Source organism: Lycorma delicatula, chromosome 3 (assembly GCF_047948215.1).
Source record: "Lycorma delicatula isolate Av1 chromosome 3, ASM4794821v1, whole genome shotgun sequence".
Classification (NCBI taxonomy): Eukaryota; Metazoa; Arthropoda; class Insecta; order Hemiptera; family Fulgoridae; genus Lycorma; species Lycorma delicatula.
Window position 1 is genome coordinate 95931392 of NC_134457.1, and position 117429 is coordinate 96048820.

General features: G+C 31.1%; 1 protein-coding gene across 1 annotated transcript; it reads right to left on the bottom strand.

Moving 5' to 3' along the window:
- Window positions 1-11240: 11240 nt before the first annotated feature.
- LOC142321800 (endoplasmic reticulum metallopeptidase 1-like) lies at window positions 11241-86673 on the bottom strand. Its single transcript, XM_075360199.1, has 13 exons — window positions 86512-86673; window positions 68480-69032; window positions 57969-58228; window positions 56187-56307; window positions 49558-49866; window positions 46719-46948; window positions 43049-43229; window positions 39784-39968; window positions 34968-35123; window positions 31703-31908; window positions 29630-29745; window positions 24543-24718; window positions 11241-22332 (listed from the first exon to the last, which is right to left on the bottom strand). Exons 1-13 carry the CDS (start codon window positions 86527-86529, stop codon window positions 22168-22170), a joined length of 2676 nt encoding a protein of 891 aa, XP_075216314.1. The 5' UTR covers window positions 86530-86673; the 3' UTR covers window positions 11241-22167.
- Between the last annotated feature and the right edge of the window lie 30756 nt (window positions 86674-117429).

Here is a 117429-nt window from a genome sequence, read left to right on the forward strand (position 1 = left end):
GTATTTGGTGTTTTAACTATGGACCTCATTGACCGATTTTCTTCAAACTTGTTAGACTAGTACTACCTTCAGGTGGAAAGAATATATTACATTTTTTTTTAAATTGTAAAAAGGAGTAGAGGTGTTTTGGTCGAAATAAAATTTAAAATCTCTACTGTGGCACTTTAGCAAAATGTTCTTTTAAAAAGTTGAAGTTTTTTTACCAAGATCACAAAATTACCAAAAATCTTTATTAAATATTCATCCCCTGCCCAAAAAACGACTTTATACATTTTTATTTCTTTTTGCTAAATCTTCCTTCAGAAAAGGAGTTAATGAGAGTTTTTTTTTTGGTTTACAAACAATCATCATGTACAAAAAAACCATAAATATTCATCGTACTTCACACAAACACACACACACATACAAAATAAACATGTGCACATAAACATAACTGAATATGCCTCAAACTTATTTATCTAATTACAACACATCTGGATTTCCCAGTCTTATCCTTGAAAATATCCACCTAATAACAAAACCTCACATTCTAATGTTGCTTCAGAACATTAAAAAAAATTTACTCAAGTAAGCTAAACACAATTTAAAAAGGACATGTTTAAAATAAAGAAACAATCTCCATAATCACATTTTTTTATTAACATAATTGATAAACCCCCAATATAAATTAATTGAATGAAAAAAGATCTAATTGATATTCATAATCTTTTTACAAATTTCTTAACACTAATTATATTATAAAACAATAGTCTTTAAGCCACAAATCATTCTCCATTCACATTTAAAATAGTTATTAATAATTCATTATAACATTTTATAGATCTATTATTTTATTGTAGTTTTTTACATTTTTACAAATTATCTGACTATACAAACAAAAATTAAATAGAACAGAAAAATAGACATTTAATGGCAACTATAAGGTAATACATTCTATTAATTATAATATTATCAGATAACCAAAATAATTGTTGGTAACATTGAATTGTTACCAAATATATTATTTACATATTGTAATACATACAACCAAATATATATATAAAAGTAGTCATACATACGATCATTTCAAATCCACTTGTATAATAAACCCTTATTTAGTAATAATATTAAGAGCAATCATTTTTTTATTATGTATATTAAAAGAGATTTTTTTTCTCTTTTTAGAGAGGGAATTGTTTCAGATATTAAATGCTCCTCGTATGTGTACACAAGTTTATAGTATTAATACATCAAATTAGATTATGAAACATAAATTTGCTTTAAACTGTCAATCTCTGTGATGTAGTGGTAACATCAGCCTTTCATCTGGAAGTCCTGGGTTCAAATCCTGGTCAAGCAAGGCATTTTTCATTTGCTACAAAAATTCCATTTCCATATTCCCACATACAAGCTTCAAAAGTTTCTGTGATGAATTAACAAACTAATTTATCATTATAAAAAAATTTAAATAATTTAATGTAATTAGTAATAATTAAAAAGCGTCTTACTATACTTGTACTAAATGTGAAATTTTGTTTTAAACAAGTGATAATACTTTCTTACTTTTATCTCTTGTGAATGCGATAAAAGTAAATACTTCCTTTTAAAATATTACATTACCTCTAGGAACTTCTTCAAAAAGTCAGAATGAATTTTCAAGATACTACAATGGGTTATCATTTCTTAATAAGAATCAAATTAGAAATTCCAACTTATTTATTCATTTTTATTATAACATGAATTATGTGATTTCAGAAACACATCAAGAAACTTTTTTTTTTTTCTTCTATGATCTAAAAATTTCATTACAATCCTGTTTTCAGTATTTTTTGTTTGTTTTTAATATCCATACATTTACTTTTTATTCATATTAAAACATTTTGTTTTTCTTTAGGATAAAAAAGGTTTTATCAATTTTTAAAAAAATATATATTTTGTAAAGTAAATGGGTGTATAAGTTTTTTACTATTAAGACTTTTATTTAATTTGTGTTACTTATAAGTATATATTTTATTCAACTACTGTAAATTAATACTGCAGGTTAACAATTACATAGGCAATAGTGCATATAATAATTAGGCAAATTTTCTCTTCAAAGTTCAGAGCAACATTCTGGGACTTTGGATCACCCATCTTTAAATTTAAAAAGAAATTACTGTAACTTAATTTGTGAATATTTTCATAAGGTAACCAATATCATACTTCAACATATTTATCATTTAGTATAAGTCTGAAATGTCAGTAAATCAGACAGTTGTTCAGAAGTCTAGATTTCTCCTGAAACAAAGTCAAACGTACAATTATTAAAACTGCTAAAAAATTTGAAATCACTTAAAAGCATTCATTGAAAAAATCCTCACTATAAATTTTCCTTTGCTTTATATGTTTAAATTATTTTGTTTTAAGACATTTTTAAGTCTCAAAAGTAACAAACATCTAATCTTTGATGAAAGTTATCATTACACACTATTGAATCCTCTCCTCCTTCATAAAATATGCACTTATTGTATAAAATGGCTAAATCCTAACCCACCATTTGTGTAATATTTTATCAAAAAGCTATAAAATAGAATAAATTTCTATGTTTTTATAAATTAATTTAACAATTTCCTTAACATAAATATGTATTTCAAATTAATGCTGGCATATTTCAGAACCTTTTTTTTTAGTTTTGTATTTTCAAAATCAGAATATCTTATATAAAACATTACTTACAAAAATGTAGGATAAGATTTTTTGAGGAATACGAATATTAAAAAATGTATTACTAAGATTTTCTTGTTTTATTATCTCAAATAAAAATAACAATTCAGTTTGTGAGTAAGTAAAACATAATCAAGAAGAAAAAAAGAGTAAGAAAATATATTTATTTTGTAAGTAAATGTATTTTATTTACTAAATTGTTCAGTCTTATAGATAGATTCAAATATAGCGCCGGTCAATAAACTGAATTCCTTCAGTCTTAAATTCTTGTTAAATTAAACAAAATCTGAAAGAATTCCATTTAAATATTCTTTTTTCATCAAAATTTATCATATAATTACTTTCTAGTACAAAAACATAGATTACTGGGACCAGATTAGACAGTAATCAGATGTTTCTGTTTTTCTAAATTAATTTTAATCAGATTACTTCATGACTATACTTAGATTCAGATTTCCTGATACTATAAGGAAAAACTATTTTTCCTTATAAAAATTGTTTATCTCACAGTATAAGGATTATTTCTTATATTATAAGGAGTTATCCTTAAAGAACAATATACATGTTATATAGGTAACTCATTTATAACAAATGAAGTTTTAAAAAATCCTGTAACTAATGCAGAAAAAATAACAGAATTTGTGTATATAAAATGAAATGAATGTAAATATTCATATTAAATACACACAAGATACATACCCAATCAATCACCTTTTTTTCACCCCCACCAACCCATCACAAACATAATTACATTAAAACCTTCTACTTAGTTTTCCAGTCATTCAATTAACTTTTTTAAATTCCAATTAAATGTTAGAATTGTTCTAATATGAAATTACACTGGAACTGAAAATTTCAAAGATTGTTTGTTTAATTCATTGTCTGTGATGTATATAATACACTATGTTCTATAAGGCCAAATATTTTCATGGTTTGTAACTTTATTTTAACAATTTATCTAATGTAATCCCTTGATATTTAGATTACATATATGTTGTTTATTTTCAGGTATACTTTTATATTAAACAATAACTAAATTGTAATTTTTTTTAACACTTGCAATAAGTTTTGTATGGGCACTAAAATTAGGTCTGGTACACAAAATTTCTAAGGGTAATGATCAATTTACCAGTATAGTATATTAGATTTGCAATGTTGCAGTACCTGATACGTATTACCACAATAACAAAATTCACTCAAAAATATTGTAAAACAAATTCTTTTTTATAATAATAGTCAAAACATGACAAATAGAAGTCAGATAAAACACACTACAAAAAAAAGAAGATTAAAATACATTTCAAAACATCATTGCTACAATGTTAATAAAAATATTATTCTAAGGAGGCCATTAGCAATAGTAAAAATAAATGATAATTTTCAAATTACACTTATTTAATTTATTTTAAATGATACATCTACTACATTAAAATACTAGTAGAATGATTTTCATAAAAAAAAATAAATAAATATATTACACACACACACATATATATATATATATATATATATAAAATCAAAACAGTAAAATTAAATTGTTAACATCAAGAAACTATGTTTTCTACAGAATAAAATAATCTTAGTTACAAACCTTTTTTTAATTTTTATGCTAGTTATTTCTAAAAAAAAATCTGATGTGGACCTACATGACTTCCTTGTATGCCTAATAATCTACATATACAAATTCTTTTTAAAATGAAAAGTACATAAAATTTTATTTCATTAATAACAACTAATATTTTTTCATATTGTTTTTATTGAATTATTATTTATTGTAAAACGTTTTTACAATAAGAGATTAATAATTATTAATAAACCAATATATTTAAATTTAAAAAAAATAGATGGTGTGCCTTCCCCTTGTAAGAGCCAAATATGAGTATTCCATTAATTAAAATTTTATTTGGCTATAACTCTGGAACGAATGAAAATAATTACCGCTTATGATATATTGTTGAAAAGCTCTCAATGAGGGCTTATTATTGCAGTTAAGAAAAGTCCAAAATCCAAATTGTTTTTGATTTTGGACACCTTTGGTTCAGTCAATTGCAATCAAAAGGGAAGTCAATTGCCCAACTAGATGTTACAACAGTCCTAAACCCAAAATTTTAACATCCTACGGCTAATCGTTTTTGAGTTATGCGAGATATATAAGTACGCATGTACATACAGACATCACGCCGAAACTAGTCAAAATTCATTCAGGGATGGTCAAAATGGATATTCCATTGAAATCTGAAAACCAAAATTTTTTGTGATCACAATATTATAGGAGTAAAAATATGATAAAACATAAAATTGCACAGTAAAAAGTGCTGTATATTGCACGAGGAACATATGAAACATAATATGAACATAAAAATGTGATCATTTACCTGAGTCAGTGCTAATGCATTCAGTAGAAGAACACAACACAAACTGTGCACTGAATAGTAGTAGCTTGTTGTACTATACTTTGTGCAGATGATATAAATATAATATATCTGTGACTGTATATTTAAGGCAGTCAAATCATCATTGGATTCTGTAATAGCACATGACAAAACTATACTTCTTAGGACCAGTAAAAAATTGTTTTGTTGCTTTCAATTAGAAACTAGACTTTTAAATTTTCTTCATTTGTCTTTTTCCATCTTTTCAATGCCATAAATAAGGGAATTAAAATCAAAGGCACTTGCACTGCAGTTTCCTTCTTGTTTCTTTCTCAGATAAAGATTTTTGAAGGAATTGGTAACATTTCCATCATTTTTTTCTCTTCGGACTAAACTTTTCTATGAGGAAGGAGTGAGGCTTGCTTAGTTTCTTCATCATAATTTCTTTATTTAGTCAATACAACTTCTCTTAGATTATTTTTTTTTTTAATGTTATCGAGCAGTAAGGTAATGGATGTACCATGGCACAGACATCACAAACTATCACACGTTCTGAACCTAGAACGATACCAATAAAACATCAAGCGTTTGCTACTTTCCTTTTAGTAGTTTCAAAAAGAAATGCCAGGTAAGTATAATACAACCCATTCCCCCCATGAGGAATCATAAATATTGTTTTCATTTTTACATTTTTCAGTTCATCAATTCTTTCATTAAGTATTTGAATGGCAGAAGCAAATTTAATCTAAAAGTAAAAATTTGAGGTTGAAGAGAAACTTCAACCAGAATCAGGGATTTAATACAAGAAGATTTAATCTATTCTATAATGGGAAAAAACAGTGTTGCTTATATGATTTATTTTCCATAAGATCCTTTGAATATCTTTAGAATGGATCTCTTCTGGATCATCTCAGAGGTTTTTGGAAATAAAGAAGTAACATTTATCAACATATTCATATTCAGCGGGTTAAAAAAATCTAAGGGTAGTGGCTTACGGTTAACGTGAAGAAGTGAGTTGGCAACTAAACTAGAAGAATGGTTATCAGAGAACAGATATCTAGGATTCTGTACTGCAACTTCGTTTTGCAACAAAATGTCACACCTAAGCAATACACAAGTAAGTAGATATCAAACCAGATTTGAATGATCAACAAACAGGAAGAACCATTAGGTCCTATCATTTGTAATTCAAACATTGGTTACTAAAAGAGTTATTACATATAAAACTATGCATCACTTTCATAATTATTTTAACTAAATCACATAAGTTTGCCTTGCTTTAAAAGTACATTTATACAGAATTCTACACCACATTTATATATCTAAGAAATTTTTCAATCATTATTATTTTCATATCTAAATTGATAAATTTCAAACAATTTTGGTTTTTCAGTTAGGAAAAATTTGTTCTGGAACAAAGCCATAAATACACATGCACATAACTTTACATATACTCTAAATTGTAGAACATATCCTACTTCTGTAGTTAGATAAAAATACATCCTTACTGGTAATAACAGATGGACTTATGAGAAATGGTAGTTCTTCCAGCAATAAATATCTTTAGGTTTCAAGTACTTGTCTTTCTGCAACTATTCTCATTCAACCTGCTTAATAATTTTTATATATAATCTGTAAAATATTAAATCTTTGACTAACTTTCCTCAGAAAAATTTAACAAAGATGTTTCCCCACAAATGAAACTCAAGTACAACTGCAATTTAATAAAAATAAAAGTTACCCCATCAGATGAATTGTAAATATGCTCATTAACTTTTTACTTTTAAATTAAGCCTTTTTACTTTTCCAGCAAATACAGCTGAAAACTATGGTGATCTAGAACAAAAAAATATATGTATGCATGTGTCACACAACTTTTGGGCTTACATCTCAGGACTGACCCAACCAATTTTCTACAAATTAGTCAAAATATTTCTATATATGGGGCATTGATCATAATTATTTTTCAAAATTATTCACGGTTGGAGGCTACACAAAAACCAATTTTGATAATCTTCACAGACACTTAAGAAAACACTTTTTTGTTAAGGATCACGTCTTAATAAATGTTTTTACTAAACTCTCCCCACACAATAAAGGAGCCCCTAAATCAAAAATTTTTTATTTGAGATTTGGAAATTTTGATTCTTAACTCTTATTTTGGTAATTATTATAATCGATGAAGCCTCATTGTATGGGGCCTAAAAATAAAAAAAAAAATAAAAATTTTTTTTTGTTACTTATGAAATTTTTTAAGGTTTACTATGAAAATTAAAATAAGATTTTTAATGACTGAGTTGCAAAGACTTTCCAGCAAAGACGGGAATTATTTTCAATGAAAAAGCTTGCAAAATATTATATGATTTGACTGCTGTAGCCTGAAATGCATGCAATACTTTGCCTGCTTTTTTAATCACGGAGTAATTTGACATTTTGACATTATGGGCATAATTTTACATGCTTTGTTTGGTAATACTGAATAAATTACTGCCACTGTAAACTGGGCAATAGTGTAACTAACTTGAGATATTATGTCTTCTATTTTTAAGGTTGTAGCAAATAAATCAATGAGTGCTATTTTACTTTATCAATTTTCCTTTAATATTGAAAAAGAAGTAAAACTACATGTATGAAATAAAAATTTAATACCATCATGTCTGAACTGCCATAGTATATTTTGATAGAATCTATAAAATATTATACAGAATTCTGCCTAGATGGTATTACTGGTCACTGTACAAAACATAAACATAACCAGACAATCCATTTTTGAATGAGTATTAATTGCATCAATCAAAAAATTGGATGTATCAAAGCAGAGGTCAATGGTTGGCATTGCAACCAATTTGTATCTGTACTTAACAGCTTAACATTTATAAATGCTGAAAATTAATACATTAATTATTTATTCATAAAGAAATTTATTATTTTTTTATACATAAAATTTACAGTTTATTTAATAATAACATTGAAATTTGTAAATTGTTTCTTAAATGTAATTTTTTTTTTATTAGATAGTTTTATTGTAAAATCACTAGCTTTACAAGTATAAATGCTGAAAATTCTGTCAAAATAATTATTAGTGAAATAGTTTGTTTTAATTATTGTTCAAAAATATGCTACTTTATTATTTTTTAAATATTTCAGTTATCCTCCAATTCTTAACAAATAGCAACTGTCATTCTAATTATCTTATAATTATAGTTAACATAAATGAATATATGTTTTTTTTCTTTTTGTAATTTCTTTGATTCCTATGGTACAAATATGTTAATTTGTTTTTTTTAACACAACAAACAGGCTTTTTGAGTTTAAATTTGATTCAAGACAGGAATCTGGGAAAAGCTTCCAAAATGTTTAGAGATTTTAGAAAATAGTACTAACCCAATTATAAAAGCTCATTAACAATTATAAGACACTATTCTTCCTCAAACAGTGAATAACATTCCACGGGGTGCAAATAAAACCAAGCAACAAAATACAGGGAATGTACATTAAGGAAGCTAGGAACCCGAACATTAGTAGTTTGGAGAGTTAGCTGTAAATGATTTTCTGATAAGACTGTTAAAAATACTTGTATGGTTAAAAAATATGCCTCATATCTTCAGAAAAACACAGTTGAATGAAACATATGATTATGCAGTGTTGCTACATTTACTCGAACAATATTTTTTAAAAATTAAAAATGATATATGCACTGTTGATCAGCTATTATAGATTGAAAAATTATTTAAAATAGTTGTGCATTATATAGTACTGTAAGAAATATAAAAACAAACACCTACTGATATTGTGAAACTAACAGAGTTTTACATTAATATGTAACTTTTGAAATTAAGGAAGAGGCTACTTTAAAATATTCAATAGAAATTTCTTGACAACAGGACAGAAAATTTTCAGGAAAACAGTTCCTCTACCTCATCAGTAAGGTAGAAGAAAAATTAAATAACTTACTTAAATGCTTTCCAACAAAAGTAACATTCTATCAGAAAAGTGCTAATAACTCAAATTTTACTAATTTGTTTTTAATCAATACTCTGTCAATAAACTTAAAAGAAGATTTTTACAATATAAATTTACTAATATAAAGCAATCCAACAATTTTTTTTTCTTTGAATCGGAATGAACCTTATTGAATTACACTTAAATATACTATATTATTAAATGTTTTGGATCAAATTTTCTGTAAATTTCTAAAGTTTAGCTCCCTCCTTCTTCCCCAAAATGTCTCAATTATCTACTGCATCAATGATCAGGAAAAAAGTAAAAAATGCAAAAATTTAATTTACATCTATGAATATCTCCATTTAAATAAGGAAGGAAGTATAACTAAAAAAATTATGACAATTTTTTTTGCCTACAGTCTATAAAATTTAAAAAAAATAATTTTTCAAAGCAGGCACTGTTCAGACTATTAGATCAAATAAACATCCTTCAGCTTAAGATAAACAATTAAAAAAAGCAAAATCAAGAATTTCATTAAAAAAAAAAACAGTATCAAAATTTTTAAATATTGTTAGGACAGCTTGACAACTTATTGGACAGTCTGGCTTCAAATTTTGGCTTCTTTATCATTTGCATAATCGGTTGGGATGTCACAAGCAAAATATACATATGACTCAAATAAAAAATTGAAAAGTATAACCATTATACTATAGGAAATGAGTGACTCAATTAGTTTATTTCTTGGTATTGTGTGTAAATTCATTAAAGAAAGTGGAATGATTCAAATGATTTTTCATGTAGTTAATTTTATATTGTTCAGTAATACAAATAGTATAAAAAAATAAGATGAAAAATATTCAAATTATCAATAGTGGAAATATTAATTAGAGCTAGCAAAAGTGTTAATAAATCAAAGTTTGGTGCCCCAGCAAAAACTGATTGTTTAGAAATTCAACTGCATAAAAAGCCAAATTTTGATGGCACTAAAGAAGGAAGGAAATGTATAAACAAATTCTGTTAATAAAATTCACACTTTTATTGTGTTATATAGATCTGTGCATAATAAAAAATAAAAATCGTTTAATTAAATTTTACTGAGGTTGTAAAAACAGTCTAACTGGAAAATCTTTTGTAAATATATTTTTGTAACTCTATTCTTAAGTACTCACTTACTACCATAACTATAAATTATAAGTTTTAATTAGATCTCCATCTACTGAGGAATATAACCTTTTCTATAAATCTTCAACTGATTGACAAACCTACATTTTATTTTAACAATAAAAATTTATAAAATTTGTCTGCTTTGTTAACAACTTATTTATCAGAATTAAATTTTACATGTAAGTTTTAATTGTTTAAATAAATAAAATAAATTTCAATTAAAAATGTGTTTATTAGGAGGAAATTTAATATACTTATGAAAAATATTCAGCTGTATTACTTAAAACAGTAAATGACGAAGGTACAGTACACACATGTACAATAACACATATAACAGACCCAGAATTTAAATATTTATCAAAAAAGATCATCCTGTATTTTTTTTAAATTCTACACAATTATTTTTTTCATAAAAACCTTTATCATCACATACTTAAATTTAGGTCTTAATATCGTTTGAGTTGTACGTATCTTAGTGTTTTAAAACTATCACATAAATTAACATTGCATTATGTTACTGCTTGTTTTATGAAACATATTTGGTAACTAAAAATCCAAATTAACCACATTTAAATTTTTAAAAAAATTATACTGTAATAAGGCATTAACATGACATTCTATTTTATCTGGCATGAGTGGACAATTGCCTACTTCAATTCCTCCTAGATAAAAGAAGAAAAATTCACTAGAGAAAAGGTTACTCTGCTTCAAAAATTACTAGATAAAAGAAAAGCTGCATCCACAGCAGAAATTCTGTCAGAAGAACTGAGTAGAATGTCATAAGCAGTTCCAAGCGGTAAAGATGTTACAAAGATAACATTAATGATAAATGTAATTTGATAAAAATAACTAAGGATTTCGGGAAAATGAAGTGAGGAGATTCAAAAAGGTCATAAAGCAGAACATGAAAATAATTATAATAAGGTTAATGATAAGGAAGTCAAATGTAAGAGAACAATCGATTCATAACACAGTACTTCAGAGGCTTCAGAGAGTCTGCTTGTCTAGCTGGAAGGTCAAAAAAACAATGCACAATAAAAAAAATAAAATAAAATAAAAATGAATGATTGAATGATATATAAAGGTCCATTTAATTGTTATACTAAATTTCTATTCAATATAATAAATATTTATAATAATAAAAAATTAATAATTACGAGTTTACAATTATACAAATACAGCAGAATATAATGTAGTAAATTTAAAACAAAAATAAAGCAGCACAGTATGACTGTGATCATCCTACAGTAATTTTTAATTCTTATTATAAAATCATTTAAAATATAATGTAAAAGCATATTGATTGAAGAGGTCTGGAAAAATTTGGGGGTTAATAAAATGCCATCATTCAAGGTTAAGTTTATAAATATAAAAAAGAGCCTTCCAAGGATTGGCCAATGGAAAATATATTTGTAAAGAAAATATAGCTAAATTAAGGATCACTTATAGGATAATGTTATTGCTAAGAATTTATTGATTTTTGTTACTTCATATAAAAACATTTTTACTAAACTCTCCTCACACACAATAAAGGAGGCCCTAAAATCCAAAATTTTTTATTTGAAATTTGGAAATTTTGATGTATAACTTTTATTTTGGTAATTATTTAAAATCAATGAAAAGCCATCAATGCTTGTTTGGTTTTTACTCAAAATTCCAATAATCACTCAAATTTTATACAGCAACTCAGAAGCTAAATTTCTGATAAAAATCTACCAAAAAAATTAGCCTTAGCAAATTTTTTGTTCAATTCAATCAGAAATTCAGAAGCTATGTAGATATATGAACATATACAAGCAATTGATAAAAAATGTAGAAAAAAATATCTTAATTACAAATAATTATAATAGCTGTAATAATGAATAATAAAATATAAAAAACTAAGTAATAATAAAATCTAAAATATACCAGTAATTAAAATAAAAATAATATGAGTAAGCATTTGGACAGTGATTCTAGAGACCTTCAGGTAATCAAATGAGTAAGCATTTGGACAGTGATTCTAGAAACTGTGTTAATCTTGATTCATTTACCCAAAAATAATGAAAAAGTATGATGAAAACATAATATAACAATACCTTAGTAAGTTGTATCAGAACATAATTAAAATTCAAAATTTCTATCTATTAATAAATAAAAAAAAATTTCTTCCCGATAAACAATCCTTATTTTTAATAACACCCATAAATAAACACAAATTATAACAAAACCATATCACAAAAATAAACAACTAAGAAATTTTGAATTTTTTTTTGAGTTTATGAATTTTTGTAAAGTATAAGATGAAATTACTGCTGTTATTATTTACAATTTTTTTTTTACGAAATGATATTACTAAAAGACCATCCAGAGATGTTTAATTTACAAAAATATAAGTTTTAAAAAATATATTTTTCCATATTAAGAAATACACAATCATTAGAATACATTACACAACTACTGAAATTACATTTAAAAATAACCACATTCATAGACTTAAAATTACTTAATTATTATAAATTAATTACACTTGCATAAATACTATTTCATTAATGTTCATTTAATACTTCATTAATACAATTTAATTGTGAATAAGATTTATTAATACAAATACTAATCAAGTAAATATCAAATTATTGATTTTTGTTAAACGTTTTTCTCTCATTAAGTCATATTTGAAACTTGAAATATCACGATAATAAACCATGAAACATATATGAAATAATAGCAACAACTACCATGCAACAAGATATCAACACTTTTCAATAAAGAGAAAAATATATTAATCATAAAAATGAAAAATAACACAGAATATTACGTATGGAAGACTGAAAGATAACTACATAAATTTAACAACAAACATAAATCTTACTTCAATGGATACTTAAATGTACAACCTATGGGACACTTTCATAATTTACAAGTATAAGTTTGATGAAAATGTAATACACATGTACTTATATGTAAAAACAAAACAGTGTATGTACATACTTATGTATATATATCTTTATAAAGTATTATAAAACTAAAAAAACAATAAGAAATAATTAATCACAAACAATGAAAACTGACAACCATATTTTGATAATTCCCTAAATAATAATTCTAGTACAGAAAAATATCCACAATGTATAAACAAATATCAATGATAACCCTTTACATACTGATGTTTCCTTAATATGTTATATATCTTGTACAGTAGCATGTTGGAAACTGAAGTGTATGAAAAAAAAACAAATTGAAATATCAGATTTATTAAGCTAAAAAACTCACTAAAAACAGACTGTCAACATTAAGCAACCACTGGGTATGGTTAGCATTCAGATGGAAACTAAATGCAGTAACCATGAGATGATTAAAATTATAGTAGCCAATGTTAATCAAGATTAATTAAAAAATTAATAACAAGTAAAAAAATATTCATTATGATTTTTTATAATCAAGATACTCCATAATTTTGTGTTAAATATATCTGGCCTATCACAAAAAATGAAAAGATTACATAATAAGAGGCACCTGTAAAGTATCCATTTAAATGTGAAAAAGTATTCACTATGCAGTAGAAAAACGTTTTATTTAAAGATTATTATTTATTTTGTGTAGTTATCTTTTATATAGATCAGAGAAAAGATTTTATTCGATTAATTAACATTATTTTGAAATCCAGTAAAAGTACAGACAAGAATATAAAACGACCCAGCTATCTGTCACTGTACAAATAAGTATAGCGATATCCCAATAAAAACAAACTATTGATTCCTTTCCAGCAAAGAAGAATCCATTACAATCTGAAGATTATATAACTAATTATTAAAGGACATATAAGGCTAAGATCCATTTTATAAAAAATGAGAGCATATAGGAATAAAATAAACTTGTGAGAAAAATCAATTAGTAAAAAAATTAAATAATGAAAAAAGTAAATAAAAGGTTAAAAAAATTATAAAATTAAATGACGAAAAAAATAAATAAAAGTTTAAAAAAATTATTCATACATCCTCTTAAAGAAATAATAAAAAAATTAAAATAATGCTATTTTGTTCAACAAAGAAAGAAGCACAAACATATGAATAAAACAAGATCACAGTACAATCATTACAGATGCAATGAAATATACAAAAATATAAACAAACCAATACTAGAAATAAAAAAAAAAAAAAAACGTTTTTCTCACAGAATAAAATCACTACATTAAACAGTTGAGATAACATTTCATTAAATATTCTGTTAACAAGAACTTTTACGTGCTAACACAGAAAAACATCACATATAACAAAACTTAACAATATTAACATTAAACAAAGAACTTAAACCATGTTTATGTATGAATTATCAGAAATATTTTCTTAAATAAAGAGCTATAAAACTAATGAAAACTTACATCAACTGAGGATTAGAAATAGTAATAATGTTACATAACTATGTATTTTATATATACTAGAAATGCATTTTAGAATCTCTCAATTAAAATTTGATACTATAAAATTATATATTTACAGACCAGTTATTATTGTAAAAAAATCTCACATCACTCATAAGTTTAATTCTATTTCTTTTAATTACTGATCACTAATAACAAACAAGACTAACCATCAAAACAGTATTTTTATAACTTACTTAGAGATCTATTCAAAATACACATTATACTTGATATACAACAGTCAATAAAGAAGGAACCCTCTAAAGCACTACTATGTTAAATAAGATAAATAATGAAAACTTCCTTCATATCATTTTGTTTTGGTGGTTGATGGCAATATCATTAATTTCACTTTAAATAGAGGTTTAATAATATTTAAAAAATATAAATTTATTTTTATTTCCTATAGAATCCGTAACATTAACTGAAAAAATATTTTTAATGCTTTCACAAAATGTTAACATTTCCTATCATTATTCAACTAAGTGTCAGTAACTGATTATTATTTATATCGCAATAAAAAAAGAATGAAATTACTAGTACTTCGTTTTCAAAATTATATCTGATAATTTTAATCCTTGACAGAATATAATCCACATCAAACTATAGTAAAAAAAGAAATTAACTACATCTTAATGTAGTACACAGCAAATGTTATACTATACACAGTATAATTTATTTATATATAAGGTTAAAAATTACATTACTGTCCACTAATTTCACTTAAAATGTAAGAAGATCTGAAAGAAATAGATAATAGTGCAAATGAAATATTATATAAAAAACAAAACAAATCATAACAATACAACTTACAGTGATAGAATTTATTAGCAAATAATAATAACAGAAAAATCACTCCCCTAATAACCAAAATATTTCATTGGTGCCAATTTAAACTGCTAATCCATTACATAATTACAAAAAATTAGTGTGCTCTGTAGTTGCAGAAATGGCAATGCATTAATATTGTCACATAAACAATCTGCTATGTATAAACAATTACTTTAAACAAATTAATTTTATTATACCACTGCCTAATGAATACAGTAATCATTATAAAAAACTATAATTACAACAAAAAAGTTAATTACAGTAGTGTAAATTACCTTCTTTTTACAAATATAGTATGAAAATTATATTTTCAGTGTTCTTTGCTCCATCTTTAGTCCTTTAGCTGTAAAACCTTTTTGTAACATAAATTACAAAATTTTATTAGACTGAAAATAAGGTAACTAAACTGCAAGACCAAAAAAGGAGAAAAGTGGATAAAAATCACAGTCCTGACTGACAGAGGAACCAAGGAACTGACTAAATTTCCACTGGAAAATCTTGATTATTTCATGAATACATTTTAGTGAAAAGATAGATAATTACAAACTAATTTTCATATTAAAAAAAAATGTTAAACCTTATTTTTATTTTAAGATGAAAATATTTAATAAAGGTTAATAAAAATTGTGATCAGTAAGTTAAATATATATTTATTTACCTTAACCTCAATGTATTTAAAATCAAAAAAATTGTTAAACAAGGTACACAGGTTACAGTATACAAATTTGTTCCACAAATAGGTACTAACAGTCTAGGTCTGCATATTTGAAGTTCAAGCTGAAGGGTCTGAAGAGTAAATGTGGCTGTTTATGCTCCCTAGTTATTCTCTATTTTTTCGTGAATTCTGTGTGTTTTATGGTCTTTTTTTTAATGTGGATGTTTACCTTTGTGCTCACACTACGAGAATTGTGTGCATGTTATATGAATATTTTTAATTTTTGTTAAGTACTAAATTGTTGGTCATTAAGACCTATTATAGCTTTTTTCTTAGATAAGCAAGAATATTTCTGCTTACCATCAAAAACTTTCATAAAATTTGAGTAGTATAAGACAAGCGATTCTGTGCTAGTGATCTTTACACTAAGTAGTGTGGAACTGTGTCCTGGAACATTTTCTTTGAACAGTTCCTCTGGTATTTTTTTTGGTTTTATGTTTTTTGGCTTTCTAACGAAAGCAGAAGTTAATGAAAGAGGTTGAGAGTGTAATAGCAAAGTATTTGTAATAAAAAATCATCTATTATGAATGATCCGTTTAAAACAAGTAGAAAGGTCACTAGAACACCTGTCACATCACCAACAGGTAGTCTGACCAATTTGGCAGTTGCTGAGATGCACCATGCAGAAGTATCTTCAACAGAAGCAGAAGAAGGAACCAGGCCAGTTGAGTGATGAATGAAACAAAGGCGTGAAGAAAATGAATTGTGTAGTATAGTGAGTTGGTGACATTGGTCACCAAGGTAGAAAATGTCACTAGTAGCCTAAGCAGATATGTCAATAAGAACACCAAAAGAGAGATCAAGCAGGTGGAAGCCAAACTAACCATGTTTGTTAAGAAATTGGTCATATACAAGGATACATCGGTTGCAGTCGCAAAGAGACCTTTGTCTAAAGCAGCTTGTCAGAGAGATAGGAGAGTTGGGGATGACTTCATTCTCCAACAGATTGCAGATGAGGAGGTGACTAAAAGACTTTTAAGTACAATCAGAATGGAAAGTCGTGCTTTGAGAAAAAGAGAGCAGTTGTAGCCAGCCATATTATATGACATGGCGTGGAGGGTGGAGTTTATGGCAAAGCTGTATAGGTATGGTGTAGGTATTGGGAAAAAATTGAGAGGGAGCCAAATGCTGGCTGACCATTATTCTACCAAGTTGTTGATGGGGGAAGGATTGGATGAAAAGGAAAGAAAAATTTAAATCGTAGTGATCAATCCTTTTCAGGAAGAAGAGAAGGCCATCAATGGCATGAGAAAGCGTGTGAGAAGAATATTCGAGCTGTCAGGAGGCAAGTCATTTTTGAGGCAGCTGCATATAAATTTGGCATTTACATAAAGCAACTCCTTGAATATGCAGGAAGAAGGAGGAATGAGATTGTTGAATTGTTTCTGGAGGAGTAAGGACAAGTGAAGAGAGGACAGCTGCAATACGGTCTTCCAAATCAGTGATAGTCAAGATGAAAGGAAATCCTATGCAGATCTGATGAAGGCAATTAAATCTGGGATCAGTAAAGATAAAGTGAGTGATGTCTTTTCGATGATGAAGGGAAAGGGTGAGGAGCTGAGAATAAGAATAAAAGACTAGAGGTTCTGCTAATGTGCTGAAGACAACACTAAGTTCCAAGGTGCAGGGTGTGGCAGTAGCTGACTACAGAAAGGAGGCAGACCAGTGTATCTGCATATTAAAGACCTTGACCAGGATCTGACTATGGAAGATATTATGACAGATGTTGTGTGTGTGACTGGACACAGAGGCTGGGGATATCAAGGTGATGTCCCTCACAGCAACTTACAGAAATACAAGAAATACTATAGTTTTTGTCTCTGTGAGAACGGCTAAGAGGCTCACAGGAATAATTCACATGAAGATAGGCTGGATCCAGGGGTAAGGTACAAATGAGATCAGAGAAGATACTTTCATTGCTGGGGAACTGGACATAAGGCCATTAACTACACCAGCCCTGACAGATCCATGATGTGTTTTAATTGTGGACAACTGGGATACAAAAAGGAGAAATGTCAGGTGGCAGCTAAGTGTATGTTCTGTGGGATGAAGGATCATAGGGCAGGCAGTATAGCTTGCTCATAGTGCTGTAATGAAGGTCCTTTAAATAAATACTAATAGGAGCAGGGGCGCTCATGGCACCATAGTAGCCTAGCAGTACGGCTAGACTTTCTTCTGATTAGCAAATCAAAGTGGGATTTGGTTACTGCTGCAGGTGACAATCACAACAAGGGATGTGGATGGTGCAATTGTTAATGTGTCCAAGTACTGATAGTGGCTGTGGTGGAGGTTTTCTTTACATAGAAGTTGGATGTGTTACAACTGTGTTACAACAGTGTCTAAATCTCGCTTGACTTCTCCATTGAGATGTTCTCCAAGATTATGGATGACTTGGTGACAGAGATTATCGGTAGAGGAAACAAGGTGGTGGTTGCAGGTGACATCAATGTCAAGCACTCTAGCTGGGTGGTGGTATCACTGGAGAGGTGGTATCATATTAGGGGATGTGATGAGTCACCTGTGCTTTCATCTGATGAATGAAGAGCATTTGTCACCTTTTTTAGAGGGAACTATGGCTTATGGACAGATGTCACCTTTGTCAGCTAGTCCATGCTGGATACGGTGAAAGGTCTGAGGGTACTCAAAGAGGAGGCACTAAATGACCACTGGGCAATTATATTTGAGACTGGTGTTTTTGAACTTACGAAGTTCTTCAGTCCTTTGCCTTTTGCCTTGAATTAATTAGTGCTGTTGGTGAAATTTGTGGCAGTAAGTGAATTCAGATGTTTCCTAAATACCTGACAGAAAAGACAAGAGAGGTCTGTGAGGAAGTATTAGCAAGGAGGTGAGCTCACCCTTGTAAGAGAATACACTGTGGAGCCAGGAAACAATCCAATGCAGAGCAGCTTGCCTAAGAGTTAAGAGGTGCCTTCAAAGTATAAGCTATCAGGGGGATGAAGAAACTAAGCAGAGGTTTAGGACCAGCTTAAGGCTACCAGAAAAGAGTACAGGAGGCAATCTGGGAGGCCAAGAAACAAAGGTGGAAGGAGCTATGTGAAATGCTGAACAAAGATGTTTGGGACAATTGCATTCAGGATTGCACCAAGAAGTTTGGCTGCAAGCTTCCAGACTTTCTGTTGGGTAACTCTCATTTTCTCAACAGCTGTTTCTGGATGGAGGAAGTTGCCATAGGGTGAGATAGTGGAGGAGTCTCCTTTCATTCTGGAGGAGTTGCTAAGAGTGTGAACCAGGATGAAAGGTGGGAATAACCCTGGTCCTGATGAACTACCTGCTGAAGAGGTTATGGTAGTTATCAAGGTTGAGCCCTGGGGAATGTTAGACATGTTTAACTTCATGATAGAGTATGAGCATATCCCCAGAATCTGGAAATGATCAAAAAAGCAGGGCATCCGGATGAACTGGTGTCGTACAGACCCCCCTCTACTTACTCAACAGTTTCAGTAAACTCTTTGAGAGACTAATAGCAACTCGATTAAGCAAGGAGTTGGCTAACCAAGGAGGTTTCAGTGAAAACCAGTATGGCTTCAGGGTTGGGTGATCTATAGTAGAAGCAGTGATGGAAATTATTCAGAGAGTAGGTGAAGCTGTTGGTGGTTCAAAGCTGGCAGGATTCTCATGGTGGTATTCTTGAACATTAAGAATGTGTTCAATAACCTCCCATGGGAGGTCATCTTCCGCAAACTAGCCAGCTTGGGTATCAGCCTGTATCTCTATAGGACAATCAAGGAATACCTTAGTGATACATGGGCTGCTGGGTCTTCAGCCAATGGTGACATAGAAATCCCCATAAGCTGTAGTGTGCTGTAAGTCTCAATCATAAAACCTATGTTGTAAAACATGATCTATAACAATCTGCTTAGGCTTAGTATGTCAGAAGGGGTGCAGCCTACACTGCTTTTGCCGACAACCTTGTCCTGATTATAGTCAGGAGTGAGTAGGAGGTCATAGCAAAAGGAAACTCCTCTATAGAGCTGGTGAGTGGATGGTTTGGACACAATGGACTGCATCTGGTGGCAGAAGAGTCAGAGAAGACCCAGGTGATTGTCCTAGTGGGGAGACACTTAGATGTCCCCCACATCTGAAGACGTTAAGTACCTCGACATCTTCAGCAGCTTTCAGTGCCATCTGCCATATTGTTAAAGTTACAGAAAGAACAGGGAGGTTGGTTGCAGCCTTTAGTCAGCAATGGCAAATGTAGGTGGGCCACATGCGTCAAAGAGATAGGTGTTAGCAAGTCTGGCATGGACCACATTACTTTATGGAGTGCCAGTATGGGAGAGTGCCTTAAAAACCAAAAAGGCATTAATAATAATGGATAGGATGCAACACCAGATTACCTTGAAGGTTGCTAGCTGCTACAGTATGATTTCTGCTGAAGCGGCATTTGTGGTGGCAGGCATCCCTCCAATTGAGCTTATGGCATTGAGCAAGCATTGGAGGAGAGCCCAATCAGGGAACGCCTGAGGTTATACGCCTGAGGGAAAAAGCAAAAACAAGGTGTTGCTTTTTACAGGTAGGTGAACTTATTGGTTAGTACATAACATAAGCCCCTGTGTCAGAAGGAAATGGGGAAGTGAATTTTGGAGACTCAGACTTTTTTTTTAATGCGTCATGAAACTCAAATCTATTTAGCAAAGGTAGCACTCATTAGATGCTTACATTTACTGTGAACAGTGCGATACAGCAAATATGATTTTTAATTGTGTCCACTGGACATCATTCAGAGACGGCTGCCTAGAGGTGACAGAATATCTGCTATAAAACTGTCACTAAAATGCTGCAAACGGAGGGGGAAATTGATCGACGCTGAAGAAAATGGTAACAATGATCTTAAGAAAAAACTGAAGAAGAAGTACAGGGATAGGACCATTTGTAAGGCTAGCCTCTGCGTGCAGAGAGCTTATAATAATGCCTGCAGGATTCCTAGGGGATGTCCTATGACATTACAATTGGTCAGAAAGCCTAAAATATAATCATGATGCTAAGTTATTTCAATTTTGGTAGATCCAGCATCAAGTTGTGGGAATAGGAGGAGGAGGAGGGATTTTAGTCAGCAAGAGCTCAACACTGCCTTCTATGTGGGTAGATGGTGTCTGCTTGAGATTTCTCCTCCTCTGATATAAAACAAGAAAGAGATGTCATATTTGTAAATCCATAAACCTGAAGAGGCAGTAGGCAGAATAAAGATACTACTTTAAACATTTTGGAGAGATGGTGACTTCCAGTTGGCTTGCCTGACCTCTCTGCTTCTGATCCAGGAATTGTAATAGACCCATTGGCTGGAGGAGCCTAAACTAAATCTGAACTTCAACCTCATAATGTTATTTGCAGACAAATCAGTCTCATTTGTTAGACATAAGCTTAATCCTATATCATGCATACAATTTATAAACAATAAAATTAATAAAAGGATATCAGTTTTTTCTGAGAGTAAGTTAAAAATGTTTTTTAATTTATCAATTTTTTTACAACTTTTAGACACTTTGTACAGTAAATTCAGTTACAGACAGGTAGTTGATCTTATACAAATTTAAACAAAACGTTAACTCAAAAAATATAATTAAAGTATACACATTTCAGTACTTTTAAATTGGGCCAAAACAAAAAATTAGCATGTTTGAGATGAGATATAAAATAGAATAATAGGTACCAGTCTAGGAATGTTAAATGCCATTTCTAGGATAAAGTTTTTTTTTTAATTATACTATGTTATAACATAATTCTGTATGCAGATTTGCAGTTCTGGTTCTTTATGGTTGCTGTACTGGTCTTTGCCCAGTGGCTTCTAGCCAAATAGTCTTACAAAGTCACAATCATTATCATGATTACTGGTAGCAATTTTTATAAAATTTAGTAAGTAATCTGAGCACATGACACACAAAAAAATGTAAAACATGCATAAACATGGTTAATTATAAAAAAATAATCTTATTATACTCATTTTCGTATTATCAACAACTCTGAATAAAAGTGGTAATCGTTAGTAATGATATTAAGTTCAGGTTGTAATAACACAATGATGATGACTTAGAAGTAGGTCAGAAGATATATGATTTGTAAGTTGCAGTCCATCCTGAGGTAACAGTCCAAGGAGGATATTGTGAGAGGAATCGACGCAGCCTCACTGATGTTTGGAGTGCACCATGAAGGAAATGGCCACTTAAACCAACATCAACAAGACTTCCTGCTTGCTCTGATGGCACCTAATATAAAAATACATAATATAAAATCAGATAAGAACATTAACTACTAGCTAAGTAAAATGTTACATAATAAGTAAACGTACACATAAAATTAAACAATTTAAGCACAATATGATTAAAAGAAATACTACATAAATAAAGTGTTTGAACAAAGAGAATACACCTGCATTAACACGTTGACTGTATCAGTCTTTTTGCTTAGATTTGCAGATTTCGCCGTACTATTATAATGTCACTATTTATACTGTGGTACAAGACTCATGGGCTTTATACACAATATTAGATTTCAGCGCAATCTGTCTGATAATACTGATACTTTTTTCTTATATTACTCCAAGGTATCTACAGTACTGGGGTAGAGCAATACTCACATATAAATGCGTAAATGCCCTGGAAATATGACAATTATTTCTTTTCATATATCTGAAGACTTATATTACACCCACATATTGGCATTATTTACTTTAAAACAGTACATACTTTACCAGCTGCAATGATGGAATAACATAAATAAAAACTAATATTGTTATACAAGATTTTTATTGATATTTTATTTTTAAATAGACAATTGAGATTGATAGTTTTTACTTATGATATATCCATAAAAAAAATAATAAATTTTACAGAAATGATAAAAAGAACCTTCAGGACTTATTTTGTTAATGAAGGAAGCATTAAACAATATTATTACAAATGTAATTTTTCTTTCATTAATTTTATTAAGTGAATGCAGTAAAGAAAATCATTAACAAACTTGGTCATTAACCAACTTGGTAAATCATTAACCAATGACTAGTTCAATGGCATTACCAACAGATATTCATTGAAATATGTAAATAGTCACTGATCCTACAATTTTACTGATTGGTACAGATTATAAAAATATGTAATAATTAATATTTGTATAATACTATTATTTAATAATTTATAACGTACATAATATATTTTTATTTTGGTATGATGAAGTTTCATGAGAATTTGTGTTAAATTATTTATGAACAGACTGTATGATTAGGTCATTTTTATCTTTTGCAACACTACCAGCTCTAATTTATTATGTAAACATATTATAAAATTAAGTAATGTTGCAGTGATCCCAGAATCTAGTACTATACTCTGAGATTTGGAATAAACGCAACATGATATAAGATGCTAGGGACTTGTACATGTTTTACACTTTCTCATGATAACTAAATAACCAGTGAAATTTTGCACTAATTATTTAGTTAAGATTATATATTATATAAGAGATTAATTTTACATTATATAATTAACAGTATATTTTTAATTTACATCCAGAAAAACACATGTCACTCCACCGAACAGTTCAGGTCAGGTGTTTATGGGAGAGCTCACCAAGGAAGTAGTTTTTTCAGGGTCTTGTGCCACAATCAATGTGTTAAATACTCGTAAAAAATATTTTTTTAGCAGTTTAAAAATACTTTTATCATAAAACCATGTGAGTCACATAATGATAAAAAATAATGTGCATCTAAAAAGAAATGAGACATTTTATCAATTATAGTATAGACTAGCAAATCCATGCTCAGCTGCTAATTTTAGCCATAAAAATGTTTAAAATGCAGTAATGACAACAAAGTTTTCATCATTAAAGACAGTAAATCTAAAGAAAGCTCACAAAAAAAAAAAAATACCAGCATTGTATATAAAAAATTTTTTATACATAAAAAACTATCAGCATTATACCTTAACAAACTACTTAATAAAAATATCATTTAAAGACTTCAGAAAGATAACATAAATATTTTTCAAGTAAGATCCAAAAATCACATTCATACTGGCAAATGAAATTTGTAATAGACAAAAACACATCAAACACTGAACAAACATGGCACAGATTATTTACACAGGAAACAAATTCTTAACAGCCGAAATAAAAATGACATCTAACTGTAGAAGTATCTTCATTAAAACAATTTTAAATTTGTATTGATAATGACATTGAACAGTTAAATTATAAAAGAAAAATTATGAAATTATTGAAAAAAGTTACTTAAAAAATGTTTAATTTCTCCAAAATTTGTTCAAATGGCTTAATAAATAAATACTTATAGTAATAATATTTATCAGATAATATTCTGATTATTTACAGTAATAATAATAAGATTGCAAGAGTTTCTCTGATATTTTTTCATCACTCTAAAAAGAAAATTTCAGTTACTTATTTTAACAAAAGTAATTTTACAAACCTGAAAATCAATCCAGAAAACCCATGGTTCAGGTTCAGAGGCACATGAATAATAAACAAAATATGTATCTCTATGGTTCCACTTTGGCCCTGCAAGAGGTTTAGATTGTACAAGACTCCAATTAACTAATTTAACACCCTCAGCAGGTGAGACTACAAGTGTCATGTGATCAGGCCCTGAAAATGCACATAGAATATCAAGATATATTATATAACATAATTAATTAATTTCCAGCTACAGAAAACACCACAGTAGTAATCTTATTAGTCAAGAAGATTAAGGCAAGTGAATAATATTTTTCATTATTACCATGTAAGTTCAAGTTGTAGCTTTTGAGGAAATGTTCTTTTGTAAATCCACACACAGTCAGCACTGACAGCATTAAAAATAAAGATAGAATCAACATAATAATATTAATAAATATTATTACTAAATTTACAGTAACATGATCCTAAACACCAAAGTGCTAAAAAAGAGTATAATGAACAATACCCCTTTATTTCAAATCACCTTAACAAAAAGATTTAAATCTATAGCCATCACATGGGTAATGGCCATAGTCAAATAATACACAGTAAAAACAAAGCAGAATTTTTTTTATTGAGATACAAATCCCTACTCATCCATTCAAGTAAGTGTCCATGCATACTTATTTGTATGGGCAAACAACTATTATTATTAATGTAATCTCAATTTTAAACCACGGAGTCAGTGGAGAGGCGAACTCAATTTATCAATAATGCTCTTTTCTGTCATAATAGATTCAGAATGGATTTATCACAACTCACACCAGTTGAGTTCCAGTTAATAACTTGAAATGGAAAGTAAAGTAATTGAAAATCTGGAAATTTTGAACACTTATGGATGAATTCTACGGTATGATTTATTTAAAATACAAAGCAGCATAAAAATGGATAAAAATTTGCACACAATTTAAGTACACAAGAATGGAGAGTACACAGTATATTAAAACAATAATGTTAGAGTGGTAGGAAGAAAACAATATAAAGCAGTATTAAAGTCGGTACGGCGGTAGTGTACGTAAAATTAGCTTAGGGGGATTCTGACCAACAACAGCCATAATTGAAAGATACATGGTTGAAGAAAGCATATAAAAGAAAGCATGGTTGAAGAAAGATACATGGTTGGAAAGGAGTACTAAATGAACTGACAATGTGGTAATTACATATCTGAACATAACATTCAACATACAATTAGGAACAAGAATAGAACAGGTTAAGCAAAGATTCTCTGATTTCTGAAGGTAGATTAAAAATGTGGTCAGAAAATAACAATTTAGCTGATTAATGATATTCTATGAAAAATATATTTTGGCCTTTTATCTTTCTTAAAAGGTTGCTATTAGATAAAATTGTTTGGATTTTTAGGTTGTACTACAAGAATACCCAAAGTATTAAATAAAAACTTAATGTAAAGTTTCACCTTTAATGTTGTAATAACATTTGATAGCCACTCATACACAATATGTCCAGAAGTAAAATTTCAAACTGATTTCACTCAACAAACTGTATTAATTTGCAGGAACAAAAGGTTTTCAGGAACTCCAAACAGAAAAGAAATGAAAAAGAAGAGTAAAACTTCAGTATTTAGTAAGGCAAGAACAGGTATTTCTGCTAGTATCTAAACAATATATGATAACCTGAAAAATTGCCATTTTAATTTTGATAATACACAATTAACTATAATTATGTAGCAGAAGAATAAAAGCACGAGCATACGGTAAGTGAGTTGACGTACTATAACCAACTATATATTGTTTCAAATATATATATCTATAAATGAGTGGTCTAATTCCTAAAGTCAACAACAAAATTTTTAACACATATTCAGAAATTCATCTTGATAAAGAATGGGGGGTTTATTACCCAGTTAAATAACAGACAGGAATGTCAAAATAATACAATTAAATAATTCTAGATATTAGTAAAAATTAATAAAATTCACTACACCCAAAGTCGTCATGCAGGATTACAACATTAACGCATGGTAAAAAAATGATTAAATATAATTCTTATCAAAAAAATTTTTGCCTGAAAAACTAAGATATTGTTTTGAAATTATGAATTACAATTGTGACTTTTTAGGTAAATATTAATTTTCCTTAATTTTTTTTTATTAGTAGTAGGTTGAAGAAGGAAAATGCAAACAATTAACAATTGAATTGTTGATTTACTTATAATTACAGAATGCTTATACTTATAACTACAAAATGCTTGAAACTCAACCTGATTTATGTAAAGGACTACTCACTATTAAAATTATTACAAGCTCAATCACCATAAGAATACCCACACATGAGGCAATAAAATTAGGTCTATAAAACAACTTCTTTTAAATTATAATTGTGGTTATAAACAAATCAAAACAGTTCAAATGTTGTCCATCATAAAATATATACAACTTAATAAAGTTAAGATTAATCTCTGGAAACTGAAATGTAAGACTAACATCATGTCAAAAAAAAAGCAGGCAATAAATATCTTACATCATTCATAAAGGCTAAGAAAAACTTAAAGACGAGGTCTGTAAATAAAGTAATGAGATTGGTTTTTTTGGCAGCCAAAATGGCAACACTGTAAAGTTATTAGTAAACATATGGTTATATGAACAGCTGATTTATACCAGGTATTAATATTTTTAGTCTATTGTTGCCATGTGAAACATAAACAAACTTTTCGTGAAACGAGTTTTTGTTGTATATTACAGAAATGAGTTATACTAATGAGCAATGTAGTGCAATCAAGTCTTGTGTTAAACTCTGTGAGAATGCTACTCTGAAACTTTTTCAAAATTGAAAAGGTTATATGAATATAAATATAAAAATTAAAAATTAAAAAAATTAAATATAATATAAAAATATAAATTTTATTGTAAATAAAAAGTTTTTTCTCAATCAGTCTCATTAATTTATTTACAGACCTCGTACTATTTCCTTTTAACACTACATGACTTGTTCATATATAAAGTTATTGTTTTATTTAATGTTATATTACTTTGAGATTGTGTTAAAAAGCAACATTTATTTTGAAAAATCTTCAGTGATTTCTTAGTTAAAAAAACTTTCTTGATAAATTCAGCAGCTTCCACTGGTTTGAATTTTATCTGACTTCAGTCACATCTGTAACATAAGTTCTTATTCCCATCATAGTATTAAATCATTCAGAGTTAAATTCTTCAAATCATGGCATATATAAAATGACTGTTTTTACTTCCTTGTACCCATACAAGGAAGTAAAAATACGCGTAGGACGTTGAAATTTTGGATTTAGGACTGTTGTAACATCTAGTTGTGCACCTTAACTTTTTGTTTCCAATTAACTGAACCAAAAGCCCAAAATCCAAAAAACTTGGTTTTTGGACTTTTTCTTAACTGCAGTAATAAGCCCTCATTGAGAGATTTTCAACAACATAATATAAGTTGTACTTATTATCATTGGTTTCAGAGTTATAGCCAAATAAAATTTTAATTAATGAAATATTTAGATCTTATAAGGGGAAGGCACATCAGTTCGAATTAGACTTCATTTCCTTTTTCTTTAACTTTTTTTTTTTTAATTATAATATATTGATTTATTAATAATTATTAACATCTGATTGTAAAAAAAAATTACAATAAATAATAATTCAGTAATAACAATAAAAAAAAAAAAAATATGAAAAAATATCAGAAGTTATTAATGAAATAAAATTTTATGTACTTTTTATTTAAAAAAAAAATAAAAATATGTATATGTAGTTTAATAGGCATACAAGGAAGTCATGTGGCGTCAACATCAGATTTTTTACAATCTGTAAGTTACAGACACAAATTTTGCAGAGAATATTCATGTTTAAATCTACTGTTAAATGAGCAACTATAAATGGGAAGTCAATTCAATAATTTCCTAATTTTTTCAACAATGATCTTTGTAGAGATCTTTTTCAAGATGTTTGTTATTTCTGATTGTGGAAGGTCATCTAGCTCAGGTTGATATTCAAGTAAACTTAACCCTCTTTGAAACACAAAAAATCACTTGTAGAGCTTCCTTTTCAAAGCTCTTAAAGCATCACTACTGTTTCAACAATCGCTTTCATTAAAAGGGAACAAAATTTTATCTTGGAACATGTTACGAACCAGAGTTAAACTGCTAGACAGACTGACGCAGAATATTCGGGGCTTGCTATATTTAACAATGGACTCCATAACTGTCTAGATTGTCTGTCAGATACAAATTCCAGTTTTTTTTACTATCCTCTCACATGTATCAATGGCTTCAATTACATTATACTGTTTATTTAAAGCCAGCCATTAACATCGTTAAGTATAATAGTAAAATAAGTAGAAATAATAATCAGCTGATATTGTTTTTGTAACTACATTTCTTCAATCTTCTCTGTCATCAGTAATGAGTTTTAATTCTTTAAAATGCTTGATAACATTTTATGTTAATTTGTTCCTTGTGCTAGGACCTGATTTTATTACATCCTTCTGTACTTTCATTTTCCAAAAATCACACCAAAATTTTGTCAAGGATTCAAATGTTACCATTATCTACTCCTACTAAGTGGAGAAAGTATGTATAATGCAGGGTTTGTCAGAGAAAGATAAATTAATTTGTTGCATGAGACTGCTTTCTTAATGAATGTGATATGTGTAAAGCACCTCAGGTATAAGAGGAATAAATCAAAGTTGCTTTTTCTGTAAGTACTGATGTTCATCAAACAAGTTCTTCTGGTTAACAGAGTGGTGTCTTGTAGGGCTTAATATCATCTACTGTTCTGTAGGTTTGATATGCTAATTTGCAATAGAACGTTCAGCTTAGTGAAGAAAGCAATTAATTACAGACCTCTTTACTTTGCCTTCTCTAGAAACTTGACATCAAATGATGCAATATTTATTTTGGAAATGGCTATGCCATTTTTGAAAATGACTATTTCACTTCAATCAATAATAATCAACCATTACAACCATTATGGTAATAGTATCTAACATAAGTATAATTATAATCATTAATACAAAACAATTAGTCAAATTAAAAAACTTACACATACATATTTTATTTTTTTTAAATTTAAGAATGTCTTACCAACAGCCTGGAATGTCAACCGAGTAATGCCCTGAGATCGAGTTTCTTTCTGTATCAATTTAAGTTCAGTAGGAATTGAAATTGTAGGTGATGGACCAGAAATCCAATGGGTTTGCCTAAAAAATAATTCTCCTTTTAATTTCATTTATTTATCACTAAAAAAAAAAATTAGTTAAGATAGTTTTGCCATGTGATCTTGTGAAATTCTGTCATCTTACTTGAGGTTGATGTAGAAAAATGATTAAGACTAAAAAAAAACAATATTAATTAGAAATGTTGATAAATGAAAGAAAAGTCTCAAACTAAAATACAAAAGTTAAAATACAACCTTTTTTCAAAAAATTATATAAACTATACAATTTTAAAAATAAATGCTGTAACTAATATACTTATCTAAATTGCCTCATTATCAATATTTCTTTAGATATTTCATTTTACATATACTGTGTAAAATATTCATTTTAATACTGTGAATGAATTCAATAGTTTCTAGTGGACAATTCTGTGAACATTTTGGACTATGTTTTCTATACTGATAAGGCGTAGTTCCATTTATCCGGATGCGTAAAAACACAAAACTCATGGTTATGGTCTGCAATTTTTCTATTGGAGTTATGTAAAAAGTAGTGTTTATCAAGGGAACCCTACAACCTCCAGAAACTTCAAACTTCTATTCATGATTTCACTAAGAACATTCCATATGAACAACCTGTGAAAATCTTCAAAAGTAAGAAGAAATGCCTGGGTGTTTATTGATACTATTTCTAACAACTACTGTAAGGTAAGTCAATGTTGTACATTGTTGTACTAGAGATGAAAGGTGAAAAGTTACCTTTTGAATGCATTGTATATACCTAAAAAATGCAATGTATTAAGAAAGTAAAAACCAGAATAATAATGACTAAAAACCAGTCAATAGAATGAAATAGTTATATAGTAGAATGACATTTGAAAGTGTCTCAGGATGTATTAATTTTGAAGAGAACTTCTGAAAAATGGTCACTACAGCAAAGTAGCAAAGGCTGGAGGCTTTTAAAATGTATAGAGGAGGGAGACTAAAGAAAATTAATTGATTAGATGGAATGAAAAATGATACAAGCAGAATGAACAAGAAAAGAAGCTTAATAATTAGAAAAATTCAGAATAGTAAATGCAGCTGACTGAGGTAAGAAGGGGTAATTACAACAGACAGATGGATCAATACAAGAGATGATAGATAGTTAACAGTTGCAGGAGGGGTGTGAGGTTTCTTATTGCCAAACTGGCTTAGCTCGCCATCAATTTGTTTAAGTAACAGTTACATGTAATCTAATAGAGAAACTGGAGCCATCAAAATTCAAAAAATTTAGCTGAAAATAAAAGAAAATGATGGAGCACTCTTGCACACCTTGGTGCAAGGACAGGACAGACAAAAATATGATGATGATTAAGTCTAGAAAATGACAAGTTCATAAAGTTGGCTCTGATGACAAAACTATGACTTGGTTAATAATTATTAAGGAAATCTCTGATTTGTCTGTGGAAGTGAGATGGTGCACTGTCTAGCAGGAACTGTTAGTATTAAGGTCACTACATGTAACTGCGAAAAGAGGAAATTTTCAAACATATCCAAATACATGATACTGCTGAGTTTCCTTTTAGCAAAAAGAATTGGTAAACACTTATAAATATGGGTAATAAAACTTTTTATATTAACTATAGAAATTGGTTTCAACAAAATCTGTCAACAGTATATAGCAAAGTTAACTGGGAAGTCTCTTATCAACATTGGGTACAGAAAGTTATGTTGAACTATTTTTTATTGATTTTGTTTCATGATACCAAAATCTCATAGTTAACAAGTCCATGTCCCAACTGGTCACTTCCAACTTCATGATGCTACCAACACTTAGGTAAAAAAAAAAACTGGCATTAAAGTAAAATCAAAGTTGACTTGATTTTCAAAATAATGACACTTCACATTTATCAAAAGTGCTGAATGTAGAGTAAAAGAAAATCAATAATAAAGCAGTAAGTGGAAAAATTAGTTTTTATAAATAAATAAATAAAAATGCCACCATAAATAATATTTACCAAATAAGGGTAAGCACAGGTATTAAGTAAGGCAGTCCACAATATAATCTTTTTCTACAGTCCTCCTGTACTAATTCAGCACGGCTCATTTCGGGTATTAATGAAGCAACAGATCGGGGACTATTTACATCAAGGTCAACAACCCAAAATCCTGCTTTCTGCTCCATTATATTCCCATTTACATCATGAAATGTTCTATCTACATGCTGAATAACAAAAACAAAAAAAGGCTCAAAAAACTATTTATTACAATTAAATAATTAAAGTTTGAACAATCAATACTAACCAAACAATAACAGAAACAAATGACATTAAAGCACTAATAATGAATAATTACTTTTTTGACAGCCATAAAGGGCAAAAAAAAAGCGACACACAAGAAATGCAGAATCATGAAAAATTTTGTATAAAAAGCCTTGGTAAAAAGGGCGAAATAACCAGGATAAGATCATGTAGAGATGTTTAAAAGGACAGACAACAGAAAATAATAAATTAAGTATGTATGCTTGGATATTTTTTTGCACAAAAAAGAAGTTCTTCAAATATATCACAATAATGTAACATCAGTAGTAATTTCTCAAATGAACAATGTTTTATTAGCAGTCAAGTTGTTTTTCACACTCATACTCATTTGATTCATGCTCATTAGCTCATATTCATTTGATCTGTACAAGTTCTTTATTTTAACAAAGCTCAAATTCAACCTCAAAAATGTTTATCTAGAAACTAGATAACAACCACAAAGTTAAAAAAATTAGTTTAAGGCAATTTCAGGCAAAAATTTCCAGTACTGCCAGAGAAGAGGAGCAACATCTTGGAAGACAAATATTGTAGGAAGTCACCTGGACAGGATAGTGTTGAATAATAGTTCAACTCCAATAAAAGTAAATGTAAATCTAAATCATTGCTTTGTTGTTTTTTAAATACACTTTATGCAAGTGAGTACTTGTACAAGGTGATTCAAAGAAAAGGGAAATTTAAAAAATTAAATAACATTAATGAAAAATTTTTTTTAGAAAATGAATTTTATTTCATGTAATTGTACAAATGTTGCCATTTTAGGATACATACATTTTAGTTTATTTTTTAAAGATGACATCTTCCAGGTGACTTCCTCTTCTACGTAAACACTCACAAAGTCTCTTCGTTAAATTGTTCATGGTTTGACGTAACACCTCAACTGGAATTTCCGCAATTGCTTCTCGGATCTTTGCCTTCAGTTCTTCCGTTGTAGCAGGTCTACTGCGGAACACTTTGCTTTTAAGGTGACCCCACAAAAAGTAATTGCAAGCTGAGAGATCACGCAATCTGGTGATCTGGGAGGCCATCTAATGTCACCACTTCGTGAAATGACACGTTGTCCAAACAATCGGCGTACAGCTGCCATCGATATTCGTGCAGTATGTGACGTTGCTCCGTCTTGTTGAAAGCAGGCTGTGTTAAGAATTGGTGGAAATCTCTTTTGTTGTTCCACAACAAAGGTTTCAAGCATGGCTACATAACGAGCCGATGTCACTGTAATCGCAAGACCATTGTCATCCTCAAAAAAATAGGGGCCTATAACACCGTAAGATGACATAGCACAGCACACGGTCACTTTCTGGTGTAGCTTCGTAGGATTTTCTTGTGCCCAGTATCTGAAATTTTGCTTGTTAACAAATCCACTGAGGTGGAAATGCGCTTCGTCTGCCATCCACAGTTCGTGAACAAACTCTTCGTTATCATTTATCTTCTGAAGCATTACATTACAGAATTGTGCTCGCATAACTGCATCATTCAGTTTCAGTTCCTGGACGATCTGCAACTTGTATGGATGGTATTGCAAGTCCTTCACTAACATTCTTCGAACACTTGAACTATGCAATTGTAAAGATGCTGAGAGACAACGGATTGACCGATGTGGACTTCGTGTGACAGCATCTTGTAAAGCTTGAACATTCTGTGGTGTACGGATGGTTCGCTCATGGCCTGGAGGTTTCTTTTTCATTGCTGAACCAGTTTTCTCAAAATTAGATATCCATGTTTTAATTGCATGTGCTGATGGAACACAGTCATGCCGTCCCAGATTAAAATGACGGCTAAATTCTCTACGCGCTCCCTCCACACTGTCATTGTTTTTGTAAAACGCTTTGATAGCAAATGCACGTTGGGCACCACTCCAAGGATACATGACAACTAAATGGCAGGTTAGGTTAGAGAGGCTGGCGCCACTTATCAAGTGGTACCAATCGCCCACGGCTACCAACACAACTTTCAAAATTTCCCGTTTCTTTGAATCACCCTGTACTTTAGCTTTTAAGACAGAGAAAGTTTTGCACCTCTCAGAAGTAAATTTGTCACAAAATTTATAATTTTGTTTTAAGAAAAGTTAAAGTTAAAATTTTCAGAATTTTTGAGAAACTAATCATATACAACACAAACTATCATCTTTCGACAATGAATAACACATAAAGATCAACAACAGAATATATTATTCTATTATCCACAACTCTTGAAGACTGACTATAAACAAACATCTCAAAATAAAAATGAATTGTCATTTATAGTGTTAACAATTTATAAAATGAAATTCATTTATATACTAACTTACAAGTGCAAGACTACTTTTCGTTAAATGAACAACTTTTTTTTATTTTCTAAGGATGATCAATCTCATTTTTGGTAGTCAGAATGGAAATCCAGATTTAACTTAACTTCTTTTGAAATCCCATCATTTGTTGAATACTTCAACAAGTACTCATGTCCAATTTATTACCATGTTCTAATTAGTTATCAATTACATATGCATAAACCGATTTTCGATTTAAAAAAATGTCATTTTTATTAGACCTAATGTTTGTAAAAAAACTTAAAAACAAAGCTGGGAAACGATTATAACTGACCCGCCATAAATGTCTAGATGTAATATTTTTTACCGTTAAGGTAAAGACATTGATTTCATGGCTTTCTTAATGATAATTTGTTATGCTAAAATTTATCACAGCAAAAAGGTTTACTTTAAAACCAGTACATTTTAGCATATGATGATGAAAAAATTATTTTGGTCATGCTAATACAACAGTATCCTGGTGTCAAAATCTGAAAACATGTAAGCATAATAGACTAAATGAAACATTGGTAAGTGCAGCAAACACAAGCAGCAGTCCATAAAAGGTTAATAAACAAATGATAATCTAAAAAAAAATCCATTAAAATATATAACTAATATAAAAACATATATATATATATATATATTCAGTAATAAATATATTCAACAAACACTGACCAAAACCAAATGTCTTTGAGGTGCTGGGGATGCAGGATCACCAGAATAAGGAAACCCTAATGGTGTCAAAACAAGTGTAAGTATAGCTCCTAAATACATTGCACTAAGAAGACTTAATACTCTCTTAGCATCATGTATTAACAAAATACATGGTATCTGAAACAATCAACATTATCTTGCAGTTAGCCATATTAACTACATAAATGTAACCACACAAATGACAAAGGTATTCATATAAACAGGATTTGCACAGTGAGTAAAATATACCAACTTGAGTAAAAGAGAATGCCACTCATAACACTTTAAGTTTTTGAAACCGATTCAATAGGCTCAGATAAGTTTGGTTGACTGCATATCTCTTAAAAAACGTTTATTAAAAAAAAATGTACAATGCATTTTTAAAAGTGGTGACGTGTGCAAAATTTATACTGAATAATTGACATTGGATAAAACATGATACATACATTAGAGAAACAATTATTTTTTCACTGTATATTATGCCCATCCTTCAGGATAAACAGAATCAAATATTACAATTTGAGGTATATAATTTTGTACTGTAAAAAATCCTCTAGGACTTTTTAATGTTTTCATATAGAGATATTAAACTTCAATAAAGTATTTCAGTGAATGATTTGGTGTAATGGGAAAAGAATGGTGATTGATGTTAATTAAGACACTGAATTTGTTAAAAAAGTACATAGGTGAATATTTATTAATAAACGGCATATATATTTAAGATTATAACATATTAATAGTGCAGCGTGAGCAACTTAAAACAAACCACAACAGACTAAATACAATTACAACATGTAATATTTTATGAATGATAAAAAACATAGATTAAATTCTCTACTTGCATTAGAAAATAATTACATATTTTTACAAACATGTCTGAAATGAGCACTCTGTGGAGAAATGCACTTTGAGTAATAATAATGGAAGTTACTTGACATAAAAGATTGTTAATGCCATAGATTTTTTGTAGAATGATCGCCTTCAGTTCAATGATAGTGTGAGATTCATTTCATAAACTGTATCCTTCAAACAGCCCTGAAGGAAAAAATTGCGACTAGACAAATCTGAGGAATGTGGAATTGTCCACATTCTCTTTGCCATCAGTTCATTTTTATGTAAAAGCTGTATGAATACATACTAGTAAATCATTTGATATGTACATATCTTGTTGCAAGAAGCCATACTATTTTTCACGATCTGTTAACTAAGTGTTGAATTCTTTGAAAATTGTGTGATTCACAATACTGGCTGACTAATGGTTTATGACAGTAGGGTCAAAAAATATTAAGCCCACTATACAATTACCAGAAACAGCACACCATATGTTGATTTTTTCATTGTAGAAGTGTAGGCACTAAAAAATCTGATAAGAATTTTCAGTCATTTGATATCTGATGCTGTGCTTATTAATACGGTCAGATAAATGAAATTGTGCCTCATCTGATGTGAACTACAGCATTGGGTCTATTTGTCCATCAACAATGTTTTTGAGAACCCAGTCACAATAATTAAGACACTATGGTATGTATTTCAGTTGTATTTTATACCACTTGGTTGTGATAACTTATAAATAGATATTTTCAGACCGACAAATATTCTTCTTTGAATATTGACTACAACCTCTGGAGTCTAAACAGAATGGTGCCTATTTCGTTTTCCGCTTCAAGCTAACTCCATTGTAGGCCATTTTTTAACCAAATCGTGAATGGTATTCTTTGCTGGTATAATGGAATTTGTATATTTTTCTATAAAAAGTTGATGTGTTTCTTAAAAGGATCCAAAATGTACATATGCTTCCACTATAAGAACCCTTTTCTTGATTAAATAAGGCAGAAAAAAAATCTGTAAAGAATGAAACTACACTGCAGTGAATAATTACAAATGAAAAAAGTTAGATGAAAGTATAATAACATGTAAAATCAATAATGGCGCCAGTAGTAGCAGCATTAAAGGTGAAACTCAAATAACTTTGGTTTGGTTTTAAGTTACTCACCCAGTATATCATTATTATATGAAGTTACACATTTATGTATAAAAGAGAATTCTAATTAATTTATGTAGCTGATTACTAAATTAGTTTCAAAATAAAATCAATTAATGCTGATCTTTTTTTATTAGATTATTAATAATGTAAGGAAAATTTATTTAAAGCTGTATAAATTTCTAATAAATAAATAGAAATGCATGACAATAAAAATAAATCTGTATACTAAACAACCTTTGTCAGAGGAGAAAAATACATTCTTTTGTCTTCATTCAACAAACAACCTCCTTCACAGCTAAATGGAATAAATAAAATTATAAAAAGTTTTTAAAAATTTTTAAAAGTACGAATATTTTAATAATGTAAAGCACAGAAGTACAAAAGACAGCATACTTAAAAAAATACTAACAAATTAGTTTTTTATTTACATAAACAATTTGAGAACACAAAAAGAAGCAGTTGTATCCATGTAGTGAGTGGGTTAATTCTTATTACTACTATGAAAAAATGTTTCCTCAAACCATTTATTTTTCACTGAACTAATTATAATTATTAAGGAATAAAAAATTATGTCAGTTTGTTTCACAAATTAGAAACTAACTAAAACTACTTATAAATAACATAACTAAGTTTTATTAGAGCTACTTCATTTTCACAACATCTCTGAGATTTGTGCTGAGCCTGGCATGTGATTCTGTAGGAATATCTAACAACTAATTTTATATTGTGGAAGGTAATTAGCTAAAGATGTTGTCATAAATTTTCAGTTTGTTGCTAATCATTGGTCATTACAGTAATATTCTACTGCTGTAATGAGTATGGCAACCAGCATGTTTAGCTTATAGAAAGGAAGGGTGAGAATTTTCTCTTCACAATAGCATACAATTCTTAAACTTCCAGCAATACTAGTCATTTAATTGGTACAGAGTTGTTACAAAAGTAACAGACTTTTTTTAGAAAATTTTTGTAACATCAAAGTACTTAAAACACATTTACTATTTATTGAATGACAATGTCGGATGATAAATCAACACTAAAATCAAATATTACTTACTATTTATTAATAAACATTTAAAGAATCTGACAACAAGTTGTAATACTTTCCTGGCATTGATTATTTATTCTTATATAGTGGGAAAATAATTATACATGAAAAAAGTTACCTAAGATTTCTTTTTTGGGGTAGGGGGTAATTTGTGCTGAAGTTTTATTGTAAAATTATCATTATACATTTAAAAAAACCAAAAAATATTTTAAAAATTCAAAAATTTTTTTTTTTTTTTTTTTTGCTTCCCGACACTAAAATCACCTTCCTAGAATTTATTTTTATTTTTCTAGTTTACTATGTTATATGGAAGAACCTAAAAAAATTTCAATAAAAAATACACAACCAATAAAGAGTTACCTAAGATTTCTTTTTTGGAGGTGGGAGGTGAATTATGACGAAATTTTATTACAATATTATTACTTAAAGTTTATTATTTAAACCTTTAATACTATTAAATCCAAAAAAATTATGGAAAATTCATAAAATTGATATTTTAAAGTTTTGATCAGTTCCCCACCCCCAATACTACCTCCAAAGTATGTTTGTTTGGGCCGCACTACTACTATGCCTAGGAAGACATTAAAAAAGTTTGGTTAAAAAAAATGCAATAAATAAAAATATAGCTTTATTTATTTTTGGAGAAGGGGAAATTTAGGGACAAATTAGGTGGATGCACACATGTACTGAGCTTAATATAAAGTGGGGGTTATGTTTACAAAATTTTGAAAAAAATAAGCTATTTCTCTAATTATAAGGGATGCTTAATTTTAGAATTGAGCAATTTATGTTCCATCCACTAATAATTTAGAAACCTGAGCGGAATCACATACTATGCAGACCCAAAGGATTTTAAAATTTTTAATGATTAATCATTAAAAACAAATTTCTTACCATAATATTTTATATTTCCTCTACAATTTTCATAATTGATTTGAGTTTATGTTCTGCCTTTCTTTGCACTGTCACTTTAACATTCGTAGTTGATGTATTTTGGAGAACCTCAAAACTATTTTTAGCACTGAGTCTTCCTGAGTTGGGATCATCAAGTAAATAGCAATGTTAAGCGCTCCTCCTAGTCCCCATCAATTGTCATGACCTCTTCTGCTTTGACCCTCTCGCTCTAATGGTTCTACGATTTGTTGATAGTAATCCTTGTGATTTTTTTTAAACAATTTTAGATTTTTAAATTTTAAACATTACTCAAGTTTATTTGTTCATTAATTATGTCCTGTTTTTTTTAATTTTAGCTTGAATATTTTCATGTTCATGCTAAAATCAATCATTCAGGCTAAAAGTAGTTTTGAGAATGGAGGTACCCAAAATTCATCAATTGCAAATGTTAGAGTAACAATGCTAGGAATGTCAGAAAATAACACTAAAATCAATTAAAAACAACTCTTTAAGAAGTAAAAGAATACTCTGATAATGCAAACCAGCAGCAGCCATTGCAAGTTTACAAATTTATTGACTGCAATATTAAAGTACACATCTTTAGTATCTGCAGATACGACATTACAAAAATACACAATTCAAAAATATTTTACAACCAATTATTTTCATATGTGAATAAATCAATATTGTTTTACATTCAGGTCTCTAAAACATAAACATATGATTTTAATAATTAATTAAATTATATTTTTCAAAAACAGTTAAATAATCAAATCAACTTAAATATAACACAGAAAAATGTATAAAAGAAAAGATAACATATTTGAAAAGAGAGAAAATGTAAGATAAAACCTTGTAACAGAGATTATATTTACCAAGAAACTGAGAAAAAGCGTGAACATAGCGGATGAAATAAGACCCAAAACTAATTCAGAATGGTTCCCTGACCCAGTTCGTCCCATAATAGGAACTATTAATTGTAAAGCTCCATTAATTACATATGCACATTCAATATATGGAAAAATTACACAAATTACACTTAAAGCCACAATATGCCAGTCTGTAACAAATATTTTTAAATATTATTTATGTTTAGTAAATGTTAGTTATACATACATAATTACATATATAATACATTTAAAGGAAAAAAGATGAACCTTTTTAAGCGAGTAATTTGACATGATATGAATAACAGAAGCATACTTATATTGTCTACTCCAGTCAGTCACAACAAACAAACATTCTCTTATGATATATATTGAAAAAAATATTTTGTCATACATGCTAATCATGAAGCTCAAATGAGTGTTAGAGTTTGACAAATTTTTTCGGCTCTTGATCTTGATATCTCTTTATCATTGCATATTTATTCTATGCTCACTTCCTACTTTGAATTGACAGGCTGTAGTCAAATACATAAAATCATATTCCATTAATGTATATTTCATCCTTTTTTGTAAAATAAATCAAGCATGATCAAACTATCACAACAAATCATACAATATAAAACCAATCAATATAAAAATTTAGTTTCATTGGTTGTCTCTTCAGTCAGTCAGAAAACTTATATGTTCAGATTGGCTTACCAAACTAACGCATTTATTAATATGCTTTATGCCATATTACATATTTATAGAGATTCAATACTGTAGTGTACCTTTGTACACAGGCATTTGAAGCACAACCTTAAAAAAAACTAAGATTTCATAAATATGTACATGTTGAAAAAACTAAGCAATGCCAATATGATTGTTATTGTAATATGCTGATTGTCAGTTATTGTTAAATCTTAAATATATAGACATTCCAAGCAATTAAAAAGTTAATTTACCAACCAAAGATGCTTAAAATCAAATGATTTATAGAATGTAGTTAATTCTATTTGTATGTGCTTTATGAAACATTGGTTAATAGTGGTGAAAGAAAGTGAATGATTGCTGCTGTCAACAAAAAATCTACTATGCAGAACAGAGATGGAGGGGAAAAGTAAATGTAAACAAATTTTGGATAAAAGCTATTTCACTCAGATAAATTTTTAGAAGCTAATTCTTAGATTTCAAATTGTGACAGTAGAATAGAATCATTCAGCTTTACAAAGTATAAAAATTATAAACAGTTATATACTAATGTTAGTATTATTAAGTAATTTTACTGATTAATACAATAGTAATAATGATATAGTCATCATAAAAAAATCTTACAGGTATTTATGATGAAAGAAAAAAATATTTCCAAAATTGCACAAACACAGATGTACTTTATAGGAAAAATTATTAGAACAATGCATACAATAAAATATAGAGACTGACTACAGAACCAATTAATCCTTAGCTTGTTTTCTTCTTTTTTAAGTGACATTTAAGCTACGGTCACAGCCACTAAAAACTTAATGTCAACAGCATACAGGGGACTGCACCCAGTATCTTTAATTTAATCTAAAGAAATTAGTTTACTGGTAGTTTATTGGTAGCTTTGTCCAATGGCATTTTACCTTACTTCACAGCTTCCAATTTTCATGTTACTCCCTTACTTATCTAAACATTATAAATCCATCAGGTTGTAATTAATGCAAAATTGGCTTGTTTTAAACTTTTTTCTATTCTGAATTTTTTGTGTACAAGGCTTGTTTTTAATGTAAATCTGTTTTGAAATAAAAACAAAACTGAAAAATATGTTCTTTATTACTTGGGCATAAAAACGACATGTATTTACTACTTTCCTGTGTAGGCAGCTGTATAGCTGCTTTCAACTTCCAACACATTTTTCACAGCCTTTCACAAGCTTCTTCATTCCCTCTTCAAGAAATTCTGCCACTAGCAACTTAAACCACACAGTAATGCCACTTTTTAATTCATTGTCACTGTCAAACCTTTGTGATGCAAGCCACTGTATAAGTTGTAGAAAAAAAAAATAATCACTGGGAACTAAGTCATGGCTATACGGTGGATGATTGAAGATTTTCCAATAGTCTCACTCTTTGATCTGTCATGTGTGGCCATGCATGGTCATGCAAAAACAAAATAATTAGGGATAGCATAAAAAGTATACCTAGGCTGTACACTTGACTGAGCTAAGATAATAATCATACAGTTTATTTCTTTAACACTTTATGTTAAGTCAATTTAATAACAAAATATGTTTTGTTAAAAATTTTATTTATTTTACATATTCTAATGTTTTAATTATTTTATTCTGCTATGTTTTTAGTTCTTTACTTCATTTTTCAATATTTCTATTAGGGTCATTTTTTTAGATGAGAAAAAAGAGTTTGGGAAGGAAGTTGTTAGATGCATATGTAATTTTGATTATGTGATCCTTCAGTGAAATTCCCAACGTAAACAGTGATCTTTTGATTAATCTCTCTCTGAAAAAAGTAATTCCAAACAAATTAAGTTGATTCATTCTCTAAGAAATAATAAGCTTCTGAAAACACAATACACTGGTTAATGCATTACCAACACTGAAACTCCTATGCAAATTGTTTGGGAATAGATTATTAAACTATCCCTTAGGATGAACTACTGGGTATTATCCGGAGAGGAACACTGTAAGGGAGAATACTGTCTATGTACATTACTTTCCATTAATATAACCTGTATAAAACTTGATGCTAATTCATTTGAACTGTCTCTTCAGTCTAAGGTAACAAAAAAAAAGATCCCTTACACAATTCATGTAAAATACAGCAATTCTAACAAAATTTACTGATATAAGCAATACCGTTTAATGTATTTTTGGAGGTAGTTGGTTTTTATGCCATTATTTACTCAACCTTCTCATTTTCCTTATCTGTGATTCTTCTTCTGAGGGAGAACGATGGTTATAGTGTTAACCAAACTTCACTCACAGAGCTAGAAAAACAGGTAACTTAGAGAGAAGCTCTTATTCCTGGGTAGAATTTGGTGAGATGACAATAGTCTTACCATATGGAAACTCCATACCATCCAAAGGTTACACATTAGCCAAATTATTATTGACTGATGCAGATAAAAACTGCTCTCTTAACTTTTCTATAAATCAAATCTAATCTAAAATAAATTTAAAATTTACAAACACATCCAATTCAAGACAAATGAAATCAGGTTGAATTCTGCTTAAAAGTAAGAAACACTTAATATTGACTCTTAGAAATAAACACACCTTTGCATTTGTGAAATACTCTTTCACGGAGAATACTACCAATAGCAGTAAAAAGCACCCACATTGCAGGTATAAAACCTGATCTCATTCGACACAAAATACAGCCTGCTAATATTAATGTATAAAGAATCTGATTGGCATCATAATACAGCCGAAAAAGTACCCATGGAGATTTTATAACCTGTGTAAAATAAATAATTTTTAAGAAACATTTAATAAATTTATTCATGAAAATATTTTCAATAAATCACTTAACAAGAAAATCATGGAAAATCGCAAAAAACGTGAAAAAATATAATGTATATTGTATAATATGTTGAGAACACAGACCTTTTTTTAGTTTAATAGTTTCTAATATTCCAATACATTATTACATCTATGTTGAGCTCTTAGAATATTATCAACTAAAGCACTTTTGAAACTATCTTTCATAGCACAGAAAACCTGAACAGTTTTGAAAGAAACTGCATGAATCCTATAAATGACATGACCTGAAACAATGACCTATGTCGCCTCACTTCACATTTCAGTTGCAATGATGCAATGAAATGAACAACATTATACTAATTACAAACATTTCCAAAATTAAAGTTCTTAAAGACTTTTTAATAATTTATACTGCTACTTTTTATGTTGAATCCAAATATAACCTCAACTTTTTACAACATTTTTTTATAGTTTTACACAAAATGCCAATCATTTTGACTAAGAAGATGAAAATTAGAGAAAGTCAAGGGAGATGTAAGCTTCATTATAGGCAGTTTTTTTAAAAAACTTATTGGTAAATACTATTATTTACAATAATTTTACTTTTATTGGAAGCTTTATGATGCCTTTTTAGTTTGTTTGTAAAGCTCTGTTTGCAGATTTGCCTCTTGTACAATGAATTTTGATTGTCATGATCCAACAATAGTCACCCATCATATCTACACTACACCATCCCAGCCAGAAACCCTTTTTTATCTGTTTAATATCTTGCTAAATGATTTTTATGTAAAAGTGAATTTTTATGCTCATAGAATATCCCAATATTTTGAATTTTTCCAACAACATTTCAACAATATTTTTTAGCATAGGTACACTAATAATTTGGTAAAAACATTTCTAAAAGCTATCCAAGCATCTTTTTCAACAATGTTCATTCTAGGGAGGAAGTTTTTCATCTCTCATAAGCTTTCTTATATCTGGCCCAACAAATAAGCCTTCCTTCAGTTTAAAACCTGAAAGATGAGGGAACTTCATACAGACATACTTAAAAGTAGTTTCCTTCTTTTGTAAGTCTTTAACAAACTGCTTCATGGGATCCAGTTTTATACAGTGGCTATAATTTTCTTTTCTGAATCAACAAGACTTTCATTCAAAATATTTTTCTACCTCAAGAGATTTTCTTGCAGGACAGTATTTTTGTAGCCAGTGTTGAAAAGTTGCTCAGCGTTTCATTTACATAAGAAGCATGGTACTTAGTGAATCAAACCTACTGGTCTAGAAGCATACATAGTATTTTACGGTGTCCATAAATCATCCAGTCATGTTTTTTATATTTTATTATAGTAGTGAATTCCAGTTTCAAAGTAACATAAGTTTCATGACAACAGATACAGGGTCATACTTATTCTCATTATTTATGAAAAACAGTTTTTAGACTTCTTTCAGAAGAGTCCATAAAAAGTATTCATTCTCTTGCACTCAACGCCAAACTTGTATATCCAACTAGCTATATTGTTATATCAAATCACGTCAAATCTTGTCAAAAAGAGAAGTAAATTGTTCTGTCCTTTACAAATAAATTGATGTTCCTGCTACAAAAAAGTTCTTTTCTTTTAATTTGGAAATGAACAATTCAGTAGAATTCTTGGATTATCTTAAATTTCTTACAAGAACATTCAATTTCAATTGACTGAACAACTGAGTACATGCATTATATTGAAATTCCAGATCATTACCTTGTTCATTATAACTTAAAGCAGTAAGTTCTTTTAATATTTCAAGAGGAAGAGAAAGTGTAAACTTCCAAACTGTGAGGAACAGGTTGAATATAAAACTTTTTTTATTTCTGGAATTACAATCTTTCTCATTAAAGCAAAAATAATGAGCAATAGTAAAGTGCTTTTTTGGCTCCCTCCAAGTCACTGGAACACAAAATCTTAAAAGATTTCATTTAACCTTTTTAACATTTTTTCAGACTCACCATGCAAACAAAAATATAATTTTTATGAGGAGTCTATGATTTATCTTTATCTCCTAACTGGACTCCAAAATATGCAGGATAAATTTTAAAAAAATTTAATGTGTATTTGATGTTTTTTTTTAATTATTATTGCAAACTCACCACAATTATAACAAAAGTTGTCTGGATAGTTTACACAACTCACGTTATCGTAATATATCACAACTAAATTCAGAGTCAAAAGTGAGATTGGCTCATGATAAAAGAATCACTATTGACACAAGCTTCTAGATTTTGTCATTACTTACAAAACTATTTAATTAAAAAATAGCCACTGCTAGCACTACTGTAGTCAAGATTTAAATGTAGAAAGTTTTATAATAACAATTTTTAATTCTGGGAGACACCAAGAAAGAAAGGACTATAATAACAGATATTGATATATTTTATAAGTAAGATTTAATCTATTCATTACAATTTGCCAAGTCTTGCAGTACCTAAACTAGAATAAAAATGTATCTGTGTATACAATATTAATATGCATGTGTTAAAAAACTAATTTTGTGAAAAATGGTCTAATAAAATTAGATTTTTTAAATAAGAGGCATCTGCAATCCAAAGAAGACTTCAAGTATGAGAATATTCTCTATGTTGAAACATAATGTACTATTAACTTTTTTTTAACTTAGAATCGTTTATTAAAAAAAAAAAATGATATACATAAATTTTGTAATTCTTCAGAGATAAAAATATATAACTATTTAGAGGAATTTTTTTTAACAGTAGATTTTCATATAAATTTCATTTAGTTTTTTAATGTATATCAAGGAATTTTCAGAAAATAATTGTTTTTACATAATCAATTAGTATAATTACAAAAAAATTATTTTAAAAATGATTCTTCAGGTTTACATTATACTTTTAAAATTCTAAAAAGGGTTCAAATTCAATATTATTAAGACCTATTTAATTTAATTTACCTTTTACAATATTGTTATGAACATGCATCAACTGCAACTTACACTTTAAAACTTACTGTCTTTAAAATATACCTTTAAAAACAAATTTTTGTACAATTAAAAATGTTTTTTTTTTTTTTTTTTTTTTTTTTTTTAGAAAGAATATTAAAATTCACAATTATTCAAAAAATAAGTTATCAAAAGTACTTTTATTAAAAAAATTTATTTTATTACAAATTTATTTCTACTTAACAATATATGAGAATCAGGTTGACAGTTAGGGTTTAACAAACATTCAGATCTTCAAACAGCTAGCATATGAAGAGAGAATATATTTATTTATCTTGTTATTTTTTATGTGAATATGGTTATGTGTTATTTTTTATAAGTACACAAAGTATGAGCTTTCTACATTGTAGTAGTTTTCTAGTTACAAGGTGTACTACATTTAGAAAATATTGTAATACAGTAAGACCTGTTACACACATCTTAATAATTATATATTTTAAATATATACATATATATATATGTAAAATCATATTACCAGTCTTTGTTTACGAGCAGCCATGAGTGTAACAAAAAGAGGAATTAGAATAGAAGGTATTACATATAGAAAAAATATCCAAGCTGGTCTAGAATACCAACTCATTGAGCGATTCAATGTTGACAGACAAATAGCAGTTAAACCAGATGTTAAAAGTGATAATGCCCATGAACACAATATCACTCCTGTGCACATAGTTAACTGTCGCATATACAAATGATATACAACATCTGCAACTCAAAAAAAAAAAACAAACAATATAATTAAGCTACTAAAATTAGTTTTCGCAAGACATAAATAATAAATAAATTTAATATAGTAACACAAATAATAACAAACAGAGAATCACTAAAATGAAATAAATTAATTATGCAGTATATAAACAACAAGACAAAAATATAAAATTACATTATGAGATTCACTCATCGAGTTCTAAAATAAAAAAAATTAAAAATTCAGGTGTATTTTAGATTTTTTAATCTTAATATGAAACAGACAGGCAGTCATGCAGAGACAACTTAGTTAAAACAATATTTATTAACAGTTCCTTGATGATTTATGAAACTATTATCTTACGTAAAACCTCTAGGTTTAAAATACAATGAATACATTGTTACAATGCCCAAGGGATGGCAAACATTATCTGTAACTTAGTAATTTTCATCATATTTGTTTGTTTTACATTAATAATTTTTTTAAATTATTTTGTGATTATCAAAAATACTTTATAGAAGAAAAAGTACTAAGAAACATTACAGAAAATTATAAAAACAAATAATCTTAAAACTAAAAATCTTAAAAAATAATCTAAAAACAAATAATCTTATTGATATTCTCACTAAGGCAAAGAGAAATTTTATCACAGTTCATGAATTTGTTAAGACTTAATTTGTAAAGTATGAAGTAATGATTTATTTATGACCATAAATAGAAACAACAATAATAACAGATCTTAGGAAAAATTTTAAATCGTAACCTCTTAAAATCTTTATATACATACATATAAAATCATATGAATTTTAAGTAAATAAATATAATTCATACTAAAAGTCTACTATAAATTTACAAAATATACCCAAAAACTATTCCACTGCTTAACAAGGACAATGCAAAAAATCTTTAAAAAGTTTATTTTTATAAGTATATACATACAGAATGTGCTAGAAGATGTTGGCAAGACTTAAGGGACTGATTAAGGATATTAAAATAAACAAAAAAGTTCATGTGGTCAAATGCCACACCTTACTCCATTTTCCCTCCGTTAACCATTCAATATAAAACTTTTTCAATAAAATGTAAATCTTCTGAATGGATTAAGATAGTTTAATGAAATTTAGTGGAGATGTACGCGAGCAACATCTACAAAATAATTAAGTTCACAAAATTTACCTTTGAAAATTCCAAAATGGCAGTCATTAATCTTTTTAAATTATTAGCTCCATATCAAAGTATGTTTTATTATACAATAAATTGTCCTTTAATCTGAACAAAATGACACCTAATTTATTCAAATCGCATGAATAACAATTGAGAAATGAGAAATTGTTAAAGTGGATAACAAAAACATGCAATTTTGATGTCATGAATCAGTCTCTTAGCTCTGGCCAACACCTTCCAGTACACTCTATATATATATATATACTCACGAGTATGTATATATGTGTGGGTGTGGATGTGTGTGTGTGTGTGTGTATGTGTATTGTGTGTGTACATGTGCGCACGCATGTGTGTGCATATACATATAGGAGATGTGAATCTCTATATTTTTTCTATAATATTCATTAATAAATAATTACACAAACAAGAACAATAATTATGGCTGTAAACTACACATCTAATAAAATAATAAAAGTAAATATTATTAAAAAAAAAATATTTACATCACAAATCTATTCATAACATTGTTTTATTGAATAGTGTGAATTAAAATATACAGCACATATTAAAACTATTTTTTGGCAATAAGATTTCCATCCTTTATCTCTGCTGCAGCTTATATTTCAGAGGGCTTAAATATTAAAAAAAATTTTACTGAATACATTCAGAAATAAATTCATAAGGTATCATGTATATAGAAATTAGGTACCTGGTTCTAACTACTGAAATAGTGTTGTATGTAACTAAATATAAAATATAGATTAAAGTCTTATATAAAAACATCAACACTAAAAAAAAAATTAATTTTATAAAAGTTTCAAAATTTCATCTCCAAATATATTTATATAAAGATAATAGCATACCATGTCTTAATTTTTTGTGCAAAAATTCAAAAGCAGTACAATACTTAACCAATAATTGGTATTTATAACCCAAGAGATTAAAACCCGAACACTAAATGGAATACTTCTGTAAAAATATTTTGTTTGTTTCAAATACACACTTTTCAATTTTTTTTGTCAGATTGTTTAAAATTCACTACATCATCAATCTGCTGTTAAAGAAAAAAGAAAGTAAATAATAAATTTGCTATTAAAGAAAAAAAGAATGACCTTTAAAAAAAAATTCAACATCTGCTTAAGTTGAAAAATTTTAGGATACTGGTTAAAAGAACAAGTTTTTCACCAGTGGTATTTTATCTTTACATTATGTTATATTCCAAGATGTTACACTACTCCCTGACACATTTTGGATGCAATGGATCACAAAGTTGCAGAAAGTAAAATATATTGTTTTGATCAGAACTCCCAAATATTTCAGAGAAATCTGACAGCTCATGTGTAAGAAAATTAATAGATTTACAACAATAATAGTGTAATGCATTTTAAGCATTTTAAATACCCTAAATACTCATACTCACAAATTAAATAAAATTCCTTGTAAATGTCTCTATATTGCTTACCTTCAGAAGTACTTTTTTTAATGTTCCATCTAATAGTATATACAGATAATATAAAGATAGATATGTTTAACATGTAGCCAATTAGTTCAGACCAATAAACAATCACAGCTCCAAGAATGTCAAAGAAAACAATATTTCCAGATTTATAAATTGGTGATGAATCAGCTAATTCTGGTGCAGTGGCAAGACGTACAGAGAGAGCCAAAATATTATCACCAGTCCTCTGTAATGTACCCAATGGTATTTGTGCTGCATTATCCAGTCGAGTATGATAAACATAACCATTAGATGACCAAGCAAAATCAAGTCCTGAACAAAAAAAATTTAATCATTAACAATGTTTTCACACTTCACACATATATGCTACCCTGACACCCGTAGGGGAAGACACATGCCTTATGACAATTCCAGTCGCCATACCACCCCTTCCCTTCCTAGCCCTATTGGGCTTCACCAGAGATCATTTTTTAGACTGTCTAAACCTGAAAACAAATCTCAGTCATCAATTTGGCCTCTGTCAGGATGCCACCAATGCAAATGCCTTCACAGACATTTTCATCAGCGTATTTACACAACTTACGATTGCCTTCATATGGCTTCCTCCAACCACGACCACCTACCATAACTTACAACCCTCAACTATCAAATTACCCAATTCATGAAAGTGCGATCCCCTTGCCTTCCTCTAACACTGAAGGTTTCATAAAAAACTTCTCCCCATAACTAACTTCAATCAGACTAAGCATTCAGATCATTACTTGAGTCCTTTAAACACCAGAAATACTATTCTCATATTATCAAAACAAGTGTTGATCACAACAATTTTGCCCAACAATTAAATTTAGTCAAATTCTCTTGATTTACTCAAAATCAAAAAAACAAATTCACAAATTTAATAAGCTTCTAATGAAAATATACCCTATCTCTTTTTGCTCTAGTCTGCTTTCGGGATTGAGGTCAATTCCTACACCTTCCCACACTGCAGCTCCTACAAACTTCTCTAACACATCCATTCTCATCCTAACAGCAAATATTTCAGCTAACCGGAGCTTGATGCCAAAACACCTATCTTGGCAAAGCACCCAGGCAGGCTCATAGCCAACCAGCTTGCTCTTCTTTCTATATATCCATAACAACATCAGATCTCCTCAAACATCTTCCGCAGAGCTAAGGATCTAAGGAAGCCAGCAACTATGTTCCATTCCCTTTCAGTTAAGAAAGGGAATTCTGGTTTTGATCCTGGTCAGATCAAAACCAGAATTGATCATCACAAGCACTCTACCTACTTTGGTACATTCAGCTTTGTACCGAGGGTGGGGGGTGGGGAGGCAGACATATAAGACATGGTACACATCACCATGGCCCTATACTCCGGACACAAGCTTGAATTAATCAAACCAAATCTGGCCAACCTATCTCAAAAAGCACCATGTCTAGAAAGAAACTGTGTAATATGCCGAATGGAGGAAATCCACTTAATAATCTGCATACTTTTCACATCAGGAAAGATACCATGCATATAATGGCCATAAGACAATTCAGTCCACCTGATCTGCCATAAATAGAAACCTTGATCATCTATTCTTTTATCCGCCCAGAGGTAAGTTGACCTACCTTTTTGCCATTATAACAAAATTGGCATTCAGTCACAAGGATATCAATAGGCTTAATACCAGAAATAACAAGGACCACCTCTCGACAGGCCGTCCTAAAAGCACCAATCGCAGATAACAATAGGAGATGCTGGGGTCTCAATAAAAAAAATTTCCTATAACATTTGTACCTCATTCATAGTCCAGAAAAGCGCAGCATACAGCATTATAGCTTCATATGCACCCTAGTATAAAGTATAAAACATGCATGATTCTGAAATTAAGCCCTCAAACACAGTGAACTGCTCTCCAAACACCGAGAAAAGCATTACAAGCTTTTTTGGCAGCATACTGAAAGTGCTCCCTGCATCAAAGATTCTCATCAAGGATAACACCTAAATACTTCTGCAGCAGGACATACCTACTTAGATGACCTGCCACTGATACACGAGGTTGTTGTGTAACAGCCAATACCATTGAACATCATCGTTGTTTTCTCTAGGCTGAACACCCATCTTTTGTTGCAAGCAAACTCCACAAGTGGATTATCTTGCAAGCCTGGAGTGCCCTCAATTCAATCTCAATCCCCAAATCTCCTTTAACCAGCAAAAGGCCATCATCCACATAAGTGATGATGTGGCATCCACTGGGTAATCTCAATCGCATCAAAGAATCAAATTTAAACACAGAGCAGGGTCCTAAAACACAACCCTGCAGATAATGTTTTTCCTACATCTGAGGCACCGTCTTGAAGAACGACATCTCGACTGCTTAACTATACAACACATTCAACTCATTCTGCTTATAATCACATTTCTGCAGCTGAAACAGGTCAGAAGGCCCTGCAGATTATTAAAAACTTCTGATACATCCAAAAAATATCTAAGACTTATTCAGATTCACTAGAAGAAACAATACTCAGTCTTCTAATTTGGCAGTTATAGTAAATATATGGGAAAAAATAAAAAAACCTTGCTTTCACTGATGACTTAAAAGGTTTTCTCCAGCTGCATGTCCACTACTCTGTCAGCCTCGAAGTAACTGTTTTCAAATTGCAGTGAATGATCATAGCATTTGTTCCAATATATTGCTGACAGCTCGTTAAATTTTTGTGGAACCATTTCTTTGACATCGATTTTATTACAGATATTAATGGCAGCTATATCATTCTTTACTTTTGCCCAAATTAATTTGAACAGGTTTAACTCTGGATGATAGATAGTATTGTAATCTCAACACACTGTGTCTGTATTTTCGAACTATATTATCCAGAGTAAATTTTTCGTATCATGGCTTGTTCAATTTTACAAGCTGGTACAATACAGAATTGAACATAACCGCATTAAGTTTCGTTTTTATAATCAGTCCAACAAAACTGCCTTTCTACTATTAAAATTTGGAGTTGAGTACAACATTTTATTATAAGATGCATTATTAATTACTAAAAATAAACGTTCTGGAAGATTTGGTGTCAACAGATTTTCCACCCATTTTTTGTAATATTAGATGTTCATTTCATCTTTATAATCCCCCCCCCTCCGACTTGGCATCTGATTTAAAAATTAAAAGCCCATAAGGAATACTACCAGTCTCATTTCCTGCGTGAACAATTTTAGTGTCTTCCCTTTATTAATATTTTTTTTATAGCTGTTGAACTGAATGAGGCATCAGTCCAGGCTTTTCTTTGCACATGTATGGAATGAATATACGATTCAACAGAAAAGACAATCAGATTTCCTTCCTCTCTGTACTCACATATTTTTTTTTTAAATAGTTGGTATGTTTAAAGCATGTATCATAATTTTTTATTAACAGCTGTCTGTTGTCATCTATCCTTATCCACTTGAAACCCATATTCAACAAAAGTTTTCTCAATGTCTTATGACTAAAATTGACGCCTAATTCTGGGTGTTCTTTTTTCAAAATATTCAGAATTTTATTTAAAATTGGTAATATATTGAGATTTTTATGAAAATTATAATTATGTTCTGTAATGCACTTTTTTGAAAATTGTCTACATTATTATTTTTTTTGCACACTTGTGTGAGTTTTACCAGGTGTACTGAAAGTTTCATTTTCTTTTAATTTATTTCAATCTGTCAAAACCTTTTTAAAAAGTCAACTAGTATTTCATATAGATTGGCAACATGAATCTGATCTTCTGAACATGACATATATGGATTTTCTAATGAAATATTTTTGAATAGTTCATTGTTAAGCAATTACTCTGACTTCTTAAAGCTATACCTGGCCCTAGTCGGCGAATTTGAGGCATAACTAAAGTACTGAAAAATATTTCAAATACTTTTGAAAAATACTGTTAAAACACAATATTAAAAAATACTGTTTAAAACCATGAAAACATAGTATTGAAAAATACTGTTAAAAATATAGTACAGAAAGATACTCTTTAATGTAAGAAATAAGATACCATTAATTTATATCAAGAGCTGCTTCCTCAATCTAACTGTACTAAACACTAACCGCAGTCAGTTATACTACAACATGATTGTCTCCCCACTATACAGTACACTCCCACAACTCTGCTCTTCTCTCACTAAATGAATGAGTGTGGATCCAGTTAAGTACCTAAGGTTAACTTTGGTGGATTATAACACTTACAAATTAACATTACAGTATGATTTCAAAGTGAGTAAGAGTGAAATTAATGTCTAATTTACCAGAAACAACATACTGGTATTAGATAATGCATCTTATTGTAATGTTGAAGAAAATAAAGCATCAAATTTATCATCAACAAAACAATCAATGATAGACTGTCTGACAAAAAGTAATGCTCCTTACAGGAAAACATATGCAAAGTATTACATGTGAAAACATGTAATACTTTGAATGTACTGTCTGTTAGGTTTGCATTTTGGATCACCATGCAATGATAATGGCCCAGTGCTTTTAATTCTTTGATTTCAACAATTTACTTTTAATTTTTATTCTAATTTTGGTTAATTTTTTTTTTTTACTTCTAAGTTTTACAATTACAAATAAAATTTGTAATTAATATTAAAATACAAATTAAATTAATTAAATATTTGAGTAAATATTTAAGTTTACAGTTATAAAAAAAAAATAAAAACGTATGGCATTATGGCAAGTTGTATTCTGTGTAGAAAGAAATCTGTAGGCTTTGTGTATTCTAGATAAAGTATTGGAACCCACCGGGTTGGTCTAGTGGTGAACGCGTCTTCCCAAATCAGCTGATTTGGAAGTCGAGAGTTCCAGCGTTCAAGTCCTAGTAAAGCCAGATATTTTTACACGGACTTGAATACTAGATCGTGGATACCGGTGTTCTTTGGTGGTTGGGTTTCAATTAACCACACATCTCAGGTATGGTCGAACTGAGAATGTACAAGACTACACTTCATTCACAATCATACATATCATCCTCATTCATCCTCTGAAGTATTATCTAAACGGTAGTTACCAGAGGCTAAACAGGAAAAAGAAAGATAAAGTATTGGAGCACTGCTTTATATTTTACTTTGAACTGTGTGTACTTATATATGTGAACTTATGCCAGTTCAGCTTGTACTACTCATACAAATCTATTAAGTATTAAGGCCTTGTCTAAAAAAAAAAGTTGATGACATTGCATGTACACAAAAAGAAGAATTGGCACTGTATTTTCATGCACTGTCTGTTAGGTTTGCATTTTGGATCATCATGCAATGATAATGGCCCAAAGAGATCAAAAAATAAATAATTACTTTCTAAAAGTTATAATGTAAGAAACTAATCTCATACTTAAAAATCTAGTCTGAGAGAAAATTACTAGAAAAATTCAAACAAGGAACAGACAAAGGATCCAAATGAGAACTTAAACACTGCAATTTGGACTACTTTGCCAAAAAGGGTATTTGTAAATATTTTTATTCTTCATTTTGGAGTTTACAGTATATTGTTATTAACAAAACTAAATTATCTCCTTCCACTGTCAAACTATGGTTCTACAGCTGAACAGCCTGAAAGTATGATTTTGCTGGTTTTTATCAACTTTTGATTACCCTTAAGAAAAATTATTGACCCAGTTGTACACCATTTTACATGATAAAACTTCTTATTTCAAACAGTTTTTTTTTAATATGCTTCAAAGGAAGTCCTTTTCTTCACAAAAATTCTCAAAACAGCACTGTACAAATTCCTGTGATATAATCCTCTTAAGATGTAATCTTACGGCAAAATCATCATTTTTTAAATCAATTATGTAATATCAATTTTATACCAAGCAAATGCTAACTTAATATGTTCCCACCTACTGACATATCTAAAAATTGTTATCTTCTACTGCCTGATGTATTCATCTTCAGATTTTGATGTATTTTCTAACGTCCACTAAATATGTTCTCACAGACTGAAAATCCGTAGAATGCCAGTTTAGACGGTCAATTTTAAAGCAAAAGGAATATGCTCAACTGGAAGAGTGAGGTCATGATGAACAAAATAAATCTAATGATGTAATCCCTGAATGTAGAAGAAAAATAAAATTTTCATACAACAAATTTTACTACTTTAAAAAAATGTTCTAACATTTTCCAATTTGATTCACAATACAGGAACATAATGATTTAGAATTTTTATAACCTTAGTCAATATATAAGGAAAATCTACACAAAAATCAACAGTTACTGACTCAGAACATCAAAATTCAGTCTAACATGACTAGGAGTAAAAATTACTCAACAGAAAAATACATGATACAAAAAAATATTTCACAATGACCAAGTAATATATTACAATAAGAATTAATTTAATACAAATACACTTGATATATATTTACAACAAATCACAGAGAGATTATCATCACACAATACTGCACTAAAAAAGAAACATTTTCTTGAGGGACTGGAAATTAAGGTAAATTAAAAGCATTGACATGGTTTACAAAATATAACAATATCTTAATCCTCAGTTTCATGAAACACCATCCAGTCTTTTAGACTCTAGATTTAAAACATTTTATACCTTTTTTCTTCTATCAACTATTAAATATCAATAAAATACAATAAAAGAAGTTCTCACCTGAAATATGACCAAAGTCACGAAATATTCTATAATCAGTATCACCAGGAATAATTCCACTTTGAAAGATTTCTTGAGCCAATGATGAAGCAAGTGGATAAGGAACAGTTTCAGCATATGCCTGAAAGTGAAATTAAATTGTTATAATTACTAAAATGATCAACATGCAATAATCTACAAATATTTTTATTATTCAATTATTTTTTTTATTAAAATAATAACATTGATTCAAACTAATAAATGAAGAAAATAAGTAAATCAATAAATAAATATATATTAAACTTGTAACATATACTAATCAATAAACAGAGTATGTCAGATGATGAATAATTGTATAAACCATTAATATACATGTATATTTATAATTGTAACCACCATGTATGTCTTAGTACAAATTATATATTTTTTTAATAATCAATTAATTCAGTAACATTTTTACCATTGTGCTAATAAAATTTAATATTATATAAAATACAAACCACCAAATACACTGTTATGTTAAACTTACCTTATTAATTTTCAATAACTAGCTTTTGCATTAACCCGCATCTTCAGTATTAAATTCTGTTTTCATAATATTAAGTTTAATATTTTTAATATAAAAATAGTCATTTTTAATGTTATAAAAATAAATTATTTTATTATTTTTATAATCACTATAACTTATTATCTTTTACTTATTATTTTTATATTAAAAATAATAATTCCAATGTTATAGAAATAGAGTTAATATCAACTGAAAATGCAGGATATCATGAAACTAGTTATTGAAAATTAATAAGGTAAGTTTAACTTATCTAATCACTGTGTTTGGTGGTTTGTATTTTATATAATATATATATTTATAAGTGACCTTATAAACCTTGTCACTTATAACAAGGTCATTTCTAACAAGAATTTGATTCGAATAAATAAAAATTTTTTAAAATGGTTGATTTTGTTAGTTGAGCTCAGATTTGGCCAGTAGGGATGCAAAGTAGTAGTCATTATCCACAAAGTCTAGCTAAAAGCTAAAGAAATAATAAAACCAATGAGCTAGCTAAAACCAATCAGAGATCATCCCCCAGTTTCATAGTATAACTTTCCTTTATACCTCCATCCAACCTAGAACAATAATGACCACTTTTATCCCCCTAACTCAGGATACTATCTCCACATCATTGGGAACTAACAGTTGTCCAAAAAACCTGACAATCTGATCAAATTTTACACACAAATTTGCATCTCGTCATTCACTAACCCACATATGTGCTCTTTGAATTTTGTCTTCTATATTAGACTGGACTTCAGGTAAGTCTGATGCTAAAAATAGGCTACAAAGGAAATTTTACAGTAAATATAAATCGGCCAATTAAAATTCTGAGAAAAAAACACTGTTTTCCTTAAAATAACAACCATAATCAAAAGCAAGAATGGAATGTAAAAATACAAAGAGACTATATATAAGTCTATAAGCAAATACATGTATCTTTTTAACATAAATAATAAAAACATTTTCATAAATTTAAAGCAAATTCAAATGTAACTTATGGCATGAGCTAAACATACTAAATTATAAAAAAATACACATATACATATATATATATATATAAAATAATAAAATAACCACCAAATTTTGGTATAGTTTAATTTTGGTATTAGGTTTTTAGGTTATGTTACTGTATTTGGTAGTATGTTAGCTTATTTGGTAGAGTGGTCAGTATATTGATGAATTTTCACAAAGTTTTATATATATATATAAAATCACCAACATTTATAATACAATAAATTTTATAAACCAACCTGCATAAGCCAAGGATGTTCTGGACCTGCTTGAAAAAGAATTTCTCTACCACCAGCACCACATGCTTCTAAATTGATAAAGGCACGTACTTCTTTAGCCCATTTGTGTTGTGTAATGAAACCATGAGATGCTTGTAATAAGTTCTCTTCAGCCCCATTAAAAAGGAAAATAATGTTATGAAGTAGAGCTTGGTTAGACTGTAATATCACTCTAAGTATTTCTAACATTACTGCACAACTTGCACCATCATCACTTCCACCTACATATAATTAAATTTAAAGAGAGACAAATAAATAAACAAGACAATGACAGCACAAAAAGTAATAACAGTAAGGCAGAAGATGAACAACATTTTCAGTTTTTTCTTTTTTTTACAGATCAGAAACAAATCTAACTCAGACAAATTATATATAGGCAATATTTAAAAAACTATTTTAAATATGTGCAGAAATACTGATTCAGGAAATGAATTCGAGAGCGAAAGTGAGCGAGTGAATGAGTTAGTGAAGGGCAAAAATATTTTTTTATATTACAAATGGCAATAAAATATGGACTTCCTAGAATGTGGAATGAAAAAATCAATGAAATGATATTACTAAAGTTTATTAATAATATAAATTCTTTAAAAAATAAATTAAAAAACTGTCAGCACAGTAGTTCATAGCTACTGAGTTAAGAGATAAAAAAGATGTCTTTTTGGCAAATTTCATGAAGCCAAGAACTCTCAACAAAGTATGCTTGTGAAAGTCTTTCAAAACTAAAACATCCATTCAAAACTGACAATTTGGTCCGCTGACAGTAGGATGTGGTCTCACTAACAATAAGCTTCAAAATAACATAATATGCAAATTAAAATTAGATTCATACTAAAAAGATTATAACTGATGTTTTATTGTAATAATAATAATACTATACCAGTTAAGTAATTACTATTACTGTACACACAGTTCCATAATTATTGATACACAACTAACATTTTTATTTATCAAGTATTTACGAGGAGTGATCAAGAAATAATGAGAATTAAAATTTTTATCAAAAAGCACTTACTAATTCTTCTATACTGATCTTGTCCCTTTCAAAGTAATCCACAAAGATGCAATATACTTATGTTACTGTTTCTTCAAATCCTCAAAACATTTGTGAAAAACATTTTTTGGTTTAGCCTTAAGTTCACTTAGCGATTTTTTCTTTATCTGATCTATTGTTACAAATTGTTGTCCTTTTAATGCATCCTCTAAACGCATGGAAAGAAAAAAAATCACAGCTGTCATGTCTGGACAATATGGAAGCTGCAGCATCAATAAGGTGTTTATTTTTTTCTGAGTAATCACAAATTATTAAGATTAAGTGAATATTAGTGATTAATAATGTGGGCTGAAGAATTACTGTGGTACAAAATTCAATAAGGGTTTCCCCACATTTGTGGTTGCTTTCTTCACACTGACTCTATAAACAATGTAAAACTACTAAAGTAATAGTGTTTGTTGACTGTACAACCTTGAGGTAAGAATTCATACTGAATCACACCAGTATAATTTTAAAAAAACCATTAACCTAAATTCAATCAAACTCTGTACACTTTTTTTGGGTTTGGTTCTTCGTGAAGCTTCCATTGGGATGATTGGACACATTTTGTGCCCTATTTGATATCTTTTAGAATTCTTAGATAACAACAACGTAATAGTGAATCAACAATTATTGATCACAAAGTCTTTGGGATCAAGACTTTGCAAAGATTTTCATTAGTAGTTATGTTAAGATGTCCAACCCTTTTGTCATCTTTATGGCCTTCTTGAAACCATTTTACCCCTCAATAACCCTTGAAATTGATATAATATCATCACCAAAAGCTTCTCAAACAAATTCGTCATTTCAATGAACTTTATTCCATTTTTAATGCAAATCCTTTGTTCCATCATTTTCAAATAAAATAAAGCGCCACTAGAAATAAAATTCATTCTAATTACTTGGCTGCCAAATTTGAATTACGCTTCTAATACAGCTGAAAATATTGATAAACATTATAGATAATGCTGCCATCGCATGGGGGAAAATTAACTCAGGCAAAAGACAAAGCACATAAAATTAAAAAATTCTTGTAATTTTTTTATCTCAGAACATACATGCCATAATGATGTTATTTTTCATATTCAGAAGTAAATATTAAGTAACAGTAACTAGCACAAAATCACTAAACGCAACATTCATTTGATAATAATAGTACAGATTACATGTAATCAATTTTTTTTTAAATACAGAAATTACACATTTAAATCACAAAACTCGGTTCAATGAATTTTATTAATGTAGGATTAATTTAATATATATTAATTAGCATTTCTTTCTGATTTATCACCATAGTTCTACCTCACCATTTTTGATGCATTTTTTTTACAAAAAAAATTAATGTTGCTGATCCACACACAACTCAAAAACTAAAAAAATGCAAACTTAATCATAATCTTGATTACAATACGGTTGTACATTTTCCAGGTTGGTAGGGCTGTTTACCATTGCAGAAGGACATTACAATTTATTTAATTAATATCAATGGATTAAAACATTTATTTTTAATGAAACAAAAACCAAAATAAAATTTATAAATTTTTCTAAATTTGTCTTGCTTTCACAAAATAAATAACGTTTTATATCAACAAAATAATTAAATTATCATTAGATAAATAAAAGGCTTGAATCAATATTTAAAACTCTCTTACCAAAAACTAAAGAAATTTATTTTTTAAGACATATAATTCGATAATATAATATACTGCATATCTTGAATTGCATATTGTAGAGTGTCTTGTATTAAGTGTAGTAGCAATGAAAGGACTACATATTTTTTTTCACAAATAATTTTTTATTTTTATTTTCTTAATAACACTGATAGACAAAAAAAAAAGTTTAATGTTTCTCTAACTGTGATACCGATTTCTTGAATTGTTTTTTTGCGTATATTACAGATCTGTAAATACAATTTTTCTATCACCCTTAGTTTTAAATAAATTATGCTTAAAAAAAAATTAAGGGAAAATATAGTTAAACTCTGTAAAATTTATAATTTTCCACAGCCATGCCTGTATTAGAATGATTTCGCTGATGCTTTTCTTTTATAAATAGCCTCAGGCACATCCCGAATTAATGTCCAACAGTAATTGTCTATCATGTTAGTACTCCATTTCCCTTTATAGCAGCTTTCCATCACCAAAATGTCTTGGTGGAAACGTTCACCATGTTCATCACTTATGTCTCCGAGGTTGTCCGAGAAATGTAATTTTAAAGACATATTACATTATATCCCATAGTTCTGTATGAAGTAAGAGGTTGATTAACAATATTGTGGTAATTGTTGGATTTTTGTTTGCCGAGAAAACCTTTGCAAACATCTTTAAATGAAACCCAAACTGCACTTTCTACATCATTTAAAATTGAGTTAAATACATCATCTTTGACCAACTATCTTATTTGAGGACCAAGAAATATTCCTTCTTTAATTTATCCTTCATTTACATTTGGAAACTTCTGCCTGAAGAGCAAAAATCCAGGACTATTCTTCTTCATGGCTTTACAAAATGTTTCATTAGTCCTAGCTTGATATGGTGAGGGGGTAAAAATATTTGTTTTGGGTTCAACTAAGGGCTCATGAATAATATTTTTCCCATTTGGAGTTAAGTTGTTCTGTTTCTTTCACTATTTGCTAACATAAGTTTTATCCCTAGCTCGGCTGTCCCATTCGCAAAGAAAACACATATACTTAGTACAGCCTAACTGCATGCCTAACAAAATAGCTATAACTTTCAAATCACCACATATGTTCTAGCTATGTTTTTTTATAATTTATTTTTTCAAGAACGTCTCATCACATTGTATGTCTCTTTCAAATTAATACCATAAGCAATTGGTGTCGGAGGATATTTGTTACCATTGTGTAGTAGAACCACTTTCAAACTATACTTGGACGAATCTATGAAAGGGCACCAGTTGTCAGGTTTATGAACTTGTCCTAAGTGCAACATAAGCTCATCAATATTTATGCAATAAACTAAATTATTTTAATCAATAAAGTACTGGGAAAGTTCTTTTTATCGGCTTCGAAAGCCTGAAACTTTTGTATTTTTTTGAAGTAAATTCCAACCTTGAGTTTCAATCCTAACAACAGTTCAGCTTGATTTTTTGATAAATTTAAATCCTTAACCAAGTCATTTAATTCACTTTGTGATATAAGATATGACTTATTGGAAGATAACTCAAAATCATTGTTGTCTTCTTCAGTACTGCCTGATTCTTCCATCGCTGCTTTCAAAACATACATTCATAGGTGGCTCAGGAACTGGAACAATTTCACTGTGAGGTACAGGCCTGATTGCAGATTGCAATGAAGGATATTTTACAGTATGTTTAGATTCTTTAGAAATTCCAGACACACCTTTTAAACAAAAGTAACAGTCGGTTACATGATTCTTTGGTTCACATCAAACCATAGATACACCAAATGGCAAAGCCTTCCATATACCTTTCACCCATTCTGTTAAATATAAAGAACAATTAGTGCATACTATCAGGAGCACACATCTTATCCTGATCGCCATTATACACTGAAAGTGACAAATGATATGCTTTTTTAATTAAAGCCATAATGTTTTTTCTATTTGATTTTATAGTAAATTTACCACATACAAAAAAAGGCATCCACATCATTTACACAATTTTGAGGCATTATGACGCTACACTGTTAACAAACTTAAGACAGCAATAAAACTGAACAAAATTAATTCATTCTAAATCCAGGGCATAATACAAACAACACAGCTGTGTTTTCAGCTTCATGTTTTGACCTGCACAGACATGTTAATCTTGTCCATGAATGATCACTCTTCAGTATTAGATATGATGTCGTAATATGTGACTATTTTATGATTTAATTCTTTGTCTAGTATTTTGTTAACATAATTTGTAACTATAAATAAACATTTATAGTTACAAATTATGTTAACAAAGTTAAACAATAAAAAATGAGCTAACAAAATACAATAGAGGAGCTTAAAATGCTAACTATATGTTGAAAAATGAAAAAAATCCTTTAATTAAAATTTAAACATTTTTCAAAAACGGTGGATGATAGAAAAATTCATATTTGTTTTCTGCATCAAAAAACAAATTAAAATCATGTATCACATGTTAGGAAACAAAAATTATATTTATCACTGTAATTAAATGAATAATAGTATTCAAACTTCTATTTATATCAATATTTTTAAAGTTTCCTATTGTTATATTGTTTTCAGTTATTACATTAATAATTGACATCAAAATCTTGTACAATAGTATAAAATGACAATTGAAAAATGAAACTTCTTGTAACCTATTTTCTTGAATATCTGGTGGCAAGCAGGTTATATAATAAGTTAAGGTTAATCCATAGATCATTTGTCCAGTGAATATGGAGCTGCCAAGTTGAAAATAAACAGCTGCAGCATATTATTTTAAATTATATCTTTCTTTATAAAAATGCCCTCTTTTCTTCATGGATCTTTGAGTAACAAATTTTTAAATTATTAAAATGGGAAAAACTTGGTAATCCACTGTTGGTGGGACTAATTGCTTTATTTAAATGTATATCATATTTTATCTTATCTGGATATCATATTTTGCCTTCGAATCAGAAGTGCATTATCATGAAACTAGTTTAGAATTATTGAAGAAGTTATTATTAATCATAAAGACCACAATAGCAATTTCATTTTTGATGAAAATTTTTATAATATTATGAATAATGATAATATGTTCATGTGTAAGTAGAGATGGAAATTTTGCAGGATGTCTTTAAATTACAGCTGCAGCAAAAATCTTTCCTGAGTACTAGTTCAGAATATATTGCACAGAAACATTTACATGCTTTCTGGGGAACAAAAAAAAGCTGAATAGTAATTTTTCAAGCCATTATTAAAAAAATATTTATACTTTAAAAGAAACACAACAGAAAGTAACAGTAAAAAATCTTCTTAAAAACATTATGAATTAAATATATCCTACAATGTCAGAGGTCATTGTAAATGTAATTGAACTGCCCCCTCAAATTATGTTAATAAATGAAATAAATAAAATAAATACCGATAACATTACAAATGTTTTGCCACATAGCAAAACTTTATGTACAAGGGATATTTCTAAAGTAAAGAATGCTTGGAAATTTCTCTCCTTAAGGTTGACAACCTGTGTTGTTCATGGCCACACTAGTAATGTACACACTGCATTGTTATCTGTAAGTTGTCATATATTTGATTACGTGTGAGTTATTAAGTTATAAAATGAATAGAAAAATCGATGTTGCCAACGACTGTGAAATACATGGAGTCAAATGTTTTTTAAACCGTCAAAACATTAAGCCGGATGAAATTTATTGCCAGTTGGTTGCTGTCTACAGTGATAATGTAATGAATGAAAGAAATGTCCAAAAATGGTGTGAAAGGATAGAAATAACAGTGCTTGATGAAGAACGTCCAGGGAGGCCCTTGATAATCAGAGGTTTTGTTGAAATGCATCGATGATGAAGTCAGAAAAGATTGTTGCTCAACGATTTCCAACCTGACCCTTTTTTTTCCTGATGTCTCAAGAGCTGTTATTGTTTGCATTGTTCACGACCAATTAGGCACCAGAAAGGTTTGTGCACGTTAGGTGCCGCACATCTTAACGGAATGTCACAAAACAATCCAAATGGGATCTGCTTTGGAATTTTTGATACACTACACAGAAAAAGGTGATGAGTTCCTTAATTCAATTTTTACTGGCAATGAAACATGAATTTTGTATTACACACCAGAGAGAAAACAACAGTCAAGTGAATGGCATCACCCTCAATCACCAACCAGACAAACAAAGGTCAAGCCACAGACATTTGGATGCAAACTGATGGCCACAGTCTTTTGGGATCAGTTTGGAATACTGCTGATTGACTTCATGCCACTGGAATGACTATAAATGCAGAAGCCTACTGCAAAACTCTACATAAGTTATGATGTGCCATTCAAAATTGGTGACATGGGCGCCTGACCAACGACGTCATCATGATGCACAATAATGCACATCCGCATGTTGTGGGTCTGAAACGTGATTTACTGAGAACATTTGTTTGGGAAATTTACGATCACCCACTATATAGTCCAGCCTAAGCTTCTTTTGATTACCATTTGTTTGGGAAATTGAAAGAATTTTTGAGTGGTAAGCAATTCACGAGTGACGATAAACTTAAAAATGCTGTTAATCAGTGGCTAAATGGTCAGGTGGCAGAATACGACAAGGATATATTTATTAAAGCTGGTGTTATCACTACAATAAATGTCTTAATTCATGTGGTAATTATGTAGTTTAAGAAAAATAAAAAATATTTATAAAGTTTTCAGAATAAATTTTTTTACAATGAAACGGTCTTTACTTTAGAGAAACCTCTCATAATTAACACTGTGACAAAATAAATAATAAAATCGTAAACAAATTGAACAGCACTTAAAAAAACAAACATTAGCAACTAACTTAACTCTTATTTCAGAAAACAGTAATAACATGGTAAATATCTAAGAGAATTTCAGTTTGTGTAAACTGTTTAAAATTTTGAGTGGTCTTCCTCCTCATATACTAATGTTAAAAGTGGGAACAACTGCCATTCTTTTAAGGAAATGTTTCAACTGATGTAATGAATGGCAACAGCTTAACTGTATATAATATATATAAAAATTGATTCAAACTTGAAGTTATAAACAAACAAAGAAAAAGTACTCCTTCCATACACAGATTTAACACTGTCTGATATGCCCATTGCAATTTTCCTTTAAGAGAATGCAGTTTTCCACATGACCTGCTGAAGAGCAATAAATAAAGCACAGGGGAAAATGCTAAAAATATATAAAGAACAGATAATAAAAATATTCATAGGATTGTCGATAAGGGCACATTCAATTTAAGGAATTAAAGTAGAAATATAACAGCCAGATCAGTAACACTAACTACTGCATATGAACAGTTTTTGATGAACCAGTAACACATTTTTTAATGAATCATATTTTCAACCTGAAATAATGAAAAATGCATAATTTTGCATGGATCCACAAATAGAGTTTTTACATTCAAAAGTAGAAAATAGAATAAATAAAACTCCCATTATGTAACTAATACACAATTTTTCTCAAAATAACAATCAACAATCAATAGTCTATAATAAATAATTAAATTAGAAAAGGCAGAACATTATTAAAACAGATTATGTGTAAAAATTCTACAATAATCTAAAAGACATTGCTGTATTGATGTTTAAACAAGTTTAATTACGTTTATAAATAAATTAATTACGAATAGTTTAATTGTTAATTTTAATTCTCATACCTTCAAGCACACAACTAGCTTAAAAATGAACAGGAAAAACAACATTCACAAACAAGCAATTGTATAATATTATTAAGATTATTATCTGCAAAGTAATAAGAAAATTAACAATAAATATATAAACAATTACTGGGAAAACCAGTTTATTTCTTAATAATAAAAAGTAGCAAAAAAATGAATTTCATTACATTTTAATTAAAAAAACAATAAATTTATATAGATTTAATCAACTAAATACTGATAAATAGCAATGAAAAATAAAATTAATTACTGTTGTTTTTTTTAAAGTTTTTTTTTAATTATTAATAATTACAACCCATGCATAATTATATAAATTTTTATAGCATAATATATTTATTTTAAAAAACCATTAAATAAAATTTAAATTCTGCTAATAAAAGCAAACTTATTGATTTTTTTCATAAAAAAACTCTCACAGAAAACACAATTCCAATATTCATGCACACATTATAACATCAAAACAGTCACATCTTCAAACCAGCAAATGATGTTCACAAATGAAACACAACATAAATTATCTTATGTTTCTAAACAAAACAAAAACTATCCTGATCTGCCCCGATCGAACATGTTCCACTGTGGGTTTTAGTCCACATCCTCAACTCCCACTTCTTTGACTTTTAATTTTTTCCGTCCTGAGAAGACAGCACAGGAATTGTATCACCAACTTTCAATGGTTCAAACTATAGTGCCATGCAAGCACTACAACTACTTTAACAGACAGCAAGGGTCTGCCACTTCTTTATTTGGGGCTCAATCAAGAGGTGACAGCCATCCTGATTTGTTTTATATTCAAAATAAATGTTTCATAAACAACAAAGATCTATCAGGTCAAAGACTGATAGGTCAAAGACCTATCAGTTTTATCCCTAAACTCTATAATAAAACATAAATTTCAAATATGAGAATTAAAAGCAGCTTAGATTTGATAAACAGAATAAGTAAATAGAGTGTAAATGCATTAATTTCTTTGATCTCACAATTATACGTGTAAAAACACTTCAGAATAAAAAAAATCCTAAAAGAATACAGATATACAGTGTACAAAAAAGAATTCGAGGTTTTAAAGTTATTCTCTTAAATTTGACTTACAGTAATGAATCACAAATAAAATGAGAGAGTAACTCTTGCAGTGTTTCCTACACAATTGTTGAATGTGAGCACCTTTCATCATGCAGTATACATCCAACCAGTAGGAGAGTTCGTCCCGTATTTTAACCAACATGTCCAAAGTAATGGAAGTAACAGCTATTTTAATCATGCGGCCTCAATTCAGGCAGATCAGTAAGGAGAGTAGGCACGTACACAAAATCCTTTATAAAATCCCAAAGGAAAAAACACATGGTCAGATCAGGTGACTTTGAGGCCGCTGGAAACAAGCTCTGTCATTGGCTTCATATCAAAGGATCCAGCAATTTGGGAAAATGTCACTTAACCAATCCCACAATCTGTTATACCAAAATTCTATTTTATACACTGTTTTACTGCACAATTTAAGCTATATAACCTTACACAATGTTTTGTAACATTAAACTATAACATATGTTCTTCACAACATACCACCTGGAGAGTATAATAATTCAAAATTAAGATTAACAGCATGTACAAAATAAATAATCATACGTGCTTTAATTCACTCCTATACATACAAAATGAAGGTGTGATAAACTACAACACAAGAACACAGCGGATATTATGAAGCATAACTAGATATGTCAAACAATCTCAATGATTTTTCTTCCAGATAGCAATTTTGTATTAACAATTTCCACAGTAATCATACCAACAATGTGTTGTTAAACTTCTTTTTAAAGATTTTTTGTTAATTTTTGATTAGTTTTTAATTAAAGAGCAAACCATTCTGTTTAGCACACTGCCTTCAATTAGCTTTTCATAAAGTTGCATTCACTGAAAGAAAGCAAAGTACAAGCTTCTTCAAGAGCAAAATTGTTCGTCCATTGTTTATAATTCCTAGAAGAATATGAATGTAGCAATAAATTTACACTAATTTTAAATGAATTCAAATTTATGTATCCCTGAAATTATTAGATGAAACAATAGAAATGCAAATGAACTAAAGTAAAATAAATGAAAGAAATCAGTAACATACCTGGGCTATCAGTAACAGTATCAAAATGGCAATTTAATAATAAACTATGATGGGTTTCCTCAAGTGGTCCAATCTTCACAATAACATTCTGTACATTTTTATAAACATTTGTCATCCCATCCAAAAAGCTTAGTGGAAAAGCACCACTAGTTTTCTGAATGTCAACTGATATCCTGTAATTTTTATCGGCTTTTGAAATAATTGAATTTATTTCTTTAGATAAAAAATTAACAGCTAAAACTTCATTTTCAAAACTACCGGTAGGCCTCGGTCCTAAGCTCGTTAAATTAAGTACATGATTCTTAGCTCTTTGTGCGATAAATCTTCCAGGATTTGTTACTTCATCTTCTAATAGTAAAGGTGTAGGTAAATGTTTTTCCACTTCAACTATAATCACAAATATTAACACTAAAGAAAACAAAACAACAAAATAACAGATTGATGGAACGGGTAACATCGGCCTGAAGCCATGCTTACTATCTCCATAATGTTTAGGTAAAACATTTGCATGCTTATATTTTGCTCTGAAACGAACACCTGATGGTTTTTCTGCCTGAAACAAAAATACAAATACATAATTTTTAAAAAATAATTCTAAAACTTAAAATAAAAAATAAATGATAAAACTTAATCATTACACTTTTAATAAGATCATAAGATACAAGTAAATAATAATTAAACTTAATTTTTACATTTTATTCAATTAAGGAAATAAATATAACTTCTTTATCTTTCCATGAGGCATGTCATACAAACCCATGAGATCACAAGGACAGTAATATTAATTTAGTTAAGTAGCTGGGGAAAGAAAGGATCATCCCAATTCACAATGTTCCTTGGTTCTGTTATTAGAAAGCTGTTAATGAAGTGCAGCACAACATGTACTTTATTCAGAAGTACATAAAATGAAGTACAGTATATGAAGTAAAGTATAAAATCAAATGATGTCTTTGGAAGAAGAATAAATAAACACTACTTTCTTGCCCACTGCAGCTTATTCAGCACATAAGAGTTAGCAGCAGATAAACAACCTGTGCTTTTACACATGACCACCCAACAAGAAGTGTAATGTATTTAGGGTGTGTGTATGTATGTTCCAACTTAGCAGCTCAATGGCTGAGTGTCATAGGCTCTATACATATAGTGTTGCCGAATGGCTTCAACAGCACGTGGCACTGTATAACCTTGTAGTAGCCCTGAGAAGGGCTGTTGTTGTCATTGACGACTCGTAATTTATAACCTTGTGGTAGCCTAAAAAGGGTTGTTTTTGTCGTTAGCTCTGAGAAGAGCTGCTGGGTTCATAAGCTGCTCTCCGACAAAGTCGACTTGGCTGTAGTCAGGGAGTTGTAGCTCATTCATTGAAATCAGACCAGACTTCCCCTCAGCAGCAGTTGGGTTCCCACAACAGCATGGCAGTGGTGGCCCCCAGAGGCCCACAGTTTTGGGTCGGCGTCGGTCGTCTGTTGCCGGCGCAGCCAAGATGGTTCTCCCCGAGCAACCCCACACTGGGCCGGCTCCTGCTGCTGAGTCCGCCAGCCGGGGCGTTGAAGCCCGGCAAGCTGGAGCGAGAAGGTAGCGCCCGCATCCAGCGGCTCCCTCGGAGGGTCAGCCAGGCCTACTGCTCCGGTGGAGATGTTGGCATCCGTTGGGGATGTTAGCATCTGCCAGGGGTCCCACATTAAGACAGCCAGAGAACTTCTGTCTTCTCCCATTTTCTTCTTCTTCTTGGTCTTCTCCAGGTGATGGTCGATGATGAATTAAAAATTCACTCTCGTGCACAGTCTTTTATTGGAGCCTAGAGTGGTGGGGCCGCAGCCCGGCTACGGTTGGAGAACTGCGCAGTCATCTGCACGGCGTGAGTGACGCTGTGCAAGCACGTACGTGTACTGTGCTCTCTCGACATCTGAGCTGCTACCGTTGCCGATATTAAGTTCTGCATATATGTGATAATAATACATAGTGGATATTCTCCTGTTGAAGCACAAACTTTAACGAATTGAATTAATGAACTCTTGTGTTTACAATTATTTTCTTGTTGGGTGTTATAAATAATAGATTTAGGCGACCTGAAAAATCACAACTCACACTTCTCTGTTTAAATTCAATAACTATTCTCAAGGATGTACAAAAACATCCCATTCTTGGCTTAATAAGGAAAGAAAGTAATGAGATGGTTTCACCTGCATTCTTCAATGAGCCAAAAATACTGCTGCACAAAGCATGAAAGCCTACCTAAAAATCTAGGTAATACACAGCTCTTTAAGTGATACTTTCACTCTGTTTACAACCTGACTTGCTAAATAATGAACAACATTACTTTCAGAAACTGCTACTCCTGAGAATAAGCCTCAATATATTGCATATTTTACAAGCGTCAAAGTTGGTCATTTTGCAAGTGATGGGTGAATATTTATGTTGTTACATATGGGACATAAAATTAATGTTAAGGAACCTTTTTGTTAAGAAACAAAGCGATATTATTTAAAGACAAGAGAGATGTTTACACAAAACCTTATATGATAACTTATGATTAATTTATCTTTTGTAAATGTTGTAGCTATAAGCTACTGTTAAACTCCAGTAGTATAAAGTAATCAGTTTAAAAGTACACAAATATTACTTTAACTCATATTTATTAACTCATCACAATTTATTTAATGAGATGAGATGGAAGAAATGATAGATGGAAAAATGCAGGACTCGTACTAGGAATTAGTCCTGAAACAGCTGATCTAGAAGCCAGCTTGTTAAACACTATAAAATTGTTCAGCAACATGATTAACATCAACAATATTTTAAATTGTAAGCAAGACTGTGTAAAAAGTAATAACTTATTTTGAGAATTACATTCTGCAAATTTTATTTTAGAAAAAGAATAATATGAGCTAATGTAGGGAATGTAAAAACAGCAGCAATATTGGATGAATGAAGTTAGGGTACAGGAACTAAAGAAAGTGTCACTAAAGGAGGGCAAACTGTTAACAAAGAGGAAAAGGTGGAAAAAATGTATCGAAAATTATACCAGTCCAACACAGAGCAAATCATTTTCCTATTGAAGATCAAATTGAAATTGAAAAGGATGATGTAAAGATTAACAATTTTAGAAATGAAATTTTATAACAATAAAAGATATGAAGAATGGAAATGCTGTGGGAATACATGAGCTACCAGAACAAGTGATTAATAAAAATGGATTCCAGAAAATTGTGCAATATGATCTACAACTACAATAATAGGATGTGGCCAGGTGATTTTATTTTCCCAGCTATAGCAATATATACTGCTGTAGCTACAATGGGAAAGTACAGAGATCAGTCAAGAAAAAAAAAAGTCTAAAAAAATCGGTCTACTTTAAATTTTGTGCCTTAAGGTGACATTTAAAAAAAAATGTTTTTAACAAAGGAATTTATCTAAATAGATTATAAATAATTTGTGAAAAGATTACTTATTCTAATGCTCCCAAGTCCAAAATACTTATTTTTGTCAGACGGATGTTTGTTTGTGTGTATGTATGTATATATATGGTTCTATAATTCTAGATCCCACTCACCAATTTTCTTCAAATCTGTTAGTCAAGTACTACTTTCAGGGGAAAGAATGTTATTAAATATTTTCAAAAATTGGAAAAAAGAGGTGGGACTGTTTTGGCTGAAATAAAATTTTAATTCTTTATTAGGACACAAGAAAAAACTTTTTTTCTTGCAAAAGTTGAAGTTTTTTTTTGGAATTAAAAATTATCAAAAAATTTTTTTTTTTAATTCGTCCTGCTCCATAAGAAAATTACATTATAGTTTTTTATTTTTTTGCTGTATTTTGTTCAAGAAAGGGGTTATTGGAAGATTTTTCTACTTACATTTTCTACATGCAGTAGGCCTTTAAACCACTATAAATCTTGTTTCCCATGCCACTCTAATGGTCTGCAGTAACAAAAGTTTTTTTTTAAAATTTAAATCCATCTTGCAAGTTACCCATTGCAATTAAAATGTAAAAATCTTGATTTTTTTATAGCCTTTACTCTTTAATATTTCTTGATAAAAAAAAATTGGCCAAAAATTTCCACCCTCTCCCTTGAAAATTATAACTTTATTTATTTAGAACTTTTTTTTTTTTTTTTTTGTGTTCAGTCATTTGACTGGTTTGATGCAGCTCTCCAAGATTCCCTATCTAGTGCTAGTCGTTTCATTTCAGTATACCCTCTACATCCTACATCCCCAACAATTTGTTTTACATACTCCAAACGTGGCCTGCCTACACAATTTTTCCCTTCTACCTGTCCTTCCAATATTAAAGCGACTATTCCAGGATGCCTTAGTATGTGGCCTATAAGTCTGTTTCTTCTTTTAACTATATTTTTCCAAATGCTACTTTCTTCATCTATTTGCCGCAATACCTCTTCATTTGTCACTTTATCCACCCATCTGATTTTTAACATTCTCCTATAGCACCACATTTCAAAAGCTTCTAATCTTTTCTTCTCAGATACTCCGATTGTCCAAGTTTCACTTCCATATAAAGCGACACTCCAAACATACACTTTCAAAAATCTTTTCCTGACATTTAAATTCATTTTTGATGTAAACAAATTATATTTCTTACTGAAGGCTCGTTTAGCTTGTGCTATTCGGCATTTTATATCGCTCCTGCTTCGTCCATCTTTACTAATTCTACTTCCCAAATAACAAAATTCTTCTACCTCCATAATCTTTTCTCCTCCTATTTTCACATTCAGTGGTCCATCTTTGTTATTTCTACTACATTTCATTACTTTTGTTTTGTTCTTGTTTATTTTCATGCGATAGTTTTTGCGTAGGACTTCATCTATGCCGTTCATTGTTTCTTCTAAATCCTTTTTACTCTCGGCTAGAATTACTATATCATCAGCAAATCGTAGCATCTTTATCTTTTCACCTTGTACTGTTACTCCGAATCTAAATTGTTCTTTAACATCATTAACTGCTAGTTCCATGTAAAGATTAAAAAGTAACGGCGATAGGGAACATCCTTGTCGGACTCCCTTTCTTATTAGGGCTTCTTTCTTATGTTCTTCAATTGTTATTGTTGCTGTTTGGTTCCTGTACATGTTAGCAATTGTTCTTCTATCTCTGTATTTGAACCCTAATTTTTTTAAAATGCTGAACATTTTATTCCAGTCTACGTTATCGAAAGCCTTTTCTAGGTCTATAAACGCCAAGTATGTTGGTTTGTTTTTCTTTAATCTTCCTTCTACTATTAATCTGAGGCCTAAAATTGCTTCCCTTGTTCCTATACTTTTCCTGAACCCAAATTGGTCTTCTCCTAACACTTCTTCCACTCTCCTCTCAATTCTTCTGTATAAAATTCTAGTTAAGATTTTTGATGCATGACTAGTTAAACTAATTGTTCTGTATTCTTCACATTTATCTGCCCCTGCTTTCTTTGGTATCATAACTATAACACTTTTTTTGAAGTCTGATGGAAATTCCCCATTTTCATAAATATTACACACCAGATTGTATAATCTATCAATCGCTTCCTCACCTGCACTGCGCAGTAATTCTACAGGTATTCCGTCTATTCCAGGAGCCTTTCTGCCATTTAAATCTTTTAATGCTCTCTTAAATTCAGATCTCAGTATTGTTTCTCCCATTTCATCCTCCTCAACTTCCTCTTCTTCCTCTATAACACCATTTTCTAATTCATTTCCTCCGTATAACTCTTCAATATATTCCACCCATCTATCGACTTTACCTTTCGTATTATATATTGGTGTACCATCTTTGTTTAACACATTATTAGATTTTAATTTATGTACCCCAAAATTTTCCTTAACTTTCCTGTATGCTCCGTCTATTTTACCAATGTTCATTTCTCTTTCCACTTCTGAACACTTTTCTTTAATCCACTCTTCTTTCACCAGTTTGCACTTCCTGTTTATAGCATTTCTTAATTGCCGATAGTTCCTTTTACTTTCTTCATCACTAGCATTCTTATATTTTCTACATTTATCCATCAGCTGCAATATATCGTCTGAAACCCAAGGTTTTCTACCAGTTCTCTTTATTCCGCCTAAGTTTGCTTCTGCTGATTTAAGAATTTCCTTTTTAACATTTTCCCATTCTTCTTCTACATTTTCTACCTTATCTTTTTTACTCAGACCTCTTGCGATGTCCTCCTCAAAAATCTTCTTTACCTCCTCTTCCTCAAGCTTCTCTAAATTCCACCGATTCATCTGACACCTTTTCTTCAGGTTTTTAAACCCCAATCTACATTTCATTATCACCAAATTATGGTCGCTATCAATGTCTGCTCCAGGGTAAGTTTTGCAGTCAACGAGTTGATTTCTAAATCTTTGCTTAACCATGATATAATCTATCTGATACTTTCCAGTATCGCCTGACTTTTTCCAAGTGTATATTCTTCTATTATGATTTTTAAATTGGGTGTTGGCAATTACTAAATTATACTTCGTGCAAAATTCTATAAGTCTGTCCCCTCTTTCATTCCTTTTGCCCAGCCCGTATTCACCCACTATATTTCCTTCCTTGCCTTTTCCAATGCTTGCATTCCAATCTCCAACTATTATTAAATTTTCATCTCCTTTTACGTGTTTAATTGCTTCATCAATCTCTTCGTATACACACTCTACCTCATCATCATCATGGACGCTTGTAGGCATATAGACGTTAACAATCGTTGTCGGTTTAGGTTTTGATTTTATCCTTATTACAATGATTCTATCGCTATACGTTTTGAAATACTCCACTCTCCTCCCTATCTTCTTGTTCATCACGAAACCTACTCCTGCCTGCCTATTATTTGACGCTGAGTTAATTACTCTAAAATCACCTGACCAAAAGTCGCCTTCCTCTTCCCACCGAACCTCACTAATTCCTACTATATCCACATTCACCCTATCCATTTCCCTTTTTAAATTTTCTAGCCTACCAACCTTTTTTAAGCTTCTAACATTCCACGCTCCGACTCGTAGAATGTTATTTTTTAATTTTCTGGTGACCCCTTCCTTAGTAGTCCCCACCCGGAGATCCGAACGGGGGACTATTTTACCTCCGGAATATTTTACCAAGGAAGGCGCCTCCATTATTGTTATGTGAAAATGCAGAGCCACATTTTCTTGGAAAAAAAAGCAGCTGTAGTTTTCCATTGCTTTCAGCTGCGCAGTACTCAGAGGACTGAGTGATGTTGATACGGCCGTTTAAGTCGTCCTGACTCACGCCCCTAACAACTACTGAAAGAGCTGCTGCCCTCTTTCAGGAATCATTCCTTAGTCTGGCTCTCAACAGATACCTCTCCGATATGGTTGCACCTTCGGTCCAGCTACTCTGTATCCCTGAGCACTCAAGCCCCCTCACCAACGGCAAGGTCTCATGATTCATCGAGGAGGTTTAGAACTATGGCTGTATATTTGTATTTTTTACATAATTTTAAAAAGTTATTTTTAAAATCTATCATCACCACTTAGAGATTATTTTCTTAAAATGAATTTTACCAGAATTCTCTCCCTTGAGTATGGGAAAAAACTTTTTTTCATAATTTCAAATTATTAAATGCTAAAAAAGTATTTTAATAATAAGCCACTAAAACATCTTAATACCCCTGCCTGATGGGGAGTTTGCAAATTTTTTAAAAAGTTGAAAACATATTTTTCGATATTGTGATGCTAATATATTGATGTTAAAGATTTTTGTTATTGTTTTATTTCGTTCCGCATCTTGGCTTCAAAGATTAAAATTAAAAGACTTAAATATAATAAAAATGGATTTATATGCATGTTCATTCAATTTTAGTTTTAAGTTTTGTTAATAATATCATGAATCCAATCCCGAAAAAATATGAAGCAGTCAAGTGTCAAGATTTCAAGACAACTAGTTTAATTTTACATTCACCAAAGATTATTCTGCAAATTTTGAAAAGAAAAATGGAGCAATTGGTTACAGAAGAACAATGTGGATTTAGGAATGAAAAACCACTAAGCATATCATCAGGTTAATAAGAATTATTGACAAGAGATTCGTCAGTAATTAAAACAAGTAAAGAAATAGATTTAGGTTCTATTGATGATGATAAGTATTTGGTCATGTCAAACAGCAAAAACTATGTAAATATTAAAATACCAAAGAGTACATTAAAAAGATACAAGATTAATTATAGAATTGTACCTGAATTAAAAAGCCATTATGAAAATAGGAGATCTACAAACTAGAGATTTGACCTAGGAAGAATATGGCAAGTGAGTTGCTTATCCTCAACCTTTACTATTTGTGTTGAAGAAATGATAAGCAATGATCTTAAAGGGATCAGTGTAGAAGGAAGAAAAATAAATTATATAAAGTTCACACATGACTTGATATTTTTAGTGAATAAACCACACGGCGTTTAACAAATGATTTCAAAATTATAGGAAATTCAGACAGAATACAGATTGAAAAAGTATAAAATTATGTTAAGAAAACAAAAATAACATGAACAGGAAACAATACATCAACGAATGTCAACACAAACAAAGGAAAATTGAACAAGTAAAACAGTAGCAATACTTTGTTCATTGTTAAGAGAAAATTTCAAAGTGAAAATTGAACAAAACTTGAAGTAACAATGGCTAAGGGAGTGTTTAATAGAAATAATATTATTATGTATAAGATAGAATTAGAATTAAGAAGCGTATTCTGAAGTATTATGCTTGGAATGTATTCTCTATGTATGTGACACATGGGAAATCAAGAAAAAGAGAAAAAACAAAAGAGGAGACAATTATAATGTGAGTATAGGGAGGGTTGGAAAATATTAAATGAACAGAGTGGAAAATGAAGATTTATTGAGAAAATTGAACATGAATAGAAGATTAATTAAAACAAATTAAAATTGAAAGGTTAATTAATAACAAGCTAAAACTGACTAAAATAGTATTAGAAGAATCAATAGAAGGTACAAACGTGGGAGACTGAAAACATTAAAAATTATGGATTATCTAAAAGGAAATGGAAGCTACAACGAACTCAAAAATTTAATTACAAATAGAAGGAAATGTGAAGACAAACATGGTGCTAGGGACCTGCTTAAGGGCAATACAGCATTCAACATAATATGATAATGTACCGTATTGATTTTACTTAAATTGTACTGCCTCTAGATGTCAGCATAAATCAACACATCATTACTAATCAATTACTCCTTTATTGTAATCCACTGACTTCAATGTTGTATTAGTTTTTTTTTTAAAGCAACATGATTTTTTTTCTGAGGGCGAAAAATGCTTTCTTGTTATTATTGCCAAGAACAAACGTAAATGATATTAAAACAAAAAAAAAGAACTTGCAACTGGTATCACAGCTAATACACCAAAAATGTACTGAAAACTATTATCACAGTAGGAATCTTAATAAAATATTACATAAAAATATAAATTTGAAATAAACATAAATAAAATTTAATGAAGTCTGAGAGAAGTGTAAAGGGCCCCTTCTTGGATAACAAAAAAAAATTAAAAGAGCTAAGATTAAAACTATAATAATAAGATTAAAACTAAAATAATAAGAATGGCTAGAATAAAATATAGAACATGAATACAAGAACTGAATTAAAGATTAAGTGTTGGTGTCATGTGGCAAATAATATTAAATTTTATGACTCATACTGATACTTTGTAGGAATAACAATACTCAACTTAAAAACTTTTCGCCTAGGATATGGTGAATATTCCTCAGCAATTTAAATTTACAACCCATGTATTACCATGGGTATTTACCCATGGTAATACAATATCCTTAATGTGTTGGAGTTTATTACCTACGATACCAGTCCAGTCACCTTGCCACTTTGCTCAAGAGTGTTTTACAGAATAAAATCAGCAGTAATAACACAAGTGGTGAAAGACTGTTGAATACATGCGTCTTTAGCAGCAGAATCTGCACATTCACTATCCAGCATTCCCATGGGGCTAGGGATCCAGCAGACATTCACTTGTGTGTTGCAATGGTTCAACTCAGTGATTGCATTATAGAATTCACTAACAAGAATACAAATCTTCTAAACCTTCGAGTACACTACACAAGTCATTACAAATAAAGATATGATGGTATTTCGGATCAATGACATTCAAAGCCTTATTGATGGCGTACAGTTTAGCAGTGAAGATACTTGTATACATTGATGGCTTACAGTTTAAGTGAAGATACTTGTAATACTACACACACCGAACGTATAGGTTCTACATTTGCTTATACAGTGCTACATTTTAATTCATTTAAAACAGGTAAATTTGCTTTTACAAAAAAGACAGTAGGAGATTTTGATTAATGGCATTATGTGAGGGTTATCATATTCCATTATACAGAATTAGGTTATTCTGTAATATTTTTAAATTAAAAATCACTATGACTATTTTGAATATTAATGAAAAAGTTTAACAGTATTGAAAAAAAATCTGATGTGGACACTACATGACTTCCTTGTACGGCTATTAAATTACATATCAACATTTTTTAAAAATGAAAATTGCATGAAATTTTATTTCATTAATAACTTACTGAATTCTAATTTATTGTAATTTTTTTTACAATCAGTGGTTAATAATTGTTAATAAATCAAACATGAACTTTATTTATACAATTAACATTATTACAATTGGTATACATTAACTGTAAATAATTAACTTTTAACATCATTTTGCATATATGTTAATGATGAATTAAAAGGACGATGAAGTGCATTGAATTAGTACTGCAATAGAACTTTACTTGATGAGAGAAGAAGACTAATGAAAGAATAAAAAGATTAAGAGAGGTTGATAAATATAAAGAGAGAAAATTTGAAAACTAGAGAAAAAATACACAAATTAATATCAGAAGAATTATATCCAACCAAAGAGCAATTAAATGCTTGGCAACAAATGTATGTATGTATGTATGACATACATATGTACAGACATCACGCCAAAACTAGTCAAAATGGATATTTCTGTTGAAATCTGAAAAACAAAATTTTTCATGATCACAAAATGATGATCAACTCTGACTTAGGGAGAACATCAGAGGAGTAATGAACTAAAAATAAAAATTGTTTGCAATTTATTAAAAATCAGGCACATAGCCTCATTGTATATTTTGTTCTTGTGAGGGTCTATTTTTCAGTCACTCTGTGGTTAATAATGTAGATAAAATTAAACAGAAATTCCAGAACAATAAATAAAATTAAACAGAAATTAGACTAGAATACGATTCTAAATTGTAATTTTCAATTAATATTAAATAATCAGATGTTTCACCAACTCTAATTCATACACACATGTAATAATGCCTATTAAATTACATATACACATTTTTAAAAGTACATAAAATTTTATTTCACTAATAAATTCTAATTTTTTTCTTTTTTTTTTTGTTATTGAATAATTATTTATTGTAATCTTTTTTTACAATCACAGGTTAATAATTATTAATAAATCAATATAATTAATTTAGAAAAAAAAAATTTTAAAGAATAAATTAAAAAAGGTTAAAAAATTGAAATAGGAAATGAAATCTTATTTAGACCTATGTGTCCTTATAGATCCAAATATTTAATCAATTAAAATTTCATTTGGCCATAACTCTGGAACCAATGAAAATAAGTACCACTTATGATATCATTGAAAAGCTCTCAATGAAGGCTTATTACTACAATTAAGAAAAAATCCAAAATCTAATTTTTTTTTTAATTTTGGGCTTTTTTTCGACACTTTTGGTTCATTCGATTGCAATCAAATGGGGAGGCACACAACTAGATGTTACAACAGTCCTAATAGTTTTGTTACAATGGCTAATTGTTTTTGAGTTATGTGACATACATACATACATATGTACAGACATCACGCCAAAACTAGTCAAAATGGATATTTCTGTTGAAATCTGAAAAACAAAATTTTTCATGATCACAATACTTCCCCTTTACTTCATACACGAAAGTAATAAAACCACCCCTCTCCCTCCACTACTACACATTAATGACTGAATTAAAAAAATTCTGTATCTGTATTGAAACTATTAATTCATCTATAATTCATCAATTAAGCTAAAATCCATCAATTTACTCATATATAAAAATAAACAATGTAAAAAGAAGATTTGACAGTAAGTTCTTGAAAAAATTAAAAATATACTGTAGGAAATTCAGCTGAAAAAAAGAATTGCTTGGATAGGATTAAAACAAACTGCAGAAGAGTGAAACTGGTAACAGGATTATAAAAAAAAAGAGAACAAGTTTGGTGGGCCATACATATTCAACTGTGGTAAATTTCATAACAGAATGTCAAATATTCTTTACTTTCTATATCCAGAAAAACACCATTTTCATAACTTCCATTTTCAGAATTCTGCAGCTATCATCTTTTCTTTTCGAAAAGTAGCTTCCCAGAGCTACTTTTCAAGGTGAATACGATGTTGGGAAAAATCTTTACTATGGTAACAAGAGAATTTTGTAAGAAATTAACTGTATAACACTCAATAATATTTTTTTTTAGAAACCAGTTTCTAGTAGTGATTTTATTTAAATTGGTTTCAAATCTACAAGATAGAAGTGTCTTTAAGTCTAACAAATTTAGATGTTGTTAAGTTCTATCACATATCTACTTATGTATATTTAGAATTTTCATTTTAATTTTAATTTATTTAACATAAATCTGGAATAATAATACAGAAAGTCTTCAGCAAATAAATGTACAGAAGAGTACTTCACTAGATCTAGAATATCATTTAAAAATAATGTACAAATATAAAGCAACTTGGTCTGTCACTAACTAACAAACTTAATCAATATTTTTTTTAGAGCATAATTATCTCATTTTACCGTTTCTAGTAAAAAAATAATGTGCAAACCAGTCTAGTACCTCGCCTGTAATTATGTTCTGTTTGTTCTGGCATCACATGAGAACCAACTGATCAATTGCTTTCAAATTTGCATGATACAGTCATGTTATCTCAGAAAAGGGTTTAAGTTCTCTCACATCTATGTTTCTCCTACACCCTGATTAATTATCCTATTCCTGAGACAAGAGATACACTGCAAAGTTGGCATAAAAAATTTGGTCATCAAAATAAACAACATACGCATCTTTCTGAAGGATCATGGAATACCAATACAAATGGATAATGAATTTTATGAAGGTTGTATAATCATAGACACATTTTTGAGTGAAAAAATTGAAAAATGTACTAAACCAGAACTGATTTTTGATGATATCTGTGCTCCAATGTAGGAGAATGTTATTTGGGAATGAAAATTGATAAATATCATGATTATATTAGAATTTCCCAAACTACATATGCGAATAAAATATTTCTAAAATTTGGCATGAATGATGCAAAGCCATTAATGATTTCTATTGAACCTGGATAGATGTCAGGTAACTAAGCATTGGCAGAATATAAAAATGGTTAACATGAAATCATTGGTAGTTTAATATATTTAGTGTTTAGGACCAGACCAGATTTAGCTATGCAGTTAATATAGCTTTAAGACTTCAGGGTACACCAACTCAAGGACATTTTCAATTAGTGACGGGGGTCATTCTAATCAATTCAAAAAAAAAAAAAAATTACTTCCTCCTAACCCACTATCTCATATTTTCATGAAACTTGGCTTATTTGTTCTCCCTACAGAAATGAGTGACTATACCAAATTTTAACCCTTTATCTGTCTGTTTTCATTTTACAGGTTTTGAAACTTTTATACGTTTGGCATTTTCAATAATCGGATATCGTAAAACGAGACTTCCTAACCTTTTGAAAATAATCTATCACTTTTTTATCATACATTTATAGTAATATACTCTAAAGTATAAGTACTTTAGACTGAAATGGAATGACCTGACGTGAATATTCAAATATTTTAAAGTGGCCATAAATTATTGGAGTAAATTAAAGAAAAGAGAGATTTAAAATTAAAAGCATATAGTGATGCAGACCATTCTATAAATAAAATTACATGATGTTCTATGAGTGGCACATTGATAAAATGGAGTGTTGAACCAATCTTATGGAAGAGTAAATTACAAAAATGTGTGGTCCTATCATCGATGGGAGCAGAATATATGGCTACTTATAAGATTTTAAAATACCCACTTGTATGATTAAATAAATTACTAAAAGAAGTTGAAAAAATAATCAAAATTCTATTCCTGTAACATACATTGATAATCAGAGTCCCATTAAATTCACTGGAAATCCTATTTTCCAAGAGCAATCAAAACACTTAGAGATACATTATCACCACATCAAACAATTAGTTGCAGATACACAAATAGCAGTGGAATATATATCAACTGAATAACAAGCAGCAGATAGTTTTTACTAAACCTTTACTGTCAAATAAATTTGATGAAAAATTTAAATGGTATTATCGCTATATAATCTTTTGATGATTATATTTAAATAAGAATATTTCGGGACAGTGTTATAGAAATATGTTACATAATTAATATGAAAATCATATTAATTTATTAAATTATGCACCATTAAAAACTGTCAATTATAATATAATATATGTGATTTTATTCAGGTCGTTGCTCTATTGTTGTTAAGTTGTCATTATTATCATTTTCTATGTTTTTACTCAGTTAATAAAATATACTGAAATTATTAGGTGTTTTATTACAAGAAAAACAACAATAAGATTTAAACTTAATCTCATGATTCTTCTTTGCACATTTGACTTGATTTAAAAAATAAAATTAAGTAGTTCAATTAATATTTTTTTGTTAAAAAAGAATTACATGTCACTAGAAGACAAAATATAACTTAAAATATCAACCACTCTCAATATACTTAAGTATTTAAGTAATAAGTTATTTTTTACTTCAATTGAGTAATTTATAAACTAAAGATAAAACTAAAATTGGATGTTTTTTATACATAACTTTTAACATTTAGGTGTTACCAATGTTTATCAATATATCAGATTTTTTAACGATAAAGTTATATTTTTGTGGAAATAAAACAATACATCACCTCTGTGATAACCGGTTATAACATATATAATTAAATACATTGTATTTGTACTTCTTTGTCCTGAATGTAAATATGTTTCTATCAAAGCTATAATCAGAGAATTACTTTGTTCTAATTGACAACTAATTTTATTAAGTCCAATTTTTATTACCTATGAATATTATTTTACATATTTCTAGACGAGAAGTTCTTAACAAAGTTTATGATACATTAAATCCAAACCACAGTGTGCTATAGATTGAAACAACAACAGAGGTTATAATTTTTATTTCATTTTTCTGATAACTGTTTGGCAACAGGCCAAATAATCATTTATGTCATACGAAATAATATGATAAAATTCTTGAGAACATCTTGAAGACAATTCAAAAAGAGATCAACGAGTATGGCAGAACACTATTATCTTTTAAATGCGATCTACTGAGTTATAAGAGTCAAGTTATTCATGTGATAGAAGTTGAAATATATGATGAGACCTGGTATCGTAGAGAGGAGCTATAAAATTAATTTTTTTAAAGTGTTTCAGAACAGCTGATTGATCTTTCAATTGTTTTGAATCAAAAGCAAGTTTTAATGTAGATTTTTAAAGTATAAAATATACTGTGTCTGCAACTATTTTATTTATTATGGTGCCCAGAATTTTACAATATTTGCTGGAATAGATCTACTTCTCAGTGCCACTGTCTACACATGCACTCTCATATATATGAGTCGAGAAGACATCTGCTCATCTGCATTTGATTTTATTATGTCTTTTTGAGCTGGTTCATACTGATTCTATCATTTGGGTATAAGCACCAAATCTACAAAATTTTTACTACAGTTAAGAATTAGGTTCATATAATGCATGTTCTTCACTATCTAGGCAACGATATACTTTTCACAAGTCAGAAACTATATATAGGTTCTTTGGTAAAATTGTGTCTTTGACACACTGTTTTAAAATGCTGCACTACAAAACAAGTACAGTATACTTTTGTATACTGTACTTGTTTTTTAAATATTTCTTTAACTTCATTGGTATAGGCCTACGAATACCAAATGTTTTGGATAAATCTACCTACATGAATTAATACCAATTCACCTACTTCAACAGCATATCATTCCTCATCTGTTTTATTAGGTTCTGCAATAAATGATTAATGCAAACCTCCTTAAAATAATTTTTACAATTGATATTTATGTTTTTTACCATATCAAATTCCTTTTTAGAAAAACTGATCATTGTATCATTATCCATTTAAAATTAAAACTTAATCCTAAAAGAATTTTTTAAACAAAAACTTTGTTGGATAAACAATTCAACAATTTTAATAAAGAAAATGGAGATGAAGATTTTTAGTTTTTCAGAGATTATAATGCAAAGAAAAATTTTTTTTGTTCTTCTTCCACTCATGTAATATTTAAATAATTGTTTGAAATTTTAATCATTACAATTTTCAACTTCCAGCATTACAGTCCAAAAAAGGGCATGAATTCTAAAATGATCTAATAAAAAACAAAAAAGAGAACTACTCAACTAAAAATTACGAAGCAATTTACTATCAACATTAATATATGAAATATATATCAGGAATTTATTGTAATTAAATGACTATATGGACAATAGTTTTTTAATAAGCAAAAGTAATTTAAAAAAAATAAATAATTGGATAATTAATGAATTAATCCATTACAGAAAAAATAATTACTTCAACTCACAATCACATCAGCAAAATGTAATTTTAATATTAAAGCTCTGATAAAATACAACAACAGTGTTGCCATATTCTAGAAAACATTTCACACAGCATACTAACTGCTGGCCAGCAATCATTTAGTTGTTTCAATAATAAGTACTTATTTATTCTTAAAGTAACTACACATACTGATGGATCCAATTATAGTTACCGTTGGTGATAACAAAAAAACATTTTTTAACATGAAAAAAAAATTCCAAACCTTCCAAATGTAAGACAAGATGCTGTCACCAGTGTATGAGGTCACAGAATGAGCCAGTAATTATGTATGGAACCAAAGTATGGCAAATGGAAAATTAAGTTTTACATGTAAATTTTCAGGAATGTAGTACGTAGAAATGAATGAGAGTTTAAAGATGACTAGGAAAAATATCCTCCCCTAGTAATTCCAGAATACAAGGCATTAAACATACATTAATAATACATAAAACAAAGTATTAGAAAGTAACACTGACATCATTGGTACCATATAAATGATCAAGGTTACAAATTTTCAAAATCTAAAAGAGGTACAGTCAAGCTCACCACTTAGTAAACAACAAAATAAGAAATAGCAAGATTTTGAATTTTGTTGTAATAGGCTTTATCTAAACTGTTCACATCATTAACAATTATATATATATATAATCACTGATATTGTATTCGCACACGTAAAAACCATGCTGCTTTACAATTCATTTTAGCAAAATTAATTTAATAAAATCATTTAAACTAATAAATAACAGTAATAAATAATTTATCCTAACTTAGTATCAGACTATAGATGTTTCAACATAAAACTGTCTCCCTAGCTGTTAAGATTAAAACAAAAATCAAAGCTTAGAAATTGCTTAAATTTTTTTCATGGATAAACGTTTTTTTTTTTCAATTAAAATAAAGACTTAAGATGCTTTCCTATCTGTTTATTTAAAATAATGATCAATAAACTTTATTTTCAATAAACACCACTAGCTTATAAATGGAGAAAAATTAAATTACTATCTATAATAAAAAAGCATAATTTACCATATCATAATAATAATAATAATAAAGAAAAATTTGACAAGTAAAAAGTTCAACTGAAAATGACGAAAAATGTACTAATGATTCAGCTCCTTTCATAAATTAATAACAGATTTTTTTATCAACACAAAGTTCTTTTCAAACACAGAAGAGACGAAATGAACCTTATACCACAATTTAATATTCTTTCATTTAAAACAAACACAACCAGAAATTTAGACCTGCACTTTCAGTCTATGAATAAAATTCCGTATAAGAAATATAAAAATGTAAGTTATACATTATTCAAACATAACCTAAAAGTAATACATACCTTATTTCTATTTAACATGCTAAATTATGCGTTTGTTAACTGTGCTAAATTATTAATAGTAATAGCCAACAAATAATTATGTGTATTTAAAATAAGGCACAGAGTACATCGCAAATAACAAAACTACTTCATCCCAACTCAACAAACACAACCTATCGCCCTCAAAACACAACACCCTCTACATCGACCAAAACAAGTCATGTGGTAGCGAAAAATAACAGCTGTTCTACTTGACAGGTGTATTAACTTTTTTCTTACGCAGATATTTAGTATGAGATAACTAACAGTTTGTAGTATATGTTTGAAAAATTAAAAAAATATATACGAAAGTAATGTTTAATTTTCTAAAAGATAATAACAAAAATTTGAAGTTAACAATCAAAAATCGTTTATTTTAATCGGTACATAACGTATTATATATATAAATATATATATATATGTCACTTCAGGAACGGGTAGTATTCTTTCTTTTTCTGTTTAGCCTCCGTAATTATCTTTCAGATAATACTTCGTAGGATGAATGAGGATATGTATGAGTGTAGTCTTGTAGTCTCAGTTCGACCATTCCTGAGATATGCGGTTAATTGAAACCCGGGTTGATATTCTAACCCACCCGGTTGGTCTATAATGGTGAACGCGTCTTCCCAAATCAGCTGATTTGGAAGTCGAGAGTTCCAGCGTTCAAGTCCTAGTAAAGCCAACTATTTTTACACGGACTTGAATACTAGATCGTGGATACCGGTGTTCTTTGGTGATTGGGTTTCAATTAACCACACATCTCAGGTATGGTCGAACTGAGAATTACAAGACTACACTTCATTCACACTCATACATATCATCCTCATTCATCGTCTGAAGTATTATCTAAAACGGTAGTTGCCGGAGGCTAAACAGGAAAAAGAAAGGGTTGATATTCTAATCCGCAACAAAGGAACTGCCCCAACATTCTCCTGGATGGATCAGGAGAAATTGTAGTAAAACCTTGAGCAGAAGATAATAACAAAGTTGGGTAAATAATTATTAATTAAAAAATAAAAATGGATGAAGGATTTGTATAATAATAAATTAGGTAAGTTAAATACATTCAGTCCGAGCCGTAAATAACAATTTTTAAAGACGTTAAAAACTTATTTGTGCATGTTAAACTGGATATAGAAAATTCAGGATTTTGTAAATAATTTTTTAATCAGTATTTTTTTTAAAATACATCATCATAACATTATTTTTTTTTTGTAAAATGAAATATTTTTATTGTTTTTTGTTTTTTTTTTAAATTGATTGCAGCATATTTTACTGTTTTTATAATCTATTAAAAATGACAAATGAAACATACTAAGGTCCTTTTTTGTAAGTTTCACAATTTCTTGTAAAGTAGTTGAATTATATGAAAACACTTCTGTTGTCTGGTTTGATAAAGATGGATATTATTATTATATACATTTTTTTTAATAACTATTCTTTTACAAATATTGCACATCTATAAATATTTTAATTTTTTAATGATTGGTTTACACGATTCATAACACTAGTCAACAAATCTAATCTTTTCTAAGTGACATTGATGAAAACAGCTGCATTTAAAAGTATTTTGTGGCCCTGAATTTGAAATAATATGCAAAATACTAACACGTACTTTTTTTGTTACCGGGATTGGGATTTGACTAAAAAACTGAAGACGACATATTTTCACAACACACTAACAAAACCGGTATAACGGAACTGAGTAACGGATTCCTCCTAATTAAAAGAAAGTAGTAGAAAATTTAAGAATGGGAAGAATCCAGAAAGGAACTAAAAGGAAACCTTTTATTAAAGCTAACAGGTCCGTTTAACAATCGTTCTTTGTAAAACTGACCAACGACGACCCTACAAATAGATGTTTCATGAGAAGGATTATCGAACCAGAGTAGGAATGCATAGGAAAATGTAAACTTCGGATGATGTTTCTCATGCTTCAACTTGGGTCAGGTCGTGCAGGTCAAGAAGAAAGGAGCAGAAGTACTCCAGGAAAAACGAGGTGAAATTAGTTCTAAGCGAGGAGTTATTATGTGAGTTTGAAGTGAGGGTGTCCTGCGAGGAGGCTGGCGAGTCAGTGAAAGAGTTAATCTCTAGTGTGTAAAAACATATTGTTTGACGAAACCTCGCAAGCGTCTGAGTGTGGGCAGTGGGTGACTACAAAGTTGTTTACAGATTTAATGATTGACAATTAGCGCAAGGGATAAAGTATTAAATTCATTCGTAAACTGTAGGGTAGTTTTATTTGTTAAAAAGGAAAGGTATTTGCAGTAAAAGAACTTTAGACTAACCTTATCTTCGTAGTAATACAATACCAATTGTTACGTATAAATATTAACGGTCATGATAATGTCTTTTGTCGATGGGACTGAATTCAGGTTTTTAGTATTTAACTACCTCTAAATAAATCCTGACGATTACTTTAAATTCTGTTTTGTATGTAAACACTGTTTATTTATTTATTTTTTTCTTATTATACGGCCATCGACTTCTAAGGTCATTAGTCTTCGTCACATTCTTTAAAAGAGGTTTAGAACACCATCAAGTTCGTCATATGTAAGGGTGTAAAGGCCCTTACCTTTTATTTAAAAATGACAAAATAAATAGAATATTTAAATACGAACACTGAAAACATTTACAGGGTTTAAAGGGCCCCCATATTAAAATTAAAAATAAATAAAACAAAAAAAAATATAAATGAAAAAGAACGGCTCCACAATACCTTACCAATATTTCCTTTTTTTGTCTCCCTTACTTTATTTAAGCTGCCGCTTAAACCGGAACCGCCGTTAAGCAGCACATGTGACGCCCTAGTATGCCGTGGCAGTTGACTCCCTCCTATAAATATTTCCGTAGGACGTAACCCATCAGCGTCCCCCCGCGTCATAAGAGCACTACGACCACCTGTTCAGGACGGCCAAAGAACTCCTCGGCGGGAAGGCTGCTCTTACCAGTCCTGACCTACCTGGCTTCAGGCATGCCTTACGCATACCCTTTGCCCCGCGCCATCCGTCCACCCTCGAAGGTTCCCCACGCCATCATCGGATACCCCCCGACTCCCAACTCTTGTATGCAGGAGAGCCTAGGCGTCCTAGGAGAACGGGCTACCTCCTGGTTCTATACATGCCACGCTTCAAGACTCCCTTTTTTAACATAGTATTTTCTTTTTTTCCACTTTCCAGAATAGCAGCAATATTATTTCTTAGTCCGAACCTCTTTCTGAAGTCCTCATATATGGTACAATTTTCTATTAGATGCTTGACTGTAAGTGCTTTATTACAAACACCGCACATTGGTCTTTCTTCGCCGGTTAACAAATATGAATTTGTTATTCGCGTATGACAGATTCTAAGTCTGGTCACCGCCACCTGTTCGGGTCAGCATCACGTCGCTCTTCCATTTATGTGGAGAAGTTTTAACTGCGTTTAGTTTGGTATTTAATCCTCTCCAATCATTACTTCACCTGTTTCTTATTGTGTTACACAATTTTTAACATCTGTCACTTGTACAGGAATTTTATCCAAGTTATCACAGACTGTTACCTTTCTGGCAGTTCGTCTGCGCTTTCATTTCCCGAAGTCCATACCAGCATGCCTTGATGTCCATACATCGCTGTGCTTGTCCATTTAAAGATGACAAGATATTGGCGATAAGGACGTCCTTAATATTCTTGTTCCAAATTGCAGAAAGTGCACTTAACGAGTCGGAACATATAAGCATTTTCTCTTCGCAGAAATGTTTAGAGTAGCTAAGAGCGTGCTGTACGGCAAAATGTTCTACCGTATAAACACTTGCCATATCTAGCAGTTTTCAATAATGGGTTGTTCCATTTACATGTATGGAGCATCCAATACCATGTTCGGTTTTCGGACCGTCAGTATAAATTTTAATACTTTCTTCATAATCACCGACGGTTAATAAAAATTCCTGTTGGGTGTTTACTGTTGGTTTCTCTTTTGTTTTCCACAGGAGAGATCCAATCTTGTATTTATCGCTGGTAAGAGCGAAAACGTTAGCTAAGCTAACGTCTCTGGTAAAGCAATTTCATATTTTCTTGTCAATTCGTGGTACCTTATTCCTGCTGGTCTGGAATAGGTATCACGACGTTCGTATAATGCAGTCAAAGGATGATTGTTCAATATTTTATTATTTATATATTTATTTATTATTTATATGGGTAGGAAAGGGTCATATATTTTCCGCATATCTTAGCAACAAGATCTCTCTTCTATAATGTAGTAGCATTATTCCGGCTTCCGACATTAGACTAGTCGCCGGACTTGTACGGAAGCGCCTGTGGCATATCTTATTCCGCTGTTGTGGATTACGTCTAATTTTCGTAAATGCGACTTTCACGCGGATGAATGTACAATATATCCGTAGTTGAGTTTCGATTGAACCAATGCTTTATACAGCCTCAGTAGTATTTCTTTATCTGAGCCCCAATTAATATTGGATAAACATTTAATAATGTTTAGAGCTTTTTTGCATCTATCACTCAAGTCCTGTATATGTAATTCCCATCTAAGGGACTTATCTAGTAATAGACCTAAGAATTGCACATTATCCTTGTATTTTATAGGATGGCTGTCGATGGTCAAAATAGGACTTCGGTGAGGAATTCTCTTCCTACAAAATTGTATACAGCACGTTTCCTCTGGTAAAAATTTGAAACCATTATTCCTCGCAACTTCGTTAAGATCGTTTATCGCACGTTGTAATTTGTACTTCACCATAGCTATCGTGTTGCTGGCATACACAATTACCAGATCATCAACATAGACACTTATGCTGATTTCTACTGGAATGGCTAATATTATTATTATTATTATTATTATTTTTTGTCTCGCAGATTCACATCCGGAATTTCAGTATGAGAGGCCATCGGGGCATACGTAATTCATTGCTGTGGTGCATTTAACACAGTACATACAATCCTACACGTCTTCAGAATTACCGATTTTTGTGCTTTGGAATTATGACTTTAGGATCCAGGCCAACCTTTTTCTATGTATTTCTTTAAATTTCTGTTAATCCATTTGCTGTTATCACAATGGGAATAGCTTCTATTAAGTTCAGTCTGTAAATTTCTTTATATTCTGTTGCCAGAGGGTTGTACTTGGTTATTTTATCTGTTTCAGCCTTATTAATATTGTAATCTGATGGGTGAGTGACATCAATGAGAAGAGCAGTTTTTTTCTCTAATGTTGTGTAAAACCATGTCTGGCCTATTTGTAGCAACAAATTTGTCAGTATGTATGGGAAGATCATAATACAGTCTATAATGCTCATTTTCCAATTTAGGTCTGGCCTTATATTCATAATAAGGACAATGCTCCCTATCATCTACAAGTCCTAATGTTAATGCCAATACCTGATGAACAATATTTACTGTAAGATTGTGACGATGCAGATATTCCATGTTAGCCAAGTTGGAGCATCCAGTTATCAAATGATGAATTGTTTCTGATGATTGATGGCATACTCTGCGCTATCACTGATGTCCTGATTTTCTATGAACTTTTTGTAATTGTCACAATGACTTGGTCCTGGATGGCATGGATAAACCCTTAAGTTTCTTCAAATAGAGACCCATCCCTTAGCCAATGCGTAGATGCGTGCTTATCGGAATTTTCGATAGAATGGGGAAATCTACCATGGAGTGCCTTAGCTTTTCATGCTTGGATGCTATCACTGGTTGTAATGATATTAGGGTGGAAATTGACATCATTCAGTTTTATTGGGGAGTAGCCCTTTTCAGATGTAACTATTGCTTTGTGCAATGATGATGTTTCAGACCTGGAGAGAAAATATCTCTTCATTGATACAGTCTGTCTGTTACAAAGCGACTTCAGGTCAAGGAGGCCTCTACCACCTTCTTTATGAGAGATATACAAATGTTCTACTGCGGATTTAGAGTGATGCATCCTGTATTTTGTTAATGTTGTGCATACCAAGATGTTCAGGTTTTCAAGATCTGTTTGGGACCAATGAACAACTCCAAATGAGCATGTGAGAACTGGCACACACCAAGAGTTAATGGCTTTGATTTTGTTTTTTGCGTTGAGTTCTGTCTCTAGGATTTTGTAAAGTTTTTCTCTGAACATTTTCCCCAACTTCTGTTTCCTTGATTTATTGTTTATGATGAGGGACTGTTTGAAACCAAGATATTTGTAAGTGTTCTCTTCATCTAGTGGCCGTATCTCTCCATTTCCTGGCAAACTGTAGGTTTTTGGAACATACTCAAATACTGTAGGTTTTTGGAACATCCTCAATTTTTCCCTTTATAACTTTCAGAGCAGCTCATTGATACCAAAGTGCATCTGGATGTCTTTACTGAATATGGCTGTAATATTTAGTAAATTTATAAGCTCTATATCATTGCTAGCATACAATTTGAGATCATCTATGTACATTTGATGGTTGATAGTGTATACAATTTTCCCTTTGTAGTCATTTTGAAACCGAGTACTGATTGGTGCAACATACCTGAGAGAGGACTAGACAGAACCATAGGGGACTTAAAATATCACCCTGAAAAATACCGCATTGTTTTGGGATTGGTTTTAACTTATTTCCTCCTCCCAGGAGTACCAATTCTACACACCATGAACTCATTAACTTCTTAAGGAGATCAACAAACTTTGATGAATGCCGTATTATTTTAAATATATGTAACAGCCAACTATGAGGTACCAAGTCGTAGTTCTTCTGATAATCTATCCATGCAACTGACAGATTTCTTTTCCTTCCCTTTGCCTGTCACCATATTATCGCATTTATGACCAACTGTTCCTTGCAACCTTTAGTGTTCTTCTGGCAACCCTTTTGTTCCTCAGCAAGAATGTTTTCAGATGTTACATGATTAGAGAACTTACGAGGCAATATTGAGGAAATAATTTTATACACTGCATTCCAACATGTGATTAGCCTGTAGTTTTTTGGATCCTGGGTTTCCTTAGATTTTGGTTTCAGGTATGTGACTGCCAGGAGATAAAAGTGGGTACTTTGGAAGGATTGTGGAATAAATCATTCAAAATCGTTACCAAAGGGGTGTGGTGAGCTTCGGGGGGAAGTACTAATTCTGAATACCGTCAGGTCCTGCTGTTTTCTAGTTTTGTAACTTTTTCACAGCTTGTTTGATATTGACGGAGGAAATTATGGGTGTGTCCAAGATTGATGTACATCTCCATGCTTCATTCTGCCTGAGAATTATAGCTCCCAGTACCAGGCCTCAGGCTCCAATATCCCACAGTAGTATCCATGTTTAGACCTTAGTAGACCGCCAGTGCAATGTGCTTCACTGAGACTATTATAAAACTGTCTCTGGTTGTGGATGAGTTTCCTATTTTCAGATTTTCTCTTGTTTGATGTGTTATATCATTGTAGTCTTTTCCCCAGAGCTGCAATCTTTTGCTTGAAAGTGTTAATATGCAGGTCCATTTTGTTTCAAATTTTGGGTCATCTTGACTGATTTTTTGTAATTTGATAATGTGTTTGACTTTATCTCTTAAATGCTGTTTACAATGGTCGTGTTTTTCCTTTCACACAGACAACTTTGCGATATTACCTCTGAATCTCTTTATTTTATTTTCAATTATTCTCTTCCGTTTTGGTACCTGTAATATTTTTATCAGACCTGAAGCCACCTTTGGTTCAGGATTGATGTTCTGGACACTTAATACAGTAGTTCCAGCACAATATGCATGTAACTATAAGGTTTCCAAAGTGGATGTGGCTCTTGTGCTGAGAATTTCGTTAACTGTACCCAAGAGTTGAAATGTCATCTTATCTGGGTAAAATTTTGGTAGAGGATTTTTGTGGTGTTGATCCATTCCTTGAATCTCTGGTCCCTAGTGCGTCTCAGAGTATCACAGTGGTATATCTTATTATCAGTGTTCTTTTGGCTGTCGGTCGTGTGTGTACCTTCCGACAGTATCGAGGTTAGCTGGTCTTAAGGCTGTATTCACGATTCACGCATTTTAAGTTAGACTCGACATTTGTAGCTTTGCTGCGGTGTGGACTGGCGTGGACTTGTACGACGCATAATCGCCTCAACGCAGCGAAAGGGTGGCAACGACTGCTGGTCGTTGCCGTCCCCGTGACAGAAAAAAGGCCTTGCCTTTTAGTCCTTCTGCGCTCTTGTCAGAGCGAGGGCCGTAATCTGTGGTTCATTGTTGTACGTCTAGTGCACCAATCAATCGTTCCAGCAGCGGGGCGAAGAGGTACGAAGTGTGACAGGAGAAAGCAAGGGTCTCCGGCTGCCCGTACTCGCTGCGGGTAGTTGCCACTTTGTGGGCTTGCCCAAAATTGATAGTAGTAGGTAGACAGCGAGATTTTAGTTAATTCAGTAGGACTTAGGGAATCTTCGGCCATGTCGGAGTTCCAAGAGGTGAAGAAGTCCAGGCGGAAGAGGAAACCTGCGCCAGTTCCATCGACTAGCTCCTCAGAGGACGAGATCAGCGAAGCAATGGATACAGGGGCACCCACCCAGGTGCGGTCCTCCCTTGTAGTAGAGACCTTCAAAAATTCTAAGGGCAGACCTGGCAGTTCTGCCCTGTTGTTGAAAGTAGTCCAGGAGGACCTGGACTAATTAGTAGATTTTCTTGCGCTTCCCGTTGGAGTCAGTTCGGGGGCGAGGAAAACGATTCTCCCTCGACTTGGCAAGTTGAGGGAAGCTTTCAAGGCGGTTAGTGAGGGTTTCGAGGCCTTGGCCTCCAAGCCCCACGAGGTCAAGGCTCCCAAGGTGGTTTTTCAGGTCCCAGTGCAGCCCAGGCGCTACGCTGAGGTCCTGAAAACCAAACGCGAGGCCAGCAAGGCGGCGAAGAAGCCGGAGGTAATCTTCGTGAACAAGGCGGAGGGCTCGAAGACCATGAGTCAAAGCGCGATTAAAGCGCGATTTCCGTGAAGCCCTTCGTGGTGATCGGAATCGGCTTAGGATTCGAGAAAAAAACCAGCAGAGGGTTAGTAGTTGTTGCGAACAATAAGGAGACGGTCCAAGTCATCAAGGACTCTCCTGCGGTACAGAAGCTTGAGGTTAAGGTGGATCCCAAGCGGTTGAGGAAGCCCCGGGTCATAATATATGACATCGAGCGGAGTCTCTCTGACTCGGAAGTTCTGTCTCTCATTCGGAAACAGAACACTGATTTGGACGAGGCCTCGTTCAAAGAGCAGTGTAGGCTAGTCTTCAACACTGGAAAGCGTGATGCCTCTCCGTATCACGGAGTTTTTGAGTTAGGTGCTGGTCTCCACCAGAAGTTTTTGTCAGAGGGTAGGGTTTTCGTTGATTTTGCCTCTTGTCGCGTCAAGGAATACCTTGACGTGCAGAGGTGCTTCAAGTGTTGTAGGTTCGGCCATAGGGCCAAGTTTTGTAAGTATGCGTCGGTCTGCGCGCATTGTGGTGAAGAGGGCCACAAGCGTGACGACTGTCCGCAAAAGAAGGAGGCTCCGATTTGCGTCACAAATCGGATTATGGTTTTTGCGTAACCGCTTGCGTAACTGCAAGCGGTTACGCAAAAACCATAGGCATTCCATCAAAAGTAGGGAGTGTGGTAGCTTTGAGAGCGGTTGAGGTTTACTTCAACTTGCTCGATGGTTAGGTTCGCTCAACTCAATGCCCAGGGTGCCTATGCGGTCCAAGTAGAGTTAGGTAACGTCGTTGAAAAGCGGAGCCTCGATGTTTTACTTCTGCAACACCCGTACGTTGTCAAGGGTGACCTGCCAGGTTTTTCAGGCTGGAATAAGTTCCATGTTTGTGAAAGTAAATCCGCCGTTCTGTGCAGGAAGTCTATAGATAGTGTCTTTGTACGGCAAGCCTCTGACACGCATCATGTCGTTGTTAAGCTTGCTGTGGATGGTTTCGACCTAGTTGTGGTTAGTTCGTACTTTCAGTACAGAGATCCCACTGACTTACACTTGAAAAGATGGGATAGAATTATCAGGCTGATAGCGGGTCGTCCTATTCTTATAGGAGTCGATGCGAACGCCAAATCGCTTCTTTGGCACGGTGGGATCACAGATGACGGCGGTGAACTGTTAGAAGGCTTCATCGCGCAGCACCGTTTTGAGGTGTTCAGTGTCGCCGGCGAGTTGGCTACCTTCGCCGGCGTGGTGGGATTGCGGACGACCTTCCTTGGTACCAACATTGATGTTATCATAGGCAAGGATATCCCTGGTAGGATTCTGAACTGGTCTGTAGTCGATGATTGCGAAAGCGATCATCGCCTCATAGTTTTTGATTGGATAGGTGGGCTGCAAGATGTCTTTAGGGCGGACGCCCCTGTTCAACAGGGGCGCTTCTTGCACAGGCGGGCGGATTGGCCCAAGTTCTGTAACAATCTTGCAGCCAGGATGCTGGTGTTCACTCGTACCCTGGACGGGGTCCCTCTAGATAGCCTGGCAGAGAATTTCTCTTCTGCGGTGGTTGAAGCCGCAGAACTCTCAATCCCTCGGAGTACGGGTCGAGAGAGAGTAGCTGGTTGGTGGTCTCGGGACTTGACTGCGATAAAGCAGGCCGTGGGCCGACTCAGGAGAGCCGCACAGCGTGCGCGTGATCCTGACCGGCGCGAGGCCTTGTTTGCGGAGTATCGTCAGAAAAGGAACGAGTATTTTCATAGAATTAGGACTTCTAAGCGAGATTCCTGGGGCTCTTTTGTTCAAGAGCAAGGGAATAAGGACCCTTGGGGTGTTGTTTATCGAGTACTTGGTCACAAGCGGAAAAAGGACAGTCTTTTGTCGGCTCTCTTGACCCAAGACGGCGTTGTAGTTGAGCAAGATCGTGTTCTATCTCTTCTGATGGACGATCTGCTCCCCGATGATACCGAGGTTGGTGAGACCTCGTATAACCGGAGAGTTCCAGCGGCGGTTGTGGATTTCAATACAGACTCTGTGTCTTCGGAGATTACTGAAGCGGAAGTCTGCCAAGTAATCTGTAGCCTGGCTAGGAATAAAACCCCCGGATATGATGGTATTACGGTGGAGCTCCTTGTTCGCACCCTGCCTGTAATTCTTGGCCCATTGACTAGGGTGTTCAATAGGTGTTTATTTGCCGGGTATTTCCCGGCTTGCTGGAAGCGTGGAATTTTGAAGTTGTTATTCAAAGGTGGCGACAAGGACCCCACCGTTAGTTCTTCTTACCGTCCTCTGACGCTCTTACCAGTAGTTGGAAAGATTTTTGAGAAGGTGCTTTACCTCCGCATTAATAGTAGGCTGACTTCGAATCACATGCTGATGGACGACCAGTATGGCTTTATACCCGGTAAGAGTACAGAGGATGCGATTCTTAGGGTCCTGGATCTGGCTTCAGGCAGTGAGTGCAAATATGTACTCGGTGTCTTCTTGGACATATTCGAGGCATTTAATAACTTGTGGTGGCCCTCTGCCTTGTTTCAATTGCAGAAGCGTAGTTGCACGCAGGATGAAATTAGGACTCTCGAGTTATTTCAGCGAAAGAACTGTTGTCCTTCTTGACGGTAGTTTGCAAGTAGGAAAGACCCTGTCAAAAGGATGTCCACAGGGCAGTGTATTAGGTCCACTCGTCTGGACCATCGAGTTTGACTCTCTCATGCGGCTACGTTTGCCCGGTGGCTGTCGCATTGTGGCTTATGCCGACGATGGACTGCTGCTGGTTGAGGGTGGTTTGCGTGCTGAGATTGAGCTCAGAGCGGCACAGGCATGTAGGGTTTTGCGGTTGTGGAGTCTTCAGCATAAGATGGTTTTCAGTGCGGGGAAAACCAATATGATGTTTTTGAAGGGCCGTCTAGCTGCAACGCCATCCGCGGGTTGTGATGGACGGTCGTTCAATTAGGTATGTTACCCTTCAGAAGTATCTGGGTGTTATCCTTGATGAGAGGCTTCTCTTCAAGGAGCACCTGCAGTATGTGGCGAAGAAGGCAGTTGATGCTTTCTTCGGCGTCCGTAGAGTGGTCCATCCCGATTGGGGGTTGAATTTCCGTACCATGCGGATTCTTTACAAAGGTGTTTGCGAGGCCATTATGTTGTACGCTGCGCCCGTCTGGGCTCATCGTTTGCGGTACCAATGCTATAGGGACATTCTATTACGAGCCCAGCGTCTTCTTTTCTTAGCGGTTGTCGGTGGTTACAGGACTGTCTCGCGAGAGGCAATCACTGTGATCGCGGGCATCAAACCTGTGGATATTTCGCCTACGGAACGTAGCCAGCGGTATGTTGCAAAGAAGGGAGGCCTTCTTACTTCTGGGCGTATGCGTGAAATCGAAGACCAACGTTTCGACTCTTGGCAAGATAGGTGGAATACTTCTTTGACAGGTCGTTATACGCATGGTATATTCCCCAATGTTAGAGAGTTGCGAGCGGTTAGCTGGGTATCCCCCAATCGGCATACTACACAGTTCCTCTCTGGACATGGTGCCTTTAGGAATAAATTTGTTAGGTTTAGGTTGGTTGATTCCGGCTTCTGTCCGGACTGTAGGGTCGATGACACCGTGGACCATGTCCTACACATATGTCCCCGGTACGAAGCTGAGCGTACCAGAGTTACTAGGAAACTCGAGAGAGTAAATTCTGTTTTGGATCTACGAGTCAACTGGAGGACTCGTAGAGAGTGGACAATAGTTGCTGGTTTCCTTCGCTTCCTCGCCCTGAGCAGGACTGCCGAAGGGATTTAGTAGGTGATAGGAACCTGGGTGGCTAGGGACCGCCTGGGCAGTTGACTGGCCGAAGGTAGCCGCTTAAGGCAGCGTCCCTCGGTTAGATGTTTGGTGTCTTGTATTGAATTACGCTGTCGGCGGAGTTGCGGCCGCTGCCAACGGGCATGGTTATCCTTGCCCGGGGGGTGCGATCGCGCTCCGACGAGGGCATTTATGAGCTAACGACACTGTCGGCAGGGCTTCTCTGGGTACTGCTTCGGTGGTATGCAGGGGAGTCTTGACGGCGGTTTGCGAAAGATGGTAAATGTCACGCGGGACTCCGTGATGGAGCTGTGCGGGAGTAGGCGTTTATTATCCTCTCCCGGGCGGACCGGAGCGGAGTCAGATAGAAACTCATTTTGAGTAATAAGCGGGGTTCTTAAGGGAACTAGGTCTAAATTTCGCTGTGTGAAACTTTTAGTGGGAAAGTTTGTTATAGAGGCTGTTAGTACGGATCTGAGACATTCAGTAATTGGCTCTTTAATAGTTAGGACTAGGCGCGGGGTCTTCATTTCGCGGTTAGGCTTCTAGCTTAGTTCCTGAGGGCGACGTGGTAGCTGCAGGTGTCCGTTGTCTTCATTCTGAAGGCATAAACACGTAAAACTATCTCGGAGTGAACTTTACCGATGCAGATGTCCTTCGGGGCATCTGCATCGGTGGCATCTCTGCGGGGCCTGGATTGAAAGCTGTGGTGCGCAATCAGTTTGAGGGCGAGAAGATGTCCTCCGTTAAAGCCACTAATGGCTAGGAACGGAGGGGGTGGTGTAGCGACCGGACACGCTACGAGGTGGGATCTTCTTCCCTCGGGGGGGAATCGAGATGTTGATCCATTCCAGCATACAAAGGAAAATTCGTCTCCAATTCTTCCTTGGTTTTCAAGGTCTTCTAATCTGTGTTGGGCTCTTTGCTAGATGCACTGCTCTCTGCTTCAGAAACTAAATAATGCTGATTGGTATCTGCATTTAAACATGCAGGGTCATTAGTAGTAATTGAGCTACTGAAATAATTAATAAAGATTTCATTTTTAATCATGTTTTGTTCATTAACAGTGATAGCAGGCTTGCTAAGAATAAGCCTCAGTCGGTCACATATGGTTTGTTCAGTAAATTTGCCCAAATCTGGTCAAAGATTTTTGAGATCACGGTAGATCTTCACACTATAGTTAATTTTGTCTTTCCTACACTATGTTACTGTGTGATTTGCCCTTAAAATACATCACAGTTATCTTTATGACTCCATTTAAAACAGGCTCATGCAGAAGTTTTGTTAGGGCTTCTGACATTCAATGATAGAGGCAGACTAACTGGAGATAATGGTACTTCTGCGCTTTATTGTTCCAAGCTTTGTGACCCAGTAGCTCATTCGGGTACTCCTGTAGGAGTCGCTGGTCATTCTCAAGCTCCTACACTGGTCGTTTGCATGCTGTCGCACCCAGCACCAGATCCAGGTATACCCTGACGATCCTCAGGCAGCAGCTTTTTCCTCAAATTATACTTCTTTAGAGACTCCATCATAAAAATGGGGAGGCCTTTTATAGCTATGGCCAGGTTTTGAAGAGGGATAAGGAAGGGGTTGGGAAAGACGAATTCAGGAACTGGAAATGGGAGCCTACAAGCCAGTCAATCCACCAATTAGCTCCCGTGGGAAAGGGAGGAAGCTGAGAGGAAAGATGGGACTATTAGGGGGAGGGACTGTGGACTGCTACTCCGATTAGTTGCCTCTTACGACAGGGGGAAATCCATAGCACTATTATTCTCCATGTGGTCCTGGTACCATTATTATTATTATTATTATTGTGGTTGGGATTATTAATATTATTATTTGTTTATTATTGTGGTTTTTTTATTGTTACTGATGTCATTATTATTACTGATTTATCTTATTTTACTTATGTTCTGAAACAAATGAATTGTAATTATACAAATATTTTCAATTGCTAATCTCTCAATACCCTGATCAAGTCACAAACATGCAACAATATTGTATATTGAATAAAATATATTTACATCTAAAACATATTAAATCTAATTAAAAATGCTTTATTTAATGCTATATGCAATAAAAATATTGCAATAATAGTGTTTGTTCATGTGTGTTCACTAATGCAACCAAACACTAGCAACAAGTCTTCCTTTAATGTAATACTCAATTGTATCTGCCATTTTAATTTAACATTGCAAAAATCAAAATTCTTTCTAAAAACATGAAAGTAACATTAACTTCTAACAAGCCTGTTACTTTTTGAATAAATGAAAGTAGTGATAAATTTCACATTCACTTGATGACAGAACCAGTCTGTATATTATATCATGTAAAGGGACTTTGTGGCCACTCTGCAAAATTTTCAAGTCTTTTAAATGATTACTTTTAAAAGTCATGTGTGAAGAAGGTGAATATGGTTCAAGATTTTGAGGCACATCATTAATAAGTAATAAGAAAAGAAAGGACCTGAAAATACTTGCTGTAAACCTTATATTCTTCATCTTGAAATGAGGACTGACTTTTTTCATGTGCATTCTTATCATAAGATGAAATTTCAACTATCTGTTTACAATTTTTAAAGTGTGACTTCAATCAGTTACAAGCAGCTCCTCTTATAACATTGGTACTTTTTTATCCACAAAAATTGTGAAACTAACTTATCCTTTTTGGAGATTGCAAAAAGTTGCTAATGGAATTTTTATCTACCCAATTTTTTTTGGTGGAATAACCGACCGTTAACAGTTTTTCCTAAAAACAAATATTGAAAATTATCTTTTCAGTAATGAAACTGGGCTACAATTTTGTAAATTAAAAACATTATCTCTCTTAAGAAGGAAATAGAAATCTTAAGGTACCAAAGAAATACTTTGTTAGTGAAAGCATTAAATAAAATTATTAGGGGGATAAGTAATATCTACAAATTCTTTTAAAATAGAAATTTCATCAGTGAAATTGTACTTTATTTTTAAAATACAGATTTTAACTTCCTGGGTATCAGCAGGAAATAAAAATGATTTATCAACAAAACCATTTGAGGTGAGTGGCTTTATTTGTAATTGATCAGTGTTATTTAAAAATCTAGGAAAAAATTATTAAATTCCTTTGCTGCATTACAAGATGTGATAATGTAAGTTTAACCTTTTGGATTTTTGGTGAAGTTATCTAACCTATTTTATTCACAAATCTGCTTTCACTTTTCAATTAGATATTAAATTATCATGAAATAATCGTTAACAAAACTAATAAATTCAGTATATATTTGTAAGTAATGTGCAAGTTTTCATATTACACCTTCTCTTTCAAAGTTTTAAAATCCTCCGCATGCCTGACATTTCTTCTTAGACAAAAATTCTTTCTCATCATCAGTAATTGTAATTGAGTCAAAATACCTGTTATTAATTAAATAAAGAATTATTTTGGAAGACAAAATTATATTTATGCATTTCATAGAGATTTATTAATGTAAAACTTGATTTTACAATTACTTTAATAAACGTTGCATTTTTCTTTTTATGCTTAAACTGTTTCATTTTGTTAAGAAGATAAGCTAGAATCAAGGTCCTCTGAGAAGGATTAGAAACAATTTTTATAACTGATACCGTGTTATATATGTTCGAATAACTGTGCCATTATTCATTTAATGTTGTATTGTTAGTAACTTATTTCACATTGTTGAGGTTAATTAAGATTTACATGTACAATATTTATATTTTAACAAGTATTATATTAAAGTATTTTATTTGGATTCACATTTATGTTCTTTAACAGAACTGAATTAACTTAAATACATCTTTTATTGAACTGATTTAACTTAACTACATCTTTAACTGAATTGTATTGACTATTAACACATCCTTAACTAAACTAAATTAATCAACAATAGTATTATAAAGACAAAATATATATTACAAAACAGCTGTGAACTCAACTAGATTAACATATTTATATGGTTTACATAATTAAGAAGAAAAGAGTTACATAGTTTGTTTATCATTAATAAGGAGGACATGAAACTGAACAATTCATATTTTCTCAGTTAGTTTCTGACAATAAGGTTCTCACATTTCTCAATAAATTATTATTTAAAAGAATAAATGTAATCCTTGTCATATGCCATGTTTCCATGAATTAATGATGAAACAAACTTAATTTATTTTTCAAAAATGGGTACATAAATCACCAGATTATATTATTTAGTGGACTAAGAATAAAAATAACAAAATATATAAAATGTATAAGAATAAGAATAACAAAATATATAAAATGTATTAGTAAAATGAATTCATGCATTTTGTACAAAAAAAAAAAAGAAAAAAGCTTAGTGGCTAATGGCTAATCAGAGGGCATGTAATAATGCACTATTTAGGTTTGATATTACTTAGAGTCCAATGTGATTTCAATAGCTTTATATGATGTATATCACTTTCTCTTAATTTTACCAATGTTTATTTAAAACTCAGGTATCGCTTGATGATCTGAATTATTCTTTTATCATTGTATTTATTGAGCTTTAAGAATAAATTTATCTAGATAACTCCATTATTGGGTGAACAATAAGGTTTAAACTGAAGGCATGTTGTATTTTATAGCATTATTTTATGTGTTGTAATATTTTGTTATTAATGTTCTGAATCATGTTCTGTATGAGATAGCTAAATGGTTGGTATTAATAAAATTTAGAAAATAGATTGAATTTTATTTTGTATTTAATTTGTTAAAATCAGAAACATTGATTTGAAGATACAAGAGATAGGTGAAAATTTTATCATTCTTTTTTATAGGTAGGCGAGTGATAAAATTTTTTGTACTGAATGCAAACTAATTCCTGATTTTATAGTTAATCTTTTACCAGAAAATTACTGAAAAGGAGTTCATTTTAAATTTAAAAAAAATTATTTTATTCTTATAAGTATAAATTAATGCATTATATAGATTAAATCAACAATGGATAGTTATGATACTCCACATGTAAAGAAAAGAAAGTATTTGCTTCCTGTATTAGCCTGGGTGGGTCAAGAGAAACTGTAGTAAACCTTGTTCAGAGCAGCATCACAGATTATACAGTTAATTATGTGATACAAAATAAATTTGATTAAAGTCTATATTAATTATTTAAAGTATAAACACATGAAATACTGTTAAGATAACTTAATGAAAGTATTGAATATAAAAATAATTCACAAATAAGAAGTTGTTAATGAAAATTTTTGACCTTATATTAATTGTGCACGTTAAATGGGATGTAGAAAATTCAGGATTTTTGTAAATAATTTTGTAATAAATTATTTAAAAACACATCGACAAAACAATATGTTTGTAAAACAGAATTTTTTAATTTTATTTTAAATAGACTGGAAAAAGTATATTTTAATTGTATTGATAAATTATTAAAAATAGCAATAAAATCATAAGGCCCTTTCTTGAAAGAAAAAATGTTATGTTGAATTGCTTAAAATTAGTTCTTCAGCTGGTTTGATTGGGAAGATAATATTACTTTTTTAAGAATAAATAACAATTCTTTATAACAAAAACTACAAGTTCATAAATATAGACACAAGGAAAAAATAATATTTTTTTATTTTCTAATTATCTAAATACTCTTATCTAAATGTTAAACTATTATTATATCTTAATATAGAAATATTAATTTATATCTAAATGAAATAAAAATAAAAAAAAAAAATAATTACATGGTTAATAATTTTTTTTTTTAATCGTTCGGTAATTAATCGTTTTTCAACAGATTGAATATTGAGTTAAAGAAGGTACATTTTTAAAACATTCTCCAATTTTTAAAAAGAAAAATTTTAGTAATGAGACTGCATGTTAACAAAGAAGTGAAAGAAGAATAAAAATAGGAACACTTCCATTTTTTATACGGTCGCCCAAAAAGGATTGTAACATATATACGGTATATGTTAAGAATATATATATGTTTGTTCCACTGTAGCAGCTTAACTACAGAACCGATTTATATGAATGACTCCATGTTGGAATCGTTACGTTACTGGGAGTGTCATAGGCTACATATATATATAGTACATTTTTTTGCCCCCTCTCCCCTCTCTTACACTCTAGAGAGAGAGAGAGAGAGAGGAGAAAAGGGGCAAAAAAATGTACTCACTGTTTGTAATTAAAAAATATCTAAACAAAAAGACTTACACTCACTAATCTAATGTCTGGTGCAGTGTAAGGTATTAAATTTGTCGTGGTAGGCGGAGTTGGCAATTTATACCGCGCATGCGCGGGGTGGTTTGTGGTGGAACCAGCTAGTCATATTAGCCAGTGCAGCAGAAGACAGTCGAATAGCAACAATGGCTGAGGTTCGCTAATCGTTTGTTGAACTTGAAGTTGTACTGAAGTGAAACTGCAAGTATGAAAATATTCACCAGGTACAACGGTTGTGGCAGAGAGTTTAAAGATATGCAAAAGGAAAGATCCGGCCGACCACGAACAGTTAGTTACAAGTCCGGCGCCCAGTGCTGCGGTGTTGCAACAATTTCACCCGATCACCGCAAAAATCAGTAAACCAGTGAGCGCGCGGAAGTGGGTGAGCCGGTCAAGTGTAAGACGCATTCTGAAAAGTGGAAAGTGTACATTCCAAGACTGCTCCATGCGATGAATTAGGACGACCCAGATCGAACGATGGAATACTGTGAATGGTTTCCACACATGGTTGCCGAGGATGAGGAATTTGCAAGAAAGTTTGTGGGGACTGACAAGGCGCAATTCAAACTTAACGGTACTGTGAACTGCCGCAATTGTGTCTACTGGGCTCCTGAAAATCCTCACGCTCATGTGAACAGAGCAGTTAATTTACCGGGAGTTGCTGTGTGGTGTGGTCTATCAGTGCGTGGTTTGATTGGTTCCTTCTTCTTCGAGGGTACCGTAATTGGTGAGGCGTATCATGATATACTTCAGATAAGGATTCTGCCATCCAAAACCTGTATGGTGATGAACATTTTTACACACAAGACGAAGTCCCGCCTCACCACCATCGAGATATCAGGTTGTACCTCGATAAAACTCTACCCGGACGTGAGTGGGTCAACAAGGTGCTGTTGAGTACCTTCCTCGGTCTCCTGATTTGACACCCTGGACTTCTTCTACCTCTGGGGGATCGTTAAGAATGACCTGTATCGAAAAAACTAGCAACAATCGACGAGCTACGTGAAAAAGTCGTACAGTTATGTGTTGCCATTACGTTAGATACACTAACAGCCATATTTCGGTGCTATTGTCATTGTGTAGAAGCTGCTGGTGGTAATTTCGGACACATACCATAACCCTCTCTCACTGCCAAAAATTGTCATGTCAATTCAAATTTGTCACGAGATATGGACTAGCAAACAGTGAGTACACTTTTTTGGACCTCTCTTTGTGGTAGTGGAGATTTGCCGGTTGAAGCACAAACTTTAATGGATTGAATTAATGAACTGTGAGCCTCTATCACTGTATTAGCAGCGTTTGAACTGAATGATTCAAATCAATCGAATAAATAATACTATAAAAATAATAGAATTAAATTTACGTTAAATAAAGTAAAAAGATTTCTGTTTAATAATAATTAGCTCTCCTTGGGGACTGCGTGTAAAAGGGGCTAGAGTGATGCGAGTAAGGTGAAGTGATGCGAGCACCTCGTGCGAGGCTAAACCAATAGCACCATCAACTGGTAACAAACGGGGTGCCCCGTTTGTTACCAGTCCTTTATTTTGGAGGCGATTGCAAGCAATCGACAGATTTTTCAAAATTCAAACGGGGTATTTGTTAGTAAGTTGAAGACTAACTTTTGTGAGCTTCAGGTACACTCTCGATCTAACAGAATAAGGTCATTCGGAAATGCTGTTATATCTTCTCAACCAATCTTTTGATTTTCAAAATACAAACGTGGTATTTGCTAGTATAATACAAAATCACGATGGAACCAAACCAGAACAAAAAAAAAGTTAACTGATGCACTCAGAAAAATCGAGTCGCCGAGACAAGGTTGAGACCGGCAAGCTCCCATAAAGAGTATTTTGTAGAGTTTGATGACAGTACGATTAGAAGTAATGCTCTCGGCATTGGATTGAGAATCGAACTTATTATAGTAGAATTTGATGCTTTAGGGAGAAGGACAAAGTGGAACGGCGTATTGCCACTAATATGCTATGTTCTCGTATGCTGCCACTAATATTGTGTTAGGCTGTGACGGTGCATAAAGTACAAGGGACTACCCTAGATAGAGCTATCTGAATAGTAATTGTCCTATGTTAAAAGAGCTCTGAGTAGTCATTATTCTGTACTAAAGAGCCCTCGAAACATTTAAATATTTTCGTTGAAGGGCAAAATTTTCCTATCGATATAAGACTTGAGTGAGAACTATCATTAGACAACCTTGAATGGCTGCTATTTCTTTAATTTATTTATTTGTTATATTATTTTTCTTTATTTTTTGACAGTCGTGTTTTTTTTAATTTTTATAATTGTTTTTATTTATGTTTATTATGAATTGAGTTGTTAAGTTTCAAATTATAGCCAAAGATATAGCGTGTCAACTAAATTGAAGAAGACAAATAATATAAAAATGATAGTAGTATTACAGTTACATGTTAACAGAATAATGATTTGAATAAGTTGATAGTAGGAATTTAATTTCAGATAAATCAATAATAATAGTATATGAGACTTTGTTATGTCTAATTTTATGAAATTATTTCTGATAAGATTTGCATGTGTTTATATAAATTTTACACATGTGTATGTGTTTATAATTTATTTATTTACGTAACTCAACGAACGATAGATGAATCATGCAATGAATCAATTTAATTATATTTTAGAGTTTATATTACAAAATAATTATTTTTACGCACCCTGATCAATGTAGAATGAATGACAGCTATTATTATTGTATCAAAAGAATAACATTTTTATTTGCTTAATTTCCTGCTTGGCAAAAAAAAATCTATTTACAGTAAATATATATGTACACCGGAAGTAAAAGGAATCAAGTAACAGATATAAAATTTTAGAAATCTAAATGAATGTATTTTCTTTGTTTATCTTCCATAATTTTTCAATGAATTCTTTCAATAGCTTTTTTACGTAACATTTCTTTAACACCCATTCTCAAATTTTAAATATTTTATGGCTTTTGAAATACTGGATGGACTTGATACATTTAACTTTGGTTAACAAATATAGAATAACTATGTCCTTAACTCGCCGGATTAGTATAGCGGATAAAATCGTTATCGCTGCTAATTTTCGAAGCTGAGAGTTCTAAAATTCGAGTCCTTGTAAAAGCAGTTGCTTTTATATGGATTTGAATACTAGGCTGTGGATACCGGTGTTCTTTAGCGGTCGGGTTTCAATTAACCACATCTTAGTAGTGGTCGACCTGAGTCTGTTCAGGCTTAGGAAGCCGGTAGCGGTAATTGTATTTGCCTACCACATACACGCACCCGACCTGGAAATAGCTGGAAAAATTAGTCGGAGAAAACAAAAAAACCACATCCTGAAGGAAAACCACAATGTCCTAACTTGTCATTAAAAAAGTGCAATTTGACAAAGGAAATTCATGGTAAATTTGTAAAAAATTACAGTAATTATTAGGACGTTCAATTTATACAACACTAAAAAGTCAGAAATTAATAAAATGCAAGTGGCTTTTACAAAAGTATCATTTTTTTAACTATTTCACATGAAATATATCCAAGCATGACAAAAACTGTGTACAGCCAATCCTTAGCAAATTATAAAAAAATTTTTTTTTTTTGTCTTCAGTCATTTGACTGGTTTGATGCAGCTCTCCAAGATTCCCTATCTAGTGCTAGTCGTTTCATTTCAGTATACCCTCTACATCCTACATCCCTAACAATTTGTTTTACATATTCCAAACGTGGCCTGCCTACACAATTTTTCCCTTCTACCTGTCCTTCCAATATTAAAGCGACTATTCCAGGATGCCTTAGTATGTGGCCTATAAGTCTGTCTCTTCTTTTAACTATATTTTTCCAAATGCTTCTTTCTTCATCTATTTGCCGCAATACCTCCTCATTTGTCACTTTATCCACCCATCTGATTTTTAACATTCTCCTATAGCACCACATTTCAAAACCTTCTAACCTTTTCTTCTCAGATACTCCGATTGTCCAAGTTTCACTTCCATATAAAGCGACACTCCAAACATACACTTTCAAAAATCTTTTCCTGACATTTAAATTAATTTTTGATGTAAACAACTTATATTTCTTACAGGTCATATAAAAAATAAATATTAAAAAAAAAATATTATTAAAAAAATGCGCATAAAAATGATGAAAAAGATTAGACAGTTTTTATAAACTTAAAACTTAGGTATTTATGTAAAATTAACAAAATCGTAATATTGTTTAAAAATAATTAAATTATGAAACCTATATCATTAGAAAATGATAATATTCGTGAAATTTTAACTTTAAGAAGAGAATGCTAATATTTCTAACATTTTAGAGTAAAAAACAGTCATCATTTTATGAGTAAAAATAGAGATAACAAAACTACTGACGTATATAACTAAAAATACTTACAAAGTTATACAAATTTATATAACTTATAATTTTGTAATTTATCATTTTATATAAATGTTCACTGTCGTTTATAGAAAATTAAAAAATATTTAACACTAAAATAAACAGAAATAGTAATCACTTATGAAAATATTATTCAAAAATTTTTTTTTTTTATTTTCTGATGAAAAATAATTAATATTTTATGCATAATTTTATTTTAAACTAAAAACAATAAAAATCAAACATTTAAATACTTTTCCTCACAACACAGTGAAGTTATGATTGATTACAAAATACTCGTCTTGTTCGAACGGAATATCTGCCGCAGGATTCGCGTATCATAAGTTTCTATAAAATGGGTGGCATTACGAAAGTAAAAACTGTAGAAGATTTATTAAGTCATCGAATTTGGCTGTTGAATTAAATTTAGAATCTTTAGAAATTACATCCTTACATACAGAATTTTTGGAAATGTAAGACTTTGTCGGCGAAATCTTCTTAAATCTGTTTCAGTGAAAATATTAACTTAAAAACTAATTTAAAAAGGAAAAATAATATCACATGTTATTCTGCTTCTCTTCTACACGGATGTATTTCTAAAATAATTGTATTTTTTTTTCTTTTTTTTATTAACAACTAATTTTGGACATGGTGCTTCTAAAACGTCATATAACTCGAGGAAACATGTTCCAAGTAGACCATGGACATGTTCAACTAACTCCACTCAATACTCTTAACCACGGTCTAGTGGTGGCGTCTTCCCAAACCAGCGGATTTGGAAGTGGAGAGTTCCAGCGTTCAAGTCCTAGTAAAGGCAGTTACTTTTATAAAGATTTGAATACTAGATCGTGGATACCGGTGTTCTTCGGTGGTTAGGTTTCAATTAACCACACATCTCAGGGATGGTCGAACTAAGACTGTACAAGAAGACTACACGTCATTTATACTCATATCATCCTCTAAACCTTAATTCCCGGAGGCTAAAGAGGAAAAAGAGATAGAACATGATCCCCTTTCTTAATGGCTACATCATTTATTATCAACCGTAAGACAGTCTTTTATTTCAATCTCTTAAAAGTACGCGAAAATTTATGTAAAAAAAAATTTGTCAAAAAGTAAATTTAGGAAAAAAACTTGGTCCCTTTTACCTCCAGTGTACAAATATATTTTAATATGATATCACTACACCTTAAGCCCCCGTGGGAACTCCAAATTATTAAATGGAAATGAAATTATAAATTTTATATGATCGAGTCATATCATTTTAAAGAACATTAAAAAAAAACGATAATGACCTAAATTACTTCAGTCACAACTCTAACCAAAATGGCTGCCATTTAATGATTTTAACTACTAGTCTCAAAGGTGGCTTGCAACACATCTCAAGTAGTGGTCTCTTGAATTCGTCGAACTTAGTAAGTGATAGTGTCTTCATCTTTCATTTGGAAGGTTCTGAATTCGACTACCGCTCGTGTTTTGGCATTTTTCATGGGCTAAAAACAATTTCATACTATATTCTCAAGCATATAAGACTTGAGATGATTGTAATAAATTATCAACTTACTTAATTTTTTTTTCTTTTATTTTTAACTAATCTTTAAAATTGTTCATTCTGTAATATATCAAACGATCTAATTATCTTTTTTTAGCACTGCACATCAAATATATTTTTTTCTTTCTAACTTTTTTATTATCAGAGTTGTTGCCATTCAATGAAAGCAATGTTCCAAAGAATTTTTTTAAAATTGTTTTCTATCACCAAGATAAATAAATGTAACACCTAGACTTTTCTTTCTGAAAACAAAACTCATCTTACTCCCTTCCTAACTACATCTTTCTTACTTCATCCTTCTTTGCTAAATTTTATTGTCTTAAAATTTTAATATTACCGAAATAGACTTACATAAATTCACATCATAAGACCATTTTTTTAGATTTTTTGACCGATCTATAAACTTTACCTTTATAACGATGGTAGGGAAAGTAAAAACCTAAAAAAATTGATTTTTTATAAGTTTTGAGTCTTAATGAGACATTAAAAAAAAAATCAACAAAAAAAGAACATCAATTTAAATAACCTGCGAAAAAATCTTTATTCCAATGCTTCCAAGTCCAAAAAATCGATTTTTGCCATTTGTGTGATGTGCGGTATGTTTGTATGTTGGCCTGTATTTGGTCTTATAATTCTAGACCTCATCAACCGATTTTCTTCAAGCTTGGTGGAAGTTCTACACTTAAGTATTTCTTAAAAAAGAAAAGTCAAAAATGTTCACTCCTTCCTAGAAAATTACAACTTTGTTTATTTAGAATTATGGTGTATTTTAGTATTGTAACATGAGCAGGGCACCGTGTTTCTTCCAATTAAGAACGAAAGAGAAAATAAAGCATAATCTAGAAGAAACTAAAAGAAATTCTTTTCTTAGATTAATGGACTCGTATCGTTTGTCCTTTGTTATACAGACAATGGCACCTCCAAAAGTTCTTGTTCGACTAGAAGGGTTACCGGACCGGAATAAGAATTTACAGAAAAATTTAAGGGCGCGGACAATGAAAATGATCACATTTCAACAATTAAAGAGACGAGTCGGGTCGGGTACTGGTTCTGCTGGCCAGAGGATATAAATACTGCCAGGGACCAGCGGAGAGAGTCTGTAGTTCGGCGAGGCCCGAGGCTGTATTCGGCACAGTTGTAATAACAACCGTTAACTGTCAGTAGTTCTGCGAGGCTGTGTTCGACGCATTCGTGATAACAGTGATATCAGTAAGCGTGTATTAACTACGAGTGAACAGTACGTCTCGAGTATACCAGTGTAGACAATGGGTAAGTAAAAGTAGTTCGGTGAGTAATTGGTAAATAGTAGTGGGTGACAGTATTATATTCATTCATAAAGTATAGGGTAGTTCATTAACAAAGAGTAAAAGTAATAATACTTACAAAAATTGAATTGTATGAACTTTAGATTTTTCTAGTGTTATCTTCTTGTTAATGCAATGTTAATTTCTAGCCATTATAAAGTGTTTAGTAAACTGGACTGTATTCTGGTTTTATAATTTAACTGTCATTAAACAAACCTTGTTCTTTTTATTTGAATTACTATTTTGAATGTTTTATATGCACGTAATGTAATTATTATTATTAATTTTTTAAATGTCTTAGAGTAATAAACTATATTTGTAAGAAATGTTTACGTTTGTTAGGCTCTCTACATCCTTGTCGAACCGCGAACACGCGACTGTATTTTTGAAACAATTTTAAAGAGTTCTTTTTTTAAACTTTATTATCACCATCCAGGGATTATTTTCTTAAAAATTAATTTTACCCGAATGCTTCCCCTTGAGTATGGGAACCTTAACTAGAGTACAACTAGAGGGCTAAATTAGACCCCCTAAGTATAGGGATCCTAGCCGTAGCCTGTCAAGTTATGGCTAAGAATAAAGCTTTATTGTAAGAATTGCTAGCTTTTATGGCTAAGAATTGCCAGCTTTATTCTTAAAATTCTTGTGAACTTAAATATCAATGAGAAGAAACTGTTTGAAAGTCAAGTTTGAGCATTTATTTTCTTACTAACGAAAGAATGTATCTAAGTTTTAGCGTACAATTTTTGAGCAAGCCAAACTAACCTATTATATAAACTCGATGTTTTGGCATATCATCTGTTTGCGAAGCAGTTACGATCAAAAGAGTTATTCGATTTGTTGCAAATTTTCAGTAAGGTTTCTTGCTACTATGGGGAATGACTTATGCGTAAAGATCCAACTGGTCAGGCATGCAATTTTACATACGCTACAAAATTCCATTTTCATATCCCACGCACAAGCTTCAAGCTTTTATGGAGATAAATCACGAAGCCAAAAAAAACTTCACCGCCTAGCAGGTGATCTTTTTACAATGGTTTATAAATTTAATATATATTTTAATTAGATATTTTTTAATTAGATTAAAAGAATAAAAATTAAGAATCTGCGGAAACATCACCTAGACATGTTTAAAACAGTGATGTACGGTGTCCTTGAAAAAAAATGTTTACGATATTGCTTACTAGTGTTCAGATATTTTTAGTTCTGTCTAAACCTATCGCGACCAAATGCGATCGTTAACTTTTAATATAATTTATTTTAATTTTCGCTTATTTGTTCAATTTTTTAAATTTACTTCGAAACAAGCGAAATTCCCAGATCTTCTAATGTTCTCAAGTTATAAAACAAAATCAGTATAAATATAGTAAATTAAATTTGTTTGTTCAAACTTTCTTACTTATGCTTGCTTATATAAAATTACTTCGATACGATGATGGAAATGAAACATAATTTTTTCTAAAAATAACTTTTAATTTCTGAAATAATTACACGAACGATCTGAAATTTGTTCAGGGTAAAGATAACTTTAACAAAACAGGCTTTAATTTTAAATAAATATTATAACTGTTACTTTTAAAGTAATAAAAGTTCAAACTCACCTGATTCTGAAAAAAAATACATCTATCTCTCTTCTTTCTCCAGTAGATTTATTAGAGTATTATTAGAAAGTCAGCGACCATGTATTATTTTATTTGAAGTGCAGGCAGAAATCGAAACGAAAACCTACATGATTTCTGTTGTAGGTTAAAAAGATCATATTGAAAAAAGGTAAAAATAAACCAGCATATATATTAACGCAGTAAGTCTTTATTAAATAAAAAAAAAATTATATAAAAATGCAATAAAACAATACATACACAAATGCACACACAACCATTAATATACCTTTCTTTAATTCATCAATATCAATAATAAAGCAATGTTGAAAAAAATAACAAAAGTAATTAAATTATTGATTCTGTATGAGATAATTAGAAAAAGCATGAAGAATTGATAGAACGCAAAATATGATACGTTTCGATTTTTTTTTATTTTTTATTTTTTTATTTTATATCTTTATTCCCTTACTTCAACTAAACAATGTATTTGGAACAGAACCAGGATTACGGGCAGCATTTAACATTTTATAAATACTCGTTCTTGTAAGAAATCCTTCCATTGTGAACAATGCGACGACAATGAATGCTAAAAAAAGAAGAAATGTATTAAATCCCTTTTATTGACAGGTGGTTATAATATATAATTTTAGGTTAATATTAAAATGGTTATTTCCTAGAAATAATAATTCCTAGAAATGGTTAATTTCCTAGAAATTTTAATTTGTAAATATTAGTCCCATTGTTCAGAAAAACTATTTTTAGGATTTGTTCCAGGTTTTAGATAATCAGAAGAACGCCTTTTTTCCTGGCTGAAGTAAGTAATAAATATGAATGAAAATTAGCAGAAATTACAAAATAATTTATTTTCTTCATAATTTAAATAGTGTTAGCAACAAAATCCAACGGAAATGATTTTTCTTAAAAAACAGTTTAATGGTAATCTGAAAACAACAGTAAAAAAAATAATACTAATAAAAATAATTAAAGTACAAGGTTATAGACGTGAAAAATATTTTTAAAGAATGGCTTAACTTACCTGTTCAAATAGTATTAGTACAAGTAAAACAAGATTAGAAATTCAATACGCAGTATTTCTAATCACTGAAAGTGTAAGCGTGCTTTTAGTTAAAACTTCTAATACTTAAACATTATACTATCACTTTTTTGTTTTATTAACTCAAGTTTTTTTTAATAATATTTATCTGATTTAAATTTCATTAATATTTATTTTATTTGGCTAATATTAGTAGTTAAGATTTTTAATTCCTTAACAATTTTTATTTTAACTCACCACAATCTATATTGTTAATTTACCTAGGTTATAAGTTTTATAGTATGATTACTAAATAAATAATTAAATTCATGTTTGATACGTATAAATTTACTGCGGAGGCATGAATTTTACAATACTGTGTACTATTAATAAAAAAGATCAGCATTAATAAAAAAGATTAATAAAAAAGATCAGCATTACTGTATTGTTATGGCCATGTAAATTCAAGTGGGTTTCAACGATCTTTATCATCGTACGCTCAATCTCGCTGAACTAAGCAATTTTATTAAAGATTCATGACAACGTGAAAATAAAAAAGAATTTACAGCATTCCCAGAGTTAGAAGTAGCAAAAACTTCACATTGGCGAATGCGTGATAGAGCAAGTATTTTTACAATTTTTGTAATTTTAGAAATTCTGATTGTTAACCAGAAAATATTCGAAGAGTGTTGCGGAATCCAAGTACAATTATTGTCAAATTAAGACATTTAAAAAAAACATATATAATATTTTCTACTTTAATTTTATTATATAGCTCGGATGAATTTTATTTTTTTATTTGTAAAAACTGTTTTATTTACAATCAGTATCCCAAATAACAAAACTATAAGTAAAATCGTGTAAAGCAACAATGACGTGAAAGAGAGATAACCATTGATACTTCCCAAGACAATACAATAAAAGTCTGAAAAGTATAATACAATTAAAAGTACAACGAATAAAATATAACTAAAAATGCACACGTAGATCAACAAGGAACCAATAGAGTAAAGAAAAGAGAAATAATCAACACAACAATAAATCAAACATGAGGACAATATTCACCGCACAACAGTCTCAAGATCCAATCCATGCAGCCCGTTCAGTCGTCTCACATCCTCACTGTTATCTAATAGGTTAACAGCCAGATGGTTTTCATATGTGTTAATCGTAAGTATTTACTTTGAGCTTAATCGGTTAATATATTAAGAATAGACAGTATACCTAGGTAATCGTGGATTTCCTTGTTCTTTGCAAACCAAGGCGCCTCCGATACGTTCCTCAGCACTTTGATGTCGATATTGCTATCGCTTTCCATAACCCGAAATTGTATCGCGTAAGCCCATATTGGCTTTTAAAAACGCCTTATACAACAACAGTTTGTTACTTAATGACAACACGGACCTTCTTCCTAGTGACCACTTCAACTGCCTAAGCTTTTTTTTCTGTTTAGTTTCCGTAACCACCGTAAGGTATTACTTCAGAGGATGAATGAGGCTGAGATGTGTGATTAATTGAAAACAAACCACCAAAGAATACCGGTATCCACGATTTAGTATTCAAATCCGTATAAAAGTAATTGCCTTTACTAGGATTTGAACCTTAGAACTCTCAACTTCGAAATCAGCTGATTTGCGATGACGAGTTCATCACAAGACCATCCCGTTGGATTAACCGCCTAAACTTAAGATTTAATTGCTTTCTCTTCTCTCATGTAATTTTTCTATGTTAGGCGGCGGTCCAGATGAAGTCATAGGCATCTTACTTTGTCCGAATGAGGGATATGAACTCCATTTAGGCATACTCGTCTCTTCATTGAAAGCATAAAATGACTGGAGTATTAACCTTCCTTTTAGCAAATTAATGTACTTTCCTTTTAACAAATGAAAAAGTCGAACTTTGATTGTAGTTTCTCCGATGCTATTGTTGGGTCAACGTCAACCGCCATAATCGCCGTGTCATCAGCAAAGGACAAGAGTGATATAGTCCGAGCTAGGAAGATAAGCAGTGTAGATTGAATGTAAAACCAGGCCCAAGACTGAACCCTGTGGAACCCCCGATTTGGTATCAAAAAAATCCTGATAACTCTTGGCATATTTAACTTGTGAGAACTATCCGTGAAAAGAAGTTACGTAATATCAAATAATATGGTTGGGGCAAGCTCATCTTAAGCTTGTACAGCAAACCAGGCAATCATACCTTATCAAAAGGCTGTTGGATATCCAAAAAAA

Coding starts and splice junctions, on each gene's coding strand:
- LOC142321800 (XM_075360199.1), bottom strand. Junction 43,230..46,718: donor CTGCTCGTAAACAAAGACTG/GTAATATGATTT, acceptor TATTTTACACAG/GTTATAAAATCTCCATGGGT. Junction 29,746..31,702: donor CCTGTGCTTACCCTTATTTG/GTAAATATTATT, acceptor ATTATTTTTTAG/GCAAACCCATTGGATTTCTG.